The sequence below is a fragment of the Pollachius pollachius genome (assembly GCF_949987615.1).
Source record: "Pollachius pollachius genome assembly, chromosome: 4".
Lineage (NCBI taxonomy): Eukaryota > Metazoa > Chordata > Actinopteri > Gadiformes > Gadidae > Pollachius > Pollachius pollachius.
The window spans coordinates 19,874,718-19,992,137 of NC_136937.1; the positions used below are offsets into that span (position 1 = coordinate 19,874,718).

General features: G+C 44.0%; 5 protein-coding genes across 6 annotated transcripts; 4 read left to right on the top strand and 1 right to left on the bottom strand.

Annotated features, from left to right (window-relative positions):
- Nucleotides 1-1,277: 1,277 nt before the first annotated feature.
- prdm12a (PR domain containing 12a) lies at nucleotides 1,278-5,411 on the top strand (the record flags this gene model as incomplete). Its single annotated transcript, XM_079735569.1, has 5 exons — nucleotides 1,278-1,497; nucleotides 3,036-3,226; nucleotides 3,799-3,954; nucleotides 4,309-4,423; nucleotides 4,539-5,411. 5 exons carry the CDS (start codon nucleotides 1,278-1,280, stop codon nucleotides 5,102-5,104), a joined length of 1,248 nt encoding a protein of 415 aa, XP_079591695.1. The 3' UTR covers nucleotides 5,105-5,411.
- A 1,216-nt stretch (nucleotides 5,412-6,627) lies between these two features.
- exosc2 (exosome component 2) lies at nucleotides 6,628-9,435 on the top strand. The gene is made up of 9 exons (XM_079735290.1): nucleotides 6,628-6,767; nucleotides 7,093-7,194; nucleotides 7,290-7,335; nucleotides 7,460-7,549; nucleotides 7,737-7,802; nucleotides 7,947-8,015; nucleotides 8,379-8,555; nucleotides 8,973-9,101; nucleotides 9,236-9,435. The coding sequence occupies exons 1-9, from the start codon at nucleotides 6,640-6,642 to the stop codon at nucleotides 9,314-9,316; spliced, it is 888 nt and encodes a 295-aa protein (XP_079591416.1). The 5' UTR covers nucleotides 6,628-6,639; the 3' UTR covers nucleotides 9,317-9,435.
- Nucleotides 9,436-9,913: 478 nt separating this feature from the next.
- abl1 (c-abl oncogene 1, non-receptor tyrosine kinase) lies at nucleotides 9,914-42,009 on the top strand. 2 transcript variants are annotated; one of them, XM_079735243.1, is made up of 12 exons: nucleotides 9,914-10,346; nucleotides 11,175-11,432; nucleotides 27,076-27,240; nucleotides 28,675-28,970; nucleotides 31,063-31,335; nucleotides 32,610-32,694; nucleotides 33,207-33,384; nucleotides 34,510-34,694; nucleotides 34,800-34,952; nucleotides 35,447-35,536; nucleotides 35,699-35,821; nucleotides 36,358-42,009. In XM_079735243.1, the coding sequence occupies exons 2-12, from the start codon at nucleotides 11,306-11,308 to the stop codon at nucleotides 37,968-37,970; spliced, it is 3,288 nt and encodes a 1,095-aa protein (XP_079591369.1). In that variant the 5' UTR covers nucleotides 9,914-10,346; nucleotides 11,175-11,305; the 3' UTR covers nucleotides 37,971-42,009. The 2 variants fall into 2 exon arrangements, with proteins under 2 accessions (XP_079591369.1, XP_079591370.1); XM_079735244.1 differs by lacking the exons at nucleotides 9,914-10,346; nucleotides 11,175-11,432 and adding an exon at nucleotides 23,170-23,634.
- Nucleotides 42,010-42,216: 207 nt separating this feature from the next.
- Nucleotides 42,217-58,899, bottom strand: rab14l (RAB14, member RAS oncogene family, like). Its single transcript, XM_079735988.1, has 8 exons — nucleotides 58,819-58,899; nucleotides 52,277-52,335; nucleotides 47,504-47,557; nucleotides 45,928-46,105; nucleotides 45,738-45,804; nucleotides 44,641-44,728; nucleotides 44,303-44,333; nucleotides 42,217-44,179 (listed from the first exon to the last, which is right to left on the bottom strand). The coding sequence occupies exons 2-8, from the start codon at nucleotides 52,326-52,328 to the stop codon at nucleotides 44,002-44,004; spliced, it is 648 nt and encodes a 215-aa protein (XP_079592114.1). The 5' UTR covers nucleotides 52,329-52,335; nucleotides 58,819-58,899; the 3' UTR covers nucleotides 42,217-44,001.
- Nucleotides 58,900-71,290: 12,391 nt separating this feature from the next.
- Nucleotides 71,291-101,460, top strand: ddx54 (DEAD (Asp-Glu-Ala-Asp) box polypeptide 54; the record flags this gene model as incomplete). Its single annotated transcript, XM_079734236.1, has 22 exons — nucleotides 71,291-71,497; nucleotides 71,831-71,960; nucleotides 72,139-72,209; nucleotides 72,315-72,503; nucleotides 72,882-72,931; nucleotides 75,118-75,159; nucleotides 75,242-75,337; nucleotides 77,480-77,601; nucleotides 77,855-77,916; nucleotides 80,089-80,220; nucleotides 80,316-80,526; nucleotides 80,849-80,980; nucleotides 81,292-81,513; nucleotides 82,937-83,010; nucleotides 83,217-83,441; nucleotides 84,097-84,251; nucleotides 84,597-84,710; nucleotides 84,900-85,007; nucleotides 85,147-85,262; nucleotides 85,564-85,824; nucleotides 100,071-100,107; nucleotides 101,190-101,460. The coding sequence occupies exons 1-22, from the start codon at nucleotides 71,369-71,371 to the stop codon at nucleotides 101,458-101,460; spliced, it is 2,949 nt and encodes a 982-aa protein (XP_079590362.1). The 5' UTR covers nucleotides 71,291-71,368.
- Nucleotides 101,461-117,420: the final 15,960 nt, after the last annotated feature.

Sequence of the window (117,420 nt, forward strand, 5' to 3'; positions counted from 1 at the left end):
CACTTTTCAGGCCCCTGACATTACTGGGAGGGGAGCTGAATAGGAAACCCGCGAGCCGGCGATGAAATAAAGATGTCCTCTCTGCTGGAAGAGGAGGAAAACTACCCATTTAGCCCCAGTCCATCAAGCCCGGAAAATAGGCAAGAGAGGAAAAAACACAGAGGACTGTGACTATTGAGAAGAAAAGAGCCGTATATACTCATCTAAACGTTGTCACAATACCGGGGCACTAAGAACAGCCATGAATAATAAACCGCTTACCTCAGGGCGGCAGAAGTGAACCACGTCCAAGCAGCTTTGCATTTTTTGCATGGGAACAATGCTGTAAAAGCACGCTGGCCTTGTTTCTATTCTGCTGTTCCCGCGCTAACTCTACACAAAAAATTAATATTGCCCCCACTTGAATAAGAAATGCCTGAGAAAAAAACTTGGGAGCTTCTCCCAGAACCGATGACCTCATTTTGTTGACAAACCCTCCGGATCCTGTTGTGCGTCCTCAGCTCTGGGCCGTTGGCTTCTCCCCGAACTATCACAGTGTTAACATTTATATGATATCATTTTAAAGTTGTATTTTGAGATGCAGGTATTACGAAGCATTTTAACGATAAGGCAACAATGAGATAAATAGCGATAGGTTTGGTATGGCTTTTATTCAACAGTTGTATACATTTAATTTAATTACAACATCTAAAACTCATTCCATCCACACTTCATGTCCGCGCGCTGCGTTTGATTTACAAAAAAATAAAAGTCAATGTTGTGTACCCGTATTGTTTGCTGAAGACCTCTCCCTCTCTCTCTCTCTCTCGCTCTCTCTCTCTCTCTCTCTCTCTCTCTCTCTCTCTCTCTCTCTCTCTCTCTCTCTCTCTTTCTCTCGTGATCCTCCCTCTCTCTCTTTCTCCCCCCCCCCTCTCTCTCTCCCCCTCTCTCTCTCCCCCCCTTTCTCTTTCTCTCTCCCCCCTCTCCCCCCCCCCTTTCCCCCCCCCTTTCTCTCTCTCTCTCTCCCCTCTCTCTCTCCCCCCCATCTCTCTCTCTCTAACACGGAGCGGAGCGAGGGGCCTGGGCGTTTTTCCTAGTGGTGCAACAGGAAGGTTCAGGCGATAAGGGGAGTGTCATTAATAAGTAATTAGACAGGGGGTCACACAGCCACTTATATAAGAGAGGCTCGCCGCGAGGCACCACAACATTCTCCAGCACACCGTCGGAGGGGGAAGGACCGGAGCCCCTTTTACGCACACAGCCTTTACGTTCAATTTAGCAACAGACGCGTTTCAAGCATGGGCTCCGTGCTGCCAGTCGATGCTCTGGTGCTCAAGTCTGGATTTAAGTGTCAGAGTCACTCGCTGTCAGACATCATCACCTCCGACATTCTGCACAGCTTCCTTTACGGGAGGTGGAGAAACGTGTTGGGGGAGCATCTGATGGAGGAGAGACACAACGCCATCAGCCCCAAAACCGCCTTCACGGCCGAGGTGCTGGCCCAGTCCTTCGCTGGAGGTAAGGCCCGACGTCTGCACACGATATCTGGCATTGGGCCAAAGTTGTGGACAGTTTACTTTGGTTCTGGATTAAGTTAGTAAATCGCCTGTTGCCAGATACACGCGTTACGGTGTTTAAATGTTATTCCTTGGATTGCAAAGGTTTTAGTCTATTTAGTTTCAACATTTATAAATAATTATTTGTGTAGACTATATATATTATTTAGTTGCAGGAATACACTTTAGGCCTTAATATAAGAATATATGACGTGTTTTATTTTATGTGCAGGCACATAATTTTTTTTTTATGTGACAGAAACGAAATATCAATTAGGCCTAAATATAAAAATACTGCTTATTGTAATTATATTATTTAAATTGGATTAAGGGCCATATATAAATTGTTTATTTTCTATGCTTTTTTTCCTGTGTTATTCTCTAATTTCGCACTGCTAAATGCGTTGTTCGACTCGGGTTCTCGGGAGCTGCTTAGCGCGTAACCGGGGCCGACCGAAGGATGGAGAGTATTAAATGAATTTGGTTAACTTTGTGCTTGACCTGGGAAAGTTTCCACTTAAACCTCGCGGAGAGAAAGGTCTCCTTTCTTTGAGATGTCCTGGGTTTTTCTCGGGCATTCATCAATCTCCGGCCCGTCTCTCTCCTGCGCTGGCAGCTATGGGGCTCCCCAGCCTCCCCTTTCTCTGGCCTGAAGAGATGCTGTTCCCCGCATAATGCACCGTGAAGGCTAATTCTAATGCTATTCATAGCATGTCAACCATCTAATCGCCTTTCCATTTTTTTGTTTAAGAAATTCCTTGGTCTTTTTTTAACAAGTCCAGGTTTCATTCACTGCAAATTTATTGCTACAAAGTTCTTAAAAGGATAATGAATTTGGAATTAGCCGTTTCTTTTGCAGTGCGCTTTAATGAATATCACATCTGAAGCATGACAAATTGCTGGACCCTCGGAAATAGAAGACCATTTAACCCGCGTTTGGTCAGTCTTTTCGCAGTCCACCTCCAGAAATGTCTTTGATTTCAACATTTAAGAAGCGCATGAGAATTTTTTTCTTTCTCGTGTGAATTCGGATGAAAAAGCTTTTGGAAAGGGGGTTTCTCTGTGGAAAAAAAACGTCCACTTCACAGGGCCTATAGCTAATCGAATTAAACGGGGGATCGGCTGTTCAGCTTAATATTTGGACAAAATAATATCCAGTCCATTTACCTCTTTCAGGACTTTTCTAAAATCCCATTTCCCCCTAAAAGCTCCGGGGCCTTTTCACCCTGCCGAATCTCTCCGAATCTTATTCACACAATCTTCATTTAACGGGATAAAGGTCATGAGACCTTATTATGTCATGCGAAATTAAATAAATAAATATATACATATATGTATAGGCCTATTTAGGCCTTTATATCTATATTTCTTTCTTTTTGTTTGAAAATAAAAAACATGTTTACGAAACGTAATTCAACAAGTTTCCCTTACAGGCCTGTTGTAATAATTATAATAATAATTGTAATGCCAATATTAATGATTTCCCTTTTTCTCCCCCAGAGGTGCAGAAGCTGTCCAGCCTGGTGCTGCCCAGCGAGGTGGTCATCGCCCAGAGCTCCATCCCCGGCGAGGGCCTCGGCATCTTCTCCAAGACCTGGATCAAGGCCGGCACCGAGATGGGCCCCTTCACGGGCCGAGTGTTGTCCCCGGAGCACGTGGACCTGCTGAAGAACAACAACCTCATGTGGGAGGTGAGCTACGACCCTCCCTGACGCAGACCTATAGAATTAACTCTCAGACAGTTTGATTCAACAAGCGGCGTCTGACACCAGCAGGTAGAGGCTGTTTGAATCAGAATTAGAATCAGAATGACTTTTATTACATCTCATTGTACAAGTACATAAGAGTGGAATTATTAGGCTGGGTTCTTCAACAGCCACATAGCAGCAACAATGCAAGATAAAGTAAATAAAGATAAGCAAAAATAAATAAATAGAAGTAGCAGCATAGATCCAATAACAATTAATAATAATAATAATAATAATAATAATAATAATAATAATAATAATAATAATAATAATAATAATACTATAAGATAAAGTAGGCTAAGTAATAATAAGCAGAGAAACTAAAACCGTGGTAATAAGTAATAATAATTAATGAGGTGTAGTAAAGTGTAAAGTGTATGCTATTGTATAATGTAAGTGTAAAATGTTTTTTGGTGTTTGATGTCAAATTGTCCAAAGTCCATCGCCCACGCTAAACACTGTCTCCAAACGTCCAAACGAACCCACTAACCCTAGACCTGCCCCCTCCCTCCAAGGTGTTCAATGAAGACGGCTCGGTGCGCTACTTCATCGACGCCAGCCAAGAGGATCAGCGCAGCTGGATGACGTACATCAAGTGCGCGCGCAACGAGCAGGAGCAGAATCTGGAAGTTGTGCAAATCGGCAGCAGCATCTACTACAAGGCGGTGGAGGTAGGCGTCTGCACAACTCTTATTTTCTAAAACTGCATACAAAAGGTTCCATCCGAGACTAGAACGACCCGCATTAAAACTAGTATTGAACAAGATGAACACACCAACACTATGTGTATTGTTGAAATGTGTTGGAGGCTGCTTGCATTAAGTGAAATCTCTAGAACGACAACAACGGGCAACGTGTAGCATGTGGCTTTTCCAGTAAGCAACCTCTCGTCCCGCTGTTTAACAGCGTAACCTGTTGGCCAGGGACGGGAATGGCAGATACAGGGTCCCGACGCACTGTGCTTTAAAAACCTCTTCCTAATAGTAACCTTGTTTTTTTTCTCCTTCCTTTTATTTTTTCCCCAGACCATCCCTCCCGACCAGGAACTCCTCGTCTGGTACGGTAACACCCACAACACATTCCTGGGCATCCCTGGTGTCCCGACCATCGAGGAGGAACAGCAGAAGAAGACTCGAAATGGTGAGACATTTTCCAATCTACTTATAGGGGTTACTTCACTGTTAGTCAAATGTCTTCTCAACTTGTCCAGTTGAGTTAACATGTGTCTAACATGTGTCTTATTACATATTTCCAGAGGACTCTCATTCCTGCGATGGCTCCACCTCATCATGCTCCCCATCCTCCTCCTCTTCCTCGTCCTCCTCCTCTTCCTCCTCCTCGTCCTCATCTTTGCTAACCAGCAGTGGTCGCATGCGCTGCGTGATCTGCCACCGGGGCTTCAACTCGCGCAGCAACCTGCGCTCCCACATGCGCATCCACACGCTGGACAAGCCCTTTGTCTGCCGCTTCTGCAACCGTCGCTTCAGCCAGTCGTCCACGCTGCGCAACCACGTGCGCCTGCACACGGGTGAGCGCCCCTACAAGTGCCACGTGTGCCAGAGCGCCTACTCCCAGCTGGCCGGGCTGCGCGCGCACCAGAAGAGCGCCCGGCACAAGCCTGCCGTGGCAGCGGCGGCGGCGGCCCTGTCGGACCCGCCCACCCGGGCGTCCCCACCTCCCCCTCCACCTCCTCCTCCACCTCAGCTCACGAGCAGCATGAGCAGCAACCTCCATCACCCCCACCACAACCACCACCACCGTCACCCCCAGATACCCATGGTGCACCACCACCACCACCACATCCCCACCATGGTGCTTTGATCACCCCCACGGAGACAGAGTTGGGTCGAGACAACATTGCACTTTAGGGCTGTAGGCAGGGACAAAGAGGAGGAGCTGTCATGAGAGGAGGATTGATGTGATACGTCCATCGGTGGTTCAAAACATTCTAATTGGTTGCCTTATTTGTTTTCCAAGTTTGTTGTTTTTTATTATTTTAAATTTCCCCAAAAAAACTAAAACGTATTTGATCGATTCATTTTACGTCCATGCAGTATAAAAACTCGGGAATAGTTTTTAAGATGTTTTTGTACATTCAATTTGGTATTCAAAACGTGTTTATAAAAAAGCATATCAAATATGAGATATTTTTGAATTTTAAATCGTCTTTCCCAACTCAGGCAAATTGTACATTGTTCCAAACTGAAGGCAGGAGCAGGCAGCAGATGGTAGAAGCCCAGTGTAGTGCATTCATATTGCATCATTCCACCACGTGAAAAACGGTCACTTTATCTTTGTACAGTCTGCATTCGGATTGCAGCATTTATGGCATTTCAAAACTTTATTGTAATGTACATATGAATGTAAATATATTTGTGCTTTCCTATATTTTAAATAAATCATGATATAAACAAAAGAGGTGTGTATTTCATCATGAAAGAGAATAACAGGAAATATAAAAAAAGACATGAAGAGAAATTATCCAACACGCAGCAAAGAACTTGGAATGATGTATTGTATGATTGATAGTCATACACAGTTGTATTGAGAGATGAATTGACGTGTGTGTGTGTGTTGGAGAGAGACATTATTTATGAAAACTATTTGGATTTGCATAAACACCTTTTAACAGGACAAACAAACACTTGTCTCATCAACCAAAGTATCATTTAGTTATTTTTCCAACAACGACACAATATGAATGATTGATTGTTCCCATTGTTAAGTGGGTTTAATGCTTGGAACTGATCATTACTCATAAACTGATCATATCTTGTTTACTCTATACATCTCTCTAGAAATGTATATATTTTCCTTTATCTCTATAATCTTCATTAATTAAATACGTTAGAGGTCAAAAGATACAAACAGAAAATAAACAATAAACGTGAATTAACGTTTAAAAGGACAGATAAACGACCTTTTTTATCCATTTAATTCCATGGAGTTAGCCAAATGGGCACGTGTGTAGGCTACCTCTCATTAATACTTACTTCAAAACAAAATGTTGCGTGTGTAAAAACACCAAAACAGTGTTTTTTCCATAAATATAAGACTACTGTGAAGCGCCTTTGAGTTCCACTAGGGGTCACCAGAGAGATGAACACGGGGCCGACGGGAAGACACTCGAGCCACGGTACAACTAACGGTTGTTAATTGTTGCTTTGGTTGTTGAAGTTGTTGTTTTTTATATTGAAATATTTTCTTTTAACGATTTACGATTAACAAAAAATATGTAAATAGATAAAGGCAAATGTTTAAGTTCTTCAGGATGTTGACGTCGCTTTGCGGGATTGCGTCACTCTCAAGCGCCAATACAACTCATCTTCTGAGGAACAGTTAACGGAGGCATAAGCATGGCAGTGGACATGAGATTGCCAACTTTTCGCAGCGATTCGCGCTCAGTTTCTCTTTTTGATCGTAAAGGGAATAAAGATCTTGTCGTCCCAGGGGATGTTATCACAACAGATACAGGCTTCATGAGGTTCGTAGCAATTAGTAACTTATATACGTGTGGTGATGGATGGAGCTGCTAACATTATCAGCTCCAATTCCTTGTTTTCTCCCTGATCTCCAGGGGCCATGACATGTACCTGGACGATGATATGTACCTGGACGATGATAACGTGATGTTATCTACCTAATTTCCAGGGGCCATGGCACGTACCTGGGCGATGATAACCTGATGTTTTCTCCCTGATTTCCAGGGGCCATGGCACGTACCTGGACGATGATAACCTGATGTTTTCTCCCTGATTTCCAGGGGCCATGTCACGATGATAACCTGATGTTTTCTCCCTGATTTCCAGGGGCCATGGCACGTACCTGGACGATGATAACCTGACAGCTTCAGTGGCCGGAGAGGTAGAGAGGGTAGACAAACTGATCTGTGTGAAACCTCTAAAGACCAGGTAAGGGAACCATTAGTGATTGTCCTACATTTATGTACTCAGTTACCGGGGCATGATACTTGTACTTTGTGTTAAGTTTCCATTTTAAACCACAGATTCAATGGGGAGGTTGGAGATGTCGTTGTTGGTCGAATCACTGAGGTACATTTCTTTTTTAATTGTATAATTTATAAAAAAAAAATGGTTTGTGCGTTAGTGTGGTGGAACCTAATATATGTACTGTCCATGAGCTGTCTCAAAGTGTTGTTTGAAAATGTGTTTTCAGGTGCAACAGAAACGGTGGAAGGTGGAGACAAACTCCCGCCTGGATTCAGTTCTCCTGTTGTCGTCGGTCAATCTGCCCGGTGGAGAGCTTGTTAGTCGCTTAACTTGTAAAGCACATATGTGTTACTTTACTTGTGTCATTTATTAAGAGGCAGCGTTTTATGAAGAGCTAGAACATTGAAAAGTCTATAATGTGATCTTGAGGGGCAGATTTGGACAAGCGGGCTTGGGCTGGAGAAAATAATGATGTCATCGTTGGCTTTTATTTATTCACTTAGAGACGAAGATGTGCAGAGGACGAGCTGACTATGAGATCATATCTCCAGGAAGGAGATCTCATCAGTGTAAGCTCCTGTTCCTTCACTATAAACCACGATATGATAAAGTAGTGTACAATATACTGTTAAAGTTGTCATGCTGTATAGGTGTTGCTGCTGATAATTCCAGCCCCTGACTTCAACATCCTGTCTGCTTGGTCTGTTTTTTAGGCGGAGGTGCAGTCGGTCTATGCAGACGGAGCACTGCTGCTCCACACTCGAAGTTTAAAGTATGGAAAAGTAAGTTGTTTTAATTATACAGTTATTATTTGATATTGTAATTCAATGAATCCATAAATCAATTGGCATGATACAAACTATGTCTGTTTTGTAAATAAATGCATGAGTTGAAGTCAATACAAATTTCCCACATATAGGATATTCTGGATTAATTTCCAACTTGGATGTTTATAATTTATTTAATTTTTTTGGTATTTATGTTTCTCTCTTGTAAAATGCTGTGATAAAGATTTTCCATACAGACAACACTGAATGCAAAGTAACCCTGATTTACTATTGAGCCACTGTAAATAAAACGAGTCCTTGTTTGAATATATCAAATTAAACAAAAATCTATCCTTTTCATGTTCTCCTCATCGTTAGCTGGGGCAAGGAGTGCTTGTTCAGATCTCTCCATCACTGATTAAAAGACAGAAGACTCATTTCCACCACCTTCCGTGCGGAGCCTCCATCATCCTGGGCAACAACGGCTTTGTGTGGCTGTACCCCACCCCGGGCCAGCAGGACGAGGAGGCCGGGGGCTTCTTCACCAGCCTGGAGGTGAGGTCCTGTGAACCACCAAAAATCATCCCCATCAAAGTCATTATATAATAGCGAGCAAAACCAAGAACTGTTTGATTAAATACAAGTCATTTCAATGTTATTGACATGTAGTGGGACCAAAATGTCTGGTTTTGACGTTGGGATAAACTGATATCCAGATGGCTGATATCAGTTTGTAATATTGTTTTTGGTAGATGACGGAAAACATTCCGTCCCATGCTGATGAATTTATATGTAAAGAAAAATAAATATGATACATACAGATCTATGTTGTTGTTCATGTAATGACTCTGTAACAAATACAATATTGGAATCTGCCAGTAAATTCACATCTGTGGCAGTACATGCAGTAGTTTAGCTTCAGGGTTAGAAGTTTAAATCCTTGCATGTCCTTTTGTGTTCTCCTCCCTTTAGCCCATCTCCCTGTCTGACCGGGAGGTGATCTCCCGACTGAGGAACTGTCTCCTGGCGCTGTCGGCACATAAAGTCCTCCTGTATGACACCAGTGTGCTCTACTGCTATGAGGTCTCTCTGTCACAGCAGGTGAGGGAGCCAACACTCGCTGGACGAATTTGAATAATAATCCACATGTCTTTTTGTGCACCAAAATGAAAAAAACAAATTGTACCAAAGGTTGAGGTCACTTATATGCATGCCATGTTGAATTGTTTCCGCAGGTCAAGGACATCCTGAAACCAGAAGTAATGGAGGAGATAGTGATGATGACGCAGCAGAAACTCGTGGAACACGAGGGTTAAAACATGGACCCTCTGCCCACATCATATCTCGGATAAATTGCCCAAAACAAGTCTATATTCTGAGATTGGGAAACCACTCAACCCTAGATGACCAGTAATAAATCTTTATTCCAATTCAACATGAAGATGTGCTGAATTTAGTTGATTACCAGAAGTTTTCAAGGATATACAGTTTTGAAAGATAATTGATCAAAACAAATGAACCGTGTAGGTTTTTTTATGTATGAAAACGGTTTCTCTTTCCTGATTTGTTTGTAGGCAATACACCTGTTTATCATTAAATGTATTTGTGAAATGTGAAACATCTCTAGAACTACAGAAATCAGTTTATACTTTGTCCAAGAAATATTACTCAATATCGGAATCGCTTGTTTGTTTTGATAACCATTTACAAATGTGAGATTTTACTTTGTCACTGTGGAGCCACTGTCAGGATGCAAATCTAATCATTGATGCAATCCCAAGATCCAATGGATTCCAATGGCTAACAAAAATGTTCCCACCGCGCTCCAGGCGCACACGGTACTAGCCCACGCACGTTCTGTGACGTAGAGCGTAGCCCCGCCCACATAGTTCGCTAAACCAGCATATGGAAACATGGCGGCCCTGGTAACAACTATTCGGCCAAACTTTATCTCTTATTTACACGTGAGTCGAATGAATACCTTTTAGACCCGAGAGGGTTCTCAAGAATAGTTTGCCAACTGTATACGTGGGGAGCGTTCTGCACGAACAGCCCACACAGCGCTGTAGCGTACCCCAGAGCGGCTACCCCCGAGCCGAGCCGATCCGTGATTCGTGATTCGTGCCCGGGACCGGGTGCCTGGTCCGGGGCTCCGCAGGACGGGGAGAGGGGACACGGAAGTCTGCAAACTAATTGAACGCTTGTGTTGGATGGTCAGAATAAAACCGCTTCTTCATGATGGGATGCTGACATGTTCAAAGGGATATCGCCATGGTTAGACATGGTTAGTGTCGTGATGGCGACGCATCGGTAGCCAACTGTTGACTGTTCCGAAGTGCCTTTAAAGTGAGTCGCGGTGCACACCGCCAGCTAACGTTAGCTCCTAGTGCTATCCCCATTATTAGCTTTAAGTCGTCCACTTGGCAATAATGTAAACTAATGGTTGGTTTTTAATTGTCTTTGCATATTGTTTAGTCAGTCCACAGAACTAACTTAATATGTGTTTAGGAAATGTTCTACAACTTCAGATGTGACCACCATCAGCAGGGATGTCGTTTTCTTTAATGTAGTGTTTTTTCTTTCAGGTTTATTTATTAAAAGCTATAGTTATTAAGTCCACAACTCTGAATGCCATAATTGCCAAACAGCCAAACTCTTCACATTTGATGGTATGATCTGCAATGCAGCAATTTAGCAAAATCTGTTAGTTTGACATGTTTATTTTATTGATTATATAGAGATAAGTAAAGAATAACGTTAGTCAAATCCAATAGGAAAAAACTTGGGCAACCATGGGCAATTTAGAACCAGCATTGCAGTTTGTGGTCCTAAATGTGATTATGTCGAAGCAGAGTCACTCCTGTAGCTGTTGTTCTGTGTCACTGACGGGTATTGCTTGGTAATTGGCCTTTCGTTTACTGTAGCTATAGTTCAACATTGTGCAAAAGTACTGTGCTCTTATTTTCCAAAAGCCATGTCTTTGGAGAACAGGCATTCATTCCTACCTTACGGTCTTGAATGCATTTGCACTCTTGGAAAGCCATACAGCGGTCGTGTCGGACATCATCCCTGAACCTGGATGCTTTTCTCCCAGATGCCAAGACTCTCAGTATCCCTCCCTCTCCTCTATATGCCACTAATGTTTGACTAAAAAAGTACAACCACACCGTGCAGGATTGACCCTCACTACCTGGACCCCCAGGAGAGCCTAGACCCAGCCAGGGAAGGGAGTGGGCCTAGTGCCTGTCAGACTGTGAGCAGGAGCGCAGGTTGGAGTCCCGGCTGCCGCCTGGCATCCTGCCCTTATGGGGCAGCAGCCGGGGAAGTTTGTCGGGGACCAGAGGAGACCCAGTCTGCCTGCCTTCATCAAAAGCGGGAAGAGGGAGTCATCACGCCATGGGCCTCACCATTGTAACGTGTTTGCTGTGCATGGTAAGTGAAAGCTTCTGATCCTGATGCATTACTGTATACGGAATAACCTCTTTAAGTCTCTCTTTATTGCTGGTGTTAATGTTCCTCTGAGCTGTGCTCTCAAGGGGTTCATTAGACTTTACACAAGTCCAAGTGTCTATTAAAATGGACTTCTATCAACTACAGTATTGCCAATAGCAGTGCTATTGCAATACTTTTACTCACTAACACTCGACCACTTCCTTAAGATAACCAGAGCAGTGTTTATGCTAGTCAGAGCCTGAGCCAGAGCCAATACAGCCCGCAAAGCTGTGTCAGAGGCTGATACAGCGTTAAGATAATCTTTAAAAGTACTGATTTCACTCATTAGCCGTATACAAAGAAGAAGTAATGATTCTTCTTCTTTGTATACTGCTGAAGTGGGATAACTGATGTTTCTTAAATATAACCCCTAAGTTCCATCCCCTGAGGATGAAACCGATATCTGATAATTAAGGTTGATGCTTCAGCGTTTTAAAGACATACTCTCCAATCAATGCCATTGTATATACGGTTTATCCGTTCATCATTGGCAAAGTGGAACGTGACAGAAAATGGTAAACTATAACAGTGTTCAATGTACATCACTAAACACGGTCGTCAGAATAAACCTAATAATGATCCATAAATTGATACCCCTTTTTGTGTAATTGGAGCTGTATTTACCATCACCCCCAACTACAATTTGCTAAGCAGGATGAGCTATAAAAGGGGATGTGAGTCAGAGCACAAGCTGAGGACATTGTCAGCACATGCTCAAAGATATTTGCAGTTGCCTAGCTCTTCCTGGTGAGTGTAGCATGGGACTGACTAGGCTAGAGCTATAGGCTAGGCTAACCAGCGACATGAGCATTCTCACCCGGCAGGTTTTGATCTTTACTTGCAGCCGCCTGAGAGAAAGACAGAGGCACTGTTGGGCAAGCAAAGACCTGTCCTGCATCTGGCCTCTGGCCCAGGCGCCTAAACTGTAAAGTATGGTTGGGCTTTCTCTCTCTTGTTATACAATGGTTCAGGTTTAAGACCTTGTGTCTTCTTAGGCTGCATGGCGGACTGTAGAGCAGGGGTCTCAAACTCAACTTACCTGGGGGCCGCTGGAGGTAGAGTCTGGGTCAGGCTGGGCCGCATCAAGTATTCCACAAAAAAAAGGAGCACAACTGACCAAATCTAAGTTAATGATCGGGCTATAATTAGATCACGTTGGCTATGTAATCGCTGACAACACGGGACATTTCATACCAGTTGGACCGGGACATTTTAGCGTCCTTTGGCTTTTGTCGGGACTCAGGACACGCAACTCAAAATTGGCACTGTCCCGGCAAAACCGGGACATCTGGTCACCTTATCACAAGTGATGAAAAAGCGTGGCAAGCAACTCAGCAAAAATGTGTGTTTGACAACAACGTGCGGGCCGCACTAACACTAAACTTTGTCAAGTAGGGGGCCGCAAAATATCATCCCGCGGGCCTCAATTGGCCCTAGGGCCGCGAGTTTGAGACCCCTGCTGTAGAGTATTATAATATTTAGTTAATAGTGTTTATAGCAGTAGTAGTCGTATTTTAGTAGCTTAAGTCATACACACATTATTATAGACCATTAAGAGGCAAGGATTTCTTAAAAATGTGTATTAATGTAAATCGTCATAATCTAATGTAATTTTTGTGCACACCAATAAGTAAAACTAATTAAGTGTAATTTATTTTGCTGTAGAAGTAGAGTTAGACTAAATCTGACGGTAGGAGCGTAGAAAATGTGGTCAAAACCCACTTCACACTAGAAGTAGAATGCCTGTTTTTTTTTTTTTTACAGGGAACTCCCCCATTAAACAGTACTTTCTCATCAATTTTATACATTTTAGTGAAGAAATTTTACCCAAACATTTTTTAACTGTAAAAACATGGTGTTAGTTATTGTTAGTCTCAGTAAAGTGGCAGGTAAATAAACCATACCATTAACATAATGTAAATATTATTGTTCCGTCCCTATGCATGATTACCGGTAAACGTTTCTTAACGGATGAAGAAATTAATGTGCTGTTAAAGTGTTTTTATGTAAACGGTATCCTCATTCACTTCCTGCCCTCAGCTTGAACTGGCTGACACAAGGAATAGGAAGCGAGATTAGAATTTGGGGGTTGATGGCCGAAGGACAGAAAGCTCTGAAAACTAAAATTGTGATGTTTTAAATGTACTAAGCAATAATGATCATGTTGCGATCCAGTCATTAACCTAACAATAGCAAACAATATGCAGTGGAACAGTTTTTCCGAAGAACTTTTATATTAGTGTATTGGCCTATATTTTAAGTTTGACTGAGATAAAAGTAACATGTCAATGTTGGACCAGCCACACTATTAAAGACGACTGGAATTAACCCATTGGACTGCATTGTTATTTAGCTATCTAGATATTTAGGTTAAACTAATTTACTAATTAGTTGTTGCTGGATGTTGCTTGAACGGATAGACTGATGTTATGTTATTATGTTCACAAATGTTGTTTAAATTAAACCATTGTAGGATTTGGAGGTTGAAGGGCCAAGGGCAGAGAATGATTCAAATTGTGGGATTGCATTGAAGGAACAATTATGAAATGTTTGTTTAGGATTCAAGCAAACCTGTAGGTTATTGAGTCGTTATCAATTGAGTCTGTTCATTGAGTGGGTTTCTGGTGACTGAATGTTTAGTTGGAGCAATTGGTAAGGAGGAAGAATGAAATAGAACCACCCACTGCTCTGCTTTAATGAGCTACAATAATGGCAGTTTCTCTTTAAAATCTCTTGCAATAAACTGCACCGAAAATATTAATGGTACAGAGAAAATTGCTCCTTTTGTACTTCAGCGTCTTCCAAGTCTTGGAAGTTTGGACAATAAGGAGTTTGACCTTTCCTAACCAATCCAATGTCCTGTGAGGCTACAAATTATTCATTATTTTATATATATATATATATATATATATATATATATATATATATATATATATATATATTATTAGGCTACAAATTATTCGTGGTTGAAGGGGCAGGCAGCAAGAAGACCCCTTTAAAACATGATTGATGTGCATCACCCTGTTTGAAGGAAAAAGGTTTTAGGATCTAGTTTATAAAGCTCATTTATTTGCATTATGCAAAGGAGGTCACTGACAAAACCTGTCTTTTTATCTTTTAATGTTGCTCAGAGTTGATTATGTCTTACCAGTAACCATATCTAGTCAATTAAACTGAACATGGAAAGTAAAACAAACTATTGAACTGGAGATAGAAGTTCACTTTCATTAGTCTAAATGGTGTTTTTTATATTTATGAAGGGGGTTCTAGGCGGTATGTCACTTGGCTGCACTTGAGTGAGAGGTGGGTGAGCGATGGTTTTTCAAAGGGTTTTGGTTGTACACTCCCTCGGAAGGTGTTTTTGATAAAATCAGTTGAAATTGTCTTTCAAGAAATCGAAACACATTACTTTCTGTCTAATGCATCATCAGAGGAAATTGTAACCAAATCAAGTAAGCCACTAGCTACAGTCAAAGCGTTCAACAGAGTACATATTTCACCTGTACCGTTTCAGTATTTGTAATCCGCTGCAAGACACAGAAGATCACGTCCTCCGCACATATCTTCTGGCTCGTTACCAGCCAGTGAACTAACATAGGTACAGACATGGGTACATTAATGCAGGAATCCAGTGACCAGCTCCAAGGACAGTAGTGCCCTCTTGTGGATATTAGATATTGATAAACAAACTGCCATGTGTTTGTTTTATGTTTTCTTTACAAAGCTTTGCGCTACTATTGCATATTTAACAATTATTCGCCAGAGGCGAAGTGAATAGTGGGGAATAGCTATTCCCCACTATTCATGGAGCCTGAAGTGAATAATTGTTTAGTATATACTACACGTGAACACTCCAAAAATAAACAAGATCAAACTTTTTGCCGGGAATCGTTTGTTTTTATTTGCGTGATGAGACGACCGTCATGCGATGAAAACAATATCCCGAGTTTGAGAACTCAATCATGGGATACTGCCCAATATTGCATATACTAAACACTTTTATATCTAAGATATGTTTTGATTATGCAAGGTTTTGATTGCGCCGTATGAACTTAACTTTTAACGTCATTACAAGTCAACTCCTTATTCCCAATGGGTAATTCTTTAGTGCATTTATTTTATTGTCCTTTTTTGTGATGAGGTATTTGTGTTTTCCTCTTTGTTTGCGGGCCTTTGTGGAATCGATAAAGTCTAGACACTAGAGCTACCCCAAGATCCCTGTGGGTCATGGAGACATGGAGGAGGCAGGGTCTGCGTGTGCAGGCGTCTCCACTGCTGCTCATCTAGGCCAGCTGTTGGGCCCCTGGTGGTTACAGCCTGGCAATGGCCAGCCACGTCCACATACACACACACACACACACACACACACACACACACACACACACACACACACACACACACACACACACTGCTAGAGACAAACAGAAAAACACAGACAGGCTGCGGAATATAAACTCCAGAATTCTTTATCTAGTGTGTGTGTGTCTGATTGCAAAGGATGAGATTGGTTCATGCTGAAGCAGTCAATATATTGATAAGGTGGATGTTTCAAAGGCTAGGTGTGATTAGGATGATGCCATCCGTTGTTTCTGTTTGAATGGTTTCTGTATACCAGAGGAGGTTTGAGTAAGGTTCTCAATTTTACAACGGGAAAATAGAGGCAAGACACAGTAGTGCAGTCAGGAATGTGACCTCTTGCGCATTCTTCTCTCAAATAGTAAAACCCCTCTTTCTTCTCCTCCCAGGCCATTGGACTTTTTACATTCTTTCTTTTATTTTAGCTTTCTTTCTTTCCGACCTCACAAACAAAGCATGATCACTCAATGCCATTTCAAATCTGTACTTAAATGGATATTACATGGGCGAAAAAGCTATAGTAGACTGTATGCATGCTACATTTAGTTGAGTCTTGGGGTAGAATTTGTAGATTCAAGTCTTACTAGTGGCTTCAGTTTCAGGAAAGACAAATCACACGGAGCATCCTAAAGTAAGGGTACCTTTGAACCTCAGGTTGTCACTGATTGGAAAGACTAGGAAAGGGGCTCTTGGTGTATGTGTGTGTGTGTCGTTGCTCTGGTGTTTTGCTGGTTCATGAAAGCCCAGGCAGATGCAGCTGTCCAACACATACAGACAGACAGACAGACACACAGTGTTATGGCCACATAACAGAGCTCAGGAAACTCAAAGCGTTGTGAACACAAGCGTAAAGTCAGAGTGGAATGTTGTGTGGGAGCCTGCTGCCACACAACAGACATAACCTGTTTCCCTCTCAGGGTGCTAGCAGGCACCCCAGACGCAGCTGTTGTCCCCGCACAAAACCTGCTACCTAGAATGTCTATTTAGTAGTCAAATTCTCACCATTTAAGGCAGGCTCGGTCCAGAAAGTCTTTGTACAGCAAATCTCTGTTTGGCGGTATTTAGGATTGTGAGGACTTCTATTCCATTTCAGATCTTGCATTTTGTTAAGAAACAAGATACCATTTATTTGGGTTGTTTTACTTAGGTATTGTTCCCTGATCCTCTAGAGCTAAACAATTTTCAGTTCTACCTCAGCACTTGCAGGCATTAAAGGCAGTTTTCATGAATTAAAATCATCATGTTAACTTTTGATAGTCAGCTGTTCGACAGCTAAATCCAACATTGGGTTCTATTTTCCTGTCCAGTTCCTATAGGCTGCTGATCTACTCCTGTCCCCTTTGTGTTTTGCTAAGCTCCTCTTCATAACACTGTACGAGGGAGGGGGCTTGCTATGCTCACTGCATCTGGATCCACTTTAACACAGTTCAGCTCTGGCTGCTGCACTCATGTAGCAGTACACCAAACTCACTGGTGTTTGCATCTGTCTATTGTCCTGTTCTACCCTACATAGATGACTACATGGGCCCTCGCGGACCATGATATCTGTTGGAATGTAAAGGTTACAGTATTCTATACGCACCAACCGACAATCCTGCCATGTAAATGTAAAACAGTTAATAAACATCTCAAAGTCAGCTAATAAAGTCAGTAATTGGTCATAATAATTGGTCCCCTGCTTGGCTACGTGGCCAAGAGGGAAACTAAACTCCACCTATACATCAACCCATATTGGGTTGAAGAAATTGAGTGAAATCAATATTCTGAAACTTACATGGATTTCATGGAGAAGGATTTCATTGAAAAATCTTCAGAGTTTGGATGCACACCTTGATAAACCATAACAACATAATTAGAAGTAAATCACAGATTTCTGTTCCTCACTTTAAAATAGACAGTACATGTATGCTCGTATGGGCTCCATCTCTGTTGTTTGTCTTATCTGCTAAGTGCAAACAACTGGAATCATTTATTAGTTGGCCATGGCTGCCACCATGGCCTTCTTAACAAATTGGAAAACCTTGTTTTAATGCTCCTTAATGACAAAATAATCTCTCAGTAATGGTAGCAACATAGCTGCAATTATTTTCAATGGCAGCGCTACATGTGTAACACCTTGAGCTTGCATGTGGTCCTGTGTGATGTATCACAGGGAATACTTCCATTTTCATTCTTCCATTCTCTGCATGTGCGCCTACTGGTGTTGACTACATTCCTCTCTGGGCCCCCAGAACCCCACTGTGAAGCACAGGTGCAGGCTTACTGCACAATTTATCTGGCTCAGATTGTCCCGTCTTGTCATTTAAGGTGTGTGTGTGTGTGTGTGTGTGTGTGTGTGTGTGTGTGTGTGTGTGTGTGTGGGGAGGGGGGGGGGGTCATGCAAGCAAACAATATTGCGTGCATCATGTCATCTTCAAATGACTAGTGTCAGTCCCAGTGTCTGCCATGTCCAAGACTTACGACCATGTTCCTGAATTAAGTATAAGTGTCATTCCTAAGCCCTGCAACTGCTTAGGTCCTTCCACTGGTGGACCCCACGTCTGCGTCCTGCTTACAGCCATGCCAAGAGAAGTACTATGCAGAACCCTAAACCCTCTCATCCCATCCATTCTTCAGTACGACTGAGACTCTCTGGCTGCATTCTCCTGAGCAGCCTGAGTAAACAACCCCATGCACACTCCGATCAGTTCTGTCTGGGTCCTGATTGTCTGACATGCAAGGAAGCTGTGCTGCTGTGGGCGGTGGTGGCTGCCAGGCACAGTTGCCGATTCGAGTGTGGTGGTAAATGCACTCATATGAACACAGCTGGGTAGCTCCCACTCTGTGTATCACCCTTCATAATGAGATAGCCCTCTGGTTTTAGCACAAGATCTTGTTTCATGAGCCAAACATAAGCTGCCATACAAAACCTTTCATTGAAGAACATGCTAGTAGCAGATGATAGTAATTCATGGCCCTCTACCACATTTGACCTGCATATAGTATGTATGAGCTAGTGATGCGAGCAACATTACATAAGGGTTTGACTATAAGGCTCAGGACAATCACATTGCAGGGTGGGATTTTCAAATGTTTTTCAAACAAAGAGGACCTGGGAAGATGGAACACTGGAATGTAACCACTCCTGCGCTGGTTTGTTCTAATGTAAAAATTTAGGAAAGCAGGAGGGGGTATGCAGGAGAAGGCCAAAACCCATGCTCTACACCCGTCAGCTAACTGTTAACATACCGTAAGAGGCTGGATTATAAAAAAAATCTCCTATGAGCTCACCGCAGAGCAATGTGCTTCATGTTTCTCCATCTGCATCATTTTTTCTGTTTTCTTCTTATTTTTATGGACCCTACTCAATCGACTGCGCCTCCTTTTCCCCATACCACGTTGTGACTTCATCCAGGGGTGATGTGTCTGTCTGTCTGTGGGAGTGGAGGAGATGGAAACACAAACATACACTCACAGTCGCCCTGCTTCTTCCACGGGGATGATGTAGAGCTTGGCCGGGCTGGATGCCATGGATACAGAGGACATTCCTCAAACCACTGGAATGACTGTGCCATGTGCAAGGGTTTGAATGGCAGCCTGCTGAACACGTCAGAAGCAACTGTCATTTGTGCAGATTTTAGGATTGGAAATATAACTTTCAAAATGTCATTTTGGTTGGGGGACAACACTTTAAAAGGCCTACATCTTGTCAATTCAGACTTGTACCGCAGCTCCTCTGGCCTGAGAGCCCGATGACTTACCAGAAGTCTGAAGTGCATGACGCCATGCTCATCTCAATCTGTGACTCATCTACAAACCATTCAACGAGCCATTTATTTGCACTTTTAACAACTCTTGAGCGTTACCCTAATGCATGCTAACTTGTTTCCGATTGTTGATGAGGCTCGCAGGCTACATGGTCATCAGGGACAACAGATGTAAATTAGCCTTGTGGCTATAATCTGGCTCAATTATATATTCTGCATTGTCCCTGTCAAATAAACGTAAAGTAAAATAAAAATAAAAATGTTATAGGCTTTCCCATTCTGCCCCGTTTTTGGATGCCATTTCCATTCTTTGTCAGTTGCTGCTTCATTCAAAGATAACAGATAATGTATAGTCATCTGACAGTTGGTTGATGATTATTGTGATCTGTATTGGTATCGATGTAGATGAGACCAAAGCAAATGGGAAATTAACCCTGAGAAACATTGCATAGGTTTTTGCTTGTTCTCAAGCAACGATGATTGTGTTTTGGCAACTGAATGTATATTTGCGGGTCAAGCAGCGAAGCTGCGAGACAACCAATTTTTTGTACGTTTTCCTATTATCTTTCCATGGGAGTCTATGGCTGCCCATAGAATGTCATGGTCAAAAGTTGTGAAATTTGGCACATTGATTCAGGACAGTTCCATGATACCTCACAGCTAATTTGTGGTCGCTAGCTCATGAACTATGTGGTCATTTTGCGCCATGATGGATTTTCCACCATCTTGGTTTACGTCAAAAACCTTCAAAATGTATCTCCTATCACAAATGTTGTCCAATCTTCTTTAAACTTGGCACAGATGATCTTCAGGCCATACTTGACAAAAAAAAACTTAGAATAGTTTTTTCAAATTCCAAACCGTTTGGCTGCTACAGCCAATCAAATTCGACTGTTAAGACAACAAAAAGGAAGTAAGCCAATTTCTCAGCAGCCCTTTGACATATCATAACCAACCTTGGTACATACACCCATGACATCATCATGGGGACACTATGAATTTGGTGACCATTGACCTCTAGGGGGTGCTATAATTAATGAAGACGTGTTTTAACTCCTCTCTCTTCACATGAGTATATTTCAATATAATAATAAATAATAAATTATTTCTCATGGCATCATCAGAATTTGGCCACCATGTTGAAAGTTGTCAAAATCAATAGTACGTATCCACAGGCCACAAATTGCGTTCAATCTTCATTAACTTGCCATATATGATCTTCGGACCAAGCTGAACAAATGTGTCAAACAGGAAGTAAGCCTGTTCTCAGCAACTCTTTATCATATCATAGCCAAACTTGGTACATAGACTCATGACATCATTCTGGGGACACCACAACAATTTGGTGACCTTTGAACTCACAGGGACGTCAAACAGGAAGTGAGCTCATATTTCTCAGAGGCCTTCATGTATCCAAACCAATCTTGGCTCATAGTTTCATGACCCTATCCTGATGATATAATAATTAATAATTGGGCATCATCAACTTCTATGGGGGCGTTGTTAGTAGCAAGTCAATTCCAGCCCTTAGAAAGCAACTTCAATGTATTTTCATTGTGATAACCATTTGCCAATAGCTTTCATTGTAGGTGAAATCACTGAGACGGTCATCATGTAGCCACCTAACAGATTATGTCTGTCCAGCAAAATTTGTTTATAGAGTCCTATTCTGCTTGACCCCCACATTGCTGCTCTCAGCTATATTAACAAGTTAAAATTAGAGGCATTTACAAGGATGTCATAGCAACTCATGGGTATTTCGTTTGATGCTTAATGAAATCATGGGTCCTAGATAATTATGAATGGTATACTGTCTTCTTCATGCTTTTTTATTAATCTGACCTCCCCCCTTTAAGTGTCAATAGTATTGATCACTCTCGTCTCTATATCGCTGCATGTCTGTTTGACCAAGTCCATGCATGTAACTATGGGCATAATGAACCTGTTGATAACTGTATACCTTTAGTCTTTCCTTCTACATAGTGGGCATCTCTGACAGCATAATAGTCTTCACTGTCACAATGGAAATTATCAAGGATCCACTAGCGTCCATTGTGACATTCAGAATCCTTGTCTTCAAAAGCGTTTTTGATTGTATCCTTCACGAATCAAGGATCCATTGCTGTTACATGGTGGTCTGTCCGGTTCTGTATTCAAGAAGCGTTCAAGCATGCCTTTATTGACCTGGGTTGACAGCAACACAACTTGTGCTCAATGCTTCAAACTCTTCAATAGCACCTTTTTACATTGTTTCTATTATTGTAAATGGTATTGGTGGTGAGTCTAGTTACCAAGAAGTAGTTGCATGATGCAACCAAGAGAAGGGACTAGGGCAGACACAACACACTTAAACATGTTACATGTTTAGTTGAACCGGCAACAAATATGACACAGTGAACATTTTACATTTGTATTTAACATTGTCTTTCAAGAGATTACTTGTTTTATAATTTCGTATGATGATTGTTATATTTGCTAAGACAGCGTTTGAAGCTGCAGCAGCCATTGATTCTGTTTACTTTGAGAGGTTTTGAAATAAATTTGTGTTCGATTATAAATGGAACAGCAGGACAGTAAGCGGTGACGGTGGCTCTCTGGATACCTCAACACAATCCTCCATAGTTACACGAGCACCTTTTCCACCACTTCCTGGAGTGAGTTGAATCAATCCCAAGAGAAGTAAACAGTTTGTGTCTTCCAGCGATCCTGCATGACTACTCACAGGGACAGCTGAGACCAAACAGGGAAAGGATGTTCAGAGTCATGTTGCAAGACTCTCTGCCTCTGACTTTGTTTTGTTCCGGACATCGCCAAAACAACGGCGACTCTGGAAATCACATGGCTCAAGTCTTATTCTGGAAGAGAAGCCTTAATACTTATGGCTTTTCAGAGTTCATTTTATTTTTTTATTGACCAATGTAAATACAACTTGATGGATCTACAAGCAAAAGTAGATGGAGTGATTCATATGGCTCGACTTCTCTGGGAATGATGTCTTTAAAATAAGTACTCTGAATCCCCCTCCCCTCTCTTTACCCTGTCAACATTTGAGAAGTGAGTGTGCAATAGGCCACGGCTGGAAAGGAGAGCGGAGCAGAAAAGGTGGAGGGGCTGTGGGTTAGAGGTGTGTCTTCTCCTAATCCTTTGGTCCAACTAAAGTGCTGCAGGGTTTACTGTAGTTTTTAGGTGAAAACCTTCTTCTAAAGTTTTACTTTGGAGGCTTCTGTCACTCTCGTCTGAGTTTTGTATTGTGGAATAAGTTTGAGGGCTTCAGTGGGTGAGGTTTTTCCTCTCTCCCTCCCTCTCTAAGTGTGTGTGGGGGGATGTAGGAGGTCCTTGCCTGCTGATGTCATTGAGTGCAGTGGGCCCGGGCTGAAAGGGGCCCTTTGTTGGCAGCTTGTAGCAGGAGCAACTCCCCGTGCTTCGGACACAAACTCACACAGGGCAACAGAGAGAAGTGAGAGAGAGAGGGAGAGAGGGGAATGGCACTATTTTGTCCTTGCCGCTGCCCACTCAACTGACACATCTGCATGTCTAGCACGCGCTTCAAACGAAATACACACTTTTGGATGTATCTGTTTCATCTCTGCGTGGCGCTGAGGATATCCAGGGAGGAAAACAAGATGGAGCTTCTCCGAGCGGAGAGTTTGTAACAGTCGTCGGGACGGAGGAGCCAAGTAAACTTTTCCCTTTGAGTTTGAGCGTGAGGTGAAGTGCAGAACGCGGACTGACGGCTGTTGGAGGGACCTGTGTGAGGAAGGCTTTCACATGTTTGCTTCCTATTATTCCATGTGCTTATAAGCCTATGCCTTTTTTTTTTTTTTTTACTATTCCCCCCTCCTCTTGATGATCCCGTTTCTCTCCTGCTACTCGAATGTCGAAGGAAAACAGTTGAGCGACTTTGGATATCGTCAAGGAAAGACTTATTTTGCAAGCAGGAAGTGAAAGAAAGCAAATGAAAATGTTGGAGATTTGCCTGAAATTGGTGGGGTGTAAATCTAAGAAGGGCCTCTCATCTTCCTCCAGCTGTTACTTGGAAGGTAAGAATACCTCTGTCTGGGGAAATGTTTACCGTCTACAGGATCATGTTTGAAAATTCAAGTTTTGCTTTTGAAGTAACGGTAACAGCCCATAATAATTGGTCTGTAACAAGAGTAGGGGACATAGTGTGAACTAGAAGGTAGACTATCCCTGTGAAGCTCTGGTGGTATCCTTGCTCTGGAAAGTGAGGGGGGAGGAGAGTGCTGGGGAGGGACGGGAGGCTAGACTGACTGGCTCGCTGCAAAGAGAAGAAGTGGAAAAGAGAGGGAGAGGAGAATACAAGGAAATCTGAATCCTGGCCATATGCCACTCCATTACTGTTTAGGAGGAGTAGGGATTGTATTCCAATCCCAACAGCCCATCCTAACTTTGTTTACTTTCTACTTGAACCTGGTTTGGTTAAATACTGTCACTCATCTAATGCAGTGACTATCCAGGTGCATTTGTTATTTTGTATTCCAAGCATTGCAAATTACCTTTTCACCATAGCATGGATTCAAATTAGTGGTAGCTGACGTAGCCTTAATCAAAGTAAGGTAAATAGGGTTTCTCTCATCCAACTGGATGATCTGTAAAACAAAATGAAATCCGAGACACGTTGAACTCGTGAATGACAAGAGAGCAGTTGATGTGTAATGGAAGACCTGGTCAATTCCTTGATGTTCCAAAGGCTGTTCAACCCCATGATTTAATAGAGAAACAGCTCTGGATCGCTGCCCATAGATGACTGATTATCAGCTTTTAGTAATGTCCTTGAATCCTGACCGGAGTTAATACATGGCACAGATATCTGATGATAATTAGTGTTTTCCATTGGACTTCTGTTGGTGAAGCTTAAAGGCCAAACTTTGTTAAAGGTTAAGGTTATTCATTGACATTGTTTAACCCAGGTGTACATGTCGTCTAACTGAACTTATCCACGACTCTGCAGAACAGAGTGAATAGAACGTGAAAGCTGAACCAGGATCCATAATAACAGGCCTCCAGTACCCTTCTCTTCCCAGTGGCCATGTGACTGTGTCTATTCCTCAGCGTTACTTGATACCCTTTTCTGAGCAAGTTCTCGGCAAAAAAATATGTCCAAACTGTGCTCAGACCCTCTGAATCTGTAGTTAGGTGGAGGTCTTTGTTCAACAGCTTTCTGCTCCAGACATTGTTGGCAGGTTAGACTTAAGCTGCATTAATATACTGGATACTTCTCTGACTTTGAAGAGGAACCTAAAGGAAGAAAGCAGGCCAAGCTGTTGTCGTTTTGCTCTGGGCATTCTGGATCTAGTCTAGCCGACTTCTTAGTTTTGCACTGGGCCTGACCCGAGTGCATTACGATTGCTCATAGCACTGCAGTGGGCCTGAGTGCTCTACGATTGCTCATAACAATGGCGTCATGGCCTTGAACGGCTCATGCGTTCTTCTTGTGCTTCATCATGTCGGGTCCTTCCATGAAGCCGGGGACCACTCATCTGTTTTCCCCTGTTCTGAGGTGGAAGAGACGTCTGCTCGGCCTCTGTCTTCAGCTTTCAGACTCTTATGACTTGTCTTTTTTCAAATTACTGATAATTCCTCTCCTGAGGGTATATAAACGTTAGACTCTCTGTTTAGGAGTTCTGACACTTTCCAGGTGGCGGTCCCTTCTAACCCCTTAGACTTCTTATAAACACTCCAGAGCAATTTGTTTCACAAACAAATAGTGTTATCCCCCTGTTGTTGATACCCTGGTTCTGTATCCAAGGTGATCATATTTCACTTGGCATTCTTGCTCCTAAAAAACCTATTACCAGCGCCTAGAAAAACATCTTAGAGGTGTGTGTGTGTGTGTGTGTGTGTGTGTGTGTGTGTGTGTGTGTGTGTGTGTGTGTGTGTGTGTGTGTGTGTGTGTGTGTGTGTGTGTGTGTGACCCTTGACGACCAAGTGAAGCTCCGCTCAAATAGCAACAACAATTGCAGTTGGAATAATGCAATTCTTTCTGGCGTTCTCTCAGATTTCTGTGAGTCACGCTGAAAACTGTAACATCTGTGTAGTGTTGGATTTCACATCCAAACACAGGCTTTAACCTGGATCTAAATCAGCTCTATCAGTAACCAATCCCCGTCCCGGTTACCATTCTAGTATGCTCTCGAGTAAATTAATGTCCTATCCTGACCCAGCTGCCTGAATCAGTATACCTTACCTTCCATATACCAAACCTGTCTGTATGAAACGTCCCCAACATGTCATCTCTGTGCATATCATCTTCAATGCTCGTAGATTCACAACCCTCGGTAGACTTGAGAGTATGCATATTTTACCATTCTGAAGCATTAAGTGACCTCTTCCTTCCTCTCCTGGAACCAGGCTTCAATACCTTATCACATAATTGCTACATATATACCGGTAGTATCAGGTATTTTACCTTACCTTAACTACAGCCATAATCCTTTCCTCGACAGCCCAAAACGTTTTTTTAGAATAAGTTGTGAAGAAAATATGTTTCACATGTAATTGCTTTTGGAAAATATGCCACAGTATTTTGAATAGACTGATATTAATTTGATGATATGGTGATCCTTGTTTTGTAATTGGGTCTTCTAAAGGCATATATTTAATCTCAGTGGAAAGTAAGTTCTTGACATTAGCTTATACCAATTTTGACGTTATGTTTCACATCGGAAGTAAGAAACAAGTGCTGACAGTGGAGGTTTCACTGGGACCCTTGCCTGTTGTGCAAGGTGGAGAGGGGTTTTGTATAAAAGAGGGGTCTAATCGGTGTGGACGGTGGCTGTTTGAATCTCTTTATGTGTAGGCACTACAAGGCGCCTCCTGAGCTATATATAGGCATGTAACAGCTGAACAGGAAACACCATTTATCTTCTGTAAATACCTAATTGTGGTTGACCATCCTTGTCTCCCTATGTTTAAATAAGGTTGCAATTGGTTACCTCGTCCTATATTGTGGTGTTGTTTGAAATATTCCTACATTGTGTTTTTAAGAAATGCCTTTGAATTGTGCTGCAAGAGCCTATACTTACTATAACCATGCATATCACACATCTATGTTATCTGAACATGCTGAAACACAGAGATAAAGTTTAGCGCATCATTTCAAATGACAAAAACATAAACATTAAATAAATGGGAAGATAATCTTGAAATTGACCATCTTGTTGACCAATGTTATTCTAATCTAATGGAGCTTTTTACCTCGTTACCATTATTTTTTTCATTAAAAAATATCAAAGAAACTTCTTGTTCTGTTGCTATCACTGATATCAACAATTCAAAGTTCAAGTTTTATTTGTCGAATGCAAAGTATAAGACTTTTCTGCACTAAGAAACTATGACAAATTTTGTGCATTCCGCACTATGAAATTGTCATGGCAAGGTTCAACTACCTTACACTACTATGATACAGGATGTATCCAATAGATGTGAATATCTGATCTGTTTATTGTGTTGTGTTTCAGAAGCTCTGCAGAGACCAGACTTTGAGCCCCAGGGTCTGACTGAAGCGGCCCGCTGGAACTCCAAGGAGAACCTTCTGTCCTGTCCCAGTGAGAATGACCCCAACCTCTTCGTTGCCCTCTACGACTTTGTTGCTAGTGGCGACAACACCCTCAGCATCACTAAAGGTGAGCACAAATTAAAGGTGTCTTTTTCTAGTCATGGCTGAAGTAAAATCCATACACCACTCACCCAGCAGAACTTAGATAAGTGTTATTTTGAAGTGATTCAAGTTAAAAGAGGATGTGGCTGCAAAAAAGCTTAGGTGGATTTCATAATGAGAGGGAATCTTGCTAAATGCTATATCAGTCTCCAGCTTAATTAAAGGCTTAATCAGAAAGTCAACACTAGAGTCATTCTAAAATGTCCCAATTAAACAACCAAAAGCCATGATGTATTTCTTCTGCTAATTCTTATCGCCTGTTTTGCCAACGTCAGATCTATTGCTTTACTAGGCCACGATGGACTCCCTGTTCAAAATTGGATTGCTGTTCAAAACATACATTACATCCTAGGTGGATGCATATATAGAACTGGCGTTGACGTAGTCAACAACAACTAGCACAGTTGTTAAGTGACATATTGAGTATTGAGGGCACAGATCATTTATGTTCTCCATCTATGGTGCTCATCAAAGATGAGAAACAGTCTGGTCGTTTCAAAGGGATTTTCAGGCATAAGAAAAAATCTTGAATTATGTAATCGCTATCCTTAAAGGGGTTCTCTGTATGATTTGGCCATGCAAACACACATCCAATACAAAGCAAAACCCAACCCACTTTGAATACTTTCAGCTCAATCTAACTCAAACGTCATTGCAATAGTGTGTGGTTATGTTGCTGTCGTCATCAGATATCATCGTTATTTTGACTGATTTTGTAGGGGGATTTCAGAAAATGTCAATCTAAACTCCTACGGGAGATCGACTCCAACACCATGATACTGTTGTTTTCTGGTGCAGTGTTTGAAACGTCCAATTACTCCTCAGCAGTGGGTTGCATATTGTATGTTGTTAATTGTAAATCAGATTTCATTTTGCGTATTTTTTCCTCATTGTTGCCTCATGATACTATAGTCGCTTAATGGCAGCTCCACCGTGGTTCACTTCTGAGTTAACGCCCTGGGTAGACTTGGTGAGGGCAGAACCCATCATCAAACTGTATGCTTTGTCTCTGTGCGGTCCGGCGGGTTATGTTGATGTAAGATGTGAAACACATCTGTACACTATTTCATTATGCCATTGCGACAAAAATCCATGCTAAACAATTAGCCATTTTATTAGAATGTGAGTGTTAATTCATGCCTGATACAACCATGTTTCAATACCATGATATATTATGCTCCACATCCTTTTATCTTTATATAGACTGTACAAAGTGGCTTTTCCTGTTTTATGCAGACTAAATGAGCCTCTTCAATATTTAGGTAAACCCACAACTTGCCTAACTATCGACTCTTCTTTCCCCCTCTGCTCCTCCCCCCAATTGGCTCCTCCCTCCCTCTGCCCCTTCCTCCCTCGGCTCCTCCCCCATTGGCTCCTCCCTCCCTCGGCCTCTCCCTAGGGGAGAAGCTGCGCGTGCTGGGCTACAACCACAATGGCGAGTGGTGCGAGGCGCAGACGAAGAACGGCCAAGGCTGGGTGCCGTCCAACTACATCACCCCCGTCAACAGCCTGGAGAAGCACAGCTGGTACCACGGGCCCGTGTCGCGCAACGCCGCCGAGTACCTGCTCAGCTCGGGCATCAACGGCAGCTTCCTGGTGCGGGAGAGCGAGAGCAGCCCGGGTCAGAGGTCCATCTCCCTGCGCTACGAGGGCCGCGTCTACCACTACCGCATAAACACGGCCTCCGACAGCAAGGTACGCCCACGCCTCAGCGGGCTTTCACCCTTCCTTGAATCTGGACATACTTCTCCCTTTCTCCTAGTTACACTCTGTAATTCATAGGCACACTTTGTGCCCTGCTTGTGGCTACTTGATCCACTCCTCATCTGTTTACTGTTTGGTCATTGGATCAGGCATGCCAAGTTGGGGTTTGGTTTGACATTGGGATTCAAACTCAAGCCCTTTGGGCTGGGACTCCCCTAACCACGTGTAGACTGGTCTGTACTTTCTGCCACCCGTCTCCCATAAAAAAAACCATTTACAATTAGTGTTTCAAGTCCTTTTTCACTATCTCTTTGTGTTATAATTGGGGATATCGGGTACAGAACTAGTGTAGCATAGTGGGTTTAGTAACAGAAACAGTGCAAGAATCGATCAGACTAGACCTGGTGACCATATGTTACAGGCCTATTGATTAATGAGGTGATAGGTGGATTAAAGTCACAACACTGGCAAAGCAACACTTTCAACATGCACACCACATGCTTCACTATATAACAGGTCCTCAACCGTCTCCCTGGCTTCAAGCACATCTGGATGGTTTTATTCCTACGACACATAGGTTATAATAAAAAAAAGCTATGCAGAATCCTTAGCAGGAAATCCTGTTGAGTATTGTATTGGTAATTGTATTGTATTGTTAAGGTAAATTGCAGTCACCTCTGCATCGATGGACCATACTTGCATTGTGAATATGATCACTAGTTGAGTCATCTTGTTTTCAATCAGAGGTGAACTGAGCCAGCAGGGCAGTGCTGTTGTAAAGAGGGCTGTTCTACCTTCAGGAACACAAGGCATAAAGGCAGAAATGCCTCTTCAGTATCTTTGATAAGCGAACTACTGATAAGCGAGCGTACTATAGGGGCAAGGCCGGGCCAATCATACGATGAAACATGGCCACCTCCTCACATAATAAAAACACAGCCAACGCCTCTGAAGCCTTTTTTCGTTGTGGATCTTCGATTCAATTATACCGTTACCAATGCGATATGTATGACAAATGGATAGAAAAGACTGGTTTCAACCTAACTATACAAGAAGTTTACCCTGAATGCCATCATAAGGACACCGATAATTATTATGGTCCAGTTAATAGATCTGATCACCCAGTTCAAATGGGTGGTTATTGAGATGAATTCCACTAACTTAAAGTGTCCCTCCTCATTGTCTCTTACATGGCTAATCTGTTTTTCCCTGTTTGTCGTTAAAAAGAAAATCACAATAAGTGTCATTCTTCCATTCATGGCTAAAGACAGACTATGCATACATGTCAAACAGATTAAGTGATGGAGGAAGTTGCGAAAGACCTGGAACAATGGAATAGTGTGAGAATGTAGATTAACATTTAAAGTCTGATTGCAGACCAGGTCAACTCTGAGTGATTTTCACGATTTTCCCCCTGTATAGTTATTTTGACCAAAAATTTGGCTGGAGGCAGGGCTCTGTAAGTGTGTTGTTGTTCAAACAGCCAGCAGAAGTTAACTGTAAAAAATTATCTGTAAAGGTTTCAAATCAACACCCGGTAGACTTGCGATTGTAGAAATACACATCTTGGAATCCCATTCCAAAAGGTACATCCACTCGCAAATTAGTTTTCTATGGAATAATATCCAGCATAGCTCCTCCCCTGTCGGTAGAATATCCAGCGAAGCTCAGCCCCTGTCAGTAGAATATCCAGTCAGTAAAATATCCTGCTAAGGCTTGGAGCCATCCCCCCCAGAGTTTCAGCTCCCAAAACGTACTATCACTGGATCCCAGATTAATCGTACACAAAATTATTGTTCCTCAACAGTAAATAGCAAACAAAAATATACATATTTTCATGCACTATTTGACATTAGAGGAGGTTGTGACATTAGAGCACCAGTATTTGTTCATTATTAGTTAGGTCAGAGGTAAAATCCCCTGCCACAAATTTGACATGACATCTAGATCCCCTAATTTTCCACCCTCCACATCCAATCCATCGCCTCCTTCACTACGGGGTGGAGGAGGAGAACTAAACGTCCCTTTCATGGTCATGTATTTAACGACTGTTTCCATCTACCTCCACCCGCTTCCCCCCCAGCTGTACGTGTCCTCCGAGAGCCGCTTCAACACGTTGGCAGAGCTGGTGCACCACCACTCAACGGTGGCGGACGGCCTTATCACCACCCTGCACTACCCGGCGCCCAAGCGCAACAAGCCCACAGTGTACGGCGTGTCGCCCAACTACGACAAGTGGGAGATGGAGCGCACCGACATCACCATGAAGCACAAGCTGGGCGGCGGGCAGTACGGCGAGGTGTACGAGGGGGTCTGGAAGAAGTATAACCTCACCGTGGCCGTCAAGACGCTCAAGGTGAGAGGAGGGATCACTGGAAATGTACTGCATTTATACAGCGCTTTTCTGCTCAAAGCGCTTTACAATATCGCCTCACATTCAACCATTCATGCTCACATTCACACACTGATGGCGGTGTCAGCCACGCAGGGTGACAGCCAGCTTGTCAGGAGCAGTTACCTTGAGTTGTCTTGCTCAGGGACACCTCGACCCTCAGCTAGGAGGAGCCATGGATCGAACTAGCAACCTTCCGGTTCCCAGCCAACCTGCTCTACCTCCTGAGCCACATGCCGCAAATGAGGAACTACTGAACGTTGGCGCTTTTATGCCTATTTAGTTTTATATTAGCCTACCATAAAGTTGGATTGATTTGTTTAAGACACATTTAATATATTTGGGTTATTCGGCGACAAACACAATGATATCCACCATTAAGGATTCAGTTTGATCTTCAATGTTCACCCTTTTTGCTTCCTATTCTCAATAACTCATTGCACAGTTGTATTTCATATTAGTCCTGTGTACACATTGGAAAAATTGTCATACGTATTTTCCCAAGGGCCCCTTGATGTCCTTGACATTAGGAAAGAAATGTGTTGAATATCGATATTGGCGATCTAATAGTGTGAAATATTGTCCAATATCCAGTCTTAACACCGAGGCTAATCTGAACAAATCTGTCCTATTATAACAAGCTATTTTGTTCTCTCATCGCCACAATGCGCTTCTATTAAACCTTTGTTACCTTTTTAATTAGGCTATATATCATTAAAGGAACAAAGGAATATGAAAGCTTCAAGCTCTAGCCATACTCCTCGAGCATGGCGATGCGTCTCAAATAAGAACACACTGTATATTGTATTTGTTTAGGTCTATATTTTGACAAATTAAGAGACAACTTCTTACCCGAACAGAACCAGCGCTGCTGTCCCCGCAGCCCTCTAGAGTCGGGGGGCTCACTTTGGCCCTGAGATCCTCCATCTCGAGGCAGCGTGTACTGTTCGGTACGGCAAAAAGGGCCAATGGAAAAGCGCTATTGGTGCTGTGACAGCCATAAATAAAGTGGACCTGATCGTAACCGTATCCACCAGGCCAAGGTTATGCACCAGCACATGTTTAACCTGTAGAGGGGTCATCTACAATGTGAACCAATCTACAAGGGACATGTGGTTGGGTCTCTTTATGGCCCTTAGGAACTGAGATCTTCACAGCATATGTGGCACTATCTGTCAAAATGCTATGTTAAGTCCCTTTTTGGTGTGTGTGTGTGTGTGTGTGTGTGTGTTGTTCAGGAGGACACCATGGAAGTGGAGGAGTTTCTGAAGGAGGCGGCGGTGATGAAAGAAATCAAACACCCCAACCTGGTCCAGCTCCTGGGTACGACACCACAATTCATTGTAATCATGGAGCTTATCCATGCTAATTATACGTTCAACTGGAATGTTCATTAGGGCAGCGGATGTGCAGGGAACCTATGATATACACTACCGTCCAAACGTTTAGGGTGTCCCAGACAATTTCATGTCTTCCATGAAAACTCACACATTAATTCAACAGTTTTCAGCTGTGCTAACATAATTGCACAAGGGTTTTCTAATCATCAAATAGCCTTAACACAATGAGCTAAACAATGTGCCATTAGAACAGGAGTGATGGTTGCTGAAAATGGGCCTCTGTACAGATATTCCATAAAAATCTGCCGTTTCCAGCTAGAATAGCCATTTAACACATAAAGATTGTCTAGACTGTATTTCTGATTAATTTAATGTTATCTTCATTGACATAGACATTGCTTTTCTTTAAAAAAGAATGACATTTCTAAATTACCCCAAACTTTTTAACGTCATCTTATCCCAACGGGACTAACGTGTTGTGTGGTGTCAACACAGGGGTCTGCACACGAGAGCCCCCGTTCTACATCATCACAGAGTTCATGACCCACGGCAACCTGCTGGACTATCTGAGGGAGTGCAACCGCGAGGAGGTGAACGCTGTGGTGCTGCTGTACATGGCCACGCAGATCTCCTCCGCCATGGAGTACCTGGAGAGGAAGAACTTCATTCATCGGTGGGTGGCTCTCCTGGCTCCTCTCATGGGGCCTCTCATGGCTCCTCTCATGGGGCCTCTAATGGGGCCTCTCATGGCTCCTCTCATGGGGCCTCTCCTTGCTTCCTCCTGGGGCCTCTCCTGGCTCCTCTCCTGGCTCCTCTCCTGGGGCCTCTCCTGGGGCCTCTCCTGGGGCCTCTCCTTGGGCCTCTCCTGGGGCCTCTCCTTGGGCCTCTCCTGGGGCCTCTCCTTGGGCCTCTCCTGGGGCCTCTCCTTGCGCCTCTCCTGGGGCGTCCCCTGCGGCATCTCCTTGGGGCCTCTGCTGGGTTCTGAGACCATGGCTCATGTTTTCTCACAAGCACAATTTAAGAAACGTGGATAAGTTGGACCATTCCCATCATTGGCCCGGGATCTGCATTTTCCGTTGGTCGGTTTGGAAATGTCTTTAACGGGTATGGCGAAATTGTGCCAGAACAGAGTTGAACGTGCAGACCCAAGGCTTATGAAGCAGCACTCTTATATCAGAGAGGAGCTGCGCACGCAGTGGCCCTCGTCCCTTCTAAGGTGTGCTGCTCAAAAGAGTGTTCTATGGGTCCATGCTGAGAAGAGATGCCATGTCATATTATCAACGCATAAAGGATGTATGACTAATAGCTGTTTCTACCGACAGTCGGGTTTATGTGATGATGCACGTCCGACCACTCATCATGGTTTCTGAAGTCTTACTGTGGCTGTGACTGTACTTGTATTGCATTACTCAGTCTTCCTCCATGAAAGTATTGTAAGTAACTGTCCCCTGGTGTTCTCACTGTTCTCCTAACCAGAGCCGCAGCTGCTGTTGTAACACGGCCGTCTCTGCTCTGGCACGTCTAACTGTTATCTAATCGGGCGGCTGTGCCATGCAAGCCGGCTGCGTTGGCCTCACTAATTGTCTGCCAGATAATGAGTTGAGACCGGTTGTGCACAAACATGGTGCCAACAATATTGGCATGCAACGTTAGGGGGAATACCGTGTAAAGGGATGAGTTGTCCTTTACAGTGTGTGAGTGAAAGTTATCCTAGAGAAAAGGCCCCTATACCTAGCTGAAGAAAGTGAATCTCTAAGTCTCCCCCCCACCCTGTCTCATCCCATGTTGTCTCCCCCAGGGACTTGGCGGCCCGGAACTGCCTGGTGGGGGAGAACCACCTGGTGAAGGTGGCGGACTTCGGTCTGAGCCGGCTGATGACCGGGGACACGTACACGGCCCACGCCGGGGCCAAGTTCCCCATCAAGTGGACTGCCCCCGAGAGCCTGGCCTACAACAAGTTCTCCATCAAGTCCGATGTGTGGGGTAAGGTCCTCATTTTGGGTTTAGTGTCTCTATCCTGGTTTGGGATTAGGCTCCTTATTCAACGTAGGATTTTACTTGATGACAAATGCCATTGGACCTCCACAGCGTTTGGCGTGCTGCTGTGGGAGATCGCCACCTACGGGATGTCCCCATACCCGGGCATAGACCTGTCCCAGGTGTACGAGCTCCTGGAGAAGGACTACCGCATGGACCGACCCGAGGGGTGCCCTGAGAAGGTCTATGAGCTCATGAGAGCCTGTGAGTCCAGGGTCCACCCACGCACCAATAGAGAGTGGATCACGTTGTCATGGAGTATAGGATCCACCCACGCACCAATATAGAGTGGATCACGTTGTCATGGAGTATAGGATCCAACCACGCACCAATAGAGAGTGGATCACGTTGTCATGGAGTATAGGATCCACCCACGCACCAATATAGAGTGGATCACGTTGTCATGGAGTATAGGATCCAACCACGCACCAATAGAGAGTGGATCACATTGTCATGGAGTATAGGATCCACCCACGCACCAATATAGAGTGGATCACGTTGTCATGGAGTATAGGATCCAACCACGCACCAATAGAGTGGATCACGTTGTCATGGAGTATAGGATCCACCCACGCACCAATAGAGAGTGGATCACATTGTCATGGAGATCAAGCTCCACCCACGCACCAATAGAGAGTGGATCACGTCATGGGAACTTGTTGTGTTGTTTGATATGTAATGATTTGTTCCTTCTGAAGGCTGGAAGTGGATCCCTGCAGAGCGTCCATCCTTTGCTGAGACCCATCAGGCGTTTGAGACCATGTTCCAGGAATCCAGCATCTCTGACGGTCAGTGATGGGACTAAAGAGACCCGCCGTGGAGCAGGATAGTGAGAGTGGTTAGAGTGTTGGACTCCCAGGGGAGAGATCCGCTTCCCAACCCAAGTATCATTGGTTGAGGTCACCCTGAGGTCGTCCTTTGCTAACCTGTGTGTGCGTGTGTGTGTTCAGAGGTGGAGAAAGAGCTGGGGAAGAAGGGGAAGAAGTTGACCCTGGGGCCCCTCCAGCAGGCCCCCGAGCTGCCTACCAAGACCAGGACGCTGCGCAGGAACCACCGGGATGGAGACAGCCCAGGTAGAGGGGGTTCTGTGTTCCTCTCTCTGCCCGAGTGCAGCCGCACAACACTTACCGGCAGTGTTTGGATGCCAGCACTATTTGTTGTATCCAGTTGTTTACATGTTCATCTCTTAAATTGGAGAGCTCCAGCTTGTTGATGTTGGGGTCGACTCTGGGCTAAAAGCCCACCAGACTCGCCGCTGTGTCACTGGCGACAGGGAGGAGCAGGGGTGTCACTGGAGAACACATGGATCTCATGTGGATAGAAACAGGATAGGAGGTAGAGTGAGTTGGCTGGTAACCGTAAGGTTGCTAGTTCGATACTCGGCTCCTCCTAGCTAGAGCGTCGAGGTGTCCCTGAGCAAGACACCTCACCCTGACTGCTCTTGGCAAGTTGGCTGTTGCCCTGCATGGCTGACCCCGCCGTCGGAGGGTGAATGTGTACATGAATGGGTGAATGTGAGGAAATATTGTAAAGAGCTTTGAGTGGCCACTGGTTAGAAAAGCGTTGTATAAATGCAGAGGAGAAATGACCATTCTCCTCTCCTTCCCAGACCCGCTGGACCCCGACGGGGCGGTATCGTCCCCCATGCTGCCCAGGAAGGAGAGGCCTGCGGTGGACGGCCCGCTGAACGAGGACGACCGCCTGCTGCCCAAGGACAAGACACGAAGCAGCGGCTTCCTCAGCCTCATCAAGAAGAAGAAGAAGAACGCCCCGGCCCCGCCCAAACGCAGCTCCTCCTTCCGGGAGATGGACGCCCACGTGGAGAGGCGGGGCCAGACGGCCGACCAGGCCCGTGACACCGACGGCTTCAGCAGTGACCATGACCCCCTGAGGTTATTGTCGCTGAACAACAACGGCTCGCCCGGCTGCGTCACCAACGGGGCCCCCTCCTACCCCGGGCCCCTGTTCCCCAGGAAGAAGGGGGGCCCCACAGCACCCGGCCAGGCCGTCAAGGGGCCCGGAACGCCCCCTGGCGAGGAGGAGCTGGTGTCCAACTCCAAGCGCTTCCTGCGGTCCTCCTCGACCTCCGGCCTGCAGCCCGGCCCCCCGGGGAGCGAGTGGCGGTCAGTCACGCTGCCCCGGGACCCCGGCCATCGCCACTTTGACTCGGGCACGCTGGGGGCCAAGCCGGCGCTGCCCAGGAAGCGGGCCAGCGAGCAGAAGGGGGAGGGGGTCCCTAGGAGGGGCGCCCTCACCCCTCCTCCCCGCCTGCCCAAGAAGGGGGAGGAGGTGGGGGAGGAGGGGTTCAAGGAGCTGGACCCCGGCGCCTGCCCCCACGCGCTGACGCCCGCGCCGGTGCGGCGGCCGGGGGGGCTGGATTGCTCCCGGACCAGCGCCCTGCAGGCGGAGCTGCTGAAGCCCAACGTGTTCCCCGCGCTAGGCGCCGCCGCCGACGAGTGCCGTCTCCGCAGGAACAGACACGGGGATGCCTCCCTCAGGGAGAGGGGCAAGTTCAACAAGCCCAAGCCGGCGCCTCCCCCTCCCCCGGTGTCCAGCTCAAAACCGGGCAGGGCCCTGCGGAGCCCCAACCACGAGCCACCGTCTCCCTCGGAGGGCAAACCCAGGAGCCCTCTCTTGGAGGCCTCCCCTTTTACCGACCCACCCCGCACCAAGCTGCCCCTGGGCTCCGGCGGCGCCAAACCCCAGACCTCCAGGAGCTCCTCCGCCTCGGTGTCGGCCTCCGTCTCCTCCCAGAGCTTGGGGGGCTTTTCCTCCTCCTCGGCCTGCTCCTCCCCGCCGGGCGAGCCGCCCAGCGGCCCCACGCCCGCCTTCATCCCCCTCATCACCACGCGCCGCTCCCTCCGCAAGACGGCGCCGCGGCAGCCAGTGGAGCGCGCGGCCAGCTGGACGGTGACCCGGGACATGGTGCTGGAGGGCACGGAGCTGCTGCGCTGCGCCATCGGACGCAACTCGGAGCAGACGGGCAGCCACGGCGCCGTGCTGGAGGCGGGCAAGAACCTCTCCAAGCACTGCATCAGCTACGTGGAGTCCATCCAGCAGATGAGGAACAAGTTTGCGTTCCGCGAGGCTATCAACAAGCTGGAGGGCAGCCTGCGCGAGCTGCAGATCTGCCCTGCTGCCTCCGGGGGCGCCAGCGGGCAGCAGGACTTCAGCAAGCTGCTGTCCTCCGTCAAGGAGATCAGTGACATCGTGCAGAGGTAGCGCTCAGCCCGGGGAGGGGCCACAGCCGCACACAGGGGAAGACCACGGGAAACTTGAACGCTGGGCGCTAGCGGCTAACTGTATGCAACACCCCCCCCCCCCCCCCCCCCCCCTTTCTGTTGGCTAGCTGTGTTTACTAGTGTCGGTTTCCGTCTGAGAGTGGGGACCCGTGCTCACATCATGGTGGAGGGGAGGGGGAAGAGTGTCAGAACAAGGAACACCAAAACATGTCTGCTGTGGTACTGTGTGTGGGAACCAGTCCCCCTGAGGGGGTCAGAGTCATGAGAGCTTTAACTATGAATGGACCTCACATCCTCTTGATCATTAGGTGATCATTGAGGGTCAATCAATGTTCCTTGGAAGGTTTAGTTTTGGTCGTTCCTCCAGGAAGCCCAGTGCCGTTCTGTTTCAATGTGCAAACACAACCCTGAACCTCCGAGCAATGAGATAGACTTCTGACATTCAAACGCTGTTTGAGTTTTTAGTTCTTTCAAACCTGGGAGATGTCATGAGCTACTCTTAGATTATTGTTTTTTATATTTGCATATTTTTATTTTACAACTTCCCCTGACTTTGTACCCTGTTTCCTCCTCGTGTGGTCAGAGATGTCCAGCCAGTATTCGGTGATCATTGCACCATCATCCATCAACGGTTGATGGACAAATGCAAACAAGGTGTGTTGACACCGTTGGGAAAAAAACAAACTAGGGATGCACCGATACCACTTTTTTACAAACCGATACGATACTGATACTTTTATTTGTGTACTTGCCGATACCAAGTACCGATACCGATATTTTCTAGATTTGGTCTCTATGAAAGAAGACGTGCAATTAATTTGAAGGCAGATTTTATTTTCTCCCCCGAAGACTATGTCAAAGCTTTGGTAAGGCTATACAAAATGAACAGAAGGCTATTCCAAGCCAAAAGTAAACAGAGCTATCTGGTTTTAACAAAAAAGCCTTCAAAGACAAAATGCCATCACATTAGACTAAATGTAAATATAACCAGATAAGGCGAATAACAACAAAAATAATCACAAAAAGTGGGTAGAACTATTGCTTAATAAGCAATAGTAACCAAGCTTCTTTCAAGTACACAAACCATGTGGCACTATTCCCAGAGAGAGAAAGTGAGAGGCAGATTTTTTTTTATGAACAGAATCATCTCTGTATGATCAGGTGTTAGCCTGTTTCTGCCTTCATTCACAATGTGTGACACTGAGCTAAACAGCCGTTCGCTCTCAATGCTACTGCAAGGTGCTGAGAGGTATTTGCGTGCCACTTTGGCCGGAGAAGGGAACCGCACTTTGTTAACCCCCCAGTATTGCAGTGGATTGTCCTCATGAGCCACTGGGGCCTCCCCAAAGTATGTTTCCAATTGTGCGGTAACACCCACAGCAGCTGGGGTCAGTGCTACTGATGCTTGCTCATTTACAATTTCATCAAATATACAGTCTAAACTGCTGCTGGCCTGGTCCTCCCTGCGTGGTTTTCTGGTAGGTGGTTCACAGTGGGTGTCATCTTCCTGATTGTCCTGTTCTGCAATCAGCCTCATCAGCAGCTCCTCCTTGGCATTTGCAGCAGTGTTGGTCTTCGAGAAATACACACTTTTGTATCTAAAACAGACAACATTTACAGTCATTAGGCTATGTGGCCATTTAGGAATTCCTATTTTAAAAAAATCCCAGCCAAGAAACAACTTGCATGGAATTGTTGCCTTCACTGCTCAGTGCACACACGCACAAACAGACGCACGCACGCAGAGAGAGAGAGAGAGAGAGAGAGAGTGTGCGTATTGGCCTAACTCGGATTGAGCAAAGTTGCTAGGCTGTAGAGCGGATTTTCTTCCATGTCGCAAAATCGCTTCATGACAGCTGCAGATAACGTTCGCTTCATAGTTTTGATGCCTTGGTCCTCCTCGATCTCTCTAGAAAGAAATTTCAGCAGCACAGTAATCGCAGGAATTACGTCTGCTGCCATAGCATCCGAAGAGCTGACCCTTCGCGACAACTCCTCAAATGGACCCAGAACAGACGCAGTCTTCTCCCGCAGAGTCCACTGGCCAGGCACGAGATTGTCCGGGAGATCGTATTCAGACGCATATATTCCCAGCGCCCGTTTCTGTTCGATCAGGGACTGGATCATGTAAAATTTGCTGTTCCAGCGAGTCTGTACGTCTTGTTGGAGTCTTTTTATGGACTGATTGATTTGTAACTGGATGTCCTCTAGGCGGGAGTAGGCTGAATCCGAATGTTTGAAATGCCCGACTATTCTGCGATCGACTGCCACAGCATCAGCAACACTCCTCTGAGAGAGAAGGCCCTCGTGAACCACCAGCTGAAGAGAGTGAGCAGCACACGGCAGGCTAGGGAGCCCCGCATCCGTCATGGCCTTGACCATATTTCTTGCGTTATCTCGGAGCACGAAATGGACAGAGCGCTTTTGGATACCCCATATTTGTAGCATGTCTTCGAAGATATTAGCTATGGCTTGGCCAGTGTGAGTGCCCCGAAAAGGTTTTGCGTGTAAGGCCATGTGTTGAAGGGTAAACGCTTCATCTAACCACTGGGCAGTCAAGCTGAGGAGAGACATTGGGTAGACAGTGCTGGTCCATATATCAGTTGTGAAGCTTATTGCCTCAGCATCATGCACCAAGGACCTAACGTGATTTTTCACTTTATCATACACCTTTGACAACATCACATCTGTGATGTAGAGGCGACTGGGAATATCATATCTGGGCTCTAGCACTTCTAGAAGACGGCGAAATCCGACATTATCAACAACTGAAAGTGGCTGGTCATCAAGCGTTATGAAGTGAGTAAGTGCCTCTGTTATTTTTATTGCCTGTGAGTTGTCTTTGGACATTTTCTCTCACTTTTGCAAGACGTCAGTTAAGGTTGGCTGCTTCAGTCTTGCGCCGCTAGCATTACTGACCTCTGTGTACTTAGCACTATGGTGCGTCTTCAGATGTTTTATCAGATTGCTTGTATTAAAAGAAGTACTTTTCCTTTCCGCCTCTCGACACCGTAGCATTACAGATCTTACACTCTGCTTTACTCCTGTCGTCATCCTTTATCTTAAAATATGCCCAAATCGCCGACATGACTTAGCCTACTGTTCTGTTAACGATTCTTTGGCAGAATCGCTGAGTTTCGGCTCATTATCTCCCCCTAGACATTGAAGTTAGGTAGGACAACTCATCTCCGCATGCGACCGGTTTGATGAAGGCTACTGACATAATGGTATCGGTGCGTGGTATCGGCAATTAAAAAACGAGTGAGTATTTTAATGAAGTATCGGCCCGATATCCGATACTGGTATCGGTATCGGTGCATCCCTAAAACAAACGTATATAGATATAGATATATGGATATATCACTGCACAATATGGAAATGATTAGAGCCAAATAGAGCAGTGGTGCTAACCAATCTAGCGATGAGGGAAGCAGAGCTCCACCACTGTCAAAGTGCCTGATTGGTGTTCTCCGACTGAATCTCCTGTTTTACAACTTTTAACTTTTGATTTATTTTTAGTTTTTTTTACGAAACTAGCCACTTCGAGCCGAAAGTAGCAGAGTTGGTGAGGTGGCTGCATTCCAGTGTCTCACAACAGAGCAGGTGGTCAACCGAGGATGACTGGACATCACGCGGCCTTAATGCTGTTTCTACCCCAGCAGACTGGACAGAAATTAACCTTAAATGATGATACGTGCGTGTCACTCGCTGTCTTAAAGACTGAACCTTAAAGTGAGAAGCTCACCGGCAGACTCAACATAAACTCATTCCACTGTAACGTCAAACTTTCCTTTTTGTACTGCATCTCCTGTCTGAACCATGATGTTGTACGTATTGATGCTGTAACACACGTGCCCTCTCTGACTGCGATGCCTCTGGACGGACCAGCTGACCGGCCCTGGTCAACGTGGACCTCTGGTATTGATTGCCTTTACCAATAATGCCACTATTTTGTTTAGTAACCGAGCCTCCTCACTTACTCGTTTTCTCTGTAAATAGTTTTTGCTTTGTTCCTTTTTAGCCTTTGTGCAATTTTTGTTGCAATAAAGTAAACATGAACTGTTACTTGAAATCCAACGTTGTGGTGGCTCTTTCTGCGTCAGTATATAATATATATTCAGCACGGTGTGCGTACCGCCTGGCTTATTCTGTCCCAGTATCTAAACTCTTGAGTGGCATCCAGGTGTAAGCAGATCCAATAAACCATCATGTCTCATGTATTTCAGTATTTTATTGTCATTATTAAAATCAAAAGGTATTTTTTGTATCTTATACACAAGAATGTAAATGTTAGCCCAGTCACAATTTATACATATGTACTTTTTGTACTATTGAAAGAAAAGCAGGAAGTTTGAAAAGGTGGTAGAAATAAATGGTTCACTTAACCCCTCCCAGAACAGAAAACAGTCCAAATTAAGGACTGCAATGGAGCGTTTCCATTGGATTATGCGACATACAGAATACTCAAACCAAACCTGGAAAACATGAAAAGCGTGACATTCCCTGTGTCACCGCCTAATAGAATAAAATAAACTAGGTGACAAATACTTATGTGCATATCACCCAACTTTTGCCCAAATTGTTTGGAAATAACAGGTTGAGTTGCACTTAAGTCTGTTTGTTACATTAATTCATACAAACTATTTTACAGTAGCCAACCCCCTCCTGAAAGCATGAATTCTAGGCAACCTCTCAGCACAACTGTACAGGCCACAGCTTTCTCTACGCCCACCCAGTAGCATTGTCATCACCAATAATTAAAGAAGCAAATAGATATATACAGCCATCAAATCAGAATTCACTATTATACAGAACATGGAAAAACTGTAAAATAGATTCAGAAGATGCCTCCCAAAGTTTCTTGTTGGGGTTCTGCTGAGGCCAAACAAGAGATCAAATCAATCACTGATTTTTTATATGATTGTTAGGGGACAGCCAACATTGCATTATTTTACGTATTAAGTATGAATCCATATTTGATAAAGGTTGGTTAATTTAACAATAAAAAGACAGTGTAGCAAAAAAATTACATTCAAAACAGGAAGTTAACATTAGTCATGATAAGGCAACCAACAATGATAAGATCCATGGTTAAACATTAGTCTGGGGGAGGACCGGGGGAAAGAGTGGATCCTTCCATTTAAATGGAAAACTAAAACACATTGAATCTTAAGTGTCTTTTAAGTCCAAGACAAAAAGGAATTCCTTATTTGACCACACACACAGCGTTTTGAATACATAAGCATGGTTACCATAATACCAGCTTGCCAAATCAGATGACACAACCGGTAACTAATCAAATAAATACCAAATTAGATGCGGCCGCCTGGGAGGTTTTCAGAGTGAGAAATTAAACATGAAAACAGGAATGCAGTCCTCCTGACCGTGACATAATGGACTCAACAGGCCTTGCTCAACCCGAACAGGCCTCGTTTCAGGGGTTAAGGGTCAAAAGTCAGGACAGGTCCTCATCTATTGAGCCAGACTAGTGTTTCGGCATAGATTATAAAAAGAATGAAGGATGGTTAAAAATTATGGGTTTCGTTATGTTAAACCTGCCAGTCGCATGTTGATGTGATCTGTGGTACAAATGGTGCCAGGCTTCCAGACCATGTGATGCTAGCAGGCAGCTAACGGACAACACTGAAAACACAGTGAGGAAGAGGAGAGGGAGCAAGGGGAAGAGGAGGGGGGGGGCAGGGGGGGCACAGAGAGATGACGACGTTAGAGAGAAACTGCTGCGAGTCGATTGGAGGATTGTGTGTGTGGGTTCATAGTGGGGGGGGAACCAACTGTCAGCCAGATGAAACAGGAGGAAAGTCCACACACAGACACTTCAGCATCTTCACCCCCCCTCCCTCCAACTCGTCCCCTTCCTTAGCCCCTCCCACTCAGCTAAGACAGTGGTAGAACAGCTGGGGGTCCGTGGGGGGGGGGGCATGTACAGGTGACAAAGCAAGAGGGGTGATAGAGAGATACAGAAGGGGACAGAAACAGAGGTGCGGGGTTCATTAGCAGCCACAGCCTTCCCTCTGGGGTGTTGGCTCACTGGTGAGCCGGCCCCCCTGCGGGGCCGAGGGCTTATGCTGGACCCCCGACTCGGCGGCGTTCAGGTCCAGGCTGCCGTCCTGGATGTTCTGGTAGATCTTCTTAGCGGCCTCCAGGAACGCATCCTCCACGTTTTCACCGCTGCACACAAAAACACACACACACACACACACACACACACACTTTGTAAAGTCACCGGAATACATTTGCGGGTAACACAAATCATTCAATTTAGAAACGAGGACCAATGGAGAATAGCCTTACGTTTTTGCACTGGCCTCCAGGAATAACAGACCTGTGGGTTGATACAGAACATAGCTTTAATGTCAACACTGCATCTCACCCCGTCAGGCTCTTTGAGGCCTCGTCTGTTTATGTTGAGGTTTAATGATCGCACACTGCTGTCATTGTTCTGTCTCTCTGGATTACATGTTGCTTTGATGTGACATGACCACAAAATACAAGTTTCATCTATGTCGAAAAGGATTCAACACACACACACACACACACACACACACACACACACACACACACACACACACACACACACACACACACACACACACACACACACACACACACACACACACACACACACACACCGTTCTCCTCAGCAAACTGCTTGGCCTCGTCGTAGGTGACGTCTCTCTGGGCCTCCAGGTCGGCCTTGTTACCTATCAGGATGATCACCTGAGGACACACAGACATACGGTCAACACTGATTCACTCTACTTGTTATTCATAGAGAAAAAGAGGATCATTTTAGTTTCCTAGTTTCCCATCAATGACTCTGGTAAGGAGTCTGTGTTAAATAAGATATCAATAGCACCATCTTGTGGCATTTCTATATAATCAGGACAGTAAGGACCATTGTTTTAGGCAATGACTATGGTTATCTTTTTCATTCTCTGTAAACATCTGGACAGTTAATCCCTGTAACTGAATAATTACTTATTAAGAACACTAAAGTGAGTATTCAATTGACTGAAGTCCATTTGAAAAGATTTCAGAAAATGTACAGCCTTCATCAGGAGCAAGCTCCTGGACGTGTTGTGAACTACTTTGAAGGCTCGCAACATTCAGAGTAGTTTGATTTACAGTTCAAAATCAAATCCACAATAAAGCCAATCGACGGCATTGGGAGGAGATTCTAAGGACAACTAACCAACATGGTGATTCAATAGAGTCGTACGGGGATGGGACGCAGGGAAAAACAAAAGACAGATAAAGGTTTATGATGTCGTCCGTACAACGCAGGCTCATCCAACACCACAGCCTGGAGTACATGAGCTTAGTAAAGTAGAGACAGGAGCTTACTGTATTGTTAGTTAGGTTAGTACAGTAGACAGCTTACTGTATTAGTTAGTACAGTAGAGAGCTTACTGTATTGTTGGTGAGGTTAGTACAGTAGAGACATGAGTTTACTGTATTGTTCGTGATGTTAGTACAGTAGAGACTGCTTACTGTATTTGTAGTGACGTTAGTACAGTAGAGACAGCTTACTGTATTAGTGAGGTTAGTACAGTAGAGAGGCAGCTTACTGTATTCACTGTATTGGGTTGGTGAGGTTAGTACAGTAGCTTACTGTACTCATTGTATTGGGGTTGGTGAGGTTAGTACAGTATAGAGGCAGCTTACTGCATCACCGTATTTGGGTTGGTGAGGTTAGTACAGTTGAGAGGCAGCTTACTGTACTCACTGTATTGGGGTTGGTGAGGTTCCTGGCGTCAGTCAGCCAGCTGCTGAGATGGTTGTAGGTGCTTCTCCTGTGCGACAGCAAACAGAACAAACCGTTACTTTGGCCGCACACCACCTCACTCCAGATAAGAATGCCATGAAACCCCATGCCCAGTCTGATGGTGTGGGTGTGAGCGTGTCACCGTGGTTACCTGGTGATGTCGTAGACCATGAGAGCTCCGGCGGCCCCCCGGTAGTAAGAGCGTGTGACGGCCCTGAAGCGCTCCTGGCCCGCCGTGTCCCAGATCTGGAGCTTGATCTTCTGCCCGCTCACCTCCATGATCCGCGTCCCGAACTCAACGCCAATGGTGTGAGGGCAGTCCGCCATGACTGGAGACAGCAGGGGGTACCGGGCTCACACCTTACACTCACACTGAGGTCTGAAGGCAGACCTCTGGGCTCAGAACCTCACACCCAGACTGAGGTTTGACAGCAGACACACTCAGGTCTGGGTGACAAGGTGTTCACTTTCCTTCATATTCATTTAGAACCATCATGTTCAGACTTAACCTAGACTCTGCAAAGCCACCCCCTCCCACCCCTCCTACTTATTGTAGGTTGTACATCCTGGCACTTAGTGTACGCACTTATTGCATGTAGTACTTAGTTATAGTACTTAGTTGTGTAGCCTCTTATCCTAGCTATCTTTGTTGTACACGGGGAATGGGTTAACCTAGCAATGGTTAGTGCTTGGCACTTGGTTCTATGAACTTCATGTACTGACAGCGATATACTGTTGTTTCTCTTTCTTCTGACAAATGTATCTATTGTAAGTCGCTTTGGACAAAAGAGTCCAAATGCCCTAAATGTAATGTTGCTGTAAGCGTAGCTCGCTGGTAACCACTGTAGAAAGACACTTATTAAAATGATTCAGAAAGCTTCATCCACATGTTGTTTCATGTTCTGGTTTATTCTGGTGGTTTCCTGCTGCTAGTGGAGCGTGTCCAAACAGACCCCAGACCCATCACCTTTCTTCATGTTGAGTTTGCTTGCCTTAGTGCCTTCATTATTCTCCCTACATGATGATTCACATAGTTGGCGAGGGTAAAGCGAAACACTCCTGATATGCATCATGAAAATACCCACAAAGTTATATATTTATTATGAATTATGAATCAGAATGTAATCTATATATACGTTAAACCGCTCTATGCAATATAAAAAACAATGAATCAATAAAAGAAATCAAGTCAACAAGGCCAAGGTGTCATTTAACAACAGATCAACCTCATGCCTTCAGCGTTCTAAAGACCACCCCGAGAGCGACACGCAGGGCTTTTGTCAGCCACAGCTGGTGAACATCATTCAGTCAAGGATCCCAAATCCCACTCCTTACAATGTATTAATGACAACCACAATGCATCCAATCAACGCACATTCAAAAGCAGGTTCTAACGCAGCCGTGTGTGTGTGTGTGTGTGTGTGTGTGTGTGTGTGTGTGTGTGTGTGTGTGTGTGTGTGTGTGTGTGTGTGTGTGTGTGTGTGTTGTTCCTGGTCTGAAGCGGATGAACACATTCTCTACTCTGCCTCCTTAATGGAGGCGGTAAATAACACTCAGCTGAATGGTAATTGGGCTGCTGCAGCTGACACACACAAACACACACGGGTAAGCCAGGGACACAGAGGAGGGAGTGTGATGCCACGCTGAGAGGATCTTCTCCTGTGTGTGTGTGTGTGTGTGTATGTGTGTGAGCGTGTTTGATGGCAGGGAGTAAAGGCAGTACTTACATTTCTTCTCTGTGAACTGATGGAGCAAACATGACTTCCCTACCCCCATGTCACCTGCAGGGAAGGAGAGGGAGAGTGAGAGAGGGTGAGGGAGAGAGAGAGGGTGAGGGAGAGGGAGAGCCCGATCACTAACAGCCCCGCCTACTACCCACATGAAAGTAGTAGTTTCAGTACGTTTGGTGCACTGAGCTACAGTCTAGTACCCATTACTTTTCTGGACAAATCAAGCTTCCTTAGAACCCCCCCTCATTGTAAAAGTCCTTGGCAAGTCCAGACACTAGAGCAGGGGTGTCAAACGTACGGCCCGCGGGCCGGATCAGGCCCGCGAACGAGTTTAATCCGGCCCGCGAGATGATTTTGTGAAGTACAATTTTGTAAAAAAAAAAAATAATAAAAAAAAAACGTTATATATTTTTTTAGAAAAATCCTTCCTAGCATTACATGGATTGCATTGACTGGCACTGATTAATTTGTTGTACATTGAACTACTGGACAATTGTGTATAACTGGAAGTCGCTTTGGAATGTAACGTAAAATGAGCTGCTATTTTTCAATGAAAGAAACTGCTGTTCTTAATGTGCCCACTAGATGTCGCAATAGCAATTATGTTAAGCACGCAAACTTTATACCGGGGCTGAGCAGGGAGCAAGTAGAAACAGGTAGTGCAGCTTGCCCGGAGCTACCTTGTCGTTCTGCCTTATACTTTCAACATTATGCGCTTTGGCACTCTCATTGCCCCAAAATGTCTCTGTCAAAAAGACGAAAAGTGGACACAGAGTGCAGAGTTTTCCAAGAAAAATGGTCATTGTCCTTTTTATTCACAGGAGTAAATGGGAAACCTGTGTGTTTGGTGTGCTCACAGCATGTTTCAGTGCTGAAAGAATACAACCTTCGGCGCCACTATGAGACCCTTCATGCTGACAAATACCACCACTTGCAAGGACAACAGAGAATAAATAAAGTTAATGAACTGTTGGCCTGTCTGAAGAAACAGCAGTCTGTGTTTAGTCACAGCAGAGAAATCAATGATGCTGCAGTGAAAGCCAGCTACCTTATTGCTTATGAATTTGCAACGACTTCAAAACCATTTTGTGATGGTGAATTTGTGAAGACATGCATGCTGAAGGCTGCAGAGCTCGTGTGCCCTGAAAAGCGTCAGGCTTTTGCAAATATCAGCCTGACAAGAAACACAATTGCAGACAGGATTTCTGATCTTTCGGCGGATTTGGACAGCCAATTGAAGCACAAAGTAAAATCATTTATTGCGTTTTCAGTTGCAATTGATGAAAGCACGGACATTACAGATGTTGCGCAACTGGCCATATTCATTCGCGGAGTTGATGACACTTTGACCGTCACAGAGGAGTTTGTGGAGTTGGTGCGAATGATGGATACCACAACAGCGGCTGATATTTTCACCGCCCTCATCGGAGCATTGGAAAGGGTCGGAGTGGACTGGTCCCGCGCTGTCAGCCTGGCTACAGATGGTGCTCCGTCAATGATTGGGAAAAAAGCGGGTGTTGTGACAAAATTCAAAGAGAAAGTGCAGACTGCAAATGGAGGACGTGATTTTTGGACTTTTCACTGTATTTTGCATCAGGAGGCATTGTATTGCAAGTCATTAAAGATGGATAACGTCATGAAGGTGGTCGTCCAAACTGTTAATTTCATCCGATCGAGAGGCCTGAATCACCGTCAGTTTGACAGCCTTCTCAGGGAGAACGACCACAACCATGGCCTGCCATACCACACCGAGGTAAGATGCGCGACCCAACATGCTGCACACATGAAGCGGTTCAAAGACAAAATAACAGGACTATTGCGGGAGTTTGAACAACGCTTTCAGATTTTTGGTGAACTGGAAAAAGACTTCAAAGTTTTTTGCTCACCATTCACCGTGAATGCCGCAGATCTGCCCGTCAACATTCAACTTGAAATAATAGACTTGCAGTGTGATTCAGATTTGAAGGGAAAATTTGCCGCAGCTGGCTTGGACACATTTTATGAGAATCTCTTGCCAGGTTACCCCAACTTGACAGCCCTTGCTGCAAAGGTGTTGTGCATGTTTGGAACCACATATCTTTGTGAGCAAGTGTTCTCTGTAATGAGCATCAATAAAACAAAGCTGCGCTCAAAGCTCACGCACAACCACTTGAATGAAATTCTGAAATTGGCTGCCACTCAGGATGTGACGCCTGATATTGATGCACTTGTGAAAGCTAAAAGATGCCAGGTTTCAGGAGTAAAATAAACAGTGGGTAACCCCACTTAAAAATGCTGCATGAGACACTGCACCCTGATGTAGATGTGAACATGAATGTCTTCTGTGGAGATTTAATGAAAGTGAATCGTGTGGGATTTACTATAATAATGTCAGTCACTTCAGTTCATAAGTTTGGTTGATTGACATTTTTCATGCATTGCACAGCTTTTATTTTTCTATCAATAAAGTGAAGCCTACAAGGCAAGGAGTAAATCAACCTTATTGAATAGTTTCTACCTCCGTTTGTATGGTTTGGTTAGCCCAGGATTAATATGTAGAAATGACAAAATTAAGTATTTGATACCTAGAAGAGATGTTTGTATTTTGTTCAATCTCAGATAGGCTGAGACTCAAAGTTGTGTGCCTTTGTAGATACACTGAGACGAAGTTTAAGTTCCAATCGCTGAGGTATTGTTCTAGAAATTGCACACTTTGCACAATTTTCAACTTATTTGAAGTGTTTTTGCAATAGGATTATTTGTGATGTATACATTTTCTGAATGTGCTACTATTTTGTACCAAATTAAAACAAAGAAAACAATCTGAAATTGTCGTTATTTTTAATTATGCCATATTTTTACCGGTCTGGCCCACTTGGGAATAGATTATCCTCCATGTGGCCCCTGAGCTAAAATGAGTCTGACACCCCTGCACTAGAGTCTATAGCCCAGTCTATAGGTTCATCACAGGGAAGACCAGTCTTTGCAGCATGTAATGTTATAACAGAACTACCAGAGGCTAGTGTCAACAGGAGGAAGGTGAAAACACAGGGCAGTGTGTGTGTGTGTGTGTGTGTGTGTGTGTATGTGTGTGTGTGTGTGTGTGTGCAGGGTCCAAAACTAACTTTTTCACTTACCAGCCAGGCTGGCTGGCGAGTGCAATATCTACCAGCCAGGCAGATATTTTACCAGCCAACCAAATAAAAATTGCTTTTAAGTGTTGTGAATTGCTATCAGTATTATTTAACATGTCATTTGGGTCTAATATGCGATTCTCAATCAATATTTTAATAGTATATGCACTAATACTAGTAGCAATGTATGTTAAAATATGAATCACTGTTTCTGATTTTAGCTCAACCAGACTGCAACAGCCCTATATAAACATGAATATCTGACCAGTGGTGGACAAAGTATTCAAAGACATGACTTAAGTGAAAGTTCTTTTTTTTTAATTCATGTAAAACCATAACCGTAACCCTAATATTCATTCTTCCGGATTCCACCTACGAAAAACACCGGTCACATACAAAGCGGGGAACATAGGGATGACCCCGTTAGATCGGTCTAGCACACAGTCTATACATTATTTTATCACAGGGAGTAAGTTGTAACGTTACGATGGATGGTTTCCATTTGATAACGAGCGAACGAAGCCATAATATTGATAACTCAGAACGACAACTCACTTCACTCAGTTCAGACAACTATACGCTCAATATACAACAGTTAGGAACCAATCAGATCGCTTGATTTATGCCACCCGTTTTATATATATATATATATATTTACGTAATTTACCGTTAAAATATTATTAATATATTCGGGCGCAAACAATCCCAGAATGCACTCGCCCGTGATGTGGGCGGGGCGTGACATCACGCCCCGCCTTCCCGCAGGCCGCAGCGAGACGTACTTGGAGAACTCTGCTGGAAAGACACGTTACTCTGTCAGGAAACTAGCAGTTCTACTGGGCGCGCCAAACAACACCAATGGGTACGCTGAATGGTGGCATCACGCGCTTACGTGCCAAAAGATCGTCTCTGCTGAAAAGACACATTACTCTGTCAGGAAACTAGCAGATACCAGCGTCGTTCTCCTCCAGTAACGAAAAATTAAATTTTCGCCGGTAAAAAAAATAATAACTCGCCAGAGTGGCGAGTGGTCTTAAAAATTTACCAGCCAGAGACAAAATCTACTCGTAATTGGCGAGTGGCGAGTGTTAGTTTTGGACCCTGTGTGTGTGTGTGTGTGTGTGTGTATCCCTGGGTTGAGATTGACCGCTGATCGACCACAGCCAGGAATTTAGACACAACAATTTACCTTGTAAACACAATGGAAGTGTGTCCACATGACACAGAGTCTTCTTATGGAAGTCAGTTCTAACTGATGACTGGTATTCTGAGACTTCTTATGAGAGTCAGTTCTCATTGATGAATCAGATACGGGTCTTCCAGTCTTATGCATGTCTGAAGGGTCTTAAACATAAAACTTTTGACATCTACAAATATTCTCAACCCTTTATCTGAATGGTTGAACTGAAAAGCATCAGATGCTTAAATTGACATCACAACAAAATGATAATTATGTACATTCATTTTTTTCGATTCGATACTTTTATGTGTAAAAAGCTGAAATATAATTTTGTTTTATTTAGCTGCCATTATCTTTAATGTGTCTTGGAGACGCTGTTATAAATATTAACCTGCTTCAGCAGATAGCCATAAGTAGCACAAGTCCAATACTATCATAAGTCCATTCTGATCACTGTTTCTTGCTGGGTTCACTTACCGATGATGATGTATTTGAAGATGTAGGAGTAATTGTACGGGGCGGTGGCCATCGTGGCTCTGAAACAGATATAGGAAAAACTGATGTCAGATGAAAAATACCATCAGGTTGTTGTGGTTGTGTTCCAGAATGTCAGGCCTGAATACCAAAGCTTCCTCAGGTGATAAGGGGCTAATCAACACGGGGGGGGGGGGGGGGGTGCACTTAATATGTGAATGGCGTGGAAGTGCTTTTTTTTCTGGAAACAAGTTGACCACAGACACCCTGTAGCTTAAAACTACAGTACTAAGCTGCCATCCCCTCCCAATGCGAACATATTATGTTTTTGAGAAATTTGTTTTGAAACGTACTGCCTAAACTGACATTACACCGCTGCGGTGGGCTAAAGGGTAACATAAACTTTCTACTCAAGGTAATTTGTTTATACCAATTATTGTTGTGTATTGTTAGACATCTCATAGCAGTCAAGGAAGGCACCGTGTTTAACAGACATGCTACACCAAAGAACAAGGTGTTTAGGAGATGCTTTTAGGGCTAATGGCTTTTTGGCAAAGATTGAGTTAATTAAGGAGATGGGGGGCCTTGGCATCTTGCTAAACAACACCAACAGTAGAGTTGCAGACATTGGGGATCACATCCAGAACCTATGACTAAGGCCACAGTTCCTGCAACCTGCTCTCCCTGTTGAACTGAACAAAATCCCACAACTTGAACAACATCCCACAACACAGAATGATGGAAACCCGATCAAAGGGAGATACAGTGTGGAACTCCCCAGAGGGTGTCCGATAATGTTTTCAAACTGTAGGATAGGACGCGAGAAGACCCTAACCTAGCATGTGAGGCCCTGGGAAAATCAATAGATTGTATCACATTAATAAATTATGGTGAACATCCACTAAATACCTATTGCTCCTTCCACTGTGCCTGCAAGTACATTTTCAACCTCAATTCAAAGCCATTATGCTTTCCACGTAAATCAACTAGACTTAAGATCTTTAAATGTATTAAGTTGTTGGCCTTTGAGATTACTTAAGTTATAATGGGGCCAGCAGGTCAGCTGACAGACACCTGATGGTTTTGAGAGGAACTGAGACCTTTAAGTGAACATCTTTCCATGTTGATGTTAACTCAAACATCAAGGTTCTAATAAACAGTTTGTATCCGCTAGGGTTAACTAATGTCTTTTTTAAAGTAATTATTACTGCATGTTTTCAAATATGTTGTATGTCGCCTGGGACAAAGGCGTCTGCCAAATGAAATTAAAGTAAAGCAAGGTAAAGGTCAAGATTCCGAGGCACTAGTGCAGCCAGTCATTCAACAGCTGGATATCAATAACATTTATGGATGATGTCGCGAAAAATGAAATATGAGCTTACTTGAAAAGGATTAGGTAGTGCATTGCAAAATGATCACTTCTGGCCTGAAAACAGTGATTTTCATCATAAGATATTCAAAACTTGACGAAGAAATTGATTGGGCTACGATCTAATGAAAACAAATTACTATATGTTTATAGAGGGGTATAGCTTTAACAATTGTCAACACACTGACATTTACTTATAATTGGAGCCAAAATAGGCAGAGATGTCTTTAGTGAGGCTGCTCTGCATGAGGTTGTTCTAATGACCCAGTCCTTAGTGAGGCTGCTCTGCATGTGGTTGTTCTAATGAACCAGTCCTTAGGAAGGCTGTTCTAATGAACCAGTCCTCAGTTAGGCTGTTCTAATGAACCAGTCCTCAGTTAGGATGTTCTAATGACCCAGTCCTTAGTGAGGCTGCTCTGCATGTGGTTGTTCTAATGAACCAGTCCTTAGGAAGGCTGCTCTGATGAACCAGTCCTTAGTGAGGCTGCTCTAATGAACCAGTCCTTAGTGAGGCTGCTTTGCATGAGGATGTACTAATGAACCATTAGTGAGGCTGCTCTAATGAACCAGTCCTTAGATTAGGCTGCTCTAATGAACGAGTCCTTAGTGAGGCTGCTCTGCATGAGGTGGTTCTTATGAGCCAGTTCTTAGTGAGGCTGCTCTGCATGAGGTGATATTCAAGACTTCACGAAGAAATTGATTGGGCTGCGATCTAATGAAAACAAATTACTATATGTTTATAGAGGGGTATAGCTTTAACAATTTTCAACAAACTGACAATTTACTTCTAATTGGAGCTGAAATAGGCAGATTTGTCCTTAGTAGCTGCGTTCCCATCCCCCTGCTTTAATGCAAATTTTGAAGTATCGAATCAGTAAACAGTGATGGAAACACCAACAATTGCATAAAAATCCAATAATTCGCAAAAAAGTTTTGACTTATGCGAAAGATGTAAATGCGCAAAATGGGAGATGGAAACACACTTTTCGAAAAAACTGTGACGTAGCGAACATTGAACACACAGGAATGAACGTCTTTCCGATTTCTGCATAACGACCGGCCGTAGCAACCCTGCCGACATCAACTTGTAGCGCCGTCAATATATATATATATATATATATATATATATATATGATATAGGATGTTTGTATACCGTGTCCATTAATCCCTGATATATGGACACCTACTAAGTAATTCCAGTCAAATTGTCTGTTCAGCCTTCAAAACGAGAGCTGGTAAATTGTGGAAAATGCATTAAACTGTAATCAGAAAACGCGGTTATATGCTATAGACCCTATAGTATCTGTGGTATAAAGCCTGGGGCGAATTTCAAATTATAAATATGTACACTTTATGTTGAAAGTATAGACCGTCGCGATTCCCATTTAAACAAATGGCGCGGTGAATAGTCTTCAAAACGAGAGCTGGTAAATTGTGAAAAAAGAATTAAAGTGTAATCAGACAACGCGGTTATATGCTATAGACCCCAGAGTACCTGTGGTATAAAGGCTGCAGAGAATTTCGTATTATAAATATGTACAATGTATCCTTTAAATACGTCCATGGAACAGATGGCCAATGTGAATAATAGATAGGCCTACGTGTGGACCGCTGAAGAGGTAAAACTTTTCCTTGCTCTCATCGAAGAAAAAAAACATTACAGCTATTTAAGATGGAAAACAACAACGCAATTCCACTATATATCAGGATCTAAGACAGAGCATGTTATCAAAAGGATACGACAAGCCCTGAATGTGTGTAGTTTTCCTCTCCAACCACTTGATGGAAACGCACCTAATTCAAATTTCTTTTTTGCGAAATTTCTAAAGATTCGCTTCACCTTTTAGATGGAAACTTGACTAATGAGGCTCTGCATGACGTTCTAATGAACCAGTCCTTATAGTTAGGCAGTTCTAATGACCCAGTCCGTGAGGCTGCTATGCATGAGGTTGTTCTAATGAACCAGTCCTTAGTGAGGCTGCTCTGCATGCATTTTTCATGGTCGAATAATCAGTGGATGATATGAACGAATAATCGATTATTCGATGTGTGCCGACATTCACAAAGGCAGCCATGGATCATGGGCAAGAAATCACTTAATATCTTAAACGCAAAAAAAAAACTTTAACAGTGAAAAATCGAATTTATTCTGGTATTAATTAGGGATGTGCAATTCTGCACATCCCATATTATTCAAATAATATTCTAAAATCGGTCAATCAAGAACCCCCCATGCACGCACCTCGTATACACGCACACACTATGACACAGGGAGAGGCTTTTTCGATTTGAATGAAATCAATCTGTTTATTTCAACAGCTGCGCCACCAACATTCAACATCAAATTTATTTCAACGTGGGCTTAGGCAGATAGGCCTACATGCGCCGAAAACAGATCGCTATTTATTTTACTGAACACAGCCTGCATGACGGTGAACTAGACACGTCTTTAGCATATGGAAACTATGGCCAAAATAACTTCACAAGGTGTGTCTTTTTACAATTTATTTGTTACCAGCATTCGTAGTGTTGATCAGCAGAGAAATAGTCTGCCAAAGGTTGACGTCGCTTAGCAACCGAGGACGCTGGGGTTGATGAGTTACCGGACTACTTGCGGAGTGTTACGACAGAAAAAGAAAAAAAACAACTTTCCTTGACAGCGGTCATTATATGCTTAGCAAGGGTGAATTATCAAAAAAATATTCACCAACGGAAGTTGTGAAGGCTCATGCAAGTGAACGGAGTGTTCAACAGCATTGAGAAAGGCCGTGTAATAAATAACGATAGTCACATTCATTATTCGATTTTCTACATGACCACGACTATTCGACGATCGTGTCCCATGCCCAACCCTAATGAACCAGTCCTTAGTGAGGCTGCTCTGCATGTGGTTGTTCTAATGAACCAGTTCTTAGGAAGGCTGCTCTAATGAACCAGTCCTTAGTTAAGCTGCTCTGATGAACCAGTCCTCAGTGAGGCTGCTCTAACGAACCAGTCCTTAGTTAGGCTGCTCTGCATGAGGTGGTTCTTATGAACCCGTCCTTAGTTAGGCCGCTCTGTATGAGGTTGTTCTTATGAACCCGTCCATAGTTAGGCTACTATGAGGTTGTGTGCTTGTGGCAGAGCCACTAACACACTAAAGAGCGCTGTACACAACATCACAGAACCTCAACATGTGTGCAGCAGCGCCACTAACACACTAAAGAGCGCTGTACACAACATCAAGGGACCTCAACTTGTGTGCAGCAGGTGAAAGGAACCGTCTGGTCCAAGGAGCGCTCTTCTTTCAGTTCATATTCCCCATCAGCCCCCACCCACCATTGTAAAGGTCAGCCTTTAAGGATCACTTCCCCTCACATGACTCTCATGTGGTGTCTACTAATGATCCCAACACCAGCAGGGCACTGGCTGCCTGCACTAACACCGGGGGAACCGACTCATGGTAACAGGTGGAGCAACAAAACCAAGTCGCCTGAATAAAATAAAAAATGTATTCAGGAGCTGCAAATGGTTATGTGCAGAAGATGTGGCGGGAAGTAGTGTATCTGAAGAGGAACACCGTGTGTCACATGACGACTTGTGACTGCAGCCTCAGCACTTCTTTCATACTCTCCACCACCTTTTGGCCAAATAAGGAAACAGTGCCACAGATTTTGCAATGAAAACTCTTTTTAAGGATGCATATGATAGATACATAATGCCATCCTGATTCATAAAGCAACACTGGAAACTAACTTATAAACTAATAAAAACTATTGCTACCTGACAAAATGACTATCACAAAGTAAACATTGTAAATATTATCCTCTAAAATGCCCTTAAATTTAGATTAAGTTTGTATTGCACCACTTTCCCCCATGTGTACCATTACTGCTTTGCCATGGGGAGGGCAAAGTTTCTCTGGGATCATGGACTTCTTATCTGATATAAGTCTGATGCATGTTGTCATCTAGATATATCACGATTGACTAACAAATCCAGGCTAACCGGGATAAACATTATTTTATTATTAGCCTAGCAAGACTAGCTACACATCCCAGTGTACAAAGTATGCCTATAGTTTTAGCAAGCAACATTTATAACTGCTTTCTTTGTGTGAACAACAATTGCTAGAGATAACCAGCATGGTTGTGAAATAAATAGAAAGATATTACTAGCAAGGTATCAAGATCACCAAGTTAAACAGATACTTTCCAATAAGGGCACATTAATTAACCATCATGAACACCATTACCTTAGTTAAAATGAACACCATTCGTTAACATGAACACCATTACCTTGGTTAAAATGAACACCATAAGTTAATATGAACACCATTAGTTAACATGAACACCATGGCCTTGGTTAACATGAACATCATTACCTTAGTAAACATGAACACCATAAGTTAACATGAACACCATTACCTTGGTTAACATGAATACCATTAGTTAACATGAACACCATTACCTAGTTAACATGAACACCATTAGTTAACATGAACACCATTACCTTATTTAACATGATTTCCATTACCTTAGTTAACATGACAACCATTAGTAAACATCAACACCATTAACAAATGATGACAAGACTAATAGTTAACTGTAAATTAACTGTTACCTGATTATTACTGCATAAACTAATGTTAATAAATGGTTCATTGATGCACCCTTATTGTAGAGTGTTACGGATCAACCTAACCAAGCAGCCTCCATCCCCAACCTGACAGCTGGACTCCTGCCCCGCTCCTCTTCCCACTACAGGCAATGAGGCGAGCCACTGATATCCATCAGGTCCAACCTGGTGAATTCTTCATGTTGTTGTGGTTTAAGTTGATATTTGACTGGAGTCGACCACACCAATGCGTGGTTATAAGCTGTTTACAAAACCGTGACTGGGCTGGCTAACGTCTGCCGTTTACTCGCGGGTTGTCCTTTCCGCAGCAGGGTCTGTCTGTCAGGTGTGGGGCTACTGTTGGTAGTTAAGGTGAAGGTGGTTGTCTTATCCTCGACTGTTCATCCCTTAACCTCTCACTTATCCAGGTTAGCATCCTTAGCTCACGTATTAGCCTGCTGATTGCCTGCTAACGTCAGTGAGCATAACAGTTACAGTCCGCCTCCCGGCTCACAAACTGAACGGTGTTATTCTGACAGGCTCTACCGTTCCTATGTACACGTCCACCCGGTTTCCTTACCGTATGGTGTTGTTGCTTTGTATTCCTGTGTGGGTCTTCTTCACCAGAGCTCTGCAGGTTATACTGTCTGCTGATCCAATATGGCGGCTCCCTGCACTGGGTCTCCCGCCAGTGTTGCCAGATCGGATTGGCAATTTCCAGCCCAACTATAGACTAAAAACCGCTCAATCAACCAACCCGCTCAATACAACCGATGTATCATATACTTCTGCAATGGAAACTAAACGAATACACACCTTAACGCAACCGGATTATTAACTATGATGTTATATGGTATACAAGGAACCTCTCGTCTATCACTCACACACACAAACCTCACAAGGTCTCTGAAAAGAACACACTGACAGCAGCAGAAAAGGGGTCTTCAATGATATGAAATTAATACAGAACACACAAAATAGGCATGTAAAAGACCAATGGAGAGCACAATAAACACCTAATTGATCTAAAAGCTTTAATAATGCTATTCTTCTTTACCAGCCTAACGAGATTAAAAGTAGCCAAATTGGGAGGGTAACCGCCCAATCTGGCAACACTGTAACCCCTGTCTGCAGGGCTGGTGATCCAATATGGCGGCTCCCTGCAGGGCCCTCCATGGCAGGGCTGCTGCCAGGACAAAAGACCCGATAGTGTAGCTATTTGGCAAGTGTAAATTGAATAATGGTTTTGTTAAATTAAATTTTATATTGCCATTATACATGATGGTTGATTTTATTGATTGTATAACTGCGTAATATATCTGTATCGTTTGTCAATTGTTTGTCTAATCTAAACAATATAAGTGTTTGTGTGTGTGTGTGTGTGTGTGTGTGTGTGTGTGTGCGTGCGCGCGCGCGTTCGTGCATATAAATTATACAAAGGCTGTTGAGGTAACGTGTTAAAAATGAATATTTTAATACAGCTGTTTACCACAATACATACTGTAAAATACTTTGTACAACCTTAAAAATAAACACGCATAACATGCATTAAAAGCGGACTATGCCTGAATATGATAGATATCTGAACAACACTGTAGACAGTGTGACTGAATATTCAAAAGAAGTAGGTTACTCACACTATATTTGGTCTTCACTGATTCTAAGCCTCTGAAGAGTTTTGAAGATCTGGGGTGGCTCCATAGGCAAATGTTGATTTAGCCTCCAACAACAATTCAACCATGAACGTTATCTGGGTGCTGTTCAATCAGTATGCTATTGTAATAACACTGAAAGCTGAGTAAAGTGGAACCCTAACATTTCCCATGATTTGTCAGGAGAACCCCGCAACGCTCGTCACCCATTGTTTGGCTCGTTGACAGCTAAGTGTCAGTGACCAGAATATGACAGTTGAGGGGAACATGTCTGCCAGAAATCCCCTTGTGAACCGAGACGGTATTTCCTTTCTCTCCAATATGTCTTTACATCACAACCTGAGCCGCAGCAGTAGCAGGCAGGTCAGAGCGCAGATATAGTGCAGTGCATTTGATTTCCACCAAGTGGTGCTGTTACACAGATCGGAGCCGCAGCAGTGAATACGAACGCCAGGCAGCTCTTGTTGTTGGCAGTGTCTGGATGTAGCACAGCCGCTGGTGAGGACAATACCCAATGCCGCTGTGAGAGAGAGAGAGAGAGAGAGAGAGAGAGAGAGAGAGAGAGAGAGAGAGAGAGAGAGAGAGAGAGAGAGAGAGAGAGAGAGAGAGAGAGAGAGAGAGAGAGAGAGAGAGAGAGAGAGAGAGAGAGAGAGAGAGAGAGAGAGAGAGAGAGAGAGAGAGAGAGAGAGAGAGAGAGAGAGAGAGAGAGAGAGAGAGAGAGAGAGAGAGAGAGAGAGAGAGAGAGAGAGAGAGAGAGAGAGAGAGAGAGGCGGTTTACATAGCAAGAGATTGAAGACTCGACATTTAAAAGTTTCTATCTTCTACATAAACCTTTTAAGAATTAATGTGTTTTGCCATTTTGATTATGATAACAAACAAATCCAACAACAAGTACTTCTGCCATTAAGTAACACCTTGAAGTGGAAGTGTCTAGTGAAAACTAGAAATTTATATTTCAAGCATTACATAAACCACAATAACACTTTAATAGGCTAACATGATATACTCATCACACCCAACATTAAGTAGGAAATGGATTGTGGGCAGAACCGTTCTCTTAAGTATGACAATGAGAGTTGGTTCTCAACAAAAGTCGGCAATCTCCGTCAGTCCCTCTGGATTACTGGAGGGGATTTAAACGGGGAGAATAACGTACTTCGCATTTAAGACTTCGGTTTCAAGACGTCGACACAGCGTCCTGTCTTTTTGTTGCAGTGATTGGCCGTCAGTTGTCTCATACTATGAGCCTGCTATTTTCCTGAGCCAATGAGAAAATATCGCTGAATTAGCTCTTTGTTGTACTTTCCCCAGCTGTCAAGCAGCGACGCCGTTATGTGCGTCGTAGTCGTGTCCGTGGAGATCAGCAGAACTGTTTCTCTGATGGCACTCTGCTGTCTAAACGTTCACAGCTTGAGACCTTGACGTGATGATCGGTGTGTAAACATTAAATAATGACTGAGGTTGGTAGTAAAAGGACAACTACCAAGTCACAGTGAACATTAGAATAGCCATTGAACTATTGGGATTCATGTTAGGTTGGACAATTAAAATCTAGGATTTTATCACATTAAGAAAAGTAGGGAGGCCATAGCGGTCAGGATAATAAAGGAGAGAGGGTGTTGAACGACTAGCGGAAGGGTTCTGGTTTGATCCCCAGTACTCAGACCAACTTTCCGACTAGCGGAAAGGTTCTGGTTTGATCCCCAGTACTCAGCTCTCTTATTTGGTCGCCATGTTGCTCAGAAGGTGGAGCGGGTTGGCAGAAGGTTGCTGGTTCGATTCCTGGCTCCTCCTAGCTGAGTGTCAAGGTGTCCCTGAGCAAAGCACCTCACCCTAATGTGCTCCCTGACGAGCTGGCTGTCGCCCTGCGTGACTGGCACTGCTGTCGGTGTGTGAATGTGTGCATGATTGGGTGAATGTGAGGCAATATTGTTAAGCGCCTTGAGCGGCCACTGGTTAGAAAAGCACTGTATAAATACAGTCCATTTACCATTATTGAAACCTAGTATCTCTCATGAGTGGCCTTGGATGGAATAACCTGGTCTCTAAAAGACAGAGGATGGACTCAACGCTCTTCATCAGGGTACTCACTGCTCTCGGTCCGGATGCAGAAACGGTGCTTGAAGCCCTTGTGCGAGTGTGAGCAGGTGAGGACCTCGGGGTTGGAGCAGCCAACATCCACGTACCTCTGGCCCTGGATGATGTTGCAGCCATAGCACTGCAGACCCTGCACTGCAGGGGACCCACATCGGAGGGAAAGGGTTAGTGCATGGGGTTTGTCCATGGGGTTAGTTCATGTGGTAAGTTCATGTGGTTAGTTCATGTGGTTAGTTCATGTGGTTAGTTCATATGGTTAGTTAATTAGCACACATAGTGACCTGGGGAATAGTGACCTCTATAGTTAGATATATCTACATACTGTATATATACATCCATAGATATATCAATTCACATATGTATATAAATATATAGTGTATATATGTATAGAGCCACTATATCCTTCAAGATAGCTGAGGCTCGATACTCGAGTCTTTAGCAATTCGATTCCTGGATAGAAAGACATGTCTACGTCGCAGACGAATGAAGATGATTACTTGAAGGTACTCGTAGTTTGAGATCATATTGAGAAGAGTTTAATGTTAGTAGAGGCAGTGATTTGAAATAAAAATGTTCTAATCACAAAACACATAAGGCAATACAACATTGGACAACAAAATAGAAAATTGCAACGTACCATCAAAAAGTACCCTTTATTGGGCATGGCCTATTATTGCTTACATTATGATATTATGACAATTTTTGTTATAATATGCAGCAATACATGGTCATTCTGTACAGGGAAATTCTCATGTTTCAGCCAGTGGCATCTCTTTAGCACAAAAAGCCCACATCAAGCCCACATCATAGGTATCAAAGGAGAGCCTACTCGTAAGATAGATAAAGTGGCATTTGAGGTGCAAATAAATATAGACAACTTCGATGTTGTAAAATGAAAAGTCAGTGGAGTTCAAGGTGTAGGGTAGACTGATTATCCAAGGATTCACTAAAGCGTAGGTTTAAGTCTTTAGTTCCTGTGTTGGTTTACAAAGTCCTAATTTTAGTGCACGTCTCCTTTCACTGTCATCAAAGAGACTCTATGGTACACAGTCCCCCTGCTGGGGACTCACTCTCTGGTTGGGTTGGTTCATTCAGGCTATTTTAAGCCATATTTTGAGTTATCAGACACAACATATTCCCCAATGCATCTTTTAATTCTCTTTTGTGTTTTTAAAGACAAGTATTTACGTCAAATGTATTTCTTCATCAAAGTTGATGCAGTATGAGATGTTCTTTTTGAAAATAATAATTCAATGATAACATTTTCCTCAGCTCTGCTTCTCTCCTCTCCTTTCTCTTTCTTTCATCTCCTCTCTTCTCCCCTCCTCCCCTCTCTCCTCTCCTCTCCCCTCCTCCCCTCTCTCCTCGCCTTCTCTCCACTCCTCTCCTCCTCTCCTCTCCTCCTCTCCTCCCTTCTCTCCTGCTCTCCTCTACTCTTCTCCTCTCCTCCTCTTCTCCCCTTCCCTCCTCCCTTTTCCTCTCCTCTCCTTTCTCCCTACCTTCCCCTGCTCTCTTCTCCGCCTCCTCTCCTATTTTAATCCCACACCAATGAGAGTTAGGTTGGCATACTGCAGTATTTCCTCTAGCCACCCCATGATATGTGATTTCAGATGTCTGTTATTAAACCCTTTACCCTTAATAATCCACAATCGTCAAGAGATTGTTTACGCGGTCCCCCACACACACACACCTGTGGCTCACCTCCAAATCCTGCACAACACACACACACACACACACACACACACACACACACACACACACACACACACACATACACACACACACACACACACACACACAAACACACATGAAAAATCTGCAGTGGCTGAGTTGATCCTCTCGGTGGGGTCTGTGGACTCTGGTGAAAGGGCAGGAGAGGAAAGGAAAGGAATTGCGCCCCTGCTGGTTTAAATTGCAAAGCTTTACAGCTTTCAGGAGTCAACTAATCCTGGCAAATGCTCTTACCAAAAATCATTTTACAGATCTACTGTAATCAATGGGAAGCCATGAGAAGAGCTCACTGGGACTGTGGGATAACTCAGGAGGAGTGATACTCTGTTATAACTCCATACTTACATTTACATTTAGTTAGAGACAAGACAAAGTGGCTGACGGCTAGAAAATCTAAACAAAGGAATATGAGCATAAATTTTAAGCTATAACGTCAAATCATTTAAAGCGATCATAATAGTGTTGCCTATTTTAGATGGATTATTATTGAGCCAAACACAAAAAAGCAAAAATAGAATAATATGCTAATTATCAAACTGAAATAATAACCTCATCTCAATTCAGCATTATTAATCACCAATTTCACCATTACATGCAAATTACATCCAAGCTATACTGCTTCAAAACACAAAGCTCTAATATCCTCCACGATACACATGGTGTGTTGTAGTAGCAGTATCCATAGGAATCGGCTTGAATAGAGATGAGTGCTTTATTGCCAGAGAGCATATCACTAATGTGTCATTGAGCAACTCCTGATCTCCCCTGGTGCTATGTGTAGCGGGCGATCAGCACGCTGAAGGAAGACATGATGTCTGAGATTTGAAGTTGATTTGGCCCCAGGGTAAGATACTAGCTACGGTCAACTTGGGTCAAGCCAGTCGTTTGTGATTTTCAGGGAGATGTACCTTTCTGACCTTTTGGTTTTTGTGTTGTGTTCTGGTGGAGTAAAGCCCATAAACAATGTGAAAGCCAAATTAAAAAGTGAAAGACAGATGTGCTTTATATCCTTTAACACGGCTATCATAACTATGTTAACCGATTAAATAAACATTGTTTTCCCCTTTTGAGCTACACATGAATACACTGATGATTTTTGTCCCTCTTGTACTCCCCCCTCCCGGTCGCACACAAAAAACATGATGTGCGTGTGTGTTTGTGGGCACATTATGTGTATATGCATGTGTGTGTGTTTATGTGTGTATGTGAGAGTGTAGGTGTCTGTGTGTTTGTGTGTCTGTGTGTATGTGTATGTGTGTGTGCGTACGTCAAAAAAAGCAAAAATCATTCATAAACAAATGATATGTAAAGACATCTCTTTTCAACTCTCACCTCTTCCGTCACCTCTGTTAATGAAAATAGAAAAAAGCCTTATATTGCTGCTCACCTTGCGTTACAAGAAAAGCCCAAACCAGAGTCATTCCAAGCCCGTACATCAGCCAGGTGTGTATAGTCATGGATGCAGCCCAACACCAGCCAGTAGCGCTGAAGGACAAGGAAAAAAATCACGGGTAAAGTCCTCTGTCCTCATCCAATATTCCACAGATTAGAGAAGAGAGAGAGGGAGGGAGGGAGGGAGGGAGGGAGGGAGGGAGGGAGAGAGGGAAAGGCAGGGAGAGAGGGAGAGAGAGAGAGAGTGAGAGAGAGAAGAAAATAGAGGAAGGGAGGGAGAGGGGTAATGAGAGAGAGAGAGAGAAAGAGTGCAAGGGGGAAAGAGCGTTAGGGAGAGAGAGCGAGGGAGCGTGAGAGCAAGAGAGATCAGGAAGGAAGTGTGAAGTGGTGCTGTACAGATCTCTGATCGCACCAGTTGAGCTTCAGTAAACTGCCTGAGCCCCCCCCCCCCCAACACACACACACACACAGACACACACACACACACACACACACACACACACACACACACACACTCGCACACACACACACACACACACACACACACACACACACACACACACACACACACACACACACACACACACACACACACACACACACACATACTCTCCAACCAAGAGAACAGAGCCAAGGGAGAGAGAGAGCGAATGAGACCATACAAACCGCTCAGCCAGTCAGAGAGCTCTCCCTCCTCATGTCTAGGGAAGTGGTGGCTTGTTGTTTTTGATGATGCGGCTCAATTAAAAGGAGCCTCCAGATCTCCCTGGTCCCTATCTCTCCTCCCTCTCAGACAGGAGGAGAGACACATTGAATGGGAGGGACCATGGCTCTTGCTTGCCCAAGGAAGGACCATGGCTCTTGTGGGTTTCAGGAGGGACAATGGCTCTTGCTGGCTCCAGGAAAGACCATGAAGGACCATGGCTCTTGTTGGCTCTATGAAGGACCATGGCTCTTCCTGGCTCTATGAAGGACCATGGCTCTTGTCTACTCTATGCAGAACAACACTACGCCGACGTGGTCTTTATTCATATTTTTCAGGATTAATTCCTGATTGATAATCCATCGCTTCTAATAATAGTTCCTTCACAATGTGTTTAGTTGCCCGTAAATTCATTGGGAAGGCACACTCTGCCAGGACAGTGTGTGTGTGCATGTGTATGTGTGTGCAAATGCGTGTGTGCATGTGTGTGTGTCTCTAGAATAAACAGACCGAGAGAGAGAGAGAAAGAGAGAGAGAGAGAGAGAGAGAGAGAGAGAGAGAGAGATCTCTATGAGTCTGCTGTGGGCTCTGATGGCCCCTCCTATCAAAAACAGGTTATCTCCCCGTGTGCCATTGTGGCCATGATGCACCGGGGAGAAAATTCTATCTAATCAAGAATTAAAGACTTAATCCTTTCTTAGAGACTGTAATGCCAGATAAGGCTGGCTTTGCAGTATAATCTCCAGTATCCCCCCCCCCCCCCCCACACACTCACACACACACACACACACACACACACACACACACACACACACACACATGCACACATACACACTTTCCGAAGCAACATATGGTCGGGGCTCGATAGATGGCTGCCAACCAATGCTGTCACTCATATTAAAACATATTTATTGTGCGGGCGACAGATTTCTCTGTACACACGCGTGGCCACACAGTCACACATTTTCATTACGTAGGATTGAAGACTAGCTCAGTTGATTCTTGTGATTCTTGCCTGTTCAGCTTGCTGTAGATTTCCTTGTTATTGAACGTGTGCATGTGTGTGTGTGTGTGTGTGTGTGTGTGTGTGTGTGTGTCTGTATGTGTGTGTGTGTGTGTGTCTGCATGTCTGTGCATGTGTGTCAGCTGTTTTTGTTAATGTGTGCAGCTGCGAGGGGCTTTCATTTTGTAAGAGTATCTTGATTGAGGAATGGGTGCACTGACATCTTTCAGAAATTGCAGGGAAATGTTCGGATGAAAGGGGATTTGTGTGTGTGTTGGTGTGTGTGTCTCCTCACTTATCATTATTATGTGGCAATGGTCCAGATGTGTGCGAGTGCATGTGCACATCAACAGGAATCTTAAATGGGATTCAGGGAACCATATCATTTCCTATTACCCTTATCTAAGCATAAATGAACACCCTATGCACATGTGCACACACACACACACACAGACACTCACACACACACACACACAAACACCCACCCACTCACACACACACACACACACACACACACACACACACACACACACACACACACACACACACACTAACCCTAACACAAACACAAAATTCATGTTATGAAGACAATATCTGGTTAATTATTTACTTATTTAATATAAATAAACAGATTTATTGTTTTTTGATGAATCTGCTGTTCAAACTGTTGTAATATGTTATATCGTCTGAAATCAATACAGTGGTAAATGCTATGAGACAAACTACACCGAAACAGAGTTTAAAATCCTCAATGCTGCTTTGCACATGCAATGAATTCCTCCCTTCTTTCCAGTAGCCCCACCCCCCCAACCACTACTACCACCACCACCTCTACCACCACCACCACAACCACCACCACCACCATCCTTCTCTGACATGCTTCATCCATTTATACTGTGCTGAGCTGCATGGGCCTTTGAGTGATAAGGCGACGAGAGAGAAAGAGAGAGAGAGAGATAGAGAGGGAGAGAGAGAGAGTGTGTATGTGCGAGGAGGAGTGTGAAGGAGGAAAGTAATGAGGAACGAATGGTGGGGGGAATGTAGGAGGTCCATCAGTACCACCCTGATGAAAGCCAGCCCCCCTCCCTCTGCCCCCCGCCCCTCTCACCCCAAGCTACTCCTCCTGACTTATCTCATGTCACACAATGTCCCCCCCTTTAAATTCCTTTCAAGTCTCCTTCCTCCCCCCATATGGAGATTGAGCGTGGAGTGTGACAGTCACACTTATAGAGCGAGCCACATTTAAACCATGATGAAATGAGACACTCCAAGTAGAGGGAAGACCACAAGGAAACAGAACGGGGATGTGATGATGGTGGCAGCATCATCATGCTCCCCTGTGATTCCCGTGTGATGATCACAGTCCCGTGATGATGGCAGACGAGAACATCCTAGATGTACTGTTTATAATGTTAATGCTGCTCTAAGGAGCTTGAATTGTGTCCTCCCCCCCTGTATTAAGGACTCCCCGGTGGCTGATCTATAAAGATAGTGAAAGTGATCAGTAATCCGGTCTGAGTTGACCACTGTTGGCAGGCGAACTACCACACAGGCAAGGACCCCAACTCCTGGAGTCTACCTGCTCAATCAGAGCAGCCCAAACAAAATAGTAATTGCATGCGTGAGATGTGAGGTTCTCTTCTTTGGGGGAGGTGAATGAACCAGTGTCGTGGCATGTGGAGCAATCCCTTCATTGGTTTTTCACAAGGGGTGGTTGTGCTTTCTGTGGCATGTGGCATGATTATCGCCTTAATGCTGGCGCTGGAGCTAAAGATTAAAACCAACAGCGGTTTGTCGGCGGGAAACTGCCTTTTCGCACCCTGAATATCAAGTAATTGAAAGTTTGACCACATGTACGTGAGCCTTTTCAGTTTGACAGTGAAGAGAAGCAAAGCTGTATACTCCTTAAACTGCAAAATGAGACATTTTATCAGAAGGCTGAGCCCCCACGAGGGGATGTAAGCACTTCTCCGCTTAAACTTCTGGCCTAATTTTTTATATGATGGAAAAGTGAGCTGCTGACAGCCTAATGGTTGAATAGGAAGGTGGTCATTCACTATGATCAAATATATATAAAATAAATAATATGTTATAAGTGTTATTAAGTGTTCCTACAAAACCCCCCAGACCTTGCAAAATAGAAGCTTAACAAAGCATGAGGCTGACATTATTCTCCACATCGCAGTGACATGAAGCAGACCCGGACATCACCTTGAAGCACATGACAAACTACACTGATCAACTATTCATTTATTCATACAATTCAATGTTCTTTACACACACAAGCAATTCTGGAACAGAAAAGAGAGAGAACAGAGACCTGGGAGTGACACTGAGTGACCCGCTATCCTTCGCTGCCCACAGCGCTGCGACTGCCCACTCCTGCAGAACACCAAGAGGATGTTGGTTCCTCATCCATCAGGCCTGGACCAAAGCCACCCAGCCTGGACCAAAGCCACCCAGGCTTTGGTCCAGGCTCTTGTCCTCTCGCTTTCTCTACATTTACATTCACGGCCTTTAGCAGACCCCTGTAATCAGTTCCTTCATTTGATGACTTTGATGTACTTGCATGATTCTGGTTGATTTTGTTTGCATTTTCATGGTTCAATGAACTTTAGTTTGTACAAAAGCTTCTTCAAAATAAACATAATGGAATGTAAAGACAAACGATTTTTCCTGTGATTGTGCTTGTTTGGGTTGGTGTGTGTTGTGTGTTGCTACATAGACCAATCTTCCAAAACCAGCACCCTGCGTCCTAGTCTGGAAGAGTCAATAAACACATATTGCATGATGGGATATCTTGTCTGTGATATTATACATGCACATGATAATCTAACACCAACCCAAACATAACAAGTCAGGCCTGGGTAAAGGAAGTACGCATCACACATTATGTATTATACCTTTAATGTCAACCAATCACAAAATCTTTCCCAGTTGCACAGGGTCTGTAACCTTCTCTGCATCCACTGTGGTGACACATGGAAAATGTCTTGTGCATTGTGGAGTCATATGAATGGTATAAGCTTGGCGCCTGTTGTCATGGTGTTTACGTATTTACTGTACATAATCCCAGAGACTTCAAACGGCCTTAGGAACATGGCTGGGCTGTCGCATTAGTGTCTCAATCTCTACACTGGTTGAGCTGCAAATCTGTTCTGGTCATTTTTTGCAAAGGGATGTGAAATGTGTTTCAGCTGGAACCATATTGATTGACTGATTTGCCTTTACTTTCAAGTCACTTTTCGTAAATGTAAAGTGTCGATTTAAATGCAATAAAATGGTTTCGGAGTGGTTTTGTTATGAACACATGATGACTGCATATACGTTATCTGATCTATCTGTCAACAACGACCATAATCATCTTCTGATGAGGTCGCCAGGATCAAGTACAACATGGTTTTGATCTATGTCCTGACTGGCTTCAGATGAAAGTGATGTGAGATTCCAGTGCAGCGTTTGAAGTCCAGAGAGGCTGTTCTCAGGCAGGGTTTATGAAACCACATTGGATACACATTGATACAGCGATTCATCAACTTCCAGATCAAATGAACAGAGCTATATGTTCGGTTATTAAAAAATGTGATGAGTAATCACAGAAAACATTCAAAAAAAGTAAACAAAGGAGAACAGAGGATGTAGTCTGTCACAAATCCCAAAAACTCTGTCACAATTCCTCCTAGGACAGCTGTTTTATGTTGGGGAGGTAGTGGACATAATCAACAACTGTCAGCTACTATGGGCTTTGGATTTGAGGTTTAAGCGTTCTGTCAATGAACTCATTCCTGTATAAAATGCTGCAGACAAGGGCCATGCATATTTTCTACTGCAACCCTGCTTGCAGAAGACATGCACAAGCTTTAGAAGACAAGTGAAGGCAACTTTTTATTAAAGGTTAAAGGTTTATTGTAAGCTTGGTTTGTTAATAAACAAATGTGAAGTGAATACATCTTAATATCTACCAGTTGAATATTTATATTTTATAGGCCTAATGGTTGTTTACAAACGTAACAATAATTTCTAGTTGTGGTTAACCCCTAAAGTCCCAGTTGGATCCCATTACGTTACATTAACGGGGTCGTATGTAACATGTCAAACATGAGTCGCCCAGTTCCTGACCGGTCTGCTCTCCCCCCATGCCTCTCTCCATCCCCATATCTCCATGGCCCAATCAGAAGAGCTGGTGTTGGAGAGAGAGAGAGAGAGAGAGAGAGAGAGAGAGAGAGAGAGAGAGAGAGAGACAGACAGGGAGAGAGACAGAGAGAGAGAGAGAGAGAGAGAGAGAGAGAGAGAGAGAGAGAGAGACAGACAGAGAGAGAGCGAGAGGGAGACAGATAGTCACTTCATCTTTTGTGGATTGTTTGGCTGTTGAATTGTCTACCTACCACTCCTCGCCTCTAGGGGTCGATAACGCCTGCCGTCTAAACCAAGACTGAGCGGAAAGGAAGCGTAGAGTCACACGTGTTTACTACAGGGTACACTCATGTCTGAACCTAGTGCCGTTGTATATTGAACACAGACCTATTTTTAATACAAGCCAATCGTAGAAAACATGGCTCAAAGAAAAAAGAAGTTGACGAAGAGAAAAGGCCGCCCCGGCAGAAGGGAGCCCGAGGCGGACTCGGACAGCGGAGGAGATGTTGGACTTGTTACCGATAACCGAGGCGACGAGGAGGAGAACGTAAGCAGAGCAGATCAACTCAGTACATGTATATCAGCAGGGCCATGCTGGTGATATCTACTTATCATCACATGTCATGTATAAAAGCAGGGGCCTGCTGGTGATATCACTCGGTTGTTTTGATGAAGCAGATCAACTTATCTTCACATGTCATGCATAACATTCCTGCTGGTGAGGCTCTCTGCTCCATTGAGAGATGGAGTATAATCGTTATACGTTATGTGTATGTGACCATGTAGAATAACAGAAAAAAACACGACATGAGTACACGCTATTGCTGAACATGTACTTCGCATGTGGGTGGTCACTTTTCTTTATTTTGTTTTGGCCCAGTCATGCAGAAAGTTGCCTCATTTCCCGGCGGCCACAGACGGCTGCACCTCGGACGTGGAGCCAGACACCAGACAGCTGGTCCGGTGCCAGAACAAGAAGAAGAAGAAGTCCGGAGGGTTCCAATCCATGGGTGAGGATAGGAGATGGTCTCCTGATGACCAGGTCATGCTTTTGTCCTCATGTTGGGTTCACTTGCTCACGAAATGCTAGACGTGAAATGATTTTCTAAAGTTCACTGGGGTTGAACGTGGTCTTACAGTCCATTCCTGAGACGTGTGTGTGTATCACAGCCTTCTCTCTGTTTCCAGGTCTCAGTTATCCCGTCTATAAAGGGGTCATGAAGAAAGGATACAAAGTCCCTACTCCAATCCAACGAAAGGTCAGCCCTCCGTTTTTCTGCTGCACCGCAGTAGGCCTCTATTGGATATTACTCCAACCATGTATTTAGATGTTGCTCTAACCCCAACCCTCTCCTGTGTGGCAGACGGTCCCAGTCATACTGGATGGTAAAGATATCGTGGCCATGGCCCGGACAGGTAGTGGTAAAACAGCAGCCTTCTTGATCCCCATGTTTGAGAAGCTGAAGGGCCCCAATGCCCAAACAGGGGCCCGGGCCCTCATCCTGACCCCCACCAGAGAGCTGGCCCTTCAGACCATGAAGTTCACCAAAGAGGTACGTCGGTCTGGACACAGAGGATATCAGAGCGTTGTGTTGGTAGTAATGGTGTTTGTGTCATTGTTTAGTAATGAATCACAAAATGATTTGTCGTTTCGGAGAGATTGATGTGTTTGAAACTGCCAGTGTTGCTCATGCGAGATGGGGCAAAACAAAGTTTTGATTTGCCTAGGTTACACTAATGTTATGTTGATTTAGTATTTTACAGTACTAAAACTCTCTTGTCCTCTCGCTATGGTATATAATATGAGTATCGGCAACGAAAAAATTCCATGAGGCATGTGGGATTGTAGAAGCCCTATAAGGTTCCCAGTGAAACTTTCTTTTTCAAATAGATTTGACCAATACCTAACATTATTTCTTCTCCATCGACAGCTTGGGAGATTCACCGGTCTCAAGACCGCACTGATCCTGGGTGGAGATGGGTGAGTCACACTATGGATTCTAATCATCTATCTATATACTATATGTTATATATATGTAACTATTAGGGGTGTAAAGGCACACGTATTTGTACCGAACCGTCACGGTACAGGCACTTCGGTGCGGTTACAGAGGTGTACAACGGTTCGTAAATGTGGCGTACATAGCGTTAATATGGCGAATGTAAAGGCTTGTTTTGCGATGCGGAATTTAAAACTTGAAGTCGGAGTTCCACCCGGAACGTTTAGCCAAAGTATACTACTCCGGCTCCGTAATCCGCTCAGCAGCTCTCTGTTGGGATGTCGGATACGCAAATGCAATGCAATTCGCCGCCCGATCTATCTTATATGTTGACTACAAACCATGTAAGCGGTGTTGTAAATAAACTTCCAAAGCTTTTCAAATCTTATTTGGTGTTTTATTATTTTCAACGTAAACAATGTACAAAGTAATTAAGGTGTAAAGTCAAACCGGAGAACTGATTCAGGAAATGATTTTGTTAGAGGACCAATCACAGCACTTGCCGTCTCCGTTGCATCGACCAATAGGTCCATGGCGTCTACGGATAGTTAAAAAATATTGGATGCGCACGTAAGCTATGGAGAGGGCTCTCATTGTCTACGTACAGCACTTAAACATGCACACGCATTTGAAAAGGCACCATCCAGGTGTTACTATCACCGTTGCTGTGAAAAAAAAAAGAGCTGTGCAAACCCAGCTCACAACACTATTTCAACAACCCCTGTCTGGGAATTCAGAAATGCAAATGCCATAACCAAGTTTATTGGTGTTTTCAGTGCTGCTTATCTACGGGTTGAGAAACAAGCATTTTTTTTAAATTTTCCCCGTAAATTTTAACCACGCCGTACCGTGACTTAAAAACCGAGGTACATACCAAACCGTGACTTTTGTGTATTGTTACACCTCTAGCTAACTATATATACTATATATTATATATGTGTGTGTATATGTACAGTATATTCTATACATGTAACTAAATACTATATAATTTATATACTATTTTATATATATACACAAGCTGTAATCCGGCCTTACTGTCCTCAGAAGACTGAGCCCAGAAACGTGTGAACAGTAACAGGTTTTTGAAGGGGATGCTGCCTATATTTAATGATAATTTTTAAATAAGGATTTGGCCTGTTGGATAAGACCCAATAATATTTTTAACATTTTCTTTGTCACGATGTTAATCAGCAATGATTTGTATTAAACTAACACCGTATTTCGGTGTACAAACGTTCCGAAATTGACCTGTTGCTAAGCTCTGCCCTTAGAACGCAGATGAGCCAATGACATTCCAGTCTAAACATCGGCTCGGACAACTCCATTGAAAACAACAGGGAGGAGGCATAATATAACAATTTAATGATGGATTTATGTTTTCTGTGTACATTTTTTGTAAACATGGTCAAACAATGTGCTTGGGGTACATGTAACACGGTCAGTCGGTATCCTGAGAGGCTGCAGAATGGGGTATATTTCATCCCTTTTCCCAAGCCACAACGGGAGAAAAGTGTGTAATGTGGATCAGACTGTGCGGCAGGCCAGAATACCAACAGAATTTAAGCTTGTTACCTTGTGTATGTATTTTAAAATTTTGAATATACCCCTCCATAGCCTAATGTAGTCCCTTTCAATTGGTCCTGGATGAAATTAAATCCTTATTCGCCCAAAACGTCTCCAAAACCCGCTTTGATATACTGTCAGCTGAAAATGTTCCATATGTTTTGGTTATAGAATCTGGTTTGTTTGTCCGAGTTCGGAATAGTAACGACGGGGCGTGACTTAGCGACAGGTCAATTGCGCAGTTGTCGAGCCGTTGACACCCATTATACAAATGTTTAGCAGATCCAAGATCTATCTTTATCTTTGTTTTGTCCAACACAAGTGAGCCCATACGAACGGCCCTGGCTAGGTAGCTTTCTCCAATAGGGCCCAAAAAAACACTAATCCATAAGTTTAGACCCTGTTTTTACGGGCCACTGCACATGCTCACAGACGTAGACTGAGGAGAGCAGTTAGAATTCTGAGCAGAGAAGGTGGCCAATGTGATGATTAAGAATGTGAACGCAGACTCAGCAGTCAGTTCTGAATCAAAATTTGCAGCTCAGGGTTGTATGAATGTACGCGGAGCGGGACTGTATACAAATCCTTTTTTTGTTGTTTTCAGCATGGACGATCAGTTTGCGGCTCTTCACGAGAACCCCGACATGTGAGTAACCATGAAGCAGAAGAGCACGCCAGCATGATCCTTGTAGGAGGTGTAGTTGATCTCTAACCCCCAACCTCCCCAGAATCATCGGCACCCCCGGGCGTCTCATGCACGTCATCCAGCAGATGAACCTGAAGCTGCAGAGTGTTGAGTACGTGGTGTTCGACGAGGCAGACAGGTAACCACACCCCTCATAATCCACCAATAGAGTGCAACAGTCAGTACGTTTAAATGCACAGCTTAATCTGATTAAAGCCATAGTGCGACTATGCTCCTCAATTGGACAACTGCAATTGTCAGATTATGCATGGCGGTGAGAAAATCGATTCATTCGCCAAAGCATGTCATAACCCGGTACAAAAGGTGGCGCTGTACCCATTTCAACGAGTGATAATAGAGCCACCAGCTGACCTCTTTACGTCCCCAGCAACAACAAACTCAGGCGGCATTCGAGGAAGAGGTTTTCAGTAGACAGTTGTCAGTTCACTTCGGGTCCATGTCATTTCTCCGACGGTCCATTGGTCTGACCTCTCGTCGTATTCAGACTCCTCCAGCGGCGGAGCAGCCCGTGGCTCCCGGAAAAGATCTCGAGCATGCAGAGAAAGCAAAATCCAATTCCAATTCGATTGACCGTAAACATTCACGCTTAATGCAACTATCAATCATATAATCGAGGGGTCTTAATCCGACTATGAGAAACCCAATTCGATTGGATTTTAATCAGACTAAGGTGTAAACATGCATCTTAATAATCCAATCATAGTCGGACTAACCCAGTAATACGATTTTCTTGAGTGTCATGTAAAGAGTGTGGTTCCGGAATTAAAAATCCCATTAATGTCATCATAGAGATTTTGATTGAAAGACTTAATGTCGTAACCATCCAAATTATATGTACCATGCGTCGTTTTATTGTGAATCAATGGCATTTGCTCCTGTAGAAGCCACAAGTTAAACAGGGCAACATCTGTTTTTTTTTTTAGAAAAACAAGTTTTATTTGCGATGTCATTGAAACCACTGCACTACCCATAAATCCTGTAGTGTGACACAATGTCTTTGATTGGTGTAGCTTGCCGTTACCAGGAAACGTTTACTGCACCGTTAAAGTGAATGACTGCTATCAGAGACTGTCTGATAGGAAGATGGGCGCTGCTGCGACTGCTACTGAATACTGAATATTAATGGAAAGTTAGAGTTGTGGTTAGAGCTGTAGAGGAAATGAACAGTACATGTTGAAAAATATGTTGATATAGAATATATGATAAAAATAGAGGTACAAATATATGATATGGTACTAGCAGTGCTTTTAAGTAATTTGGGTAATATAAAAGCAAAGGAATACATTATGTTGAATGAATACGTAACTGAAATACGAGACTGAATTCACATGTATTTAAACGACATTATTATGCAGTGATTGCAGTCAGCAACGAAGGGATGTACCATGTCGATGACATCGCTATACACTATATGAAACACTAACAGAGAAATACACTAACACACACACGCAGAATATATGACACAACTTATATTAACAATCTAAACAATATAATCAATGCAAAGGTAATGTGCTAAATTATTGGGTTGGAACCATTGCGAAAAGGTTCGCAAAGGTTAATGGGATGAGGAGTTCCTCACTTGTTCACAAAAATAATGTACACCGTCTTGTACTTTTTGCCTTTTCTTCCATTTTCCAAATCATTTTTTGCCCAGAATCAAAAGTTTTCTGGTCCCGACTACCTTGACGAACATTTGGCTTGGTTACAGGCTTAAAACTTTTTTATAAAAGATTTTACGATAAGTGATACGAAGGTGAAAATGTATGGTAAATTTACTTCTGGAACCAGAGCTGTTAAAAAAGGGGGTGGTCACTGTTACGCTCTATAACAGTGTTTCCCAAACCTTTTTTCTGGGGACCCATTTTTTTAAATTTACAAACCGTCGCGACCCAATTCACAATAGGCCTTATTTATAAAATCGTGAGAAGAACAAATTTGTGCATAAATGAATCGTGTCGCGACCCAGTCTTTCGGAAAGACTGCTCTATAAGATATATATATATATAAAGGCTTGGTATGGTTTGTATTTCTCTAATGTAGCACAGCGTATAGCAATCTTTCTCAGCACTGGAACCTTTTTCTGAAGCAACAAAAATATATATTTAAATCAATATCATAAACGTGTGACAACTAGTCAACTCAAGGCTCTAACTAACGATGACTGTTCGACTAGGAAAGCCTTTGGTCAGGATCAGCCCTACCTCCTCCCAGCCCATGGCAGCCCCCTCTCTCATGCCTCTGCTCCTCTCTGCTCCTCCAGGCTGTTTGAGATGGGCTTTGCAGAGCAGCTGACGGAGATCATCCGGAGACTTCCAGACAACAGGCAGAGCCTGCTGTTCTCCGCCACGCTGCCCAAGCTGCTGGTGGAGTTCGCCAGAGCCGGTGAGAACCACCACTCCTGCAGGGCAGAACCTCTCTCAACCAAATGCAAATAATAAGAGGAACTAAAAAGGGAACTACTACTACTACAGGTTCCACCCTGCAGGTGCTGCTGTTTTTATTCCTTATATTATTTGTATTTGGTTGATAACAGTTTAGTTTTTATAATCTCTTAAAATCCCCAAGAGGCAATTTATAATAATGATGATCGGGATGTAGATACATGGAACTCAGTCTGTTTCTTGTTTGTTTCCAGGTCTGACGGAGCCAGTGTTGATCCGTTTAGATGTGGACACCAAGCTGAGCGATCAGCTCAAGGTGAGGGTCGTCAGGCTTTGGATTGAGATAGGGGCCCTCTCATACTGTTCATCACGGTTCAACCGGCAGTATAAGATCTGACCACTGCGGGGGGTGTATGTCAGACGCAAGCAGGAATGTTAAAGTCACATGAATAATGATTTATAAAAGAGCATAAACATATTTAAACAAAATTGATTAGGCGTTGTCAAACCCGGGATTATTTCAGCCTCTTCCTCCCATGTCCATATGCACCTCAGTTTTCGCACTTCACGTTCCTGCACATTGGGCAAAGCATTTGGGCTGTAACGATACACCAACTCACGATTTGGTTTGTATCACGATTTTTGACCCATGGGTCGAAACATCCCATGATTTTTTTAAAATTAAAAACGTTTTTTTTTTATTTAAAAACTATTTTTTAAACAACACTTATATAACAATTAACTTAATGTAACATTTAATAACAAATAATTTGGAACACTGAACAGATTTGAACAGAAAGAATACTATTAAAGTATAGCAAAATGAATTAATAAATAACCAAAGATTGCAGTTGGAGGATGCTTGCTGGTAGGCAAAAACCCTCAACTAGCTTTGTGGTTTAGGCTTACGTATTTGAAAATATTAATGTCAAATAAATAATAGCACTTTTAATAGTTTGGTAGCACTAACCAGCGTTCCCGCGAGAAATAGAAATGTTTAATAGCCGAACTTTCAAATAGATGGGAAAAAACATGAACGTCTGATTCGCAATAACGAGGCATAGTGTTAGCAGTAGCGTATGTGTGTGCGCGAGATTGGCAGTGTGTGAGTGACGTCAGCGAGTGAGTGGACGAGCGAGCGGTAGCGTGTGTGTGTCTAGTGAAGAAACAAACGAATCCGGTAGAATAAAGTACCCAGCCTGTCAATAATCGGTGGCCATTTCATTCCGACCTATAAGCAGACCAACTGCCGGTCGAAGCACACAAAACACTAGAGACAGGGATCACACAGGCTATTTTTGCGCGCTTGACCCACTCTGGGTAAAAGTCGTTCACATCGACATATGAGGACTTCGCAGGCTGTGGAGAAATGCAATCGGCTGTGGAGAAATGCCACGGAGTGCTGTCATCACAGCGTGGGCATCTCATCGCAGACTTACGTCATCGATAAGAGGAGCGGTGTCAGCAAACTATTATTTAGACAGATTATTAGCTAATTTCCATCTGACAATTTGACCGGAAGGATACAATTTTGTCTGACATTAAATTTTTCTATTACCGGGCAACGGAAACCCTGGCACTAACATCTCATAACACGTGGCTGGATCTGGACTGGAAGGATAATGGGAGTTAGAAAGGGCGTTTTGCGCTTCTGCCTTCTCACACCGCGAGACAGGTTTGTGGCTTTGAGTGTCGCGATTTCGGTTTCGATAAGCATATCATTACAGCCCTACAAAGCATGACGTTGAACTAATCGGGTGTTTTGCGGTTGCGTATTCAGAGTAATAAATGGAAGGAGGCAGGGGTCTGCGTCCGGACAGAGTCTACATGACTCTGTTTATATTGTCGTTTCTGATCATAATTTAGTTCAAATCACCTTAAAATCAGCATGGGTTCTGTGGATGTGGTGACACTATAACTTGCTTTTCAGTACAACATGCACTATAACATGCTTTTCAATACAATATGCACTATAACGTTCTTTTCAAAACAACATGCATTATAACGTTCTTTTCAATACAATATGCACTATAACATTATTTTCAATACAATATGCACTATGAAATGCTTTTCAGTACAACATACAATATAACATGCTTTTTAGTACAACATGCACCATGACATGCCTTTCAATACAACATGCACTATGAAATGCTTTTCAGTACCTCATGCAATATAACATGTTTTTTAGTACAACATGCACTATAACATGCTTTTCAATACAACATGCACTATGAAATGCTTTTCAGTACATCATGCACTATAACATGCTTTTCAATACAGCATGCACTATAACATGCTTTTCAATTCAACATGCACTATGTAATGCTTTTCAGTACATCATGCAGTATAACATGCTTTTCAGTACAACATGCACTATAACCTGCTTTAAGGATACATTGGAGTCACCAGGCCCGGTGTTGGTCTCCCTCTGATCATCGTGACTCAATGCTTTGGTCTCCTTCTGTTTTCTCTTCCTCCTGTCTAGTTGAACTTCTTCCACCTCCGCCTGGATGACAAGCCTGCTCTCCTGCTCCACCTGCTGAGACACGTGGTGAAGCCCCAGGAGCAGACGGTGGTGTTTGTGGCCACCAAGCACCACGTCGAGTACGTGAAGCAGGTGAGGACCTGCTGTACGACCACTCAACATGAAGGTGGTTGTGGGTGACGGGGTTCTGTGGAGAAGTCCTCCCTCTAACCTGTGTTCATGTGCAGCTCCTCACCTTGGAGGGGGTGGAGTGTGCGTACATCTACAGTGCTCTGGACCAGACCGCCAGGAAGATCAACATCGGCAAGTTTGTCCACCGGAAGGCCATGGTGCTGATCGTGACGGACGTGGCGGCGCGCGGTATCGATATCCCCCTGCTGGACAACGTCATCAACTACAACTTTCCCTCCAAGGCCAAGCTGTTCCTGCACAGAGTCGGTAAGCCACCCAGGGTCGGTCAAATATAGCCATCGCAAAAAGATCTCAGGCTTAAGGGGCTGTTCTGTAGCTTGTTGAATCCAGGCAAATACATTGTTGTGCTATCAACTGCAATTTCAACATAGTCATTTAGCAGACGCTTCATCAAACAGACTTGCAGAGCCTTGATTTCAGATGCATGACATTAATGAGCAGGTCTGAGCAACTATGTTGGACATGGGAGTTGAACCCACTACCTGCCCTGTTTGGGTGACTGTTTGGTTTGTCGCGCTCTGCCACTGGGCTCTGACGGGGCTAACCCATGGCTGGTGATTCCCGGCAGGTCGTGTGGCGCGTGCGGGGCGCAGCGGCGTGTCCTACAGCCTGGTTTGTCCAGACGAGATCCCCTTCGTCTACGACCTCCACCTCTTCCTGGGAAGACCTCTACAGCTTGCTACGCCCCAACATCCGCCAGGTGGGTCTCTGCTAAAGGGGCGGCGTCCCTAAAGTATAACCTGGCTGGTCCCATGCACTGGGCAGGGATGAGATGCCCTTATTGGCTCCTCCAGAGGCCGGGGCCTTGGTAAAACAGATATTCTAACAGCGCATCTCACTCAACATCTGAAGGACGGCTGCGGCATTTCACCCAATCGTTTTACTCAAATGATAACTTTGTATCTTTTCTAACAAGTCTAATAACAACTTATTAACTAATACAAATTGTTGATTATATCGTATTGTTTCATAAGTCATAAGTGTGACAGAGGTTCGTTTGTGTGTTCCCAGATGCGGATGGTGTGTTTGGCCGGGTGCCCCAGTGCATCCTGGACGATGAGGGCGCTCAGCTGTTGGCCGTCCACGAGAACTCGCTGGATCTCAGCCAAATCCACCACATCTCAGAGAACGCCTACAAGCAGTACCTAAAGTCCCGGCCCAGTCCCTCACCGGAGTCCATCAAGAGGGTCAAGAACACGGACCTGTCTACCCTGGCGGTCCACCCTCTGCTAGGTCAGTGTGGTTCCTACCCTCTGCTAGGTCAGAGCGGTTCCTACCCTTTGCTAGGTCAGTGCGGTTCCTACCCTCTGCTAGGTCAGTGTGGTTCCTACCCTCTGCTAGGTCAGTGTGGTTCCTACCCTCTGCTAGGTCAGTGTTGTTCTTACCCTCTGATGGGTCAGTGTGGTTCCTATCCTCTGATGGGTCAGTGTGGTTCCTACCCTTTGCTAGGTCAGTGTGATTCCTACCCTCTGGTCAGTGTGGTTCCTCTAATGGGTCACTGTGGTTCCTACCCTCTGATGGATATGGGTGTTTTGCGGTTGCGTATTCAGATCAATAAATTAGAGGCAGATGTCTGCGTCCGGACAGAGTCTACATGACTGTTCATACATTCAGTTCTGATCTTAGTTCAAATTGCCTTAATATCAGCGTAGGAAACCAGTTGTCCATATGCCATCGCTTAACCAACTTTCCCAGGCCTAGATGGAGTTCTGTGGACGTGGTTACACTCTTACATTCCAACAGTTCTACCTTCTGATGGGTCAGTTTGGGTTGGCCGTGCTAAGCCGTAACGTGCCGTGCTGATTTGTGACAGTTTAAACATGCAATACGTCTGTGTCTCCAAAGTTGGGCAATAGTGAGCCCCCAACCTCTAGCGGGGTGCTGGGACTTCAGCCCTGTTGACAAGCCCCTCGGGCGAGAAGTTGTCTCTCAAATTGTAGGAATATAGACCAATAAAAATACAATATATTCTTATTTGAGACGTATCGCCATTCCATAAGTATTTGAAATGGTGATTATGGCTAGAATTCTCCACAGCTTGAACCTTTATTATTCCATTGTTCCTATAATGATAAAAGCCTAATTAAGAAGGTAATGAAGGTTTAATAGAAGCTCACTGCGGCGATGCTAGTTTGAAGATATTTTCTTGCAGAATAAAATAGCTTGTTATAATAGAACAGATTAGTTCATATTAGCCTCGGTAAAAACTGGACATTGGACATTATTCCACACTATTAAATTGCTGAAACGATTTTCAGCGTGTTTTCTTTCCAAATAACAAAGACATCGTGTGGCACTCAGGGAGTGTCACAAAAATGCTAATCTCAGGAGCTGCTGCGCCTGGTGGAACCCTAACTGGGCCAGTATAGTATGGTACTAAAGTATAGTAGTACAATATAGTAGAAACATGTCATCTGGTGCATTAGCGCAGTCGACGCATCCACATCACACCTGGTGGTAGCATGGGGGCAGAGTCATTGCAAGCCCTTTTTAAAATGGATGTTGTCATGACATCACATGTGGGAGTTTGACCCAAATGCATGCTGGGTGGATCAGATCAGCGGCTAACCAACATCAGGCATTGTGCTAGAAGCCCTTTAACACACTGCCATCCACTGTCTCCCTCTTTAACTGTCTCCCTCTCTTCTAACTTCAGGGGCGGGGATGGACAAGATGGAGCTGGAACGGCTTCACATCGTGGACGCCATCAAGGGCTACAAATCCAAATCTGTGAGTCTGGGCATCTATTGTAAAGGAAGAGCTCTGAAACAACAATAGATGTGAGGAGAGGAGGGGGGTCCCCTGGTGTGGTTCCTTAAGTCTTTGGGATACACCCCCCCCCCCCCCCCCCCCCCCCCCCCCTCCTCAAGATCTGATTGGAGCTGGAGCTGAACCCAAAGATAGACCTGTGTGAAAAGCTTTTCTCCCCGTTTCAGACCATCTTCGAGATCAACTCCAACAGCAAGACGGTGGCGTGCAAGGTGATGCGGCAGAAGCGCTCCCGGGACACCAGGCTGGTGGAGAAGTACAGCAAGAAGCGGGAGGACCAGGTGACAGAGAGCCGGCTGCTCCACGCCCATCTCCCCATCGTCCCGAGCAACCAGTCCATTGCGGAGACGCTGGGGGTGGAGGGCAGCGAGGAGGAGGAGGAGCTTTTACAGGTACAGGCCCACACCGATCTCACCCAGGACGGGCAGCCATTGATTCTACCTACGGGCGCGGCCCAGCCTGGGATGCAGACCAATCTGCAAGCTCATGTTCATTTGCTGTGGTATATACATAGAGCCTCGCTTACTTGGCCCTGGGTTGGACCAATCACAGCGGTGTATCTAATAGGGGGCGGGTTTGGTACAATAACTGTTCAGAGCACTGATCAGGCATTTTCGTAAACAATCAAGATTGCGGGCGCTGATGTGGAACGGATTAATCCGCTACCGCTACAGTTTTAAAATAACTGGATGGTATATTACATTCTGCCGTTAAAGCTTTTGTCGATAAGAAAAATGTTTGACTCTTTTACTTCGACATGATTTGGTAAAAGTTACATTTCTGCTCAGCACTATGTCACGCTGCTCTGATTGGCTGTCAGTCTATCTAGCTGCATCCACAGGCATTTTGGTCTGTGCTCATTGATATTGGCCATGGAAAACTAAAATGAACAGGGTGGTTGCAGACTAATATGTATTGAATTGTGTCTAGCCATGTGAGGCTAGGCGCGTCCTATTAGGGTTAAATAGAGTCCAGACATTCCCATTTACTTAAGGGAGTGTTTCATTGTTGTTCAGTCTATTTCATGTGTTCTCCTTGTTCCACCAGGGGGTGTTCTCAGAGGTGGTGGGAGGGAAGCGTAGACGACCAGCGCAGGAGAACGAGGAGACGGAGAAGCCAACGCTGAAGAAGAGCAAAGCGGGCGGCAAAGATGAAGAGTTCTACATCCCCTACAGACCTAAAGACTTTGACTCTGAGAGAGGGTAAAGACCTCCACATCTGTCCTCTTCGCACTTTGCTTTACGTGGTTTGGACAATCAAATCTACTGCCATTGGTTGAGGTTTTGTCAAAGTATATTTTAGTACAAATACCAAACATTTGCTGTTTCAGAAATTATTATTATTAAATTAATACATTAGTTTTCCTTGGCTGCTTTTTAGATAAAGAAAGCCAATTTAAGACTTCACTTTGGACTCTAATCTTCTAGACTAAAAGTCGATAGTCGAAGATTCATCTACTATGGTGTGTGTGTGTGTGTGTGTGTAACCTTTTAAGACATGTGCTCATTGGTCGTTCTGGTTGTGCTGCTGGTGTCTGTGGTCATCAGGTTAAGCCTGGGCGCGGAGGGCACTATGTTTGACCAGCAGGCCACCTCCGCTGTCCTGGACATGATGGGAGACGAGGGAAGGGCTCTGAACCAGCATAAACGAATTATGAAATGGTAAGAAATCAATCCTTTTTTACCCTATTTTAATGGAACAGTTAATTTTTGTTTCATTGTGTGTCTTACCGCTACACCGCTTCATGCATGGTGCCTGACCTGCTGGCTAGTTTCCTCTCCACGGTTCATGTAGTCTCTTCTTCTTTCATCTTCCACGTGACACCTTGGCTGTTTTGGTTTTACCCGAAGGGACCGCAAGAAGAAGCGCTTTGTCACAGACACGGGAAAAGAGGACCAGAAGAAGAGGGTCCGCCTGGAGACCGGTCAGGTGGTCAGTGCCAAGAACAAGAAGAACTTGTATCCAGCTTTTTCACTGCTAGCGACCTTGACTTATTGTTGTCCCTTCTGTTTGGTGGTTGATGTGTTCACGGCGTCCCACGGCTTTGTTGTGTGTTATGTATATCATGTTGTAGTTGTCACCTTGACCACGCTTCAGCTATGAAGAGTGGAAGAAGAAGTACAAGGTTGATGATGGTGACTTTGACGGAGAAGGAGGAGGAGGAGGAGGAAGAGGCAGAGGAGGAAGAGGAAGAGGAAGGGGTTTCGGAGGAGGTGGGTTGTGTGTCTTGAGGTCACTGCGGAGTATGTTTCACATGGTTGCTACACAAGTCTGTTGGATTTGAAAGTCTACTAGTACAAACGTACTCCAGTTGTACACATGTGTTGTACCCATGTTGTTGGGTTGATCCAATCTCTACATCATCTATCTGATGAATCAAATTTAACCATTGCTGTTCAACACGTCCTCAATGCTATTAGGCAGCACACATTATTTATGATCCTTTTGAAATGTCCTGATTCATGAATACAAACGCTGTTGATATTGCTGTTATTAATGTTGTTATTCTTCAAGGACGTGGCCGAGGGCGTGGCGGTCGAGGCGCACCGTCCAGGAGTCCCGGGGGGCCCCAGCCGGGGGGCCAGCGGGTTCGCTCGGAGTTGAAGAGCAGTGATGAGATCCTGAAGACGCGTAGGAAGCAGCAGAAGCAGCAGTTCCTGCAGAGCGGGGGCCTCAAGAGGGGGCGACATGGCTCCGGCGGGGGAGGGCACGCAGGGGGCTTCGGGGGGAGGGGCCACTCAGGGGGTGGGGGCTTCGGGGGGCGGGGAGGAAAAGGTAACAAGAGGGGAGGGAGGAGGATGTGAAGCAGAGGGGGCAAACAGGGAGATAGAGGAAAGCTATTTTATAAAGCGTAGGGGTTGGAGCTCAGGTCCGCTGAGCCTGGAGGCTCTTGGTGTCCTAAGACCCCCTGCAGAGATGTTATGGGCTCGGTCTTGGGACATTTCCTTAGCTTGGAGCAGGAAAGTCCCTTTCCTATGTTGTCATGGTGCGTGAGAACAGGACTGTACTTACCACATCTGCATAATGTGTGTGTTCATATTTGGATTATGATTGTATGAATAATTATTAAATGGTGAACTTAACACAATGGTTTTCGTTTGTTGATTGGCGTTTTGTATCTAAAGCAATGACAATGAGACCTAATTGGCTAATATTTATCAGTTCAAATACTTCTATACTCATACAATTTCTACATCGTATGTAAGCCTACTCTTGTCATATACATTTAACTGTTTATGGTAATTATTAGTTAATTAACCTTTGTTACTGTTGAATGGATGAGATTACTTTTATCAAGCAAATCATCTCCCATCAACTCGGTTTTATGAAACATTAAGCACGGTTGGTCCTAGAGACGACTTGAGCATATTTATTATTGAAATGGTAATAAGCTTTTAATTAATCCTGTTTTAATTAATCCCATTCTGGCAAATGTTTTAAAACAATGGATAATATAATGGAAAAGATAACCACCCGATTCTGCATCAAGCTGATCCGAAATGTCTGGTGTCTATTGTAGAGATACATTACCTCATATGTGAGGGGTTGGTTTTCATTTTCATAGTTGTAATACTATAATATCAATAATCAAACTTGAAAACTACGTCTGGGACTTGGCTTTTTTTATTATTATTACTTTATTGTAGAATTGGTCTTGTCAGGTGAGAAAAAAACATTGCATTCTTTATCGTACTACATTTATACAGGGAATAAAATATAAAAAACAAAAAGACAGAAATAAGACAGGAGAAAAAAAAAGGGGGGCTGGTCAGCTTCTAACTATATGTTCTGGATACAATTTGTTCAATGTTTCCATTTGATTTTTAACTTTTAGAATGAGTTTTTCCATTTCCAGTGTTTGTTCTATTGTCTGGTACCATGCTTGGAGATCTGGGGATTTTGCTTGTTTCCAAAGCCTAGTCACTTGTTTTAGTGCCGTTAAGATGAATATTTTAAATATGTATCCGTCCCATTCAATGATTTTAAGGTTTGTATTAATTCCCAAAGTTTTATTCCAGTGTTTAGATTGGGTTATTTTAAAATGATACAATTTACGGATTCTCTCCATTCTTCGTCTGAAATGTCTATACATAACTCTTTCTCACATTCTGTCTTTATCTTAGTTTCCATAGCTGTTGCATTTTGCAGGATTGAATAAATGCTTGCAAATTTTTGGGTAGTTTTACTCCTATATTCTTCTGTGAATTGTAATATATAGTTGTCTAGCTCCCCCTCTTTGTTCTGTTTAATATGTGTTTCATATGGAGTTATTATTGAATAATTGTGTGTATGATTGTAACCCCTTACTTGCCCAGTATTCTAAAATCGTGTCTGTTCTATGTGGTTGGAAGTCTGAGTCATGTGTCATTTCTCTGAGAAGGATACTCACCCTCTGCAATTTCAGTTTTTTACACATTTGCTAGAGATATTGTTTTTGTGTTTCTGTCCTTAAGTATGACAAAGTCCCAATTAGCCAATTGGTTAACTATTTTTCTATATTAATCCATTGTACCTTAGGGTCAGACCTCATCCATTCCATTATTATTATGCAACACAATACTTGTGTTGCATAATAATATTTTTTTAAGTTTGGGGCTCCCAAGCCTCCTTTTTCATTTGTTTGAATTAGTGATTTATATTTAACTCTAAGCTTTTGACCATTCCAAACCAAAATAGCAATCATCTTGTTCCATGATGTAAAAAAAGTTTCTGGTAGAGTAACAGGTAGTTTCTGAAATAAAAAGTGTATTTGTGGATGGACCATCATTTTAATTGTTTCCACTCAGCTATTTATTCCATTTGGAATTAATGTCCATCTCTTTGAGTACTGTCTTATTTACTTTTCCAACCTACATGATTATTTTCAAGTCTGCTAGTTTTTTACTAATATATACGCCAAGGTACTTTATCACCTCTGTATCCAACCTAAAATTATAGCGTTCTTTGAGACTTGAATGTATTTGTGCTCCGATATTCAGTCAGTGATTTAATTTATATCCTGATACTAAACTAAAGTCCTTAATTACATTCATTAAATGATTCATTGATTGTTCAGGTTAAGTTAAATAGATAATTCTGTAATCTGCGTATAATGCCAGTTTATGTTCTCCTTTCCCAATTTCTACCCCTCTAATGTCTGAGTTTTGTCTTATCGCTATTGCTAAAACTTCAATATAGATAGCAAACAGAAGCGGTGAAAGAGGATCGCCTTGTCTGGTGCCTCTTTGGATTCTAAATGTCCTTGATAGTGTACCATTTGCTTTTACTTTAGAAACAGGTTTACTTTAAAGGGCTCGTATCCATTGACAGAATTTCTCATTGAGACCAAGGGTCCTCATTGTCGCAATCATAAAGGCCCAATTCACCAAATCAATAGCTTTTTCTGCATCCAAAGTCAATAAAAGGAGATCTGCCTTTTCTATTGTGTGTGCTTGGTCCATTACATTTAGGGTTTGCCTAATGTTATCAGCCAAAATCCTTCCTGGTATAAATCCACACTGATCAGCTGTTATTATGTCTGTAATAGTGTCTTTTAACTTGGCCAAAATTGCTGATATTATCTTATGATCAGTATTAAGTAGTGATATGGGTCTGTAAGATTCACATTTTGAGGCATCTTTTCCTTCTTTATGTATAAGTATAATTATTGATGAAGCCCATGTTTGTGCCCATATACCTGTTTCTAGTGCGTAATTATATGCTTTTACTATTAAGGGTCTAATTTGATCTTTAAATTACTAAATTGATAAAATCCATTTGTAAATCCATCAACCCCTGGGGATTTTGCTCTTTTTAGGTCTTGTATTTGTTAATTTACATCTTGTAGTGTAATTAATTTTCTTAGCTTTTCATTATTTTCTTACTTTGGGTAACTTAAGTTTTCTCAAATAAGCCTGTTTCTTTTATCCTCACTTGCCTCTGGCCTGTATAAGTTTTCATAATAACAATAACAATTTTTTCTACAATCTGATCCTCATCAGTTATTATTTTTGATTGATTGGTCCTTAAATATGTAATGTGTGAGTTCTTCTTTTTTTTATGAGTTTATATGCTAATATTTTTAAGGACTTTGGTCCACCATCATATTCTTGTTGTTGTGTGAATGACATTAATTTTTCAATTTCCGTTGTAAGTAGTTTCTCTAGTTTTGACTGTTTAACCTTTAGCTTTAGTTTATCTTCATCACTATTTGTTATAAAGTGTCTATTTACTTTATCCTTTATTTCTTCAATTAACTGTTTCTCTTGTATTCGCCTTTCCTTTATCTTAGCTGAAGAATATAAAATGATGCGTCCCCTCATTACTGCTTTAGCTGCTTCCCATATTGTGATTGGATTTAACTCACCTGTGTGGTTTATTTCTATATCTCTGAGCTCCTTTTTGATCATCTCTACAAATTGTGTATCTTGTAAAAGTGAATTATTCAGTTTCCGCAGCAATTTGCCCTTGTTGGATTGCATAGAAATTACTGCATGATCTGACATATTAATATATCTTATTTTGCATTCTTTCACCAGAGTTATATTATTTTTGTACATGAAGAAGTAATCTAGTCTAATATACAGTGGGGCAAAAAAGTACTTAGTCAGCCACCAATTGTGCAAGTTCTCCCACTTAAAAAGATGAGAGAGGCCTGTAATTTTCATCATAGGTATACCTCAGCTATGAGAGACAAAATGAAAAAAAAAATCTAGAAAATCACATTGTCTGATTTTTAAAGAATTTATTTGCAAATTATGGTGGAAAATAAGTATTTGGTCAATAACAAAAGGTCATCTCAATACTTTGTTACATGCCCTTTGTTGGCAATGACAGAGGTCAAACGTTTTCGGTAAGTCTTTACAAGGTTTTCACACACTGCTGCTGGTATTTTGGCCCATTCCTCCATGCAGATCTCCTCTAGAGCAGTGATGTTTTTGGGCCACACGGATTTTCAACTCCCTCCAAAGATTTTCTATGGGGTTGAGATCTGGAGACTGGCTAGGCCACTCCAGGACCTTGAAATGCTTCTTACGAAGCCACTCCTTCGTTGCCCGGGCGGTGTGTTTGGGGTCATTGTCATGCTGAAAGACCCAGCCACGTTTCATCTTCAGTGCCCTTGCTGATGGAAGGAGGTTTTCACTCAAAATCTCACAATACATGGCCCCATTCATTCTTTCCGTCATATGGATCAGACGTGCTGGTCCCTTGGCAGAAAAACAGCCCCAAAGCATGATGTTTCCACCCCCATGCTTCACTGTAGGTATGGTGTTCTTTGGATGCAACTCAGCATTCTTTCTCCTCCAAACACGACGAGTTGAGTTTTTACCAAAAAGTTCTATTTTGGTTTCATCTGACCATATGACATTCTCCCAATCCTGTTCTGGATCATCCAAATGCTCTCTAGCAAACTTCAAACGGGCCCGGACATGCACTGGCTTTAGCAGGGGGACACGTCTGGCACTGCAGGATTTGAGTCCCTGGCGGCGTAGTGTGTTAGTGATGGTAGCCTTTGTTACTTTGGTCCCAGCTCTCTGGAGGTCATTCACTAGGTCCCCCCGTGTGGTTCTGGGATTTTTGTTCAAGGTTCTTGTGATCATTTTGACCCCACAGGGTGAGATCTTGCGTGGAGCCCCAGATCGAGGGAGATTATCAGTGGTCTTGTATGTATTCCATTTCCTAATAATTGCTCCCACAGTTGATTTCTTCACACCAAGCTGCTTACCTATTGCAGATTCAGACTTCCCAGCCTGGTGCAGGTCTACAATTGTGTTTCTGGTGTCCTTTGACAGCTCTTTGGTCTTGGTCATAGTGGAGTTTGGAGTGTGACTGTTTGAGGTTGTGGACAGGTGTCTTTTATACTGATAAGGAGTTCAAACAGGTGCCATTAATACAGGTAACAAGTGGAGGACAGAGGACCCTCTTAAAGAAGAAGTTACAGGTCTGTGACAGCCAGAAATCTTGCTGGTTTGTAGTTGACCAAATACTTATTTTCCACCATAATTTGCAAATAAATTCTTAAAAAATCAGACAATGTGATTTTCTGGACTTTTTTTTTCATTTTGTCTCTCATAGCTGAGGTTTACCTATGGTGAAAATTACAGGCCTCTCTTGTCTTTTTAAGTGGGAGAACTTGCACAATTGGTGGCTGACTAAATACTTTTTTGCCCCACTGTAAGTTCCTTGCATTCCAGTGTAACAAGTATATTCCTTTTGATCAGGATGGAGCTCTCTCCATACGTCTACGAGTCCTATTTCTGAACAGGTCTTCCTCAATAAGTTAGCATTTTTCTCTGCCCGATGTACCTTGGTGCTAGATGAGTCTAGTGTGGGGTTCATTACCAAGTTGAGGTCCCCAGCCATTATTAGATCTCCCTTAGACTTTGTAACCACCAAATCAATTAACGTGAGCATAAGCATGAGGAATCCATTCCTCCTATTTTACCAACTACTAAGCCGTATCGTCCTTTTTTATCTGTAAAGCAGTTTTCTATTTTAAAGTTCACATGTTGTTTAATTAGTATTGCTACTCTTCTCTTTGAGTTGTATGAGCTATACCGTATCTGGCTGTTTGATAGTTTCGTTAATTTCTCGTGTTCCTGCTTTTCTAAATGTGTCTCTTGCAAGTATACTATATCAGCTTTTTCTTTATCCATTTCTAACATCATCTTTTTCCTCTTGATACAATTATTCAGACCATTTACAATAAGTGATACTATTTTTAAGTCACCCATGGATCAGTTCTGGACCCATGTCCGGTGGACAGTATACATTACACAAAGAGTAATCCATTCCTCCTATTTTACCAACTACTAAGCCGTATCGTCCTTTTTTATCTGTAAAGCAGTTTTCTATTTTAAAGTTCACATGTTGTGTAATTAGTATTGCTACTCTTCTCTTTGAGTTGCATGAGCTATTCCGTATCTGGCTGTTTGATAGTTTCTTTAGCTTCTCGTGTTCCTGCTTTTCTAAATGTGTCTCTTGCAAGTATACTATATCAGCTTTTTCTTTATCCATTACTAACATCTTTCTCCTCTTGATACAATTATTCAGACCATTTACAATAAGTGATACTATTTTTAAGTCACCCATGGATCAGTTGAGGAGTTTGGATACCGACTATGACTAAGCATGGATCTGAGTATTTGGTTTAATCCTGCATACTGTAGATGGATATTGCTGTTGATGCATGTCTGTATGTATGTGAGCATGCATGTAGGCATGGGTATGCAATCATGCAATCGAGTGTATATCATGGAGTGTGTGTCAGTGTGGTTTTCCTGGAGCTGGGTTTGACTTGACGTAACAAAAGAATCATTCAGGCAAAAACTACGGAAGATAAACATAAAAGTCCTGGGTTCCATCTGTATTACCCCCATTAGGTGATATCTTAAGGTGACTGGTGTTGTGAATATCTTAAGGATCAGGGCGTCAGCCCACAATGTAAGCATGTACTTATACCCTATTATGACAGCCTGTGTTATGTGTCCCCCCCCCCAACATTACATTATGCATATTATTTAATGCCAAAGTACCAATCAAAGGGCCATGTATTCTTAGCTTTTATTATTGTTTATTAGCATCATTTTATTTTCCCTTATGACTATGGGGATAACAAAATAAAATTCACATAAGTAACAAAACCATGGAGAGTAGATTTTAATGAAGTTTTCAGAAGATTAACCCTTCTATTTTATTTGTTATTTCTTTCTTAGCTTGGAATGTCTTACTCTTTCTCCCTTTTTCAAAATCTATTTTCTCTCCTAGTTTTAAATACTATTAGTAGATGTTTAATTAAGAAAAAAAACAAAAAAGCTAGGTTTTAACAGTTAACGTTTTATCGAGAGAGAGAGAGAGAGAGAGAGAGAGAGAGAGAGAGAGAGAGAGAGAATGGGGTTTGGGACTTGACTTGACCATCATCGACGACTATTAGGCTCATATGCACAACTTTTTATACACACTGTAACCAGCAGGGGGCGCATTGGCACTAGAAATCCTCTTGAGAAACAATCGATGGAACGCTAAACAACATACAACCGGGCCTCACCAGGGTAAGCGGTGGTACATCCTGTGTAATGAGATCCCTGAAAGCTAGGAGGGGGTTAAGCAAATGATAGCAAGACTCCCATAATGTAGGCGTATCCACCGGCTCGGAGGAGTTGATTGGTTGAGTTAAGGCTTGAATTGAGTGGGCCTTTAGAGTGGACACTAAATTTTGATGTCACTAAGGGATAGGATTTAAAATGGCTTAAAATGGCTTAAAATGGCTTGTAATGGCATCAACATGACACCAGGTCTGAGACCACCCTTGAAATGAGCATAATCATTACACCAATCTGGGGACTGACTAACAAAGACGTTTGTGGTTCAGGTCTAGTGAACCGCCTGCTCACTTTATCTACCTGCTTTCTATGTCCGTTAAGATGTGTCCTGCTGTCATCAAAATGGGCTGTAATACAGCAAATCTTTTGCGACCAGGTGTTGTGATACCACAAGTGACTTCTTTTTGAAAGGGCTTGTAATGACCACTGCTCAATTTACAATCAGGCTCACATCCCTGGAAGGTTTACTTGAATGTACATAATGTGTTCTCAAGTAATGAAATTACTTGAGAAATCCGACAATAAGATGTAATAAATTGCTTTATAAGGGCTGGAAAGCATTACCACTATAATTAATATATATATTTTCCATTGCAACTCCAAGTACACTATTGGAAATCTGACAATAGCACAAGAAGATGTGGATGGTTGAATGAATGTCCCTGGAGGAGTGAGGAGCGTCTTTCAGTAGCAGACAGAGAAGGCCTGATTGGAAGGGACTGGGGTCACCTACTGGAGGAGACATCTGGACATGGTTACCACAGAGCTGTTTGATGATTCATCAGCTATCACAGGTCATCTACGATATGGATGGTGTCTCCAACGTGACGCTGTGTCTCTAGGAGCAACGAGTGGGGGGTAGGTCTGCTGATCAGTGGAGGTTTCATGTATCAGGCATCACTACTGTTTCTGGGGACTATGGGACGACTGCAGCCTCCACATGGCCCGGCTTACTGTACATCTGCTGGCTCCAATTCCCTTTGAACCAACTACAATGATCCTGTTTGTCTATGGGCCATACATACATCATACATAGAAATGCCTCATGGATCATATCGCATACCATGTATTATAGTAAAATATATTTTGCCATAAATAATAATAATTACATAGACTCCTAATAATCAGATACAGACAATAAACACGCACACACACTCACAAACACAAACGCACACACGCAAACACGCACAAACACACACACACACACACACACACACACACACACACTCACACACTAACACGGCTGTATACGAAACTGCTTTTGAATGTGCGTTAATTGGACGCACACTCACACACACACAAGCCTATGCAAACGCACGCACACACATGCACTCACACCTGCACACACACACACACACACACACACACACACACACACACACACACACACACACACACACACACACACACAGAATAATACTTATTTTTCCTTATTTGCCGACCAATTAGCGAGCCAGTGTACCTGGCTGTTTATAGTGCATTCAAGAGCCTTCTTTGTCATAACCCAAGATAAGTATTTTTGTATTAATCCTTTGATTTCAGGTTGTTTCAGTGTCATCACAGGGCGAACCTCGGACAGACCTGTGGACACGGCGTGCAGTGGAGCAGTTACTCCGGCTGAAGAGATATCCAGCTGCAGCCTCCTTCTCATCCCCCCCCCCCCTCCTCCTCAACCCTCCCCCTGTCCCCTTCCCCCTTCCCCTCCTCCTTCCCCCTCCTCCTGCTCCTTCCCCCCCCCGTCTTCCGTCCCCTTCCCCCTTCTCCTCCCCCTCCACCCCCTTCCCTCTCCTCCCCCCCCCCTCCTCCCCATCTCCCTCTCCCCCTCCCCCTTCTCCCTCTCTCCCTCCCCCCCCTCCTCCTCCCCCTCCTCCTCCTCCTCCTCCTCCCCCTCCCCCTCCCGTGTTTCTGCTAGTGATAGAGCTCTATCTGATGCTCATAGGCCGGTGGTCAGCCCTATTTCTGGGTCCCGGTTCCCAGGACCCGGTCAGCAGGTCCACTCCAGATAGGCCCAGAGAGAGAGATACCATAGAGCTGGGCATCGTTAGGATGGACCAAGTGGTTGTGTAGTGTATTTTGTGCTTTGTGTGTGTTTATGCATGTGTGTGTGTGTATTGTGCATGTTCTTGTGTGTCTGTTGCACGAGGTGCATATTCCTCAATAGTTCCTATGTAAAACGTAGATAATATCAGTAGTATGGTCTATTTTTTCCCTTCCATCCATTAGAAGCCAGAATAAAAGTTCTCTTCTTCTGTGTTGTTCAGTTTTCCCCCCGTTCTTATCTTACCAATCAATCCAATCACCAGCAAACATGTGTATGTTCATTCTCAACCTCTCCTGACAATCAGGTCCATCGCAGACGTCTCACTCTTCTCCTGCTGTCACTGACCTGATAAGATGACTCTGAGCCCTAAGAGCCAGTGTTCAGAAGGACAGGGCTGCTGTTCGCCCTACAGGTTAACCTAAGCCCTGCTACAGGTCTGCAGTGTTAGCCCTACAGGTTAACCTAAGCCCTGCTACAGGTTAACCTAAGCCCTGCTACAGGTTAACCTAAGTCCTGCTACAGGTTAACCTAAGCCCTGCTACAGGTTAACCTAAGCCCTGCTACAGGTTAACCTAAGCCCTGCTACAGGTCTGGTCTTAGTGTTATGAAAAGATTCGGCAGAGCCCAGGCTCATGCCTAGCCACTTCTGTGGAAACACAAAGGCATTGGGCACACACGCTTTGAGGATTCAAGTGAGGAATCAAATTTGAAAAATAATGTTCATTGATAATAAATGGACGAGGCAGCACGAGGACAGCCAATGGATGAGGCCCAATTTGAAGGAGCCTACTGACAAGGCGGACGAACAAGGAAGAGCTGTTGAATCAAATCCAGCCCTGTAACCTTAAGCAGAGTGCACTGCTTTGATGGGTGGGAAATGAAGGAGACAAATCCAGTTATTAAAGTCACAATGTGTAAGATGGAGCATATCCCAGTTACAGGGGAGGCTCTCATAAAAAGAACAACGTAATATCAGAGTTCTGTCCACTCTGCCTGGCTGTGCAAATGTACTTCAGTTGCAACTAGCGTACATTTGCCTCATGGCGTGAGGGGGAGGGGCTCTAGGAGGGTCATGAGGGGGAGGGGCTCTAGGAAAACAGAAAGAGAGGTACGGACTGGCTATTATTTTTTATTTGTAGAATATATTAGTTATAGGTTGCTATTTTATTGATAACATTATTGTAATCACTATCGATCAGCACTGACTAAAGATTTGACCAGGTTATTTTAAGCTGGTTGAAATGTTACACATTGCGCCTTTAAATATTCCCAAAAAGATATGAACTATAGGACTAGCCTACTGTAGCCTACCTACTATTGTACGCAACCCAAATAAAATAAACAAAGAAGACCAGGATATTGATAGGTTTCCATTTTACTTATTGGTTTGTCTAGCTCCTGTCTCAGCCAATGATGAAGACTATTGTCTCAGGAAAGGTGTGCTCTAGTTACTGTGGCAAAAGAACGGTGAAACTAGGGTCAAACTGTAATGAAGGTGGAGGAGATGTTGGATGGGTTAACTGTATCACTTAGAAATGTCAACTATGGGAATACTTTGTCACTTATAGCGACAAGTTTGACATTATCCCACAGAGCAAGTTGTTACATGTCTGAATCAAGAAGGACCCTGGTCCCTCCCTCGGGCCTCATGGTTCTGGTGCTCTGGGCTACCATCACCTGATCCTAACTGTCCTAACTGTCCAGTACCATGATGCTCTTCTGTGCGGCACTGTGGACTTGGGACTTTGTCTAGTACCAAGATGCACTGTAGCCCCAGGTTGATGCAGAGTACCATGAGACCCTTCTGGTACAACAACTTATGGTCCAGTTTAATGTTTGTTGGGATTTTAGAAACTTGGTCCTGCAGACTTGGACTTTTTTAGGTTGCTTTAAATGATTTGATTGTTTTCTCCTTTACCCCAGTCTATAAAATGGGCCAAATAACTAAGTTCCATTACCTGCATTGAGCCCCACGTGGTGCTGTGCTTGCCTCTTGCCTTCCCGGTCAGAGCTCATGATGATTCAAGGTCCAAGTCGAATGCAGAATTTAAGAAATAAAAGCTAAATCATGATGGTTAAGAGGGATAAAGGGAATTGTTATGGCATGAGTGGATACAGGCCATTGGCGTCAGGCGTTTCAAGACACTGGTTTAAACATTTATAACCAGCAATACTAAATAAATATTAAAATGGACGATAATTAGATGTCAAGCTTGCCTATATCTTTAAGCCATGCCCTTTATGGAACGGACCCCCCAGTTTTTATTTTCATAGATGGTAGGTCTGTATACCTTCCATGGATACGCCGTTACGAACTAGAATAGCAACCTGCGGGTCGATGCCCAGTGGACTCATGTGTAGGGAAAGTGGAAGCAAACTGCTGAACCTAAGACTGGGACAGCTCTTGGTTCAACTTTGTTTGTAGGCAGCGTCAATTAAATAACATTAACAGTTTAGCTAGATTTATGGTGGTATTGGTTTTAACTTGATTAGACTAATGTAACTTGATTAGACTAATGTGAGTTAAATAGTGTCAAATGTTATCTTTGTAATGAGCCTACCACCTATAAACTCTTTATCATGAAGCCTTTATCACGTAGGCCTATCATTTCTGGTCGTACAGACAACATCTCCTCAAAAAAACACTTGTCTGCATCCAATCCTAATTCAAATGATTGACAGCCATTGTTCGAAAGTATCCCTTAGACCAGAATAGATAGACCTAGAAACCAAAATGTCACTTGCAACTTAAGGGTTAGGCTGCTAATTAGATCTGGTTTGTGAACGTCTCTATGCAGGACTACAGTTCTGGTTTATGCGACCTGTGGCTTCTGTTAGGCCTTAAATCTAGACGGCTGTGGAGCAGGAATGAAGCGTTTCTGCAGGGACATAGGGGTATCCAAGGGGGCCTACTGGATACAATGTTCCAGAGGGGACCTTGAAGGGCCTCCTGAAGACAGAGGGGATCTTTAAGGACCTCCTGAAGACAGAGGGGATCATTAAAAGCTTCCTGAAGACAGTGTTTCAGAGGGGACCTTTAAGGGCCTCCGGAAGACAGTGTTTGAGAGGGAACCTTTAAGGGCCTCCTGAAGACGGAGGGGATCTTTAAGGGCCTCCTGAAGACTGTGTTTCAGAGGGGGCCTTTAAGGGCCTATGGAAAACAGAAGGGATCTTTAAGGGCCTCCTGAAGAAAGAGGGGACCTTTAAGGGCCTCCTGAAGACAGTGTTTTAGAGGGGGCCTTGAAGGGCCTCCGGAAAACCGAGGGGATCTTTAAGGGCCTCCTGAAGAAAGAGGGGACCTTTATGTGTCCTTTACCAAAAAAGCCTTTATCAAATAACTCAAGTAACGACTTTATTCTTCCAATAAAGTAGCTGGTTTTCATATATCTAGTTTTGCAATATTGTTCAATCAAGAAAATACTCGGCCTCCAATAGTCTGAGCATGAGCGGTACAACTGTTAGAGGATGCATTGCATTTAAAGGCTGAAGAATCAATCAACACATTTGACAATGTGTCAAATAGATCTCATCACGATACATATTTTAGTTTTCATTTAACGTGCGAATGTGTGAAAAAAAAAGACTTAGTTGGTTAATGTCACTGCAGGTATATTTCAGATTGTATTCCTCAGACCAGCTGCTCCTGAGACGTCAAGCCCTCCACCACCAGCCTTCTCCTCCACGGCTCCATATGCATATATGTCAGAATTACAACAAAGCCTTACCGGGCCTTAAGTAGTGTTTGGATCGATAAAGAAATTAATTGGCCTTACACCTCCAATATCTTACATATCATGTGCCTCTGCTGTGGGCAGTGTTTGATAATGCACTAATGGGACATACGACTACAGTGATGTTTGTTGGTCTTGATGAGAGGGGGATCCCGGGCACGGAGGCACAGGCTGTTTGTTAGTGTTGATGAGAGGGTGATCCCGGGCACGGAAGTACAGGCTGCAGCGGGTTATTCTGGGGATGTTCTTGTGGTCCGATGATGCGTGAGCTCTTATAAAGAGCTGGGCTATCGGGACTTTGCTCGTTTGCATCGCGTCAACACTTCCCCTCCTCTGGGGGGGAGCCCGCCGCTCTGGAGGAGACCCGCCCATTCGGAACGAATCACACAACACACAACACACACACAATTCAATAAGAGTGAACACAATCAACCATTCTTCTCCTGCACTCGTTGGACATTTGACTTATTTCATGAATATTGTATATCCATAGCTTTATTCATCTTAATTTTTATTTATTCCTTCCTTTATTTTGTGTATTTTATGTCCATCATCCATTTCCATCCCATTATTTATGTGATCTATGTGTTGGTTAAGCTATTGCAGGCCCACGCTCCACAGTTCAGACACACATTGTACTTATGTACAGAGGTCCGACTATATAACTTAAATACAGGCCTAGTGTCCCTTCATTTCTTTATGACTCGTCTGGAGCTTCAAAGACTGCGCCTATATGTTGTTTTTGTGCTTCTTTATATGCATGTTTTTCTCATTTAAACAGCACACACACACACACACACACACACACACACACACACACACACACACACACACACACACACACACACACACACACACACACACACACACACACACACACACACACACACACACACACACACACACACACACACACACACACACACACACACACACACACACACACACACACACACACACACGCACACACACACACGACACACACACACACACACACACACACACACACACACACACACACACACACACACACATACACACACACACGTGCAGGCTGACTATCTTCTAATGTTTTGCATTTAATAATGCCAATTCTTTTTTACTTGATTTATGTAATTTTACGTCATTTTTTAAATATCTCATTCCCTTCTCTCCTCTCCCTCTCAGTTTTCCTGGACGTGGTTCTGCCGTCTATGTTTATATTGTAACAGCAAAATACTTTCGATATATATATATATATATATATATATATATATATATATATACATAAATACTTATTGAATAAGCCTATAAATGGCGAGCAGCATTCAACATGCAATAATAAGCTATATTCGTTTATTATCATTCGATTTTTTGAAACCAAACAATAACATTATAAATGTATGATAGGCCTGCATGTTTTACCTCTAATACATAAAAAAATGTATATTCATTATGGAAAATATTGTTAATACTCTTGCAATTACTTCTTTAAAAAATGTAATATAAATCTATTTATCTATAGTGATTACATATATTTAGTCTTCCTTATGAACAATTTGAGTACGATTAGATTGTGTGCGATATTAATGTATATATTTAAATAATAAAACACGTATTTTTAATATCAACCAAAAAATATTATAGTATTATTTCACAATGTCAGCCCTTCCGTCTATTTTGACAAGGCGCAGACCAAGACCAAAGCGTAGGGTCGGCTGTTCTGTTTCAGGTGTACTTCGTTGATTGACCAAAAGATGGTGCTAAACCCATGGCCCCATGTTGTCTAATTATGGCTTGTGACTTTGTCTATTATTTGCATGCTGGGTTATTAGATGTGAACGTGTAAGTAGTCCACCACAGCCCAGCCACACTTCATACACTTGGTAATACAAACAAAGATGATCCAAAACTTCTTAAAAATGGGGCGCTTCTGGGTGTGTGTGTGTGTGTGTGTGTGTGTGTGTGTGTGTGTGTGTGTGTGTGTGTGTGCGTGGGTCTTTGTGTGTGAGAAAGAGTTTTTGTGTGTGTGTTTGTGTGTGTGTGTGTGTGTGTGGGGGGGGGGGTGTGTGTGTGTGTGTGTGAGTGTGAATGTGAGTGTGTGTGTGTGTGTGTCTGTGTATGTGTGTGTATGTGTGTGAGTGTATGTGAGTGTGTGTGTTTGTGTGTGTTTGAGAGAGAGGTTTTTTTTGTGTGTGTGTGCGTGTGTGTGTGTGTGTGTGTGTGTGTGTGTGTGTGTGTGTGTGTGTGTGTGCGTGTGTGTGTGTGTGTGTATGTGAGTGTGAGTATGTGTGAGTGTGGTTTAAGGTGCATGTCCTGGCTCTTCGTTACTCCCAACAGCAGCGAACCTCTGGGCTTCTATACTCCCCGTCTGGCACAGAACCTAACCCTGAAGGGCCTGAGCCATCCTGATCCAGAGGCCTCGGCCATCCTGATCCAGAGGGCCTGGGCCATCCTGATCCAGAGGGCCTGGGCCATCCTGATCCAGAGGGCCTGGGCCATCCTGATCCAGAGGGCCTGGGCCATCCTGATCCAGAGGGCCGGGGCCATCCTGATCCAGAGGCCTGGGCCATCCTGACCCAGAGGGCCTGGGCCATCCTGACCCAGAGGGCCTGGGCCTGGGGCAGCAGTGCTGTGAGGTTCTCCATTCAGAAGCTCTAGCGCCGCCGTAGCTCTAGCGCCGCCGTAGCTCCAGCTCCGTTTCTACATCTTGCCTTCCCTCGCCAACCCCCCCAACCAGCCTCTGACGGTTCACAGGACCTTGACCAGCAATGCACCATGGCGCCAAGAGGTTGGTAGGTGTGTTTCTTTGCTTGTGTGGGTGGCCGTGCATGTTTCGGTGTGTGTTTTTGCATTTGTGTGTGTGTCTGTGTGTGTCTCAGCATGGTTGCCGGGCCGAGACCCCGGATATGTCCTGGAAGTGTGTAGTGGACAGGGGCCAGACAGGACGTGACCTGTTGAAGAAATGCCAACTGGCCCAATTGGCCGAATGTCCATCAATCAGCAGCACGTGCCCCGCCCACAGTAGAGCACTTCAAATACAAGGATTTAGAGCTGGTTCCAGCTAATATTTCATAAGTTTGCAGCCTTTTTCCTGAACAGCATCGACTCCATGAATGCCTTCTCACAGGGTCATCGCTCTGCTAGACTCAGAGGCCGTGGCTCTGCATTAGTTAGACATGTGCTCATAAGAGGAATCGCACCAGGTTGTTTGAGGAAAGGTGTTCTTCCTGGTTATAACAGGTTTATGTAGTATTTATGTGTCTCATAAAAAACAGCAAAATCAATCAGAACAAATATGCCTTGGATGGATTCATTTGATATTAAACAATCCAACTCATTTTGTGTCTTAAATTGGACAATCCCCTCCCCCCTGGTACAACCCCTGTTCCATTTATTGATCATGTTAAATATAGCAGTGCCATCAAACGGATCCCTTGAACCTCAAAGCCTGACCCCAGTGTCCTAGGGCGGCCACCTGTACAGGACACAGGGTTATTTATTAGTTGTTTGAACCCAATGTAATTAAACAGTCTCTATCACTACTCCCACGGCGGGCTGGAGGTGATCAAAGCAAGGGAGGGTTCCTCTGGCCTCCGCCTGGGCGCTGGACAAATGACCAACAGGTCAGCCTCAGGTCCACTGGGCGAAGAGGCCAAGGGCCTGCATTTGACACTGGGCTGAAGCCACTGTTCTGTGCAGCCAGGGGTGCAGTTATCTGGAGGAAGGCTTGTGATTCGTACTCTTTAATTTGTATTCGAGACCACATTCTATAGCAGTGATTTGGACCAGTTTGACGGCGAATTTCGATTTTTTTATTATTTACTGTAATGGTTGCAAATAGATAATATTTGTTTTTACTTTTCATTTAACATGCGAATATGTAATTCAAAAAACAAACCTTAGTTGGTTAAATTCACTATATTTGAGGTTTATTTCAGAATGTATTCCTCAGACGTCACTCACCACCAGCAGCCCTCTCTTCATGGTCCATGTGCGTTTACCTTCAGCGAATTCTAAGCATTTCCACTCTCAGTGGAACAACAAACGTGAGCGGGCGCACAGAATCAGTTTTCTAGACACCCACTCCTGGATTGTCTGGGAGAAATGTCTGGAGCTGCTAATTAAAAGAGCTGTCATTGGTTCCTTGAAGTGAAGTGAAACTGTGGATAAGCGGGGGGGCTGGTAGAGACGGGAGACCCCTAACCCCTTCACCCCCAAAACCATCTGGACCTCGTTCTCTTTAGTTGGTAGACCTACCTGGCAACTAAACAAAGTGTACCAACGAGGGTCCCGAAGAAAGGGCCCAGTAAATGGATCAATGGGATGTTGGTGTTTGCAGAAAAATGTAAGATCAACATCCATTGCTGTCCAAACAGTACCACTTTAAACTAACTCAAGTAAAAAATAGCCTGGGAAAATGTATGCTGAGAAAACTGGCACACAATTTGAACTAAACACAAAGGTATTTACGCTGGGCTACAGGGCTATAATGACATGAGCTATATCTACAAATGATTGGAAAAACAAATTAATTTCCCTTATTAAAACGTGAACCCGACAGAAATGGGAGAGGTTACATTGATCCACCGTCATCACGTCGCCCTTGGTCGCATGGTCCGGTGTCGCGGGTCGACGGGCGGGGCCCCAGGTGGACGGGCCTGGCCCCTGCATGTGTGTGGGGCCCCCAAGCTCGTCTTCTACAGGTAATCACGCATGGTCCTTTGGTGAAGCGACTCGAAGCTCAGAGGAGCCCCTGTATCCCTCCGCTGCTCCTGCCAGCCGTTCATCCAGCTACACGTTAGGGAACATGACAAGCTAACCCCGAGCCGGATCAGAGCACCTGCACACACCTACCGCCGCTGCCGTGCGGCTGCGCTGCAGCATCGTCATACCTTTCCGCCGCTGAGGAGGATTACAATGGCCAACTGTTTGACTCAACAATGGTAAGCCACCAAATTAGGCAATTATAGTTAATTTTGTCGCTGTTTCACTGAAGAAAGGGATCCCTTCTAGACTAAAGTTGTACTTTTGTTTCAGGGTCAAATGGTGGTTTTATGGTGAAGAAGAGTGCGTGCCAAAAAACTAAATCAATGTCAGTATTAATGGTTTAGCTAAACTAGTCTGGTTCTGCCACATGCCTGGTATTAACAAGGTGTTCTTTACAAACAACTTTTATTAGAGTAGTAAAATTTTCAAATCCAATTTGAACTAAGCCAACATAATATAGCCTAGCCTACATTAACAATAAATACGCCGCTACTAGCACTAATACTTATAATACTACTAATACTACTAAATAATTAATAAAGAGCTTCATTTAAACTTCTTTTAGGACGATAAGAGTATATGACATAATAATATTGAGTAGAGAGCGCATTTCTGCCTTTTTTTTGTGTGTGTTGTAAAATATAGCAACATCTATTTATTTATTTTTTGCCTGTGCATGTCGGTGTGTATGCATAAGGTGCGTGCGTTTGCATGCATGCTTGTGCGTGTGTGTATTAAAAGGCTTCACGTGAGGCCCAGAGACATCAGACAGGCTGGTTGAGTTAGGCGTCTGTGGTACCGAGAGTAGGACGAAGGCACCGCTGGGAACCATGATGTTGATGATGGTGGTGTAAAGAGTGGAAAAAAAGGAGTCAGAAATGATGGAGGGAGAAGATGAGCTGTCCTAGTCTGCTCCACATTGTGAGGCTCAGGCTCCCAGGGAGAGGGAGTCCCTAGAGAGAGAGAGGGAAGAGGAAGATGGAGAGAGCGGTGGATGAAGGGGCCGGTGGCGCTAAAGGCTCTAGACGAGGGCTGAGACTAACCAGGTATCCTTTGGACAAAATAGAAAGAATAAAAACATCTTTCTTCTCCTTTGCTGATGTTTTCGTTTCTGCCTCCTTTTGTGTTTCCAGAGGGCCAGGACCCCTGTGTCAGGTGCTGCCGCAGCGGCCCGGCTGTGAGGAGCCGTCTCTTGCGCCACATTGTTGTGAGACTCACTAGTTGTGGAGTATGAGTCATGTCTGAGCTGGTGATGAATCACCAGACCCTCCCTGGTTATCAAGACTTCCTTTAGAACTTGCTGAGAGCCAGATGTACATTTGTCTTCATCTCTGCTCTCGTTGAGTCCAGGTTGAGGGGCTGTTCTGCTGTTCACTGCTTCTATTACGTCTGGACTATTAGAGTACAATTGAATACCATTGAATACAAAAAATAGATGTAAACATGTGGTGGAAACATTTTCCCAGTATGTTTGCATTATTAAAGAAGAATTATGAAAGTAATTCATTTTAATTGATTCAAATGTATGGGGTTTTATAGCCTGACATCAGTGAAAAATAAAACCTTTGAAAACGCTCATGTGTGCTCAATAGCGAACACTAATGAGCATATTAGTGCTCTGAATGTATACCTAAAGTTTCCAAGACAAGGCATGTGAAGTGACAAAAATATAAATGACAAAATGCATTATTTACAATTGTCTTTGAGTTATAAGTACAGTGTAAACGTCTGTTTACCATTGCACTCTTTAAACAGGGGCATCCTCGTCACCAACGCACAAAGCAAAGCAACACTAATTCTGTCTTACTGGGCAGGAGGAGCAAAGGCTCACAGGCTTTGAGTCAACAGATAAGCTCAGCTACGATTGGTGTTTTATCTTGACGAGACAGAGGGCCTACACCCTGTTCATCAATTAGGACATGGGAAGTGGGTGTGGACCACTGGAATTGAGCGGTCCCCCACCTCCATGTGCTTTGTGTTACCTCAGTCCTCTGAAGGACCTAAAGCGACTTGGCGCACAGCAGAATCAAAAACCAACCCTCGACAACATGGAGAAAAATGTACAATACATTCCAACCATATTTGTCATATTTATTTAATGTGTTCAATTCTGCTCCAGTCTTTCCAGCAATCATTTTGGTCAAACCATCTGTGCATATATTTAAGTGAATAACTTAAGCAGCAAAATTATCTGAATAGCTACACTACTGCAACAATTTTTCTAGCTTCTCAAATTGAGCTGAGTCACATTAACGAGTTCATATTTATTGGTTGCAGTTTGATAGGGTAAATTATGAACTTATCGATATCTTTCTTTTTTAGGGAACCCGGCAACTTGGCTGGGGCGGTCCATTTCATTCCCCCAGAAGAGGAGCATCAAATAAACAAAACATTTCATATTGCCACCGACAGGGTCTGACCTCATGGTGGACATTGACTGTGGTCCGCGTGGATGACAGAGGTGAATGACCATGCCCCGCGGCCTGCCTGTGTGTGTGTGTGTGTGTGTGTGTGCATGAGGAATGCACAACCCCCTCTAGGATAGGCATATGTCTTCATGCGTGTGTGTTTCCACCCTGTTTGGGATGCATTGTGCTCCCACTTGGTGATGGTCTGGAAGGTCTGGACGCAGGGTTTATTTTATAGCTTTTCCCAAGTCATTTTTCAGGCAGAAGAAAGAAACGCAGATGGCAACTTCCGCTCATGCTGTTAAGCTGAGGCCCGGCTCCACCAGCATGCCGTTGGGCTGTGTCTGCACGGGGCCAGCAGTCGAGGCCCGCGGGCCCCGTGCAGACACAGCCCTGCGTTAGGAGAGGGCCGGGACCCTACTAACACACTAGCTGCTAACTCTCTCCAGGTTCCTTTCCATTAAGGGACTTTTATTTATTTATATTTAAATAAATAAATATATTTATATTTAAATAAATATTTATATTTATTTATATTATATTTTATGAAGTTATTATTTGTTTTATAGCTACAGTCCAGCAGGGTCACTAGTAAATACACCCTACATTTTACACTTTATTACACCTCATTGCATATTATTATTATTGACGCTGCTACTTATCTTACATATTTTACTTAGTTTTTCTTATGGTTTCTTATCTTTATTTATTTTATCTTGTACTGTTGCTGCTATGTGAATGTTGAGGAAACAAGCTTCAGAATTTTACCCTTGTGTACTGTACATAATATGTAATAAAAGTGATTCTGATTCTGATTCCGATAAAAGCTGTGTTCAGGCAACATTAAGTAACCCAACATTACAAATCAACATTCTTGGGAATATGGCTGATCAAAATATCGCTTTTCGGACCATCACTATGATTCACTGTTTCCTAAAATGAACCTATTGCAGGAACTTGTGTTGGATAAATTCATAAGAGCTTCAAAACACTTGGCAAAGTTGTCAACAAACAGTGGGGAAACATGAAAGAAATCCAATAAGGAATCAATGATAAAGGGTCATGGGTATGTGGTTCACGCTATTACCAATGTAGGGCCAACACACCTATAGCAGGCCGCTTACCACCCACCCTCGGCTGCTGCCTTCAGACTAAGCCTCTGATCCCACAGGCCTTTGTACCGGAGATAACAGGCAGTAAGTCGGTAGCAGGGGTTCTAGAAAGAGAGAATTCTTGTCCAAACATTCTGCACGCGGATTTGTATTCATTGCACCCCTGCTGCTATTGATATCATTACGCAGGGCGCCCACGCTGGGCCGCTGGGGGGGGGGGGGGCGGGACGATGGGGAGGTCAGCCTCCCCCCGAGCCCCCTGGCCCTAATGAGAAGCGACTCTGGCTCCAGGTCCAACAGGCATCCAGCCGCCCTTCAAGAGAGCCGACCTTGTTTCCCAGTCAGCGCATTGGACCAAAGATCATTACCTGCTAATCAAAACACATTACAATATGGGTACAATAATTACCCTTCATTAACATAAGTTAATGCAGTATTAAGCAGTACTATTTTATAGAATAATCATAATAAGTTACATTATATAATGTATGAATTTATACCTTAGTTTACATGAACACAATAAGTAAACATGAAAACCATGAGTGAATTATTACAATGACTAATGACAATGTTAGTTAATGCTTATTTTTAATAAGCAGTAATATTACTGCACTAAATAATTGTAATAATGATTGCTTAATGTTTGCGTATTGTGTTTCTGTTCCCCATTAACCTCAGGGGTCCACTTCCTCCCTTCTCACCGCAGTCTCTCGCCCAAGATTTGTAAGGAGGTGGAGATGCAGGAGGAGGAGGAGGTGCGCGGGAGAATGAGGTAGGATGCTGTTTGGATGAGATGGACACTGAGATTAGGGGAAGGTTCTCATTCCCAACACTGCTTCTCTCGGACAGCTAGCCCCCTCATAGCTAGCTCCCTCATAGCTAGCCCCCTCATGGCTAGCTCCCTCATGGCTAGCCCCCTCATGGCTAGCTCCCTCATGGCTAGCCCCCTCATGGCTAGCTCCCTCATGGTTAGCCCCCTCATGGCTAGCTCCCTCATGGCTAGCCTCCTCATGGCTAGCTCCCTCATGGTTAGCCCCCTCATGGCTAGCCCCCTCATGGCTAGCTCCTTCATGGCTAGCTCCTTCATAGCTAGCTCCCTCATAGTACGCTCCCTCAAAGCTAGCTCCCTCATAGCTTTGTCATGTCGAACTCCCTCCTAGGGTACGACAGGTGTTCTATTTCTGTAATATCTACGCTACTCATGTATTATTTATATTGATACAGATATTATATAATCAATTATGTACTGTGACTTGTAGTCAGTGTTAGGAAGCAAAGCAGCAAACGGATCTGAAGACGAAGGTTTCCTTGACATGAAGCGCATGCGTCTCATTGGTCGGCCTTTCTATTCCCATCATACCTGATTAACACTGACCTCTGTGGTGCCGTCGCTCGGAGCTCAAGGGTTCTGAGCCTCTTGGAGAACTCATTAGACTCTGGAGTGGAGGGGGCTCCTTTGTGCTCCCTCTCTCTGCACGGCGGCGGCGGCCTGCTCTGAGAGCCGGCCGCGCAGCACTGGCTCGTTAGGCCCCAGCCGGCCCCGGGATGCTGCCAGACTAAGCTGCTCTGGGCCAGAGGGCCCTCACCCAGCTCAGGGAAGCCTTCCATTAGCACTGAGGCAGGTTACACACACGCACACTGTGTAAAGACACTTCTGTACTAGCTGTGTTACTTTATTACAGTTTGTGGGGGTATCATGTGAAGTCATTTAGTATCACCTTCCTGTCTTTATAGTTTTAATCCACCGTTTACTATCTTTGAATTGTCCCCGATGATATATCAATATAATGTACGTTATTATTAAGTTGAATGTGTTGTAGTAACGTATAAATATTCACAAATTATGACATGCCCTCCTCATCAAGTTTCCTGAGTTCTGCACCTTGGAGGGGTTGGGCTAATAATATGTCAACTCAGTGCAGAGGCCTTGGTCTTGACAGAGACTCCCCCAACCCAACCTGTGCACCTACCCAGCAACGAGAGAAAAAGAGAGAAGAGAGAGAGAGAGAGAGAGAGAGAGAGAGAGAGAGAGAGAGAGAGAGAGAGAGAGAGAATGCGTGAGAGTTAGAGAGAGAGACAGAGAGAGAGAGAGAGAGAATGCGTGAGAGTTAGAGAGAGAGAGAGAGAGAGAGAGAGAGAGAGAATGAGCAAGAGTGAGAGAGAGAATGCATGAGAGTTAGAGAGAGAGAGAGACAGAGAGAATGATTGAGAGTGAGAGAGAGAGGTTGTGTGGGTAACAGGGAGCGATGGAGAGACAAAAGAGGAAGAGTGAGAGAGAAAGAGAGAGAGAGAGAGAGAGAGAGTAAACTGAGTATGATGAGATGGGGGTGGGGAGGAGAAGAGGGTATTTCTCGGTCTTTCTCCTTACTGCTGTACTGAAGGCTCCGTTGCCCATTAATCGTTTGTTTGAGCTTCTGCCCCAGTGAGCATGTCATGTCTCCATTAGAGGCTGCTTGTTTCTTCCTGGCCGCCTCCTGGCAGCAGGGGGCCCTAACACATCCACACTGGCTGGTGCCACTAAGACTGTCCTGTGTGTGTGTGTGTGTGCGTGTGTGTGTGTGTGTGTGTGTGTGTGTTTGAGAGTGTGTGTGTGTGAGTGTGTGCATGTGTGTGAAAAATAAGTATTATTCTGTGTGTGTGTGTGTGTGTGTGTGAGAGTGTGTGCATGTGTGTGTGAGAGTGTGTATGTGTGTGCATGTGTGTTTGTGTGTGTGTGTGAGTGTGTGTGTGTGTGTTTGTGTGTGTCGGTGTGTGTGTCTGTGTGCTTGTTTGTGTGTGTGTGTGTGTGTCTGTTTAATATGATGCTATGATAGAGAGGAATGACAATGATAACAAAAGAACAACACAATTATTTGTGTGCATAAAAACACTAAATACATAATTTGTGTGTGCGTTTGTGAAGGTTTGAAAGGGACCTTCTTCTACACACGTGACGAATACGATCTGTATTCTAGAATTGCAAGAATATTTAAAGTAAATTGTGACCATATTATATAATTTATATTAATTTCTACAAAAAAATGGATGTTATTGAAAGTGAAGGCAACTTCAGAAACAACTTACAGCCAATGGCCTCATCCTCCTCCTCCTCCTCCTCCTCCTCCTCCTCCTCCTCCTCCTGCTCCTCCTCCTCCTTCAGCGGCCCGTGATACCAGGAAGGGAGTGATTCCTCAGCCCATTCCCTCTAGTCTGTTCTCTGTTGTTGTTGGTCAGATCGCCAACACACAGAGCTGACCCACACCGCTGCTGCCTATCTGGATGTTAGTTTGACCTTTGCCCTGAGCCCATGCCGTAGACTTCAGCTTGCTGACCTGTCAAATAGGCCCCCTTTATTCCTGTGACCTGTTGAGCCGTCCTCTTTAAACCAAAGCATAGGCAGGAGCCAGCCAATTAGGAAGGAGAGAGCAATGCAAACGGATCAATGAGCCGGGACTAATAAAGAGTCGTCTTTATCTGCCTGACTGCCGCCTGCCGTCTGTCTGCCTGTCTGCCTGTCTGCCTGCATGCCTGTCTGTCTGCCTTTTTCCTGTCTGTCTGTCTGCCTGCCTATTTGCTTGCCTTCATGATTACCTGTCTGCCTGCCTGTTTGTCTGTCTGCCTGCCTGCCTGTCTGTCTGTCTGACTGTCTGCCTGTCTGACTGCCCACCGTTCTCTCTGCCTGTCTGCCTGCCTGTCTGTCTGCCTGTCTGCCTCCATGTCTGTCTGTCTGTCTGTCTGTCTGACTGTTTGACTGCCCGCCTGTCTCTCTGTCTGCCTGCCTATCTGTCTGCCTGCCTGCATGTCTGTCTGTCCGTCTGTCTGTCTGTCTGTCTTTCTGTCTGTCAGTCTGTCTGTCTGACTGTCTGTCTTCCTGTCTGTCTGCCTGCCTGTCTGTCGGTCTGCCTGTATATCTGTCTGTCTGTCTATCTGTCTATCTGTCTGTTTGCCTGTTGTCTGTCTGCCTGCCTGTCTGCCTGTCTGTCTGTCTGTCTGTCTGCCTGTCTATCTGCCTGTCTGCCTGTCTGCCTGCCTGCCTTAACTATGACTATCCGCTCACCACCAAAAAAACAACAAAAAAAAACTACAAACTCCATCTGTGTGTAGATGACCTTAATACTTTTCTCCTCAATGTTTATTGTCCAGCCACACATTGGGATTGTTTGTATTTCATGAAGGCGAGGCAAGTATGTTAAATATATTTATTATTTATTTTTTACTTTATCATCCACACTCTCACTCTCGACGGAGCTGACGCAGCGTTGAGCTAGTTAGCTTTAGTGTCTCTCCCACCATCTTATCTGTCCCATTCTGCCTCCTTCTCTTTGCCCTTGACTAGTTGACGACAACTGGTTGAACTAGCTAGGGACACACACACAGCAACACACACACACACACACACACACACACACACACACACACACACACACACAACAATTCACGCGCACAGACACAAACACACAACAATACAGACACACACCCATACACACACACACAACAAAACAGACACAACATACACAAACACACAGCCATGAACACACACACAAACACACAACAATACACATACAACAATTCAGACACACATCCATACACACACTCAAAACAATACACACACAACAATACAGACACACACCCATACACACTCACACACACACACACACACACACACACACACACACACAACAATACAGAAATACACCCATACACATACATACACAACAATACAGAGACACACCCATACACAGCGGGCGACACCGTCTCAGTTAAAGATCAGCAGCATCTGTGTCAGCCGGCTGGCTCCGCACACTTCTTAGCTCCTTGTTCAGAGAGAAGGTCCTCTTGTTGTTCCATCTCCCAGAGGAGTGTCACAGAACGCCACCAGGCCGGCCGAGTGGCGCTCCTTAAAATAGCTGGGGGGGGGGGGGGGAATCGATAGCTCACTAGAGTGGAACTGCCACATGCAAGCTTCAATGTCTCACCTTGTCTTTCTGAAACTCAGCTAATGGTCCTGGTCTGCATGCTGCTCACAGCAGGACGCCGCTTGGATGGCATCGCTGCAGGTCATGAGTAGAGCTGATCAGCTCTCCTCTGTAGCCGCCTTCACCCCTGGGGGGGAGACGCACGTGTGGACAGTGCATATGCAAGGAAACAATAATATAGAATAATAATATAGACTACCCAGGGGTTCATTTGAATGCATTGCTGTTTTGGGTTGATGAGTTAGAACAGTTTGGGTTCTTGAATGTTTGTTGTTCTTTTGGGTTGTCTGATTACAAATAAAGGTGCACTTGCATAGATATATACAAAAAATGACTATTTCAACTTGTTTCTAGTAGTGTTATCAAATTAATATTTTTATCACATATTCCTTGTGATTGATACAGAGAAACCACACCCATGTGTTGCTTCCACTATTAAGGAGTTAATGCAAACGGCTGAATGATAGAGCGTGGTACTCAACACACTCCCGGGTCTGCAGAACAATGTGAGACATGCAGTTGAGTTCTGATGATGCCTTGCTCAGGGACCATATGAATGATGGAAGGCATTAGCCTCCTAGCTTTAGGCCCATCCATTATAAGCCTTCTGGTCCTCACTGTATTTCCAGTGGCAGATAAGGCAGCGCACTGATGGGAAGCAGACATGGGTATTTTTACCTAAGGATCCACTTCTGTCCATTGACCAAGATAGTAAAGATGGGTCCTTCATTTTTCACAGCTGTTGCACTGCTGCAAAGTGTACTCTGCTAAGTGCTGGCTAAGTATGTTATTCTTTGTACACACCAACATTGCCTTGGTGATGGTAGTCTTTACACATATAAACTAGGCTTGAGTGTGTGTGCGTGCGTGTGCGTGGGTGTGCGTGCGTGTGCGTGTGCGTGCGTGTGTGTGTGTGTGTGTGTGTGTGAGTAGGTTCATATAGATGTCAGGGACCTAATTGTGTGTGTGTGTGTTTGTGTGTGTGTGTGTGTGTGTGTGTGTGTGTGTGTTTGGTTGATAGTTGTTCTTCTGTTGATTATCATATCTTTGTTCTAGGTCAGTTTACATTGCTGCAGCCTTACTGTTCAGATTATCTGGCATTTCATTGGTTGCAAATTGATCCAATCCCCTTCTAGGTAGAGGCCACTGATGCCTCCTCTTACTGATTAAAGTCACGCTTGACACTTGTGACTGATCATGAAACTTTATTAAAACACATACAACCCCATCTGCCAGCACACTCATCTGCATAATAGTGTTCTATGTGGCTCATAAGATAAAAATAGAAAACCATGGGGAAAAAATGACTGAAGACAAATAAAATGAACAATATTCAACATTCTGACAGGCACAGTGATTTAAGTGAAGCAATACACTCAAGAAACAGTGTTTATTCAAGCTGGACTACAGAACATCTGCAGAAAACCCCAATATCAGAGTATTGTGGCCTACCATCTTCTGTGGTGATATCCTTGATATCTTCTGTCATCAGATCCACATCTGATAGAAAACAAGGCTGGCGTCCAGAGAGTTCACCTTGACTTTGGGACCATGCATGTCTCAAATTGTGTGGGTGTGTGTGTGTGTGTGTGTGTGTGTGTGTGTGTGTGTGTGTGTGTGTGTGTGTGTGTGTGTGTGTGTGTGTGTGTGTGTAAGTGTGTCTGCGTACGTCTGTGTGTGTTTGTGTGTGTGTGTGTGTGAGTGATTGCGTGCGCGGGCGTGAGTGAGTGTGAGTGTGCGTTCGTGCTTGTGTGCTCGTGTGTGTGTGTGTGTGTGTGTGTGTGTGTGTGTGTTTGTGTGTGTGTGTGTGTGTGGGTAACCACAGCTGCCCCTCTCACCACTTCAGAGGGTGTTTACATTCTAGGAGAGTCTTTATCTCTCCCAGGCCTGGGGTCTCTCCAGACAAGTTTATACAGCATACACCCTCTCTCTCTCTCCCAGATACACACACACACGCACAAACTCACTCTCTCTCCCTCCACGATATATGCACGCACACATACAAACACACACACACACACACATTCTCTATCACACGTACACAGACACACACACACACACACTCGCAATCACACACACACACACACACACACACACACACACACACACACACACACACACACACACACACACACACACACACACACACACACACACACACACACACACACACACACACACACAGAAAGCTCTGTCTTCCAAAGAGCAAAGGGAGAGGACTGTCAGATGCTCATCCATCTTATCCTCATTCTGGACCAAACAACGAGGAGTAGGTTACCTGGTGAAGAATGTATAAACTCGTTGAGCAACTGCATAAGCTGTTTACATGCAAGTGACAATGATGGTCAGGACATTCACCATCCTTTATTGGTCATAGCAGAGGACATCATTCCTGGGGTTTGGATGAAGCTATGATCATCTCTGAATAAAAGTACATTTTGATGCAAGAAAGAAGTCTTCCCTGTTTATTTAATGTTTACACAACTGAACGAGTGGCTGTGTGTATATATATATTGAGCAACTGGCCAAAGGATTATTGCAGGCTGTATTCACAAGTGTGTAGCACATTGTCTTAACTTTACACACTTTCATTCCTGTCAGTGTGTGTGTTGGCTTATCAGTCACTCTACTCATTTACCGTCCCGGCGTGCCCAACCATCCATCCTGATAGAACCTCAGCTAAGATATGTGATTATGTCATTCTCTTATTCTTTCTCATTTGTCAAAGGACCATAGGATTGGAAACTAATAACTAAACAACAATTTGTTGGCAGCGCCATTGAGAGCTAGGCCTGATGAACAGTGTGGCTCAAAGCCAGGCTGCTGGGAGCCAAGTTAAAGTTTCCCCCTTTGTAGAATAACAATTTCGCACTCATCAAAGTATTCCTGTCGGAAGGCCCAACTTCAATCAAAATGTATTTTAGGTTGCACCATAGGTTACAAAAACGCACTGTGTGAAAATGTCGACACTTGATCTTTTAGAGGTTCACTAAAATGAGTCTTCTGTGTAAACATTTATCTTGACAAAGTACCCGCGTGCTTTAGGATGAGACCTGCAGCAGCTCCCAGCAACACAAAGACAACCGGCCCATCCATACCCGTACATGCACTTTCTCTCAGAAACATACAAACACATACACGCACACACACAAACACACACATGCACTCGCACACACACACAAGCATGCATGCACGGACACGCACATAAACGCGTGACCTTTCTGGAAAAGGGTGATAATAAGCTGTTAGGAAAGCCAAACATGCTGTCAGCGATAAGAAAAAGGGGAGCTGATTCAGAGAGCTAGTAGACCCTGTGATGCTACATGCATTGTCCCAGTCGTGTGTTTGTGTGTATGTCTGTGTGTGCCTTTGCTCTCTTTGTACAGGCAAATATTGTTTTTCTCTCTCCTGTCACACCTGATGACCATCTCGATTATACTCTCTATGGCTTGAGAGATGAGCTTTAAATTGATTATCGAAAAGTTTCTTGGTGTTCCTATTATATTTCAACTGTTGCGTCCAAGTTCTTCTCAGTAGACTGATGCATCTATCTTCCCTGTGTTGCTCAGTTCAGACATGCATGCACGCACACACACGCATGCACGCACACACATTTCATCACTAAAGACCTTCCCTCCTGTGTAAAGTGCCGTTGTTCGCTAACCCAGAACTTGGAAGCACTGGATGAGACAGAGAAGAAAAGCAAAGCGACCAAACAATGCCATGGGGGGTATGGATCTGGCTGTAAGCTACTGGGGAGATATCGAGTGTTTCTCCACCCCAGGGCCCCTCTCACTGTGCGTCGGGGGGGGGGGGGGGGGGGGTTATTGACGGGCATGAATTCACACGTCAGCCTCTGCCAAGGTGCTGAGGGTGGTTGGCTGGAGGATGGAGAGAGAGAGAGGGAGGGGGAAAGAGGGAGAGGGAGGGGGGGAGAGAGCATGACAACACAGGTGGTAAGAGAGAGTCTGCAGCCCCACACCAAAGGGGCCCCAGACACGGTGTTTCCCCTCTGAAGAGCATCCTCCAGACCACCCTTGTGTTTAGGGCGATCAATACCCAGTACAACACAGAGAGTGGCCGTCTATCGACTGGAGAGGCTGCCTCCATAGGATCTGTTGGTGTCTGCTCTCTCTCAGATACCTCAGAGTGTCTCTCGTTGAACAGTGAAGAAAGAAAGACATGCACCATGGAGAAGAAGTGTTCACAGACGTCCTGGTCCACAATGAACTCACTAGTGGTATACTTTCAAGTACATTCTTTTCATCTCTTCATTTTATAATCTGTTTTGATGCAAAATAAATACAAAGACTGGTGACATATTATAAAAATATTTATCATCCTTGTAATTGATTTATGTATGTATACCAATAACATTGGAAAACAACAAAAGGACAACAATGGCAACAGAAAGAAAGTAAATTGATCCATTTCTGGGGGTGAGGCGGTGTAGGCTGGCACTGTCACGCATGAGCTGCCACCCCACAACGTCCAGGCCCCCATACTGCGTCCTCCAGACATATTGACCTGCTGCCTCCTGCTCTCTGAGGGATAGGGGGAGATGGGGTCGGGGGTCAGGGGCTGGGGGTATTTGGGCCCCCGTCTCTCCTGAGTTCGGTTCCTCCACAGGTAACCTATTGATCCCGCCTCCTTGACAAAGTCCCCCTGTTGTGAAGCCCTATTCTGACTGGGCTGGGCGGGGGGATACTCACCTGTATATATATATATATATATATATATATATATATATATATATATATATATTTACATTGTGTGTGTGTGGGTGGGGGGAGCCATGCACCTGTCACCAGCCTGCTCCATCGACGGCGTCCTGTGATTAGGTTATTCATAGCTGCTGCTTCCTGCTGCTATTGGATCAGCATTGATCGTTGATCAGGGGCGGGGAGTCGGCCGACATGTTGTGACGGCGCTCCATCGAAGACCGGGAATAGATCTGAAACAAGAGGCTGGAGAGCAGTGCTAGATGGCCGGACGTCTCCACGGTGACCTACATCTGCAGCAAGGGACAGGGATGGTTGTGGTAAATTGACTACATTTCTAAAGCGCTTTTCTCACCAGTTGCCACTCATACCGCTCTACAGCACTGCCTACAATTGACCAATTCATGCACACATTCACTCATTCGTGCACGTATTCACACACCTACGGCAGTGTCAACCCCACAAGGTGACAGCCAGCTCGTCAGGGAGCAGTTAGGGTGAGGTGTCTTGCTCAGGGACACCTCGACACTGGAACTAGCAACCTTCTGGTTCCCAGCCAACCAGCTCTACCT

What these genes read in the sequence shown, in the direction of transcription:
- rab14l (XM_079735988.1), bottom strand. Translation starts at nt 52,328, where the DNA reads ATGGCCACCGCCCCGTACAATTACTCCTACATCTTCAAATACATCATC. An exon ending in TCAGTTCACAGAGAAGAAAT is followed by an intron (nt 46,106 to 47,503) that starts GTAAGTACTGCC and finishes TGCTGTCTCCAG; the next exon opens with TCATGGCGGACTGCCCTCAC. An exon ending in CTGGAGGCCAGTGCAAAAAC is followed by an intron (nt 44,180 to 44,302) that starts GTAAGGCTATTC and finishes TTTTGTGTGCAG; the next exon opens with CGGTGAAAACGTGGAGGATG.
- exosc2 (XM_079735290.1), top strand. Translation starts at nt 6,640, where the DNA reads ATGGCAGTGGACATGAGATTGCCAACTTTTCGCAGCGATTCGCGCTCA. An exon ending in TTGTTGGTCGAATCACTGAG is followed by an intron (nt 7,336 to 7,459) that starts GTACATTTCTTT and finishes ATGTGTTTTCAG; the next exon opens with GTGCAACAGAAACGGTGGAA. An exon ending in GAAGTTTAAAGTATGGAAAA is followed by an intron (nt 8,016 to 8,378) that starts GTAAGTTGTTTT and finishes CCTCATCGTTAG; the next exon opens with CTGGGGCAAGGAGTGCTTGT.
- abl1 (XM_079735243.1), top strand. Translation starts at nt 11,306, where the DNA reads ATGGGGCAGCAGCCGGGGAAGTTTGTCGGGGACCAGAGGAGACCCAGT. An exon ending in CAACCTGGTCCAGCTCCTGG is followed by an intron (nt 32,695 to 33,206) that starts GTACGACACCAC and finishes GTGTCAACACAG; the next exon opens with GGGTCTGCACACGAGAGCCC. An exon ending in CCGGGATGGAGACAGCCCAG is followed by an intron (nt 35,822 to 36,357) that starts GTAGAGGGGGTT and finishes TCTCCTTCCCAG; the next exon opens with ACCCGCTGGACCCCGACGGG.